The 143,668-nt window shown below is 43.6% G+C and overlaps 8 protein-coding genes and 1 pseudogene across 14 annotated transcripts in view; 5 read left to right on the top strand and 4 right to left on the bottom strand.

Moving 5' to 3' along the window:
- Positions 1–965, top strand: part of tbx6 (T-box transcription factor 6) — a gene marked incomplete at both ends in the record, with an annotated part of 7,262 nt that extends 6,297 nt beyond the window's left edge. Inside the window, one exon of the mRNA XM_083635838.1 lies at positions 1–965. This exon is cut by the window's left edge and continues 173 nt beyond it. Coding sequence (XP_083491964.1) covers positions 1–965 — 965 coding nt within the window.
- Positions 966–3,467: 2,502 nt separating this feature from the next.
- Positions 3,468–8,296, top strand: prodh2 (proline dehydrogenase 2; the record flags this gene model as incomplete). The annotated part of the gene is made up of 10 exons (XM_083635394.1): positions 3,468–3,713; positions 4,134–4,324; positions 4,582–4,708; positions 5,165–5,236; positions 5,334–5,414; positions 5,499–5,642; positions 6,992–7,158; positions 7,493–7,603; positions 7,909–7,997; positions 8,121–8,296. 10 exons carry the CDS (start codon positions 3,468–3,470, stop codon positions 8,294–8,296), a joined length of 1,404 nt encoding a protein of 467 aa, XP_083491520.1.
- A 4,077-nt stretch (positions 8,297–12,373) lies between these two features.
- Positions 12,374–31,501, bottom strand: eif3c (eukaryotic translation initiation factor 3, subunit C). Of its 4 annotated transcripts, XM_083635644.1 has the most exons (26): positions 31,370–31,501; positions 30,399–30,516; positions 30,237–30,302; positions 29,537–29,726; positions 27,855–27,980; positions 27,714–27,765; positions 27,077–27,198; positions 25,338–25,465; positions 25,055–25,226; positions 24,772–24,875; positions 23,192–23,333; positions 22,725–22,850; positions 21,787–21,880; positions 20,858–21,045; positions 19,114–19,338; positions 18,801–18,992; positions 18,385–18,556; positions 17,917–18,076; positions 17,586–17,651; positions 15,340–15,427; positions 14,791–14,956; positions 14,168–14,221; positions 13,878–13,946; positions 13,606–13,659; positions 13,327–13,380; positions 12,374–13,105 (listed from the first exon to the last, which is right to left on the bottom strand). In XM_083635644.1, the coding sequence occupies exons 2-26, from the start codon at positions 30,494–30,496 to the stop codon at positions 12,993–12,995; spliced, it is 3,021 nt and encodes a 1,006-aa protein (XP_083491770.1). In that variant the 5' UTR covers positions 30,497–30,516; positions 31,370–31,501; the 3' UTR covers positions 12,374–12,992. The 4 variants fall into 4 exon arrangements, with proteins under 4 accessions (XP_083491770.1, XP_083491771.1, XP_083491772.1 ...); XM_083635645.1 differs by lacking the exon at positions 13,327–13,380; XM_083635646.1 differs by lacking the exon at positions 13,606–13,659.
- A 1,732-nt stretch (positions 31,502–33,233) lies between these two features.
- On the bottom strand, positions 33,234–40,595 carry LOC310775549 (uncharacterized protein). Its single transcript, XM_083635717.1, has 5 exons — positions 35,093–40,595; positions 34,209–34,410; positions 34,034–34,113; positions 33,853–33,944; positions 33,234–33,588 (listed from the first exon to the last, which is right to left on the bottom strand). Exons 1-5 carry the CDS (start codon positions 40,547–40,549, stop codon positions 33,528–33,530), a joined length of 5,892 nt encoding a protein of 1,963 aa, XP_083491843.1. The 5' UTR covers positions 40,550–40,595; the 3' UTR covers positions 33,234–33,527.
- A 5,440-nt stretch (positions 40,596–46,035) lies between these two features.
- On the bottom strand, positions 46,036–47,392 carry LOC310775140 (polyadenylate-binding protein 1A pseudogene; annotated as a pseudogene). The gene has a single exon. The product of its transcript is annotated as a polyadenylate-binding protein 1A pseudogene (transcript).
- Positions 47,393–69,670: 22,278 nt separating this feature from the next.
- On the top strand, positions 69,671–77,810 carry LOC310775331 (chymotrypsin-like protease CTRL-1). Its single transcript, XM_083635477.1, has 6 exons — positions 69,671–69,807; positions 70,138–70,152; positions 70,760–70,928; positions 71,056–71,327; positions 73,355–73,503; positions 75,367–77,810. Exons 1-6 carry the CDS (start codon positions 69,753–69,755, stop codon positions 75,700–75,702), a joined length of 996 nt encoding a protein of 331 aa, XP_083491603.1. The 5' UTR covers positions 69,671–69,752; the 3' UTR covers positions 75,703–77,810.
- Positions 77,811–80,114: 2,304 nt separating this feature from the next.
- Positions 80,115–88,906, top strand: LOC310775688 (zinc finger protein 711-like; the record flags this gene model as incomplete). The annotated part of the gene is made up of 6 exons (XM_083635837.1): positions 80,115–80,190; positions 80,777–81,295; positions 81,432–81,578; positions 86,812–87,018; positions 87,401–87,517; positions 87,756–88,906. The coding sequence occupies 6 exons, from the start codon at positions 80,115–80,117 to the stop codon at positions 88,904–88,906; spliced, it is 2,217 nt and encodes a 738-aa protein (XP_083491963.1).
- A 6,546-nt stretch (positions 88,907–95,452) lies between these two features.
- aldoab (aldolase a, fructose-bisphosphate, b) lies at positions 95,453–102,211 on the bottom strand. Its single transcript, XM_083634861.1, has 7 exons — positions 102,080–102,211; positions 99,697–99,815; positions 98,990–99,253; positions 97,890–98,050; positions 96,674–96,932; positions 96,266–96,465; positions 95,453–95,928 (listed from the first exon to the last, which is right to left on the bottom strand). Exons 2-7 carry the CDS (start codon positions 99,806–99,808, stop codon positions 95,836–95,838), a joined length of 1,089 nt encoding a protein of 362 aa, XP_083490987.1. The 5' UTR covers positions 99,809–99,815; positions 102,080–102,211; the 3' UTR covers positions 95,453–95,835.
- A 3,941-nt stretch (positions 102,212–106,152) lies between these two features.
- LOC310776001 (integrin alpha-M-like) lies at positions 106,153–142,589 on the top strand. 3 transcript variants are annotated; one of them, XM_083636136.1, is made up of 30 exons: positions 106,153–106,273; positions 109,622–109,724; positions 111,016–111,113; positions 111,513–111,586; positions 112,094–112,211; positions 113,482–113,609; positions 113,788–113,936; positions 114,677–114,824; positions 115,132–115,282; positions 116,961–117,034; positions 117,500–117,623; positions 118,321–118,451; positions 118,581–118,733; positions 118,831–119,040; positions 119,133–119,266; positions 120,859–120,998; positions 121,108–121,268; positions 121,502–121,627; positions 124,334–124,407; positions 125,750–125,897; positions 127,344–127,451; positions 127,582–127,664; positions 135,445–135,537; positions 135,668–135,737; positions 135,834–135,932; positions 139,243–139,323; positions 140,107–140,217; positions 140,543–140,656; positions 140,738–140,848; positions 142,250–142,589. In XM_083636136.1, the coding sequence occupies exons 1-30, from the start codon at positions 106,168–106,170 to the stop codon at positions 142,349–142,351; spliced, it is 3,522 nt and encodes a 1,173-aa protein (XP_083492262.1). In that variant the 5' UTR covers positions 106,153–106,167; the 3' UTR covers positions 142,352–142,589. The 3 variants fall into 3 exon arrangements, 2 of the variants coding, with proteins under 2 accessions (XP_083492262.1, XP_083492263.1); XM_083636137.1 differs by lacking the exon at positions 127,344–127,451; XR_014552688.1 differs by lacking the exons at positions 135,834–135,932; positions 139,243–139,323; positions 140,107–140,217; ... (1 more) ...; positions 140,738–140,848; positions 142,250–142,589 and adding an exon at positions 132,453–132,543 and having other exon boundaries at positions 135,668–135,724.
- Positions 142,590–143,668: the final 1,079 nt, after the last annotated feature.

The raw sequence follows: 143,668 nt of genomic DNA, 5'->3' as shown, positions 1-143,668 counted from the left end.
CCATCCTGTCGTCCTCGCCCACCCTCCCTTCCTCCACCACCTCTCCTTCGCTGCAGCAGACCTCCTTCACGTACCCCATCCTGACTCCACCACCTTCCATCTCTCCATCCAACCCAGAGATGATCAGTCCACATCATACGCCCACCGACACCTCCTTCTCCGCCCCGGGTCTGCAGGACCACATGCCGGCTCTGTCTCTGCTCGCCCAGCCTGGCCAGCCTCTGCAAGTCGAACCCATCACCAGCGGGAACAATTCACCCCACGATCAAAACTCGCCAGTGTTTACTTATCCGAATCTTCCGGACCCAGCTGCGCCACAGCCTCTTCCCAACCAAAACCACCTGCCCGTGGTGTCAAATCCCGCTCCCTTCCTGCCTTGCTCCCTCCCTAACCATAGCGCTCCCCCGTCTTTCTCCTTCCCCTCTGTCCCGCCGCCCATTCAGAATCTGCCATTTCCCAATATGTCTTCCAGCCCCGCCCATCCCGCTCTGCACATCCAAAATCTCAGCCTAGCCCAAACTGCAGCCTTTCCTCCCTCCTCTTTTACTCACCCGTCCTCTTCCCTTCCTCACCCGCCTTTCCAACCCTCCTCTTGTTCGGCCGTCCCCTCTGGATCGTTGTCTTCCTTCCAGCCGTCCGTGTCCACACCCACAGCCCATCACCAGAACATGACCTCTGCCTCTGCCCCCTCCTCGTACCCTTCAGTTGAACTGGGCGCCATCCCTCAGTTCAACCCGGGTGCCCCCTATCTGCCGGAGATGATGCTGCACCACCACCCGTCTCTCCTCCCTCAGCTGGATCCCTACCCCGCCTTCTCCTCCTACCCTCTCCGGCTTTGTCAGGACCCTCGCTCGTCCCTCCCCATCCCGCTCAGGCACCTGTACAGACAGCACCAGCATGGCCACCCCCACCCCCAGGGGTCCTACCTGGATATGAGCGCAAGAGTTGGGAACGTCTATTGCTAAAGAGGAATAAAATAAAAATGTAATAGTATGGTGGGATTTAGTGAGATTAAGAACGGTTAGAACAGCAAAATGATGCTGATGATTATAATGATGAAGATATTGGTGATGATACAACAGTTTTGTGATCCAAATGAGTGTTTTATTCAGTATTTGAATTATGATCACAAAATGTATTGGTTTGATAGCGCTTTTAGGGATATTAGCAATGTGTAGCATTAGTTCAAGTAGCCTTCTATACTGTAACTGTAAGTGTATGTGTTTTCCAGTGTTTTCCAAAGAACTCAACTGATGATGAAACTGATGAAATTTATCAAAATGTTGTAAATATTTGTTGAAACCTTTCCCCCCCAAAAAAAATCCATTCCAGTGTGAAAAATAAAACTTTTTCCATGTTCTTGGCTTCCGTAAATCAATTTTCATCCATTTAAACATTATGTTCAAAACAGCTGAATATAAAAACTAAAAGTTGTGCACTTTGCGGATATTTTCCTTTTTTTTCCCCAGCATAAGTTTAGGTTACCTCAGTACCAAAGAGGAAGATGTGAATTCACGTAAATACTCAAAATCAAAATTGCTCAGAGAATCAACTCTTTTCTTCTGTTCATCTCTTAGACCTGTTTATCTACTGTTCTATTTGTGTATTTCAATAAACACATTCAACGTAGTTAATTTGATAGAGGCTTCTGATTTTTTATTTGCATTGGATCTCTCTTTTGTTCCACACGATTAGGCTACAAGAGGACTCTTTTTCATGCAAAGAGCACCAGGTACACTATCAGTCCTACAATAACAGTTCGGTGAAACACTATTAGGCTTATCATGCCTGGTCAGTGGTACCAGTGCACTGAAGACACTGTGTGAAGTTAGTGCACTTGGGTCTGATGCACTGTGTGAAGTTAGTGCACTTGGGTCTGAAGACACTGTGTGAAGTTAGTGCACTTGGGTCTGATGCACTGTGTGAAGTTAGTGCACTTGGGTCTGATGCACTGTGTGAAGTTAGTGCACTTGGGTCTGATGCACTGTGTGAAGTTAGTGCACTTGGGTCTGATGCACTGTGTGAAGTTAGTGGTCACAGATTTATAACAAGGATGTTTGAGGGCAAGGGTTAATCATTCCCCCTCCTGGTGGCTCTCCCCCCTCTAGACTCAACCCTCCTCAGAAAACTAACCTTTCCATTGTGTTGAACACTTGTCATGTGTCCAATCTGTTTCTGGGTCACTCAGGCATCTGTTTGACAGATATGACTCAAATTTAGCAATTTTTTGTTGATATGATATGATATAATATAAATGTTATGCACGTTCACATAGGCTTGTTGACTTGCATCCCAAGTGATCCCAACTCAGAATGCAGATATGTTATGATACAAATGCAAAAATAATTATATTATATAATGATGAATGCAAAAACCCATTTTATTGCTTCATGATACATTCAATACACATAATACAAGCTGTTGCACTCAATTTAAGAATGAAACTAGTATTTCATCTAGTTCCTTTGATTAGTCTACCTCTACATGTTTATAACAGCAAAACTTGCCTTAGACAGCCAATTCCTTCCTAAATAAAAATAACAATGACTCATTTCCATTTAGTTGATGTTTCTATATCAAACTGAGGGGACACTTGTGTGCTAATGCCAAGGCAAGGGTCAACTGATGTTGACTCAAATTCTGAGCAACTAGGCACTTATTAACTTTAGTCAATCAGCGAAGAGATGACCAATTTCTCTGGTGCGCCCACAAATATCTGACATCGCACCTGCTGAGCTTTCCGTCTTTGGAATGTTATGAGTTCTGTTCTTCGGATGCAGGGTAAGAACTTTTTATTCACTTCTTTATTTTTTCTCAACTTCAGATGTTTTCGTGACCTTTAGCCTAACCCAGTGGTTCCCAACCTGCGGTCCAGAGACCACCAGGGGTCCTTCAGTGGGCTCCAGGGCATCCCAAACAAAATTAGGAATAGATTAATACTACTTTTTTTTCAGTTCCTACAAGTTAGAACACCGGAATGTCTAAGGATGAATGTTTAGTTAATGACCAACTGCTGTTATATCCCTATACCAGAAAGGGGATTTCTCACATGCAGGACAAATCTTATGTCTGTTTTGTGGTCCCTGACAAAAGTTTGGGAAACTCTGGTCTAGCAGATGCTGCCATCAGATTCAAATTGTACAATTACAAACTTACTGATCTTGAAAAAAAAAAAAAAAAGAATAACCTATGCCACTGATATGTTTTTGCTGACTTTTGAAGATTTCATTTTATTTGTATGGCACAGAGCTTGGTGTTTAATTGACTGTCAGTGTTCATTCCTGTCAAACTCACTGGGAGCAACATGCAGTAAAGGCTGGAAGCTGCATACTGCTCCTTTCAATTTAATCTCCTCAGGTTCCTACATGAGAACATCATCACTTGTTTATGGACTTGGGGTCAGATACACCCACACACATATAGGAGGAGCTGCAGCCTTCCAAAACACCTCCTCCCCTGTTGTGACGATGTCGTCCTCTCGTTTGGGGCCCTCATTACCTCACCTCTCATCTCTGAGGCTTCTGGGTACAACGGCTCCCAGGACGGTGGCGGCGAAGCGGCTGGGGGGGGCGGGGGGTCCTGAAGCCCTCACTGTGGCTCTGGCTTTCCAGGACCCCACAGCGTTCCGGGTGAAGAGCCTGGGCGAGCTGCTCCGCGCCCTGGGGGTCTTCCGCCTCTGCTCTTTCCCTGTGCTGGTCAACAACTGTGGGAAGGTGAGAGTTTGTCACTCAGTAAATGGAAAAGGAGATAGTGAGGTGAGGTATAGATGGAGAGATCTCATGATGTCTTCTGGTGAATCCCTGAGACTCCATTCACAGGAATGGTGCCAGGCCAGAGTGCCGAGTGTGACCCTGGCACTGGTTGCTGCTGATTGTGTGTAACAAGAGTGTATAACATGTAAAAGTGAGATGAGAGAGGGATGTAAAGGACAGCCGCAGATGGTGAGAATGCATGCCATACATGCATGTCATATGTATATATAGGCACACATGCAGATTCTGTCACCTCTAGTCCTCTTGAGTTCCCATCCTCCTCTCTCTCTCTGTCTCCCCATCGCTCACACATATACATTTCTCTCCTCTCTCCCTCTGCCTCACTTTCTCTTTTTCTTCACTATCTCCTCCTCCTTTCAGCTGATGTCCATAGCACGGACCCTCCTGGGGAAGAGGGGTTTTTCCTTGCTGATGCGGCCCTCTGTCTACGCCCAATTTGTGGCCGGCGAGAGCGAGACCGAGATCTCCAGGTCCATGGAGAAGATGAGCTCGCTGGGACTGAGGCCCATGCTGGCGGTTCCTCTCGAGGAAGACCTGGGAGAGTGCACCGGGTACAAAAACACCTGCCTTGTTATCTAAACTCGGTTTGCTCAGACTCTATTGGGTCAAATCCAAGGAGGAGTGAATATCTGTGTATTGCAGTGCACATCATCTCTGATCATGGCTCATAGTTGTAGTTTTACACCCACTCATCAGATTTTCTCTATATCTAATGTTACCCCATAATCGTCTCACTGCTGTTTAAAGCAGTGTAGTCTTGCAGTTTGAAGAGTGAAATAAGGCCTAATGTTGCTGTCACCTCCACCAGTGAGAAGAGATACAACGACAACATGGCGGCCATGTTGGAATGTGTCCGGATGTCCCACAGCAACGCCTGGAGCAAAGACCCAATGATGCAGCTTAAGATCACTGCCCTTTTCAGCCCAGAGTTGTGTGTAAGGCAGCACTTACATTTTCAAAATTAATAAATAAATAAATTGTATATATATATATATATATATATATACACACACACACACACACACACACACACACACACACACACACACACACATATAGAGAATATTTTGGAACACAGGGAAACTAGTTTTTGAATTTCCAGGTTTTGTTAAGGACAGTTGAGAATCATGACACCAGCAAAATAGCAGTTGAATGTGGTTTAGGTATGTGGGAAAAATAGATAAGAATACACATGTAGAGGGTGTGACATGTCCACAGCTGTTCCAGGTTGTCCTTGCAAATTGAACCACATGCCCCCAACGCACTTCAGATAGAACCTGTACATGTTAGGGTAGGGTCGCACACAATTTCCTTATGTCTATTCTCTCTTTTTATTATGTAATGTAGTGTGTATTTGCTGTCATTGAGTAGTCCGTTCTGTCTGTATCCAGGTAAAACTCACAACCCTCCTCTCACAACAACAATACGATCTGGATCTCGTAGTCAGAGCTATGGATGGAGAGGTACGTCCACATTAGACCATAACAACATTTCCTTGCTCCTCTATATTTACAATGATGAATGACCCATGACCTTTGCCCTAAACTGCCTCTCTCTCAGCCAATCAACTTCCCCGGTTTAGGCAAGAGAGAGACCGCCCACTTCCTCTGTGGCCTGCAGAGACTCAACAAAATAGGGGAGGTACAGATGTGAGCGATCATTGTTCCTAAATTATCATTTAGCATCTTTGTCACTTGCATTATCACAAGCATTTGTGTTTCAAAGGCCAGCGTCAACAAGGTCCGAGTTCTGGTGGATGCAGAGTACACATACATGAACCCCGCCCTCTCCCTTGTCACCATGGCGATGATGAAGAAGTTCAACAAAGATGGTGCCTGGATCTGGAACACATACCAGTCCTACCTAAAGGCAAATCTGTTTTTCTTTCTCTTCTCTTTTCAGCCTTAACAAATATCAGGAGATATCGCCTCAGCACCCTGTCTTTAGCCATCAAGTTCCTAATTAGTTTAGTTTAGTTTATTTCGATCAGAAGGAAAATATTCACAGAATTAAAAAAAACAGAAAACAAAAGAGGATACATAAGGCTGACCGAAAGGGTTTAGGGCTGAAGCTAACTAGCTTGTTAAATGCCCTTACCCTTATACCTTTACGTCATATCTAAACATATGCAGTACATATGCATACACATGGATACATACATGCATTAATTTACACACACATACTGTATAGCACATGCTCCTACTTATACATACATGCCCATACACACATAGGCTACCTACCACCAATACATATAATTACACATACACAGCTAATACCAAATATACTACAAGAAATACAAGTGTCCCATAAGTCCTGATTATGTACCATCACGTCTATACTTCTCCAGAATAATGTTTCTATACTGTTTTTTGAATTGCGCAAGATTTTTACTTTCTTTGATCTCGTCAGGTAATTTATTCCACAGCTTCACACCACAGACAGATACGCACATGCTCTTCAGAGTGTGACAGTAATGACAGTAATAAGTACACAGCCAGCAGTATGATACCCCTTTCACACCAAGGGTCCAACCAGGGGTATTTCCAGGTTGATTTTGGGTATGACAGTGTTAACCCAGCTTGCCCGACTAGGCTTGGTGACCGGGTTGGACCAGAGTTGGACATGGGTTGTTTTCAGTGTGAATGGCACCAGAGTCTAATTCAGGGCCGGTTCGAGAACAAGATGACTAGGGGTGCATCCTAGATAGGAAGGGGTGCAGATGCCCGGCCGAAGGCCGCGCATCTAATAATGCATTTACTAATAATGCATTAGTAAATGCATTATTTACTAAAAATAATGCATTTGACCATCATTTCAAGTAGAATGATACCACCCAAGCAAGAATATTTCAAGTGTTTCAAGTGCTTTACTGAAATATTTGGACCATATAATGATAATACAATTATCTCAACCTTAAAAGGTTACATATAGGTGCCAAAAAGCCATAAAATCACATCAAAGAACAAAGAAAAACAACAACTATAATTCAAGTTTAAACAGTAAGTGTGCAGCTGTAGCATTTATTTAATTATTATTATTTATTTATTTTAACTTTTCAACTGAGCATGCAGACAATTAAAATAAGGGTGCAATGCATGCTTTTGCACCCCCGTAGAACCGGGCCTGGTCTAATTCCCTCTCCGATACAGAATAATCAGTAAGACTATGGAAAATGCTTTAACATAGGCAATTCCTCATTCTCTACCTTTTTCTCTTAGGAGTCCAGTTCTCTCCTCCTAGAGGCCCTGGATCTGTCTAAACGTGAAGGTTTCTGTCTGGGAGTCAAGCTGGTGAGGGGAGCCTACATGGACAAGGAGAGGAAGCTGGCCAAGGAAGAAGGTCGTGTGGACCCCGTCCACGAGAGCTGGGAAGACACCAATGACAGGTGGATAGTGATAGATAATAAAATTATATATATATAAAATAAGAAAACGCACTTGAACCTCAAAAACAAACTGAACTAAAACTGAATGCTGTTGAGAGTGATTCACTAGATTTACCCTATAAACCTATTTAAAAAAATCTATTCAACTTAAAATCAAAAGTTATCACATCATCGGGTGTGTTAGTTTTTGGTGGGGTTAAAAATTAAAGACACACTGAAAATAGTTCTTACTTCAGTGAAATCACTTGAAGCAGCTGGATTATTCACTGGATTATCGCTAATTTTTGACTCAAGTCTTTAAACCTGCTTCATCTGTTTACTTGTGTTGTTTCAGTTACAACGGCAACCTGGATATGATGCTGGAAGTCATCTCCCAGAGGCCTCAGCGCGACCGGATCATAGTCGCCACGCACAACGAGGAGTCAGCCCGACGAGCTGCCACACGGTCAGACCTAATAAAGCATTAGACTCCTGATCTGATTATACAATTTTTATTATTTATTCTATTTTATTGCTATTCTATAGCTTCCCCCGAGCCCCTCCCCATCTGCCTTATATGCTGTTTATATTTATTATTTACATAGATAGGCTACATAAGTATTAGGCTACTGTTGTGACTATGTACTTGCACTATGCCTTGTAATGGACCCCCCAGCATAAGAATTTCACACGTGTTTACTTGTACAATGGAGTGACAATAAATATCTTGAATCTTGATGTTGCTGTTGCTGTTGTTTCCACCGTCTTCAGGATGGCAGAGCTGGGGATAGACCCAGACGGAGGCTCTGTGTGTTTTGGCCAGCTGCTGGGCATGTGTGACCACGTCTCCCTCACACTGGGTAAGAGAGAGGATATGTGGGGAATGTATTGAACCTGCACTACTAAAGTAAACTTCCAGTTATGGGACAGTCACTCTGAACTATAACCTCTCTTGCCTCTCGGGTGTGCTTGCCCCTCATCAGCCCAGGAGGGTTTTGCGGTGTACAAGTCGGTGCCGTACGGCTCGGTGGATGACACGCTTCCCTATCTGGTGCGCCGGGCCCAGGAGAATCGCACCGTGCTGCAGGGCATCCGCAAGGAGAGGGACCTGCTGAGGCAAGAGCTCCGCAGGAGAGTCCGGCTGGGGGGGGGCAGCTAACGATTCTGGGAGAGAGAGGAACAAGATAGAGGAGGGTTTAGTGTACGTGCTGAGCTGGTAGAAGAGGATGTGTTGCCCTGATCCAGTAAACTCCTCCCATCTACTCCATGCAGGTTACAACAGTGTCTGTAAAGTCTTACTAGTGGAGACAAGGTTGAGACATATTATTGGGTGCATTGTATTGAAAGTGCTATAAATTCATCAGGGAGCTTGAGCTGAACCGTTTTTGATGGGAAGAGATGTTTGGACATCGCAGGTGAATTTATCTGGTTCTACAGTACAAGTTATGCCTGCTTTTGAAAGTGCTTAGGCTAAATCTCATTAGAGAACACTGGCCATAGAAACTGTTCTGAAAGATTTTAAGCTGTTTGATGTAGCAAAAACAAATGAATACTCAAGAATTCTAAAACGCTGTTTTATAAACCATTGTTCTGTTAAATATGTAGTTGAAAAGGCTGTCTAGACTGTTCTTGCCTGTAAAAAAAAAAAGTAATTGTCATTTGATTCTGAGGGACTGACACCAAAAACCTGACATTTAGGCTACTGTTGATGTTTAGATAGTTTCTTTTTTTTGCTATCAAACTCCATTGCAGCTGTGCTGGAAATATTTCAATGTGAGATTATACTTATTATGTGAGATAACAAACTTTTCTTTTCAAATTTGGTATGGATCTTGATGACCCCTAGAGGAAGAACTGTATTGATTTTGATAGGTTTATGATTGTAATAACTATTATTAATGAACAGTTTACATTCATTTCCATGTCCATGATGGACCCATATCTCACCTCATTATATTGTACTGAAATTTGTCAAGAGAACTGTTCACACATACTGTAGACACCCAAACCCCCCCATGAACGTAACTGAAATGAATAAACTATAGCTGTAGGGGCCATTTTTGGATATGTCACCATAAAAATATGTCAGCAATATAATTAAAACATAACGCTCTTATCTGTATGGTGGTCTGTTAAAACCCTTCGCATGGTGGGAATTTGACATTTTCAAATTTGACATGTCCGTACATTAGAAACTCTCCCCTATAGCCTATATAACAGTTTGAATAACTGAGATAGCTCTCTCAGATCAAAGGTTTAATGAGTATTTTAATCAGTAACGCTTTAGAATACAGCCTGCAACTTACAGGGTAACTACAGGGTAAGTAGTACACGGTAACAAAATCTGTACTTGTAAGTACAGGGTACAGAATCTGAATTTATGGAATAAGGGGGTAATAAAGGGGTACTTATGAATAACTTATACTGTACCTATTCTTGTAACTACCTGGTACCTATATGACCTATGAGAAATAATCTTAAATTTAATTTCAATCTAGGCTAACTATACTTTATTCCGTAACTATCGGGTACCTACCGGGTAACTACAGGGGCGCGGGCTGTATTCTAAAGCTCCTATTTACATGTAAATACAGGGTAACTACAGGGGTGCGAGCTGGGATGGGACGGTAGTCATTCTACTAGGAGTGGGATGGGACAGGGATTTTTTTACACACACACACACACACACACACACACACACACACACACACACACCTGGGTCCCAGTGAAGTCCACTGGCTGATCTGACTTAGAGGGATACTGTAGTTCACATTTTTTTTAAGTCTAGCACTATTTGCTACTTACCAATGGTGATGTTGATTGGTAAAGTTATTTCTCTGCACAATCCATGCTGTTCCTCATAGTAGGGTGTAGAAGCCATTTCCAGAGTTAAGCGTAATGGGTACACCAAATTGTTCCAGTAGGAGTCAGCCACCTACTTGTGACAGGTTGACAGATATGGGAAGATGTCATTATAATGTTTATGTTTACTATGGGGGACCATCAACTTATTTTATTTACCTTATTGCACTGACAGATAATTTTATAATTTTACTAGTTTCAAATAGGATTTGGGTTTTCAGGATGATATAACTTGTCGCAGATTATCTATTTTGGTTTATTTGGTAAAAGTGGAACTATATTCCTTCTGGTTTTCTTCATTGTTCATGATTTTGTGGAAAGCATTCACTATAGACAGTCAGTTGGAACAGTTGACAGTTGAGACAAGTACGTTGGTTATAATAAATAGGTGAGAACACACCAAACACACACATCTTCCCATATCTGTCAACCTGTCACAAGTAGGTGGCTGACTCCTACTGGAACAATTTGGTGTACCCATTACACTTAACTCTGGAAATGGCTTCTACACCCTGCTTCAAATCGTTCTTTATAAATTAGAATATAATGCAACTTAATCCCCCCCGAACTGACAACCTCTGGCAACCTACCGCCAAATTTGCCCCCTACCAACCCACCCTAATGTAGCAGGCTAAATCGGGCCCGTCACTGTCTTAAAAGAGCTCCAAGATACAGACAGAAATGTCAGAAATGTTACAAGTATACCCAGTCTCCCCTACTACCACATTCTGGGGATCTATGGAGTGAAGGCTAGTCCCTATCTTACATAGATAAATGGCCTTGTCACAGTGACCTTGGCCTTTGACCACCAAAATCAAATCAGTTCATCCTTGAGTCAAAGTCGATGTTTGAGGCAAATTTTATGAAATTCCGTCAGGGCATTCCTGAGATATCGCTTTAACAAGCTTGAAAATGGCGTTCGAGAGGTCACAGTTACCTTGACCTTTGACCACCAAAATCTAATCAGATCATCCTTGAGTCTAAAGGTCCTTACACATTGGGAGCATTTTTTTCGTGCGATTAATTCGCACGTCAATATTTTCCGAACCTATATCAGTTAATGCAACCATGCATACCAACGGCGAAGTTTCGCTGAGCGTTATTGCGGTGTTTATTTTTTCCAACCATGGTCGATTTTTAAGAAATTCGCTTCCGACGTGTACACATCTGTGGCTGTGATTGACAGGTGGGTCAAAACTCACATTGCAATTTCGTGCCGTAGGCTATATTCACATCACTCTTGATGTGTAAGGACCTTAAGTCGATGTTTGAGGCAAATTTGATGAAATTGGACCACGTCAAGGCGTGGTCCATAATGCCTCCGGCCTGGCTATCGCCGGCGGAGGCATGAAAACAAGCTTGGCGATTCTAATCATGTGCTGATCATTTGAGAGTGAAACGGCATTCATTGACTTGATCATGGGCCGTTCACTGTACGTAAACAGCGGTGCTCTGAGCAGTGCTCTGAGCATGAACACCTTGGCCCCAGCGCGGAGTGCGCTCCCGGTTTGCGGAGCTCCGCCTCACACTGGCTTCCTCAAGTATGTCGTAAGCTTAACAGCCCCCGATTCGCACGCTACAAGCCGAGAACATGAACTTGTAGCATATATTACAGAATAACAGAATACATTCTGACTGTGTTATGGAACAGCATCTGTAGCCTACCAGATGTGGCCTTTCTTATCTCATAGTGCAAGTCGAGCTGTTTGTGCTTGTCCCATGCATGATGCCCTCGCGTAGCCTATGATTTATATTGACACTGAACATTTGTTTGACAAGCAAAAATAGTATAACATTTTGTCGGGGAGTGTCAATCATATTTTGCCAATCACTTGTGGTTCAAGGAAAAATATATTTTGGTCAGAGAAGGGCCAGTTTTTTAATTCAGAGTGCCGCAAATCCCTTGTGACGCCCTCCCCTTCTAAATAACGAACGGTCCCTAAAAGCAGTTCACTCACTTTTTCCAAATTGACATAGGCTAAATCTGAATCTGTTTAAAATTCATATACTCTTAGTATAATGTCAAGTACATATAAAAATTGAATAAAGGGTGTTTTAAAGGGGGGGGGGGGGGGTGGCCATATCATTCCTACAGAAGACCAAATGTTTTTCCCAGATACAAAATGCCCAGGAGTTTGTGCAGAGATCCGTTACTTTTAGACATGTCAGAACCTCCCTTTCAAATGACTTGACTGTTCAATGATCGGCAAATGTATGGTTAGAAAAATTTACTAGATGTACTCAGTTTAAACATTTAATTTCACAGCTGTAACACAATACTGACAAACAACTGCAATTATCCCCTTTGACTTAAGCTTTTACTATCCACGACTGAAATAAGCACACAACTGACAATTATCAGCAGATATCGATAACGGCTTAGATGCCAGTGAACATGTAGTTTTTGTTTATGCTAAAATCTGTTATCTAGATTCCTGTTTGATTCCGACTAAAGGTGTGTGTGTGTGGTGGTGGTGGTAATTTCAAAACTACGGTAGCTGTCAGGATATAGCTGGCTAATATCTAATGTGGTGTGTAAAACAATTTCTCAATATTAACAGCATAAAAAGATACAAACAAAAAACCCAGGCTCCTTAAACATTGGCAACAAAGCCAAACAAAATTGGAAAAACTGTTAACGACTGACACACTAATGTTGAACGATGTTTATTGATGAATGAAACAGTTGACATGTGCCTTCCTGTACTGCCACAGGCCAGCCACACCGCAATGCCTTAATTATACAATTATCTAAGAGCATTAATAACCTTAATCAAAATCCATTCACGCTTAACAGAAGGAGTAGGCAGTACTGAAATCTCACAGTATGCAGTTCTACTAGGCAGGGCTTGTGTACTCTGATGAAGTCCAACCGTTTCAGGTTCAGGTGATCAGAACGGTAATAAGGCAAGTGCCAAGTGTAGTAACCCAGGTTGTTGTGGAATGACGGCTGGTCGAGTTGGCAGGGTCCAGTTCTGCAAGCTTCCCCCAACTCAGTAGTTGCTTTGGTAGTTGCTTTGGTTCTGGTTTCGGTAGCCGCCTCGATTGTAGCCCCCTTGATTGTAGCCCCCTCTGTTTTGCTGGTAACCCCCTTTCTGATCTCGGTCTACATAAGCAGAGAAAAACAAGTTTGTCATGGTTACTTACTATGACTCAAGTCAAAACCTTGAGGTCAGATATGTCCAAAATTATGGAGAAACACATTTTCCATGCAAGTCAGTTATCAATAAAGTGGTAAACACAATCAGCATCACTGGGATATGGTCAGTTAGATTGCACACAGTTTTCTAAGTATCCAAGGTGCAACATCTAGCTGGCTCCACATACCCCCTTGGTTGTAGCCCCCTCTGTTTTGCTGGTAACCCCCTTTCTGATCTCGGTCTACATGAGCAGAGAAAAACAAGTTTGTCATGGTTACTTACTTACTATGACTCAAGTCAAAACCTTGAGGTCAGATATGTCCAAAATTATGGAGAAACACATTTTCCATGCAAGTCAGTTATCAATAAAGTGGTAAACACAAACAGCATCACTGGGATATGGTCAGTTAGATTGCACACAGTTTTCTAAGTATCCAAGGTGCAACATCTAGCTGGCTCCACATACCTCCTTGATTGTAGCCCCCTCTGTTTTGCTGGTAACCCCCTTTCTGATCTCGGTCTACATGAGCAGAGAAAACAAGTTTGTCATGGTTACTTACTATGACTCAAGTCAAAACCTTGAGGTCAGATGTGTCCAAAATTATGGAGAAACATTTTCCATGCAAGTCAGTTATCAATAAAGTGGTAAACACAATCAGCATCACTGGGATATGGTCAGTTAGATTGCACACAGTTTTCTAAGTATCCAAGGTGCAACATCTAGCTGGCTCCACATACCTCCTTGATTGTAGCCCCCTTGATTGTAGCCCCCTCTGTTTTGCTGGTAACCCCCTTTCTGATCTCGGTCTACATGAGCAGAGAAAAACAAGTTTGTCATGGTTACTTACTATGACTCAAGTCAAAACCTTGAGGTCAGATATGTCCAAAATTATGTAGAAACACATTTTCCATGCAAGTCAGTTATCAATAAAGTGGTAAACACAATCAGCATCACTGGGATATGGTCAGTTAGATTGCACACAGTTTTCTAAGTATCCAAGGTGCAACATCTAGCTGGCTCCACATACCGTCTCCACCACGTCTCTGGTAGCCTTTATTCTGTTGGTAGCCACCTTTCTGATCTGAAAGACAAAAGGACAAACAGCTTTGTTTCTAAGGAAGCATTCTTCAGGCAGAAACAGCCCTTCATCGGGAATAACAGAGTAGAAGTCATGTCAATGGCATCACTTGTGGCCATTGGAAAACATGAGGGTGAACAAAATGCCAATTTAATGCCATTTAGCCTTTAACTCAATGGGCCTTAAAATTCAAAACCGACCTGACCCTAGTAAGTTGAAGACCAAGCCCGGCCCGAACAATTAGCATAAATTGTGAGACCGAACCCGGTCCGAGCCCATTGGGCTGGGTCGGGTTCCATCTGGCCCAGGCTGAAATTGAGAACTCTGAGCTGTTTGTGTGCATGTGTGTAAGCATGGAAGAGAGTGAGAGAAGATAATGAGAGTATCAATCTGGCCTACTGTAAATGCATTAAAAAAAATCTTGTTTTTTTTGCTCGGCTCGAGCCGGCCAACGCAGTCACATAAATTGTCAGTCAGCTGGGTTGGGTTCCATCGGGCTCGGGCTGGGGCTGAAACTGAGAACTCTAAATGCCACAATGCTGTAATGGTGAAGGCTGTGTGTCTGAGCTCACCTCTGTTGAAGTATCCGCCGTAGACACCCTGCTTGAGGTCGAAGACGCGCTCGTTGTTCTCCACCAGGCCCCCCAGTTTCTCCGCCAGCTGCAGGGCCATGTTCTGCAGGGAGGTGGGCTCTGTGCGGTGCATCACCACTGTCTGGGTCGGCTGGTCCAGTGACGCCTGGGCGGAGAGGTCACAGGCATTTTCAATGCTTTAGTAGTTCAACCAATCATTTAGCAGTAGTACTGTATAGAAATCAAACGCATATGTTAGGCAGATAGACAAGCTAAGATACAGAAAAATATAAGGAAATGCAAAAAGAGAAACACAAGTATGGATAGGTGTAGTCTCGCTTGCCAGAGTCTCTCCCTACAACGGGGGAGAGTCTGGCTGTACTGGATAGCACTCTGGTATAGCGGGGGGGGGGGACTCTGTTTAAAAGGACATCCATATATGGTCGCAGCAGGTCAGTCAGAGCGGGTCGGAGCCAATGGCAGGGCTTGCAGGGAGCGGAAAGGGATTTTCTTCAGACTGAAATGGTCGGCATGGCCGGTCAAACTTACCATCAGCTCTTCGTTGATGATCATCTTGCTGATGATGCTGTGGACTGTGGGCAACTCCAACTCAAACATCTCCGACAGCGTCTCCATGCTGGCGGAGAAGCAATCACATACTGATTATGAACATTCAAATTAGTTTTCATCCATACAACCTTGTAGTTTTATATTAGTCTAAAAGTGACGCAAAAGCTAGGCCAGGGGCAGTTGACATCGGCATCATTTTTAATGTATAAAACATGTCTAATGGGTCTGTAAAACAGACAAAAAAGTTAAGAATTGTAATTTGGGTTTCTCCGTCTCTTCCCTCATTAAAGGTCCCATTCCGTGCAAAAGCTGTTTTTACTTGTAAATGCATATATACTGCTGTCATCCCTCCCTGTAATGAGTGGTCACAACCTCAGAACTGCCACAGTTGGATTTGTCCCTATCCAGCTTCCCCCTGCAGTCTCCTTCAAGCCACACCCCCAAACGATCTGTTTCCCCAGACGGGGGATTGGGACGTCACGATGGTCCTCAAGCATACTGCGCGGGTCTCTCTCACACAAGCTACCTGCATCATTTTGTCTATAGCCACAAAATTAACACTTCTAGCTGGAGCGACGCCAACTGTACGTGATCCAGCACTGCGGAGGTGCATTCGGTAAGTCTAGGCATTTTGAGATGTCCTCTTTAGCGTAGCAACGTTAAGTTAGCGATAGCGTTAGTTGTGGACACAACCTAGCGTGCTGGTCCACAGACGCTAATCTGATTGGCCGCTGGGAGCCTGGGGCGGGCTCTCCCTCAGCGGCCAATGGGAACTGTTAGTTCTGAATATATTATAGAAACAGACCATTCTTGGGACGCAACGAGATGAGGAAGGGACAACTCCGTCACAACAAACGGGGTTGCTATATTTTCGACAAATTAATCCAGAATCATGTTTTATGGACCAGAGACACACGTTTTTAAGAGGTTACAGCTGCACGAATTGGGACCTTTAACTCATTGAGTGCCAATGACGACTTTAGTCGTCAATTGCTTTAGTAACGTTGAGTGCCAAAGACGACTAAAGTCGTCAATTGTGTTTTTTGACGGTGGGACGTGTATCAAAGCCAGATCCATCTCCTGTGAAAGTATGGTGGCTGTTGAATGTGTAAAAGCTATTTTAGGGACCCATTAGGTGGCGACAGTGCTCTCCAGATTAGAGAAAGGCCAGGAGAAAAGAGAGAAGAAGTCATGAGGAAACGGAAATCGCATCGATATGCATGAAGCATAACGTTAGCTGTGCCTGTGAACAGCAGTCAATCTGCTGACACCACAATTGAGCTCCTCCGTCTCCGCTGCAATAGCCCCTCCATATGATTTAGTTGCCGACACCAGCCTCTTTCTGAAAAGTTACATTATTCTCAGCTGGGAGCCGGGACAGGCTGTGAAAAAGCGGGGGGATGCAGCGCACTTTTCAGTGCAGACGGAGCAAAAGCAGAGCGAGAGCAAACGCAGCGACACTCAAAGTCGCGCAGAGACACTCCCACGAAGGAGGAGGAGGAGGGGGGTGGGGCATGCAGGGCAGTGTACAATACACAACACCCACACAGCAGGCTCGATTGACAGAGACAGGCAAACAAGCTATCTGATGCCCACCAGCAGTAAATCAAGACCAGCAAGAAGGTGTAGGGTCTGCGCACGCAGGGGCCAGCGCTGCTGGTTGCAGCTAAAAAATATTATTTTGCCAAACAAAATTCCTTTGTTTTCACTGTTTTATTGAAGTAAATTATTTTTGAGGTGTCACATCAGAAAATATTACCTTCAGAGTCAGTCATGTGCTTGAAATGCTATATTTCACAAAAGGCTCAATATCTCAGCTTCTAGATGGAAACGCCAATTTTTTCTGTTTTTGACCTATCTTCTCCGGCTGATAACTAAAGAACGGAAAATTATATCAATAAACTTTTTTTTGCTGCTGATACAATAGAGTCTCATCGTTCTTTGTGCGTGTTCGGTGTTTACATAGTAATATCACACAATATTCTGTGGGCCTCGAGAAATCACTGAAAACGCTCTGAAACTCTGGCACTGGGAGCGTCCGTTCTCCAAAAGTGGCTGGCACTCAATGAGTTAACTATGCACTGTTTTGATAAGATAAGATGATCTGTTGAGACTTCCATGATTTATATATAGCACGCCCCAAGTCCTTTATAAGCAAAGAAGCAAGGAAGGAAAAAAAACAAGAGGGGAACTTTCATTTGTAATTTTGTCTGTTGTGCGTTTACCTGATGGAGTCATACACACTGCTGTATGTGAACAGGTAAGTCCTCAGTGACTCCTCTTGGATCTTCCTACACAGGGAAATATATTCAGGGAGCACATAAATATACAAGGAAAATCAAAATCAAAAACATTTGTTACAAATATAAATAAAAAATATCCACTATTAACAACAAATGCTACTTGTTCAATTTTAAAGGTCTTAGCTGATGAAGACTGGGATGCGACTTTTACAATTTTATCCAAAGCGGCTTTGGATTAAAGTGTCTGCTAAATGATGTAATGTAATTAAATGAAATTAGCTAATGTATGATAATAATGGAGACGTGTGCTAACCTGACAAGCATCTCGCGCACTCGCTGCGTCTCGGGGAACAGGTCCCACACCTTGCTGTTCATCTTCTCGTTGATGATGAACGAGTGGCAGGTGCGCCAGTCGCCCATCTTCATGGCCTTGCTGGCGGCGACCACGTGCTCCCTCATGCTCTCTGGGGGTCCTGGGGGAGCGAGATAAAGGTATGATCATCTGGGTTCTCAAGAATACAACACAGAAAAGGCAATAGTATTCATACTGTAGCCAAATCTGTCCTATGGTTTACTAGCACTCTGAAGATTTTGTGATGAAAAGATCTCCTCAGTAAATTAATAAGAAATTATATGTAAATCAAGGCGGCAACAATTTGTTGTTGTTGTAATACTACAATCGATAGACAACTAATTGATTGAGCCATGGGATAATCTGCATACACATTACAGATTAAGTATGATCCCGGCATAAGGAGCGGTTAGTTCACGTGTTGCGTACCCAGCAGCGGCTGCCTCTCTCCCACCCTGAGCTGGTGATGGAACTGCTTGCTGATCATCCTGCGGCGGGCGTCAAACTCGTGGGCGGCCATGTAGGGGATTTCGAGCAGCATGGCTGACACCAGGTACACACACTCCAGCAGCTCCAGGTTGATGTGCATGTGGAATGGCACCTATGAGGGACATCAGAGCCATCTTAGAACATTTGCTGTTGACTTCTACATCACTCTCAATCTGAACTGGTTGTGTGGCATTTCCTATGTTTGGAAGCTGGCTCTCTGTTACCGCAAACTCTACTCCATCATTTAATTGGCAAAGTTATTGGCAAAGTTAAGTGAAACCCAGCTGGTTACCATCTAATCACGAAAAAGCATCCCCAACATGATCTTAAGAGCTGACTGCTTATGTAGAACTCACCTGTCTCCTCTTTTCAATCTTCTCCTGCTCAGCGTTCCTCTCCTGCATGTTCCTCATCAGCAGGCCCTGACCCAGGAGCTCCTTGGCGCGGCCGGAGGACTGTATGTCCAGCAGGGCGTTGTGGGCATCCTTGATCATGCCCTGGCGGAAAGCGCAGATGCCCAGTTGCACCATGGTTCTGTTGTACAGGATCTAGAGGAGGCCGGGGGGGGGGGGGGGAGATGCATTTGATATTGGCATTACTGTTGCATATAAGCATGTTCTCTTACTCGGCTGCCTGCCTGCCTGCCTGCCTGCCTGCCTGCCTGCCTACCTGCACAGGTGGGTCGGCGTGCTGGATGTTGTCCTGCAGGTGGCTCATCAGCATCAGGTCGCGGGCCTGGTACCAGCGTGAATGCAGGGCGTGGTGGTAGATGTGGCAGAGGATGGCGCAGGTGCGGATGCGGTCGGTGCGGTCCTTGGCGTAGATGAACTTGCAGAGGCGGTCCATGATGATGGCGCTGTCCTCCCCCTCACTCTCTTCCTGGTCTTGCTCCGACTGCACAGGGGACAGAGAGAGAAGGCGGCTCAGTGGACTAGGTCCTGTTTCTAGAGTGAGGGGACAATGGAGCGGGAGATGGGCTGGAGAATTGGAGCAGTGTTAATTTTGACGTCTATTTTTTTATTTAGTCTTAGTCCTGTGTCAAATGTCCTTGTTAGTTTTTATCATATTTAGTCAACCTTATCCTGTTTTTATTTAGTCTAGTTTTAGTCAACGAAAACGGTTCACACTTTAGTCTAGTTTTAGTCAATGGAAACTATTGAATCTGCTGATGTGCTTGCACTATTAATGGTCATTTGAAGCAGTGTTGCCAACTCTTTCTCAAGGAAAGTAGCTAACTGAGAGAAAGTAGCTGACTCTGCCTGGGCCAGTGTCGGTGTGAGCCGGTAGCAATGACAAGTGGACCCTATTTACAGTCCCTGCTCAGCCCGCAGCTGAGGGGAGAAGGGAGGGAGGCTGGCTGTGCTGTGTGGCAACAAGCGCTCAAACTTCTCTGGATATAACGTAGCCAAGCAAGTAGCTGTACATGTTGGGAACACAATGCCTCATACACATATAAGACCCTTCCCCTGACCCTGTTCCCATCCTGTGGAGGACAGCATGCGCTCCCCATCATCTCACAACTCCTTGTTCACGCTGACTCCTGCCACCTGGGAAGAGTGTGTGTGTGTTTGTGCATTAGATAAGACTGGGCTGGTTCTGTTGTACAGTAACTGCAATCTCTGTAAATGTGTTTTTAAGACCGCTAAATGTCAGCTACATCTATGATGATGCAGCACAGGAAACTTAACTGCTGCATTGAGGAGGAAAAACACTATAATTAATGTTAATTTTGTTATCCATTTGTCTAATTTAGTCTTAGTCATGTGTCAAATGTCCTTGTTGGTTTTTATCATATTTAGTCAACCTCATCCTGTTTTTGTTTAGTCAAGTTTTAGTCGACTAAAAGTTGAAATATTTTAGTCTCTTCTTAGTCAAAGAAAATAAAAGTCTGAGCATTTTAGTCTCGTCTTAAGTCTTTAACACTAAGCGGCAGAGGAATTGAGTTCTCTATACCACACCGTTGTGACAAAAAGAGCTGAGGCAGAAGGCAAAGCTCTCGATCTACCAGATGATCTTCGTTCCTACCCTCACCTATGGTCATGAAGGATGGGTCACCGAAAGAACAAGATCGCGGATACAAGCAGCCGAAATGGGTTCTCTTAGGAGGGTGGCTGGCATCTCCCTTAGGGATAAGGTGAGAAGCTCAGTCATCCGTGAGGGACTCTGAGTAGAGCCACTGCTCCTTTGAGTAGAAAGGAGCCAGTTGAGGTGGTTCGAGCATCTGGTAAGGATGCCACCTGGTCGCCTCCCTAGGGAGGTGTTCCAGGCATGTCCAGCTGGGAGGAGACCACAGGGCAGATGGAGGACTAGGTGGAGAGATTGTATCTCCACTCTGGCCTGGGAACGCCTCGGGATCCCCCAGTCAGAGCTGGCAAATGTGGCCAGGGAAAGGGAAGTTTGCCTGGGCTCTCACCTTGGTCTCTGCCTGGAGGCCCAGGCTGCGGCGGTGAGCCTTGTAGTCAAACTTGTAGTAGGTGTGCATAATTCGGCGGAGGTAGATACGGCAAATCTCCTCCGTGCTGCCCTTGTTCTCCAGGTAATTCAGCAGCCTGTCGATGATGCCACAAACTCGCCCCTCGTCCTTCAGGTTGTCTACGTACTCTGGAAGACGAGTAGAGAGGCACAAGCAAGCAAGTCAATCAGCAGCAGCGAGGAGCCCAGTAGAAAACACAGAACACGGGCCTGTTCAAAGAAGCCAGATTAGTGGGTTAGCAAGGTAACTTCAGGTTTAACCCTGGGTTTGCCGTCCTATGATGCTAGTTCACTACTTACCGAGATAGATCACCATGGCAACTTATGCTGAACGGCTAACCTGCTCTGGGGCAGGTGGAGTTCAGCGGATCGGCTCAAAACGCATGAAAGAAAATATTCCCATCATGTCCTATAATTAGTTCTTGAGAGATTTCTGTTCAATAGCCATGTGTTGAAAATATCAGCAGGAAATGTGTAAGGGATAATCAACTCCTAGGTGTGCATTAAATTATTTTAATGTACGATGTGGAGGCTGCCGCAAAGTGCATTCAAATTGTTTAATGCACACCTAGGAGTGTTGATTATCCCGTGGTCATTTCCCAACAATATAATATAAAATAATAATAAAATAATTAGTAAATTTTTTGCTGCTAGTTTAGTTATCAAAATCTAAAAGTTTTTCACAAGCCATAACTCAGTTTAGCTAGCAACACTTGGGGTGCCCGACTAATACCTGGAACAATCATTAACATCCCGTCATTCATGCAATGGAAACATTGTTCGCTGTTTCAGTAAATAGGACGAACCTTGGATACGAGCTGGCCAACTTGTCAAATCAACTCATGATGGGAAAGACAAGTAAAAACTAACCTTGAGAATGAGGATCAGTGTTCTGCATGATCTTGGTGAACTCTTCATCCATCCTCTCCACCAGCGTTAAGATGCATCCACGCACCCTGAATGGCTGACAAATACAAACAAAAAAGTCAAACAACAAATAATTTGATGGACTACAATAAATGTGACATGCCTTAATGAGGTACAAAAACTAACGTATCCATAATAAAAATAAATCAAATCAAACGTTTCGACGTGAGCAGCTTCTTCTTCAGAGTCAAACAGTGAAGACAGATTTTTTGTTTGAAAAAGGTTGGTGATCGAAACGTCACAAAATTCTTATTTGCAAGTTTGGACGGTGTGCGGGACTCCCTTTTTACAAGACAGATATACCAACAGTTTTAAAAGCCTCCACTCTAGAGAGGATAGTTCCTCATTGGTGGTGGTCAATCAATAAGCCAATCATATGATGACAGCACTCATAGAATAGGTGGAATGCTGTGTTAAAGCAGCACTGCAGTGCATACACTATAATACATAATAAGCAACAAATAATTGTAATATAACAACAAGACAGATTCTTCATGGTAAGGTAGGTTACAAAGAACAAGGCTCAGTTCCTCATTCAACCCCAGTGGCTCGATGTTTGAGGCAAATTTGATGAAATTCCGTCAAGGCGTTCCTCAGACATCGCTGGCATCAACTTGACTCAAATCAAATCTCAATAACTGTAAAACGAAATTAATGTCTGCAAAATTGTTTACGGTTTTTATTATGTGTGGGATCATGTGCAAACTGCAAAATAAATCAGAATTGTTTATCAGTGGTCTCCTTTTAACTTTGCACATCTCAGTTCATCATATAAATGATAATAGAAGAAAAATTATTTTCATTGTCTACCACATTTAGGGGCAGTCTCTCCAACCACCAGGCCACACTGCCACCCAGATATACCAGAGAGGTGAAGCTACCTGGTCTGAGATGCCCAGATTCTCGCTGTCCTCTGCAATGTTCTCCCCAATGAAGATGTTGCTGTTTTCAAAGAGGATGTCCAGCAGCTCGTCGATACATTCCAGGCACTTCTTCCACATGTCCGCCTAGAAGGGACGCAAAGTCAGAATTGCTCATATGGAGAGGGAAAAAAGAAAATGGACAGAATGTGCGCTGTCTCCAACAACCCCTGCCTTTGCTCCATTTCAATTCACAGAGCTCCTGCATGTTACATTTATTTGTATTTAAACAAAATGTTTTGGGCCATGGTTCAACATGACGTGGGCTGATCGCAGCCGTGCACAGTGGTATCATGCTTAAAAATGTATTGCTACAATGGCACGAATCACTGCCTGAGGATTAAACTCATCAAATATTACAGTATTACACTAATATATCAAATACTGTCAGAATTCTGAAACATTTTGAGGCAGTGGGTGGCTCCTACCTTCATGAAAGCTGCCAGGTTGGGGTTGTAGTCGTAAAGGGAGGCGATGATGTTGAACTTGATCTTGACCAGGATGCCTTGGCCCAGGTTGTTCTCATTGGAGATGCCTGCCAGGGCGTGCAGCAGCTCTATCTGGGCAGCTCTGCCAGAGGAGGAAACGTGCGGGGGGGGGGGGGGGGGGGGGGGGGGGGGGGGATTGGAAAGGAGGAAGTTCCCTTAATTTCCTTACATAGTATTTTTGGTTGCTGTAAAGGTCTATGAGGGCAATATAATGTACAGATGAAAGGAAGTGGTAATAGAATTATTAACTCATTGAGTGCCATGGACGAACATGTTCGTCATTTCGTTTAGTAACGTAGAGTGCCAAGGACGAACATGTTCGTCAATTGCGTTTTTTGACGGGGGGATGTCGATCTAAGCCTCTTACATCGCCTCTTACAATATGGGAGCTATTGAATGTGTCTAACCTATTTTACAGAACCCTTAGGTGGCGACAGTGCTCTCCAGATTACAGAAAGGCGATGAAAAAACAAAGAAGAAGTCGTTGGGGAAACGGAAATCGCATCGCATCCGTATGCATCGATATGCTGAAGCATAACGTTAGCTGTGCCTGCAGCAGCCAATCTGCTCCCACAATTGAGCTCCTCCGTGTCCGCTGCGACAGCCCATCAGCATGATCAGCCGTGGAGTTGTTATTATTCTCAACTGGAAGCATAGGAGCCGGTGACAAACACACGCGGAACGCTGTAAAAAAGCTGGATGTCGCGCACCCTTCACTGTGCACAGCAAACTCAGCAGAGAGCCACCAGAGACACTCCCATACGGAGGAGGAGTGTGCAGTTGAGGGGGGAGGGGGGGGGGGGGCACGCAGAGCAGCACACAACACATGACAACACTGACCCAGACAGACCCAGACAGCAGGACAGGATTGGCAAACGCAAGCCAGAATATCCGATGCCCACCAGCAGCAAATCAAGACCAGCAAGAAGCTGCAACCAGCAGGGGCCAGCGCTGCTGGTTGCAGCTAAAAAATATTATTCTGCCAAACAAAATTCCCTGGCCTTCAATGTTTTATTGAAGGAAATTACTTTTGAGGTGTGACTACATTAGAAAATATTAGCTTCAGAGTCAGTGATGTGCTTGAAATGTTTAATTTCACAAAAGGCTCATTATCTCAGCTTCTAGAAAAAAATGGCTGTTTTTGGTTACCGTAAATCAAGCTATCTTCTCCGGCTCATAACTAAAGAACGGAAAATGGGATCAATAAACTTTTTTTTGCAGATGATAGAAGAGAGTCTCATCGTTCTTTGTGCGTGTTCAGTGTTTACATAGTAATATCACACAATATTCTGTGGGCCTCGAGAAATCACTGAAAACGCTCTGAAACTCTGGCACTGGGAGCGTCCGTTCTCCAAAAGTGGCTGGCACTCAATGAGTTAAGGAATCCGATTGCTCATCATTTTTGTATTAATTCCGACTATGGTTTTATTCACAGTCATTCGTACAGAGTTTTTTTTCGTGCTGAATATTCTGAATAAAGAAAGAAGTGTAATACAGGTTAGGGCTTTATCCAGTGTTACCTGTCTGTGCCCTTCTTGCCTCTTGCTTGCAGGATCTCATGCAGTTTCTTCACCACCACTGCGGTGTTGATCTCGGTGCCCTTCGCAAACATCTTGGGCTTCTCCTGTTAGATTGAAGACATGACACAAGAACAAATAGTAGCATCATTTGTTGATATGAGCGACGTGGTTGATGATCAACATCTTGTTTCTTTTGAAACAAATGTGGAAATGTGCACAATCTACAGTGTTGTAGCCAAAGCAGGTGACAAAAAGCGTTTTTTTATTATTATCTGTTCTTTACCTTGACCAGAGGTACGCCGCCCTTCACCTGCTCCCAGCCTCCATCACCCTCCTCTGCTCCCTCCTCCTCAGCCTCCTCCTCAAGCCGCTCTTTCTTCTTGAGCTTCTTCTTCCTTGATTCCTTCTTCGTCTCACCATCCTGGGTGCTGGGGACAGAGCCCAGTGACTTGTCCCTTTGACATGAAAAAAGGATGGATGAAGCATTTATCCGTCTGTTTTTGTGTTGTGGCGTTATTTAAAGATTCTTAACGGTTCTGGCCTAAAAAGGAGAGGGGAGGACTCACTTTTTGAGGAAGGCCTGGGCCATGGAAACGTTCTTATCGTCCCCGTCGTCAGAGCTCCCGCTGCCACTTTCTACAGTGTCCGAGCCCCACGCTTCATCATCATCGTCATCACTGGAAGATGATTCATCCTGTCAAAAAGAGGAAAAAGTCAAGTGGACTCACTCGAGTATCCCCTGTAGGGATGTAGTATCCCCTGTAGGGATGTAGGGATGTAGTATCCCCTGTAGGGATGTAGTATCCCCTGTAGGGATGTAGTGTCCCCTGTAGGGATGTAGGGATGTAGTATCCCCTGTAGGGATGTAGTATCCCCTGTAGGGATGTAGTGTCCCCTGTAGGGATGTAGGGATGTAGTATCCCCTGTAGGGATGTAGTATCCCCTGTAGGGATGTAGTGTCCCCTGTAGGGATGTAGGGATGTAGTATCCCCTGTAGGGATGTAGTGTCCCCTGTAGGGATGTAGGGATGTAGTATCCCCTGTAGGGATGTAGTATCCCCTGTAGGGATGTAGTATCCCCTGTAGGGATGTAGTATCCCCTGTAGGGATGTAGTGTCCCCTGTAGGGATGTAGGGATGTAGTATCCCCTGTAGGGATGTAGTATCCCCTGTAGGGATGTAGTATCCCCTGTAGGGATGGGCATTATGTCAGTTCAATATTCCAGTATGAACGAGTAACCAGGTACTCGAGACAGAGAGAGAGGAAAAATAAGCAGGAGGGGTTCCATGTGGAAACACACAAGTGGAACCAAAGTTTGGCTATGTTAAGCAGTAGTTTCGTAGGCTATAGGCCTATAAGAATATCTATTACTATGGCAATGATAGAGCAGGGATAATGTGTGTGTGGGCTGTTCACACACACAGCACGGCGGCTCAGTGGTTAGCACTGTTGCCTCACAGCAAGAAGGTCCTGGGTTCAAAACCCCGGTCCGTCTCAGGTCCTTTCTGTGTGGAGTTTGCATGTTCTCCCCGTATTCATGTGGGTTTCCTCCCACCACCAAAAGACATGTATGTTAGGGTTAATACTCTTGTCAGTGCCCCTGACCAAGGCAATGACACAAGAACTGGAGTTGGTCCCCAGGCGCTGCACTGCGGCTGCTCCTAATTCTAGGAAGGATCCTAATAGAGGATGGGTCAAATGCAGAGGATGAATTTCCCCATGCGGATAAATAAAGGATAACTTCACTTATAACATTTTTGCATGGAAAAAGCGCTGCCTGGAGCACTTTTTGTGAGGAGAAATATAAAGCGGATGGACCGTCATCTGACATGATCTTAGCAGCTGTTAGCCTACCTCAGTAACTCTGTTAATCTGCTGGTTAGCACTTCGTTTGAGCAGAACATTAGCTGCTAAAAAGTGATTGCCAAAAAGTGCTTCTTTCTCCAGATTTGTTGTGGCTAACTTTATGGGAAACGACAGTGGAGTCAAGTAACTTAATAAACTAGTGCAGAGTTTTGAATGAGTTTTATCAGGCATGCGTTATGGAGAAGCGTGCGTCTGTCTCATTTGCACCGTGGATTTCCCCGTGTTGTTAAACTTAGTGCGAGTACCCAAACAGAAGGGTAGAAACGTTACTCGAATAGTAACATTATGAACGAGTACTCGCGCCCATCCCTAAGAATTAGGTCTTCCTACATCAGATCAGACTTTCTGTAGCGCACCCTTCAGCAACTGTGCCAAAAGCAAAGAGGAGTTGCATACTTTAACCAGTAGATCAGTACTGGATTGGCTCGCTGGTATCTTACCCCTGAGCCCTTCTTGAGGAACTTGCTGGCCTCTGATGGAGCATCCGCAGGCTTTTTCTTCAAGAAGGCCTTGGCTGACACCCCATCCTCGCCTCCCTCTGTGTCACTGTCTGAAGAGGAGCCTTGAGGATCACAAAATGAGGACGATGAATTATACGGAGTACAGACGATGCTTACAACAGCGCCACATAGTCATCGTTACGTCTCATATATTCAGATGCTACATCTATGAGCTCTGTAGAAGCAATAACCGGTGAAAACAGTTTTCTTATATCATTCCTGATAGATATTTGAATTCTGCTGCACATCATGATGAATTACAAAATTGTATTAAATGGGCGAGCAAGTTTTAAATTAACATATTAATAGTTGATTCTACAAACAAACCGCATTGAAAATGGGCAGGGTGACATACTTCTATTATAAATGCATTTAGTCTATGATGAAAGTATTCTACAGGCACCCTGAAAGGCTTCAGACACGTTTATACATTGAATCTATCTACTCTCAAGCCGGGTTGGACATCTTTCAGTTTGCCATACAATACTTTCATTGTCTTTTATGCCTTTATCATTTTATAGAATTTATAGGTTCTTGGCCTTTGTTGTACTAAGATGTATATAAAAAGCAAGCTCACCCGAATCCTCTGGCTCCTTCTCCTCCTCCTCATCCGCAGACTCCTGTGGGTTCTGAGAGAGAGAGAGAGAAGGCATTGTTAATGTCTCTCACCCAACAAATAGTGAGTATGATCTCAAACAGAGGAAATGCCCTGATTTACCTCCTTGTAAGCGGCAATCTCTGTTTCATAATCCCTGTTGTATTTGCGGATCTTCTGACGCAGCGTGCTGAGGGCTTTTGCGTTGTTCTTGTTCATCTTCTTCTTGCCTTCTTTGTCCTCCCAAAGCTGGAAAGTAAATGACAAGAGGTTATTCCACTGCTTTGAAAAAAAATGACTGCAGACACATCCAGCTCTCACCTAGGGCTGGGCGATATGGCCTCTAAAGAATATCTCGATATTTTTTGGCTATATCGCGATACACGATATATATCTCGATATTTTTGAAATCTCTCATAAATGCTCAATTTAACCCTTCAGGGTTCATACACATTTTGACCAATGGATTTCCATGACTTTTCCATAAGTTCTTAACCAGTATTTTATGCACACCTGGGGTAAAAAAGAAGAAAGGGCAGATGTAGTGAGCAAAGATGGATGATTTAATATTCCATAGCTCTGACCTAAGCAAATCTGACATCACTGTGAACACAAACAACACTTCTGATATACCGGTAATATGATTGTTTTAGTAAAGTGTATCACTCAGTAGTCAATACAAAAAATAATGGCTTTTATAGAACCGAAAGCCTAGCTGCTTAGTCTGCAGATAAAACATAAAAAATTAAATTTAGACTCTTATTGGCATGACGGCAACATGCTGTCTGAATTTTGTGGGGCCAGTTCTATAGTGAGGCATGGAAAGCCTCACTATACGCCATCATATCTGTGTCGTTTCACTTTTGACTGAAAAATGATGCCTCTAGTCTAGATTAAAGAAAATACACGTATGTGATGTTCACTTGCGCATTCGTTTTCCTTAATAGATCATGACTGCCCCGCAGCTAGCTACGTTAGCTTGCATGTAACGTTAGCGTTAGTTCCTTTTGGAGACACAAACCCTGGACGTTTCATTTTGAGTAGGCTAATGCATGAGGTTCTCTATGGTTTACGCCAGCTCTGGGAGTATGAAATGCTTTAAATGCGGGGGTTTTGGTCATGCTTGTGGAGCGCTGCCCTGCAACTAGGTAGCCTAACCAGCTAGCTAACGTTAGCCCCGTTAGCCATCATAACGTTAATGCCAAAACAAATCCGCTGCCTCCTCCCCACGTTTGGTTTAGCGTAACGCCAGCTCAGACTTTCCCCTAATCTCAGAAACCTTGCGGAACATGTATTGCAAATTGCAATAGTGGTTGTTTTGTTATAATTTGAAACTGTCAACAGCCACACTGGGGGCGGCCATGTTTCGCCAGTCTATGGTGCGGACGCGTGATTTCGAATCGCACATAGGTTAAGGACGGGTGTGTCTGACGCGGTTTGACGCGTTTGACGTATCCATGTGATTCCGCCTCCCTTTTGAGTGTGACAGAGCTCTCCCTTGAGGGAGAGCTGACAAGAGGAAACGTGAAGCGAGTCATGCCGGCGGCTTAAGTTATAAACAATGCGTGACAATTATACTCGAATGTTCGCGATATAGTCATTTCTACATCTCACGTGGCACAAGCCGCGATACATCGAGTATATTCGATATATCGCCCAGCCCTACTCTCACCTACTGTATATACAAGATTAGATACTGACCGAGATGATTAATATAATTCCTTTGCAGCAGGCAGATCTCAAAACACATGATTACAATTATAAAGCTGAAATTCAGAGAGCTATAGTAAACCTGGGCTACTGACCTGGTTGAGATATTCTTCCAGGTCGGCCAGAAGACGGATGTAGAAAGAGGGCACGCCCTCTTTGTCCACTATAGTCTTGCTTTTGAGGAACGCTCGGCATAACTGCTCAAACTCCTCCAAACATTTGGCCATGTCACGGATCTTCATGGCATTGCGGATGGTCTTGATGAAGTTGGTCAACTCCTCAAACCTGAGATTTAAGAATGAGCACATTTAAACCAAAATCAATACATCAAAGCAATCGGATATGAGTAGTATTTGTGGTACACGACACATTGCCTAAACGTTCTAGGTCCAATTGGTGCTAAACAAACAACCACACCGACAGATTCCCTGCCTACCAACACGAGGGTCGCAGGTTCGCGCCCCGTGTTACCTCTGGCTTGGTCAGGCATCCATAGAGCTAGAGGTCGGTCAGGGCACCTGGTTGGGGCGGAAGGGAACTGGTGCGAATAGCATGATCCTCCCATGTGCTACGTCCTGCGGGTGAAGCTCCCTGCTATCAGGTGTAAAGAAGCGGCTGGCAACTGCGCACGTGTCAGAGGAAGCATGGTGCTAGTCTACGGCTCTTCCCAGATCGGCAGAGGGGGTGGAGCAGCGACTGGGGCAGCAGGGGGGGGGGGGGAAATTGGTCAAGTAAAATTGGGGAGAAAATGGGGGGGGGGGGGGGGGGGAGAAAATAATAATAAGCCACACTGACCTTTTGTCTTTGGCACTGCGTACCACTCTCTTGGTGTCCTCCTCATCATCACTAAGCAGCAAGGACCTAGGAAGATAATATGGATAAGTGAGATCATTCTAAAAATATCATTTGTGTCAGTGTCTGATGGGCTTTGACAGAAGAAGAGGTACTAGTACTGACTGCTTGAAAGTAGTCCCTGGTGCTTTGGGAGTGATCTCATCGGCGGATGAGGACTCCTCCGACTCGCTGTCGGACCCAGTGGCAAAGAAACGTGACATTTGTGAAGGCGGCTGTCAATCTGTAAAGACAAAATGAAATAAATGTCAAGTTCTGTTTATTAGGCAGTTGACTGTAGATCTAGCCTCTTCCTGCAAGATGCATGTTGCACCATTGTGCTGTATGCTGTTGAAGAAATATTTTAATGTATTAGAGCATGCTTAAGTGAAATGTATTCGTTCTAATTCTACTAATTAGATCAATTTGCGGTGGTTCTCAATGTAACGTTACCCAAAGTGTATAGATGGTTTTCTAGATTTGGTAACTGGCTGCCAGTTGACAGTGGATTTCCACCAGTTACATCAGCTGTGTGATGTTGTGAATTACTCTGAATGGCTGTCAATACCAGACTCAATAATTGACACGATTAGTACCATTGACAAGCCGATGGTAAATAATTCGGATATAATGTAAGACACAATCTAAAAGTTACCTTTAGCTAGAGGAAGGGACCAGACAACCAAGAAATGTATAACTTAGCATCACTTGTCCTCAAGCTAGCCAACTTGCCTGCTAGCAAGCTAATGCAATCAATACGAAACGACGATAGATGAGGCTACATGTAGCTAGCGAGCTAGCAGGCCGTTAGATAAGGTGACAGCTGGACTACCCCGATAACGTTACTGATGGATTTACAAGCAGCTCGTCCACTGTCTACATAGTTTCAGTTAGAGCTAACGTTAACGTTACCAGGTTTACCAAATTAGTATGTTCTCAAACCAATGTATTTCCAAGATACACGCGGCATTGTCAAGCGTTGTCAACGTTTACGTTACTAGACGGGATGGAGCACCGGGCCTTGCCGCATGTCTACGCGGTAGATACTTTGCATGGGGGCAATCAAATAGTTAACGCATTTTGTGAGAGGGACTCACCTATGTCCTTGATGAAATGTTCTCGTGGTGTGTCAGATTATTTTGAATCTTTTTATAATCCAGTTTTGCAATTTAGCGGCCACAAGGCGTGCGACGGCTCCTCGGGCACTGGCGTCAGGAAAGGAAGTGGCCTGAGATTCACAAAGCATAGGGATGGTACACCGTCATAGATCTACACGCCATGCTACACACACTAACCTCGCGTCACCAGGCTCTTCTCACACACACTGGGACCATTGACTGTATAGCGGCTCCTAGCTGATAAAAATAAAAGTTTTATAGCAAGAAAATAGAACCATTAAATCATATTGTAAAGAACCATGAGTGTAGTTATGTTTTTACAAATACAACACCTTGTATAAAAAATAAAAAATACTCATATTCGCTATTCATTAATTTCTTTATTTCAGAAAAGTGTGTTAAAAAGTTAAATTTTCTTTATACAATCAGGAACAGCATTTTACTTTTTTTTTTATCAAATATTTTATTTTATTCCAAATTAAAAGCGACATAATGTACAATGATCACATATCATAATAGCCAGTGAAGCACAGTGATAACAAAAAAGGAAAATCAAAACAAAACACAAAACATGACCAAGTAAGATGGCTAAATACGCTCTTTCAATTTCTCAGCTGCCAACACCCACAAACCAATGTCGGATTCTTTAACTCCAATCACAGGAGCAGTGGATATCTCCAGGTAAACTACATCAAGGAAAGTGAGAAGCCAGTTGCTCAGTGAAAGCTTGTCTGCATGTTTCCATCTCATAGCAATCAGTTTCTTGGCCGCAGTGAGGCCTGCAAAAATAAGCATTTTTTTGGTGTCCAGGTGCTGACAGCTGAGATATATCATTCAAAAGTAAAGCAGAAACGGATCAGGCATAGTCAAAGAAAAAATGTCTGATAACTGAGAGGACACTGTTTTCTAAAAACGGGCAACAGGCAGGCATTCCCAGAACATATGAAGGAATGTTCTAGGAGCACCAAGGGGACATAAAGTACAACGGTAATCAGGCAAGAGACCCATCAAGTGCTGCTTCCTGGGGGTAAGATATGTTCTGTGAGCATAATTTAGGTGTATTTGTTGGTGATCTGGGTTAGGAGAAGATAACAAAACATGAGACCAGACTGACTCCCAGTCAAAATCCAGATCGAGTTCTGTGACATCTTTCCTCCAGACTGTATCTAAGGGAAGGCCCTTATAAGAGCATATCAATAAATGAGTATAAAAAACAGAAACAAAGCCCCTGAAAGTTCCTCTATAATAGAAGAAGTTATGAAATGGGTGCCGATTTAATGGTTGATCCCACAGGACCCCATACGTCTTAACTGCTGCCCTGAGTTGAAGAAAAAAGAAAAAATAAGTGCCTGGGAGATTTCACCCGCCCTTCAGATCCTGGAAGGAGCGGAGACCAGAATCGTAATGAATATCCCCTAAAGTGTGAATGCCTTTGCTCTGCCAGCGAGGGAAAGCAATTAGGCCATGGTCCTATGAGTAACCAACCGGTTGTTGTTAAATATCGGGGTGTTGAAATGCCATGGGCATTGAATAGCGTTTGATTTCTGGGCACAGCGCCAAGTCTGGATTACATGTGTAATAAGAGGGCCAAAACATAGCTGATATTGCTTGATCGAGCATACTTAAAACTGTTCTATTTCAGCCTCATTGCCAGCATATCTGATATAATCTCCCTTCAATATTCTCAATGAGCATAAGAGTTAAGATACATTTCCTCTTTACCAAGTTTATCTTGCATCTTCCACTTTGAAATTAGATACAAGTGATCCAGACTATAGGCTATGGCTATTATGAAATTAAGTATGGCTAGTCTAGTATGGCTAGACAGCGATGAAAATATATATTTTTATTATAATTTTTTCTGACCCCCCCCCATTTTCTCCCAATTGTACTTGGCCAATTGCTGCCCGGTCGCTGCTCCACCCTCTGCCAATCTGGTGAGAGCCGTAGACTAGCACTATGCTTCCTCCGACACAGTTGCCAGTCGCTTCTTTTCACCTGACAGTGGGGAGCTTCATCGGCAGGAGATTCAAATTCAAATTGTAAACTTATTATTGGCACTGTATTCAGCTGTTTGATAAAAAAGAAAACCTGTTGGTATAGTCAGAAATTTACTTAGGCATCACAATTTGTCTCTTCACTCCTTTGTGGTTTTCTTCAGTTTGTTCTTCAGCTCAGACATAAGTGGATTTCCAAATCTGGTGAAACATGAGAAAACATATTGTATTAATTTTGTGTGTGTGTGTGTGTGTGTGTGTTGAATGCATTTGCAATTGCACAACTGTGATGTCACTCGAGCAACTCGGAAGTGTCATCAGTAATGTCAGTGATGTCCCTTGAGCAATTGTGATGTCATCAGTGATGTCACTCGAGCAACTAAGACAAATTCCTCATGTAATCGTGCATATTGCGGCAATAAAAGTGATTTTGATTCTATATATAGGTATATATATATATATTACCCTGGATGTCTTGGTGGCATCCATTTACGTTTGTGTTCTGCCTCCTCTTGTTTGGGAGCTTCATCCTTCACTTCTGACCCTCTCGCAGATTTCTGTTGAATGTGATGGTTACAAACTGTATAGAGTACGTCAACACAATCACAGCATAGCATTCAAAACTATTAATGACATATTAATATACCTGTGAGGAGCTTTCTGTGTTATCTTCATCCTTTACCACTTTCGGTGTCTTTTTTAAAACAGGAAAACCAGCACTCAATCCTGAAAACAAACATGTCTGACATTTTCTTACCCATTATACAGTAAATAATAATTTGACTTGCAGTGTAACAAAGTATTTTCTTTTGGTTACCTACCAGGTAGTTTTATTCCGATGCCCAACCCTCCCAGTGGCACACCTTTGAGGGCTTTGACTGACAGACGCCCAGAGGGGGTGGGATCCACCGAGGGCCTCTGAAGAAGGGTGCGGGGATCTTTTGGCGGCCTGACACAGCGGTTTTTAACAGCAATTCTTGACTTTTGAGCGCTGAAATCCAATATAGAGGCATCTACCAGTACCTGCCATTACATTAGGAAAAACAACAGGCAAACATCACATCCAAGGCATTAGAATGCCATCTAGAAGTCTAGAAGACATTTTCACTGGCTGCAATTTATTTTTAAATGTATTTACTTCAACTATCCATCATATCTAAAACAGTACCTAGTTCCATACAGCTTCTCATACCCAGTTATACGCTCAATATCCCCTATTTTTTGTTCCCAAATATTTTAAGGAAATTGGGTGTACGGCCCTCAAATTCAAAGCCCCATTTGATTGGAACAATCTGCCTAATTCTCCGCTCTATTTCTTCGCTTTGCATTTTTAGGACTGCATTTTCTTATCTGAAAACAACTTGTTCTTGTTTCTAATTGTGTTTATTCTTATAAATGGTTTGTGGGGGTGGGTGGGTTGGGGTTTCTGACTGTGTGGGTGGGTGGGTGGGTGGGTGCTGTATTTGTATTTGTGCTGTATTGGTACGTGTTGTATGTGTACCTCAAATTCTCTTGTTGTTATATTGTTGATGCATTTGTGTTTCTAGGACCCCCTCGAATACGAGATTATTCATCTCAAGGGGTTTTCCTTCAATAAAGTTCAAACGTCTCTGTAGGTCATGTGTACAATTGTGTGATGTAAATATGACTGAATGAAACATTATAATTTATGTCTTATTTTAATGTATTAATTGAAAAATCATACCTCACACTGATCTCCAGAGTTTGTCCTTGGTGGCAAACTGAAACGTGGCTCTTCCTCTTCATCCTCCTCCTCTGTGTTAATCCCAGGTAACGATTCTGTGATCACCTCTGATCTCCCCGGCTGATCCTGGTGTTCGAAACTGGTCTCCCCATGTGAAGCAGATTCTATCAACACAGTTCCTTCCCCTAACCAAGCCTCTGACTCGCTTCTCTCCCAGAGAAGCACAGACTCTGCTTCCTCTGTTTCATTATGTTGTCCTGAATGTTTGATTTCATTTGGAGAGCTTGACACAATGTTCTCAAGAGGCTCATCTTTCATTTGTCCTTGGTCGTCTTCGAAATGCAGTGATTTAACGTCTGCTTCTTCAGCTTCATTCCAGTGATTTTTCTTTGCTAGTTCGGAATCAGCATCTATCTCAGGATCAATCTCCCTCTGTAATCCAGTTTCACTCTCCACTGATTCCACTTTTTCTTGTGATTTATCAGCTAAATCGTTATGTCTGGCCTCCGGTTCTGTTGAATCAGAAGGATTCCCTAGAAATCCTGTCTGTCCGGGTATTGTACATATGGATTGGTCCTCTTCAATACATGATTGCCCTGCCTCAGCTGTCTCCTTCATCAGGCCATCATGAGCTTCAGGTTGTTTTGCAGACAATTCAGAGATCTCCGACTCCGGCATGCTATCTGATGTCCCACGTACGCCTTGAAATGATCCAGTATCAGATACATTCAGTAGTTGAGCCGCGTTCTTTGGTGCGCTCCATTCACCTAGGGATTGGTCCAGCAATCCTGACTCTGCTGCCGATGAAGATATTTCAGAGTCACTCACTAATCCAGATTCTCCATCATTTAATCCCAATAATTCCTCTTTCTCCTCCTCTGTCTGCACTGGCAGCGCTTCATCTGGCCCTTCATCTGATTGGTGTATTTCTATCTCAGTTTGTGGTCCAACCTCTGGCTCCTCCAGTGGTTCACTTTCTTCTGTTTGGATGGCAAATTGAGGCTCCTTGTCGTCAGCATCCTCTGGCAATACTGTCTCTATCCACATGTCAAGTATCTCATCATCAGTCTCATTTGCATGTCCAATAACTGAGCTATCTGCTCCTTCGGTGTAACTCTTCTCTAATTCTGTCACATTTTCTCTCATCTCATGCATTGCCATTTCTGTTTCTGTTGATAACATAACTGTATATTTTGGTTTGGGCTCAATTTCCACGGATTCATCAGACAATTCAGTGTCAATCGTCTCTTCTTTGCTAGTCTCAAGTACTTCAATTGATAGTTGATGTTTAGTCTCCACTGGCTCATTTGGAGGCTCGGTGATTGTATCTCTGGACGATTCAGATCCTGCAATCAAAGCATCTTCTTCGTCATCCATCTCTGCTATATGCAGATTTAATACTTCAGTGTCATTTGTGCTTTCTGATTCACGTTCTGCTGTCTTCTCCTCCTCAACTCTGACGTCAATTTCTTCAATATCTAACATCGCACCTGGCAATTCTATTGCTAATTCTTGTAGTTCTACATAAATATCCTCAAGTAATCGAGGATCGGTCTCAACTGACTGTTTCATCAAGCTAAATTCAGTAATGTCTTCTGGTGGACTAGAGGTGTAGCTGCTGTTCTGCTCTGACATAATGGCATCTATTGATTCATCAGAGAGCCTTGCCTCTGTCATCTTCTGTAATTCAGTCTCAAAGAAGTTCAAAGTTTCATCTGAGCATCCAATCACATCCTCTACTGTTGCAGCTGTTGTCTCCTCATGTTGTTTATCTGTCTCAATCACAAGTCCATCCTCGGTCTCAGCATCAACTTCTCTGGAATCACATAATAATTCTCCATCTAATCCAAATCCAATTGATGGCTCTTCAGTCCTATCATACAGGTCTTCTACTGTCCTACCAGTTTCATCTGCTGAGCCAACATTTGTCTCAAATGTCTTTTCTGACTGTTGGCTGCCTGGCTTCATTGATGTGTCCAATCCTTCCACCTCTACCAATAAGTGTCCTGATGCTTGAGTTGATGTGTCACTCACAGGTTCAGCCATTGGCTTCTCTGTTTTCTGTGGCAGATGATTGTCCGTGAGGCACAATATGCCAGTGTCCCCCTCTACAACCATATCAAAGTTATTCTTCATATGTTCTGTCCTTGTTGAATCTTGTTCCTCTTCCATATGCTCACTCATCAGTAAATGGCCAGCTTCAGTGCTACTGCCAATGTTTTGGAAGCTCTCCGGCTCTTCGCTCTCCACCCCTTCTGGTAACTGGGTAGTCTGAATTTCCTCGTAATCTCCTACTTCCAGGCTTTGTGTTGTATTTTCATCTCGCTCATGGCCATTGTTGTATTCAGGAACTCCCTCTCGAGTTTCCTCCCATGCTCCACAGTTTGGCTCATGAGGCACAGCAACAGGCCCTTCACTTGTGCCTGAGGAATCATTTTTGAGCTTTCCATTTATTTCCCCTCCATTGCTGCTGTCTGTTACTGTACTGACTGGTGTTACTGTACTGAATGTACACATTCTTTCCATATAACTTTCTGTTTGTTCATTTTCACTTTCTTCTATGTTGTCTTTTTCTGTGCCAACGAATCCCTCATCTCCTGGAATGTCTACCGTTGCTTCTTCTACTTTTTTGTCACTCATTGTCCCGTAATGGATATGTTCCGATATTCCTGAAATCCCTGCACATTTGTGTTCAACAGCATCTTCATCACTCGTTTTGGTTTCAACTTCCAATTCGGCAACCTCATCATCTTGGTTTACATCTTCAAATTCATCTCTGTGCCACTCTGTGGCATTTTGTGTCAAGCCTTCACTTACAATATGTTCTTCTTCCTTACTGTGTTCTCTAACTGCTTCAATGTCATCTTCCTGTTCTCTCACTTTATCTGGTATTTTGTTGTTTCCAATTGCTTCTCCCTGATTGACATTTTCTTCTTCAGTTGCAACGCCCTGTTCCCTCTCAACCACTATGCTCCCATCTTCCTTCTCTTCTTGATCTTCAGCTTTACTTTTTGTAATTCTTTCCGCAGTACTCTCAACCATTGTCTCCTCCTGTCTGACAACAGTTACCTCATCATCTGCTACAACGCTGCTTTTGTTGTTGGCCATGTGTACGTCAACATGCAGCGCTGCGTCTGAAGAAGAAACACATGGATCTTCCTTTACATCTCTGTCCTCATCTGACACCTCTTCACAGATCGCTGCTGCTTCCTGCTCTTGTCTTGCTCTTGCAGGATCCACTAATCCCTCATTAGACATGAGGCTGTTTTCATCTTTGGCGATGAGCAGTCCTATGTCTTCATCTCCTGTTTCGGCAATCTGCTCCTCTCTCATACCCTCACCTTCTCCGCTGTTGAACGATGTTACATGTTGCATGTTTTCTTTGCCAGATCCTAAGCTGATGTCGATATTGCAAAATTCAAGGGCAACAACTGGTGGAGATGAGTCAACCACAGAAGCTGTCACAATAATTGCAGGTTCCGCTTCTCCTTCCCCTCCACTGATGTCACTCTCTGCACTATTAACATTACCAGACTCACTGTCAGACAATTCAGTGTCTATCATTGTCTCTTCATTTGTAGTCTGAACTAGTTCACTTGATAGTTGGTGTTTTGGCTCAATTGGTGGTTCAGTGTTTGTATCAATAGACGATTCAGATACTGCAATCAAATCATTTTCTTTTTCATCATTTTCTTTGGTTAATCCGGCTGCCATTTCTACTACCTGCAGATTCAATACTTCAGTGTTATTCTTGTTTTCTGATTCACTTTCTGCTGCCCCCACCTCCTCAATTCTGAAGTCAATGTCTTCAATATCGAACATCGCATCTTGCAATTCTATTGCTATGCCTGGTTGTTCTACATTGTTATCCACAGGTAATTGAGACTCGGTCACAACTGATTTCATCAAGCTTGATTCAGTAATGTCTTCTAGTGGACTAGAGGTGCAGCTGCTGTTCTGCTCTGACATAATGGCATCTATTGATTCATCAGAGAGCCTTGCCTCTGTCATCTTCTGTAATTCAGTCTCAAAGAAGTTCAAAGTTTCATCTGAGCATCCAATCACATCCTCTACTGTTGCAGCTGTTGTCTCCTCATGTTGTTTATCTGTCTCAATCACAAGTCCATCCTCGGTCTCAGCATCAACTTCTCTGGAATCACATAATAATTCTCCATCTAATCCAAATCCAATTGATGGCTCTTCAGTCCTATCATACAGGTCTTCTACTCTCCCACCAGTTTCATCTGCTGAGCCAACATTTGTCTCAAATGTCTTTTCTGACTGTTGGCTGCCTGGCTTCATTGATGTGTCCAATCCTTCCACCTCTACCAATAAGTGTCCTGATGCTTGAGTTGATGTGTCACTCACAGGTTCAGCCATTGGCTTCTCTGTTTTCTGTGTCAGATGATTGTCCGTGAGGCACAATATGCCAGTGTCCCCCTCTACAACCATATCAAAGTTATTCTTCATATGTTCTGTCCTTGTTGAATCTTGTTCCTCTTCCATATGCTCACTCATCAGTAAATGGCCAGCTTCAGTGCTACTGCCAATGTTTTGGAAGCTCTCCGGCTCTTCGCTCTCCACCCCTTCTGGTAACTGGGTAGTCTGAATTTCCTCGTAATCTCCTACTTCCAGGCTTTGTGTTGTATTTTCATCTCGCTCATGGCCATTGTTGTATTCAGGAACTCCCTCTCGAGTTTCCTCCCATGCTCCACAGTTTGGCTCCTGAGGCACAGCAACAGGCCCTTCACTTGTGCCTGAGGAATCATTTTTGAGCTTTCCATTTATTTCCCCTCCATTGCTGCTGTCTGTTACTGTACTGACTGGTGTTACTGTACTGAGTGTACACATTCTTTCCATATAACTTTCTGTTTGTTCATTTTCACTTTCTTCTATGTTGTCTTTTTCTGTGCCAACGAATCCCTCATCTCCTGGAATGTCTACCGTTGCTTCTTCTACTTTTTTGTCACTCATTGTCCCGTAATGGATATGTTCCGATATTCCTGAAATCCCTGCACATTTCTGTTCAACAGCATCTTCATCACTCATTTTGGTTTCAACTTCCAATTCGGCAACCTCATCATCTTGGTTTAGATCTTCAAATTCATCTCTGTGCCACTCTGTGGCATTTTGTGTCAAGCCTTCACTGCATGTAATATGTTCAGTTACAATATGTTCTTCCTTACTGTGTTCTCTAACCGCTTCAATGTCATCTTCCTGTTCTCTCACTTTATCTGGTATTTTGTTGTTTCCAATTGCTTCTCCCTGATTGACATTTTCTTCTTCAGTTGCAACGCCCTGTTCCCTCTCAACCACTATGCTCCCATCTTCCTTCTCTTCTTGATCTTCAGCTTTACTTTTTGTAATTCTTTCCACAGTACTCTCAACCATTGTCTCCTCCTGTCTGACAACAGTTACCTCATCATCTGCTACAACGCTGCTTTTGTTGTTGGCCATGTGTACGTCAACATGCAGCGCTGCGTCTGAAGAAGAAACACATGGATCTTCCTTTACATCTCTGTCCTCATCTGACACCTCTTCACAGATCGCTGCTGCTTTCTGCTCTTGTCTTGCTCTTGCAGGATCCACTAATCCCTCATTAGACATGAGGCTGTTTTCATCTTTGGCGATGAGCAGTCCTATGTCTTCATCTCCTGTTTGGGCAACCTGCTCCTCTCTCATACCCTCACCTTCTCCACTGTTGAACGATGTTACATGTTGCATGTTTTCTTTGCCAGATCCTAAGCTGATGTCGATATTGCAAAATTCAAGGGCAACAACTGGTGGAGATGAGTCAACCACAGAAGCTGTCACAATAATTGCAGGTTCCCCTTCTCCTTCCCCTCCACTGATGTCACTCTCTGCACTATATAGTTGGTGTTTTGGCTCAATTGGTGGTTCAGTGTTTGTATCAATAGACGATTCAGATACTGCAATCAAATCATTTTCTTTTTCATCATTTTCTTTGGTTAATCCGGCTGCCATTTCTACTACCTGCAGATTCAATACTTCAGTGTTATTCTTGTTTTCTGATTCACTTTCTGCTGCCCCCACCTCCTCAACTCTGAAGTCAATGTCTTCAATATCGAACATCGCATCTTGCAATTCTATTGCTATGCCTGGTTGTTCTACATTGTCATCCACAGGTAATTTAGACTCGGTCACAACTGATTTCATCAAGCTTGATTCAGTAATGTCTTCTCGTGGACTAGAGGTGATGCTGCTGTTCTGCTCTGACATGATGGTGTCTATTGATTGATCAGAGAGCCTTGTCTCTGGCATCTTCTGTAATTCAGTCTCAGAGAAGTCCAAAGTTGTGTCTGCGTATCCGATCACATCATCTGCTGTTACAGCTGTTGTCTCCTCATGTTGTTTATCCGTCTCAATCACTAGTCCATCTTCAGTCTCTCCAGCATCAGCTTCTCTGGATTCACATAATAATTCTCCATCTAATTCAAATCCAACCGATGGCTCTTCAGTCCTATCATACAGGTCTACTGTCTCGCCAGTTTCATCTGCTGAGCTAATATTTGTCTCAAATGTCTTTTCTAACTGTTGGCTGCTCGTCTTCATTGATGTGTCCAATCGTCCCACTTCTACCTCCAAAACTGATACGTGACTCACTGTGTCATTCACTGATTCACCCAGTGGTTTCTCTGTTGCCTGTAGCAGTTCACTTTTTGTGAAGCACAGTGTGCCAGTGTGTCCCTCCACAACCAGATCAAAGCTACTCTCAATAGATTCTGTGCTGTTCAGTTTTGAGTCTTGTTCCTCTTCCATATCTTCACTCACCATGACAATTTGGCCAGCTTCAGTGCTACTCTCAATATTGGATGCCATATTGTGATGGGCCAGCTGTAATACGTCATCACTACTCTCTTCTCTCATAGATGCTTCATACGTTACCCCTGCATCTGCCTCATTCTTCTGCAACTCTTCTACGTACATGTTATCTTCCTCCTCTGGACTCCTTTCTGTGAACATACCCAATTTGCCTCCAATTCCATCTGCCCCCAAACTACCAACAATAAAAGATTCGTTGAAATCTTCTGGTTCATCCTCAAGGATAATATCCTCGTCCTCCTCCTGATCCTTGACCTGTAAATCCATCATGGTTTCATCTGCTTTCTGGTGATCACCATGTATCAATGCTGCATCAATCTCCTCCTTGGGACCAGTTTTTCTGGCAGTTTCTGCCATGTCTTCAATTACTGCATCATCTGTAAGATTTGGTGACCTGATGTTCCCGTGTTCTTCATATGCCTCAAGCCCCTGGGTCCTGGTCCTGACACTCTCAAAAAGGGACAAATTCTTATCACCGTTTTCTTCTTCTCTGAGCAGTCCTGTGTCTTCATTTCCTGTTTGAGCAACCTGCTCCTCTCTCATAGCCTCACCTTCTTTAGATGCAGGGCAATCACTCCCTCTGTTGAATGGTGTTATGTACTGCATGTTGTCTTTGTCAGGCCCTAAGCTGATGTCGATGTTGCAAAGTTCAGGTCGCCGCGATGACTCAACCACAGAAGCTGTTGTAAGATTTGTGTGTTCCTCATCTCCTTCCCCTCCCTTGATGTCACCCTCTGCACCATTAATGTTACCAGGCACACTGTCAGCTGTGGGCCCCTGGACCAAGTTTGTGTCATTGTCATTGTTGCCTGCGTCAGCAGCCTCTGGCCTGAGGAACCTGGTCACAGCTTCTGATATATAGTTCTGAGAGAGAGACAGAGAGATAGAGAGAGAGAGGAGAGAGAGAGAGAGAGAGAGAGACCAAATTAGATCCAAATACTTTACAACATGCTACCTTTCAGTGTAATGGCTCCCGATGCCTGACATCAACTGTGGATAATATAAACTACTCCCAAAATACAAATCTTTACACAAATTGAGAATATCAACATTGATAACATTAGCTATTGGGAAAATGAAAATAAAAGAGTAGACAAATTGAAATGTTATGATGATCTGCAGAGAAAATATGAAATTGTGCATTTTCTTAAAAAAATAAATAAAAATAAATAAAGGAGACGCAAACAGAGGAAAAAATAGCAATACAAAGTATGGGGTCATTGACCATATCCTGGCCATTGAAACGGGACGGCCAACAGAAAGACGTGGCTCTGGAAGACAGAATCTGCTTCCTGTCCGATGATGGGTAAATAGAGAGTCACTTCCTGATGTCCTGTATAAGATATAAGGAGGTCAGAGATGTACACCTTTTATATGTCTAACACACCAATATTTGATTTAGGCTATAAGAAAAGCTCAAGGTGCCATTGGGTGTTATGGGGGGGACTCAATGTTGCAAGGGTTGTGTTTATATGTCAGCAAATACGGGACGGGAGAAAATATTTAGAATGATTTTTGAAAAATGTGTCAGAAATGACACCCACCCCACCCCAATGTCCAATGTCCTGACCTATCATCATCATAAAAAAGGGAGTAAGTGGTTTGTTTGTTTGTTTGTTTGTTTGTTTCCATTTTTGTCCCACATTGGATGATGTCATCAGCAAGTGACATCACTGATGATGCCATAGGCATTGTGACATCATCAGTGACATCATTATTGACCAAAATCATCTCATGACATTAGTGATGATGTCATAGGCATTGTGACATAATCAGTGACATCAATATTGACCAAAATCATCTTATAAGAGACAAGGACCACCTGCATTGCCATAAAACACCACCAAAAAAGACCACACCCGCGTTAGACAACGACCTCTGTTTCACGATACCTCATCGAGTGCTCAGCAGCCGAGCTGCAGGCAAGGCCGAAGTTGAGCAATTGTGCGCTGAGTGACGTCACTCGAGGACTCCATGATGTGATCAGTGATGGTCACTCGAGCAATTGTGATGTCATCAATGAAGCGAAGTTGGGCAATTGTGCACTGCGCATGCCAATAGAGCAGGCGATGATGCCACACAGCAGCCGAGGCCGCATAGCGGGCGAGCCTTTCTAGTACAATATACTTTCAATTATATTGAGTGTATTTATATATACTGTATCTTATTGTATAACATGTAGGCTAGCAATTATGTACAATGTATTGTGCTATGTTTTTACATGCTATTGCCACAAAATCTGTTGAATTGTTTATTTGTTGGTTATCTGTATCCTTTGCAAATGCTTTGACATATCTGTCAGGCCAATAAAGCAGATACAAATTGAATAGAGAGAGAACAAGAGACAGACATCCACACACAGGGGGAGAGAGAGAGAGAGAAAGAAAGAAAGAAAGAGAGAGAGAGAGAGAGAGAGAGAGAGAGAGAGAGAGAGAGAGAGAGAGAAGGATACTTTTCAAATGACACTTGCAGCATCTGTTATCTCATTAGATATTATTTCAGCTCACCCAAACTGTCCAGAAAGTTCTCCCAGCCCTGGAGAACGGACCTTGAGAATCCATCGCCGTAGGGGTCTGTGAAGTATTAATAGAGAGATGTCCGCTGCATCAATATGAGGAAGAGGTGCGCAGCTCGGTCGCTGGGTCGCCCCTGCACACTGTTGCAAATATGCGGATGTGATCACAGGCACTGTCAGGCAGGCTTTGGAAGTAACTGATTAGGTAATCTGGTTACTGTAATCAGGGTACAAAAAGGTAACTGTAATCCCTTACAGTTAGCCTACAAAAAAAGATGTAGCCTAATCAAGACAGATATAGATTTATTTATAAATAAATAAATAAATAAATAAATAAATAAATAAATAAATAAATAAATAAATAAATAAATAAATAAATAAATAAATAAATAAATACACAAATAAATAAATAGCCTACATACATACATAAATAAATAAATAACAGGATTATAATTTAAAATACATTTATTGTAGGCTATATTCTATTTATTGTAGATTATATATTTATCCAAGTCACTGTGCACTGTATTGGGATCAGCGTGATGTCACGAGACCGCAAAACACCCGGAACCGTGGCAGTTAATTAGTAGCCTACTATGAGTTGTGCCAAATAAAAAACTATAGGCTTACATGACATCGCTTATATTTTCACATTTTGAGTGAGAGCAGAAGTAGCTCAAGAGTCTGATATGTATGTATGTCGCAGTTTCAAAAAAGTAGCCTAAACAACATATCCGGGGCTAGTGTGAGAGACTCATGGCTGACTCCATAATGCGTCTCATTGATCGGGGTACTAAAGTATAATTCATTTTTCCTTTCTAATTGAGACATGGAAAATTGTCAAAAATCGAAATTGAAGACGAAGAGTGAAAAACAAATAGAAAATTTATATTTGTATAGCCTACATTTTTAAAGTAACCCTCCCAAACCTGACTTGACCAAACCTGTGATTCACAGGTTTTGGTACAAGATTGTCTTTGGTTTCAGATTCCAATATTGATAATATTGATAATTTATTGACACGAGATCCGCAGCTGATTCATGACAATTAAAGCAACTCTCTCTCATCAGGACGTCCCATCTGAGAATATTTCTGTTTTTAAAACTTAGCATATTTATTTTGTAGATAGCCAGGCCTATTCAACTGCAAGAGACGGGTATACACAGTGGTATAGTGGTGCCTGGAGAAGTGGGTATACTCTTATTATAATTATTTTTTTTATTACAGCCAGCCAGTATACACTATTACTCTTCAAAATGCTCAGCTATCAGCTACCTGTGCACATTACAACTGATATTCTGAGCACTGACAGTAAAATCACATAAAACAGAGGAATGCATTAATCAAATGTATCATTCAATTTTCAATATTTTTATTTTTATATTTTTTAAACAAAGTTTAGCTTTTATATGATTATCAAAATGTAGAGTCAAACCATCCCTAGACCTGACATAGTCAATTGTTGTCAATCTATTTTTTAATTGATCATGTTGCAGTGTTTTCAGAGTTTTAAGTTTTCCAATTTCTTTTCTATGTTTTTCCATCGGTGAAGCAGATTTCAAAATGTTCAGTCTTCTTAAGACATTAGACACTAGGAACCCCAGCAGGGGTGGTGGACTTCTGAGCAGCCTCCTTTGCCTGATGGGCCTGAAACACAGCAACAGCCTCATCCACCAATTGGAGCGCAGTGACTCCAGCATGTGGAGCAGCTCAGAGTTGTCGATCTCCAGCAGCATACCGGTGATCTTGCCCACGAGCTCCTATCCTCGGACATGCACAGCAGGCTGCTTCATGGTGACCTGGCCTGGGGCTGTGAGGCCATGTGCTGCTGGGGGTTGCTCACACCACGGGCATATTTGTGCAGCATGGCACGCACTGGCGCAGCATTGGCTGAAGCACTGGCAGAACTCCCTGAGTAGCCCAGCTGGGGCGGAGCTTGGCTGTGTAGTATGCAGCATGGTTCTGAGGTATAGCAGCCATGAAGTAGCGAGAGGGTGGGGCACGCTGGTAGGGGTTGAAGATAGGATTGTGCACAGCACGGACAGTGGCCATCCTCTGCATGTACTGGTTGGTTAGATGGGTCTGACGCTCTTCCTTGCGCTGGGCTAGGGTCACATACAGTGGTTTGGTAGCAACAATGTGGCCGTTCATCTCGGTCACAGCCTTGGTGGCCTCCTCTGGGGAAGAGAAACAGACAAAGCCAAATCCTTTGACACGGCCGCCCTCCATCATCACCCTAGCGCTAGTTATGGTTCCGAATCGAGAGAATTCTTTGTGCTCGTCAGTCCCCGCCGTCATCCAGGTTTTTCACGTAGGCCTACAAATTGACACCCTGGTATCTGGCCATGCGATCCCGTTTCATCTGCTCAAACTTGCACTTGAGTTTGCTCTGGCGTTCTCCCTTCTTCTGCGCGCGGCCCACATACACCTGCCTGCCATTTAGCTCTTTACCGTTCATGTCGTCCACAGCCTTCTACGCATCCTCATGCCTCTCGAAGCTGACAAAGCCAAATCCCTTGGATTTGCCACTGTCGTCAGTCATAACACGGATACTGAGGGCAGGACCATATTTCGCAAACATCTCCTTCAACTTCTCATTATCCATGTCCACCCCAAAGTTCTTGATGTAAACATTGGTGAACTCTCTGGCACGGGCACCAAGCTCAGCCTCTCTTTCTTTCCGTGATTTGAAGTGTCCAACAAATATTTTTCTGTCATTGAACAACATGCCATTCATTTTCTCAATGGCCTTGTGGGTGTCAAAGTGCAGAAAGCCGTGACCCTTTGAGCCATTTTCATCACAAACCAGCTTGCAGGAGAGGATCTTTCCAAAGGCGGAGAAAGTGTCATAGAGGGTCTTGTTGTCAAGGTTATCCAGGTTCTTGATGAAGATGTTGCCCACTCCCCTCTTCTGCAGCGAGGGGTCACGCTGGGACCACATGATGCGGAGAGGTCTGCCTTTGATCACATCGAAGACATCACTGATGATATCACTCACTGAGTTCCATGTGGTCATGTAGGCTACTGTGTGATTATCAGGTGATGTGTGGGAAGAGACTCCGCCACCCAAACAGTGTTTTGGCAAATTTTGGAGGCGATCGGAGCAACGCTGCGCTTTGCAACTCCGGACACATATTGTTTCTGGCCATTTTGCAGGGCAGCAGCAGAGGCGCCTGCTGCCCCAGACCTAAACTTCCACAAACAGCACAGGCATGGAGGATGGAGGAAGTTGTAAAGTAAATAATAGCTTAATTGCTCAGTTAAGCATCACAGAACATTGTGTTTGGCCATTATACACTGGATGACAAAGACAGAAGGGAAAGAAGGGACATAAACTAAACTGTTTTAACCCAAAAAGCATTTTAAGCTGTACTCATCATTAAGTCCGTTTGGTGTCATAGTATTGAGTGTGTATCCAGAATGTTTCTCTCTGGTAACACTCCACTGAGAAGCCCATTGTTGAAGTGCAACCTTCTTTTTCCAAACAGCTAATATTCAGAGTTAAACTAACAATAGATAGCTATTCCTTCACTCTCCTTGCCTAGGTAGCATTATACTCCGGAGTATATCCACCAGTTTTTCAGTCAGCATTGAGTATATAGACGACGGACGTTTTGGGCAAGTCAGCCTTCTTGAGCGTGTATAACGGTAATGGCAATTTGGCATACAATACACGGCTTGGTCTAATTAGATCTCCAGCACCAACAGCTCTATTCCAGCAGAGGGATTCACATACTGTAATGTTGCCCAATGTAACTTCTACAACATGCCAATTTATACATTTCTTTTTACAAAAGGTAAACAATAGGCCTAAATAGCCTATATGACCAATAACCAAATTTTCTTCAATTGTAGGCTAAATATTTGTAGGCATTATGGCCTTATTCACATGGCAAAATTAATTGCTCTACTCTATTTATAAGTCTGTGAAGTAGACTTCATTTTGCATAATTTTGCAGGGCAGCAGGCACCTCTGCTGTTCCACAAACAGCACAGGCATGGAGGAAATATTATTTGAGAGGAAGTTGTAAAGTAAATAATATAATTTGAGAGGAAGTTGTAAAATAAATAATATAATTTGAGAGAGGAAGTTGTAAAGTAAATAATAGCTTAATTGCTCAGTTAAGCAGAAAGCTTCACGTTGTAGAAAGCTCCACAGAATGGTTCAGAGAATACAAAGCCTTGCAACAGCTTGAGTGTGTGACACTGTGGTCAGTGTACAAAAAATACGGAACTATTCTTGAGAACTCATGTGAGAAGCAGTGGTTTACCACCAACAGATCTGAACTGAAGTGAACAGAGCTACACCAGTAGGCAAGCGCAGGTTCTCAATGTGGGGTCCGGGCACCACCAGGGGGTCCTCAACAAATTGGTGAATAGAACCTTTTCACGGGGGCCATTTTGTGTCGAAAAGGCAGAATAAACACAGGTGCAAGCAACACACTAATGACTAATGGTTTCCAAATTCCAATCATGGAAGTTTGAAACCCTCATTCGTGTTTTGCTTGCACCTGTGTTTACACTGCCTTTTCGACACAAAATGGACCCCGTGAGAAGGGTCTATCGTCAAACTTCACCATTATTTGATTGCATGACGTTAATACAATTAGATGATGTAGAGGAATGACTGTTTTGATAGTTTATCTGTTATATCTGCATACAATACAGATAGTCATGGAATTCTAGACAAAATCATACAATAATATTCTCAGATTTCGGTTCAAGAAACGAAATCTTATCAAATGGGGCTCTGTGGCTCTAATGTAGACTAATAGGGGTCCTTGATATGGAAAAAGGGTTGAGAATCACTGCTGGGCTAGATACTAACTTGCGCATTTGGTTGATGAACAATATTAACAAAAGCTCAAGACAATAGAACATCTTTCTAAAAAGAGAATCAACATTTTATTGTCAAAATGCAGATTTTGAAAAAAAACACAGATTGGATTAATATTGTAATATACTTTATACAAAAATATGAATACATTTATAAAAATCAACGAGAGAAAACATGGATGACAGATTAAGAACATGAAGTAATAAATAAAGACCACAAAATTATACGTAAAACCAGAAATTTTGATCACATAAAAGATCAAAGTTGATAGTTTGATCACAGTTTTATATCCTAAAAAGATGAACAGTTCTTTACATCTAGAACTGACAGAAACAGGCCCTCTGCAGACAGCTGGTGCTTCAGGCCGTTGACACTTCCTCATTGGGTTCTGAAAGAGACCAGAGGGCAGTTCAGGTTGGAGAAAGTTGTGTGGCAGACTGTGGTTAATGCCCCGTTCCTTTATCGCAAACAAACGGGGATGTGGCGGTTGAATGACGTCACATCTGTTTTGTTAGCGTTCCATTTGCAGAAAACTGGGAGCTGGGAAGTTCACTGTTGAATTGCGTCACATCCATTTAAACAAGTCAGATCCAGTCGCTAGCCAGGCTAGCCATTGTTGGCAATAACAGTTGATAACAAGGCATTTTGGGCATACAAACACTGCAGCAACATGTCCACACAGATAGAAGTTGTGCTGTGTGTACAGCTGATTTAATGAGACATAAACAAAACAGAAGTGCAAATAAAGAGTATTTACTACGATTTTAACTACTGTTGATGCGCAGAGCAGCCATCTTAGATTTTTGAGGTTGGGGCTGCTGAGGATACGAGTTTGGGAGAGAAAATACGAACACTGGTGATGTCACCGTTTGAGCTCATGACCTTTGAACCGTCACATTCCCATTTCCCAGTTTTAAAGGAATGCCCCATAAGATCTAACATATCCCTTTCGCACCAAGGCTCCAACCAGGGTTATTCCCAGCTTGATTTTGGTTATGAAAGGGTTAACCCAGGTTGCCTGACCCGGTGACCCACCTTGAGAGGTGGGTTGGACCAGGGTTCATTTCAGTGTGATTGGCACCACCCAGGTTGTAATGTGTTACAGAGAGCCAAAGGGAACGTCACTTCCTGCTTCGGCATGGTACCAGAGATTTATCTTCCCATAGATATTTTGTAAAATGGTTATAAAAATAGTTTTACTTGTTCAAACCAAACGGTTCATCTATATTTAGAAACAGAGACGGGGGCACGGTGGCGCAGTTGTAAGCGCTGTTGCCTCACAGCTAGAAGGTCCTGGGTTCGATTCCCACCTGGGACGCTGTGAGCGCTGAAGGAATGCGTGCCCGTCCACATGTCCTCGAGTGCCCACCGCCCAGGTGGGGTCGTCAAAAGGGCCTTTCTGTGTGGAGTTTGCATGAATTCTCCCCGTGCCCCCTGGGGGTTTCCTTCATATAGCAACCCCACACCAAAACATGCAATATCCTGGTTGCTGATGTGGTGCCTCCTCTGGTCGTTAGGGGCGCCTGTTCGGAGGGAGGGGAACTCATTGAAATAGCGTGAGCCTCCCACGTGCTATGTCCTACCGGTGAAGCTTCCCCTCTCAGGTGAAAAGAAGCGGCTGGCTACTGCCCATGTCTCGGAGGAAGCATGGAGCCAGTTTCGGCTCTCCCCAGATCAACCAGGATAAATCAAATAAAAAAATGTGCACTAATGGGGGATAAAAATGGGATAAAAAATGGGGGGGGGGGGGGTATTAAAAAGAAAAATAGAAACAGAGACCACAGAACATTTCACTTGGACCAAACGTAAAAAAAAAAAAAAAAAAAACGGATTTAAAGAAAAATACTTTTTCGGTGTTGTTGGTACCAGGTTGTGACCTGTGTCCAATGTGAATTGTCATGACAGGGACTAACCTGTGTTGACTGACTTGAGCCCCTTTTAGACTAGCCTTAAAGGCTTTTTCGGGGTAAAAGTTACAAAGCCGTTAGTGACAGCCGAGATGAACCTCCAAAAGCACGCCAGTGCTTCCCACAGGCTGAAATCCGACTTCCTTAACGGTTAATTACTTAAAATTGTCTTTACTTTGTGTCTAATGGAACCCAAATGACGGAATATGCCAACAGAAAAAAAGTGTCTCTCCTAGGATGAGACAAGTTTCCAACTTTTAGTGCGTGAGCGTCAAGTCATCCAGAATGTAAAAGTAGGTCTTCCACTTTAGGGCTTTCAAAATAAAACTCTTATTGTAACCTTAACCTTAATATTAATTTTGGGTAATGCTTTACAGCCAGTTTCACTCCATATAATCTTAACATCACAATGAGTATTTTGATACAAGGTTTCTGATTCATTAGTTGAAATACCTTTTTTAGGTGAGAATTTGAATACCTTTATTCTGAAACTAAACCGCGGTATTTCCGTTGCTAGTCTGGCTAACTCTCGCTGTCTTGACACACCCGAAATATTACTGCTGTGTCTGTGTTTCAGTCAGAATGGTAGTTTAAATTTATATACATTGATTATACTGCAACAATATATCTGTCACTGAAACATAATTGTTTGCTATATAATGTAACCCTTCCTAAACATACGGTACATTTACTAGCAGAGGGAATTGTTAGAGTTGCTCATGTCATGACAGAGTGGTGTTATACCTGTCCATGTCCGGTAAACAGGAAGCTGGAGTGCCGGGTGTGTGATCTCCACACACACTCTCAGTCTGGCTCTCTCGTCTCCTCTGGGGCCCCTCCTCAGGTTGACTTTGTTGATGTGCAGTGCACCTGCCTCTCCCTCCCTCTCTGTGTCACTCTCATCTTCCTCCTCCATCTTCATCTCCTCTCCCCGCTCAATGTTGTTATTCTCCCCGTCCACTTTTTCATCGATGTATTGGATTCCTTCAGCGTCTGGGTCTGTGACAGCAGCTTTTGTTTCTGCATAGAAATGCAGACACAGGAAGTTACAAAAGAGTTACAGAATTACAAAACTAATATATTGGTGGTAAGCAGAGATGGGAAGTAACAAAGTATTTGTAGGCTACTTAAAACACTAGAAAGACAACAGCGGTCATTTTGACCTTTTTGAAATGTATTGTGCAATAACTTTGTTGAATAAAAAAATACAATGCTGCTGATACATGTATACCTGACTTTTCCTAAAAGTGTCTGTATTGTCATTTAAAATAGTGTTTATATGAATAACACAAAAGGCAAAGAAAATATTATATATTTTTTACCTAGAAAGACCATAGGAGGTCATTTTGACCTCACTGAATTCCCCAGGGTTCTAGACCTATTTTTTTGTCTATATTTTCACATTTTGGTGTTGTTTAGTCTTTTTAAAATATATCTTAACACAATAATGCATTCATCTCTCAATTGGGTATTTGTTATGACAGATTATAGTGTTTGGAATCTAGTGGTCAAAATGACCACTTCCGGGTCCGGTACAACGGTTGTTCTAGTAGTTATGGAATTCTGGTCCTTCTATACATTTTCTGATATCTGTACTTTATTGTGTTTATTTTTCTGACAAACTTTGTTACTTTTACTCCCTACATTTTAATACAAATATGACTGTACTTTCTACTTACATTTTAAAAACAGGCTCATTACTTTAGTTTTCATGCACGTAACGTTTGTCTGTCTCTCTGCCAGCTTTCACGCAACTACCTCTTTTCATGCACGGTCTAGCTCACTCGACCGCCTCTCTCTGTCTGTCTCTTTCTTTTTCTCTCTCTAATGTAGTGCGTCACATCACATCAACAATGTAGCCTAATGAGGGAGAAGGAGTAGATGTCATTTTAAGGCGTTTAATGAGATCATTGAACTGCTTTGTGGAAAAACCATCTCACACAAATTATTCCATCTCACACATCAAAGTTGAGTTGTTATACATCTTAAAACATGTTTGGAGGGGATTAAGTCGGTAGAAATACTTTTTACTTTCATACTTTTAAATACATTTCAGAGCCTGTAGCCTACTTTTTTTAAACTTCTACTTGAGTAAAGTTGAATCAGTACTTTTACTTTGACCTGTCTTTTTTTGTTACACAAGTAACTGTACTTTAAGTAAAGAATGTGTGCACTTTTCCCATCTCTGGTGGTAAGTTAAGAGAAATACTTATTGCATGTCCATTCCTCCGTCTCTCCAGCTGTCTGTCGGTCCGACTCGGCCGGCGCGTGGACCTCTCCAGGGCGCACACGCTCCTCAGCTCCCTCTGGCCATCGTCTCCTATCTCCTCCGTCTCGTCGGACACCAGTGGCGACAGGGTGTGTCCCCCCGCTGCCCAGAGTAACTTGACCCTGGGGTGCCCTCCCTTCAGCAGGAGAGAGAACACACCGACCCCTTCGCTGCTCCAACAGACCGAGAGAGACGGAGGAACGGAGGGAGCTGCTATGGGACAAGGAAAGAGAGGTGTGTGTGTGGTGTGTGTGTGTGTGTGTGTGGTGTGGTGTGTTGTGTGTGTGTGTGTGTGTGTGTGTGTGTGTGTGTGTGTGTGTGTGTGTGTGTGTGTGTGTGTGTGTGTGTGTGTGTGTGTGTGTGTGGGGTGTGTGTGTGTGTGTGTGTGCATGAAGTGAAGTGAAGTGAATGAGAGCTGAAATATGGGAGAATTTGTCTGATTTTTATCCAGACCAAGGTCGGCAGAATAAAACATTGACATTGTACGTTTCTGCAATCCACAGATACTGTACGTAGATTGTAAACTTTTCTGAACCAAACATACGTTGCATTTCAACATTTCTGAACATTATAGAGTCTGCTATTGAAATAGTGCGGTGGCCAATTGTGTTCAGGGTGGATGGAAGGTGTAAGCACTTGCTTTTCATACGGGAGAGCTGTGTTCGCGTCCCAGGAGGTTCAAAATCGACACATTTAAACTCGCACTTCACATTTAACGTTTTTGTGATTTAAGCCTAAGCCTTGCCTAGACATAAAAAAGTTGTTTTACTTGTCTAAACATTACCAACATTGTTAAAGTTGTCAAATTTACGTTGAGATTGTGCGTATCCCTGGTTCGTAGACACGTAAAATGCTAAAATTTTATTCTAGTGACTTGGTTGGATATTCAAAAGAATATTTGATGACAATATAGAAAGTTATTGACTTGTAATGATTCCTACCAATGTCGACATTTCTCCAGTGTCTCTCAATAGGCTCGAGCAGTGAACAGTGCTCCACTCTGCACACGATCCCTCCCCCCCTGTCTTTTTTCTGCTGACTTGTTGGCCTTCTTCTCAGAGTGGCTGTGGCCCGGTAGAGTCTGGGCTGCGTCTGGATGGGACCCCACACCTCTCCCCCCTCCATCACTTCCTCCTCTCTGTCATCCTGCTCTCCCTCTCTCAGTTTCAGCCAGGTGACCGACAGGTTGGGAGGGTAGAAGCCCGTGATGTCACACCCCAGGGTCAAAGGTTGATCTGGGGAAGAGGTGGAGCCGACGATCTCCGACACGGATGGGCTCTTGATGAAACCTATAAGGAATCCGGGTGGATAATGAATTATTTCTTTCTGCTGTCTTGCAGAAAAAAAGATTTTAATCCATTTGTGTCAATGACTTTTATCTTGTATTAAATACAAGATAAAAGTCATTGACACAAATGGATTAAAACGATTACAAGCAAAAGCCAAATTTTCAAACAAAATCTTAAAATGCAAACAGAGGCAAGACAGAATTTGCTTATTAAAATAACATTAAAGGTATACTATGCAACTATTTCATTAAAAAGCTTAAAAAAAAAAAAATCCTTATAGAAAAGTTTCCCGTCAAAAACATAAATTTTAACCGACTAAATACATTGGCAGTGTGTTTGTGGTCAGACGCTGCCCCCTGCCTGATTTTGGTGCTGTTTACATTTTGTTTGGCTTGTTTGGGACGTATTTGGGCGGATACATTGTGTAGTGGGGGGTATAACGCCCAGCCAATAACATCGCTCACAGCGCAACAGCCCAGCCAATAGCATCACTAAGATGTTCTGAGCTGATCCCTCAGCAGAGCAGACATAAAACCAGGAAATAGAGCTCCTTCCCAGATCAGCTTTTGAGCTGTTTGCAGCTCATCCCTCGATGTTTTGGAGGTATGCGTGTTTATTTCTGTTTTTATAACATAACCGCTGTGAAACTATCAGAAAATAAGATTTAATCCCTGCGTTTGAAGGGTTTACCGGTGCTCTCACTCTCCACATAAACACAGCCTCACTCGACCACATAAACACAGAAGACACCAAAACAATCTCCCATCACGAAAATACACACAGGGCGCAGCGTCTCTCAACATAAGCACACTGCCACACTATTCTATGGGCCAGAAGTGATCGTTTTGATGGGAAACTTTTGTATAATTATATAATGTTTTTTAAATGAAATAGTTGCATAGTAAACCTTTAAAAAATGAAAAGAAAGATAAAAACAGGTAAAGAGTCTACAAGCTATACGACTTATAAATACGCTACTATCAGGACTCTACTCCAATGATTCTCAACCTTTTTCATATCGAGGACCTCTAATTTAGCCATGGTCCCCTATTTGATGAGATTTTGTCTCTCAGAGCCAAATGTTTTTCTTTAGCAGATCTGGTTTTGCCCAGAATTCAGTAGGGATGACAATTAAACTATGATTAAAACAGTCCCTGGATCCCACGTTGAGAACCACTGCTCTACGCTACATACCATTTTCCTTTTGTTACTCTTGTTCTCTACTCTCTGCTCCAGATTCAGCTTCCCTCTCACCTCTGGTCTCGCGGGTGACCGGCTGTTTGAGGGCGACGTGGTGGATGCTGACCCACACCTTGGTGCCTCCCTTCTCCAGCTCGCAGCGGGGCAGCTTGCACTGGCTGGAGGCTGAGAAGAAGCCCTCAGCATCAGGCCGAGGGGAGGACAGAGCCTGGGAGGCCACCGGGCTCAGCTCGCCCCCCTGGCAGAACCAGCGGAAGGTGATGATGTCTGGGTGGAAGTGGGAGGCCTGGACGGTCAGGGAGATGATATCTGGGGGGAGAGAAATTTGAGAGATGCCAAGTAAATCATATTTCATACATATTTCATACGAGATCTTGAGACCTCTCTACATCATCAGCGTGATATATTTTTTTCCTGAAAAACCTGATATATTATAGTCAGATACATGCAGTGCCTAACCCTAACCACCAGGGGGCAGAAGGTGTCACCTTCAAATGAGACATCCAAAATTGATGTCTGCATGGATATTAGAAAAAGTTCAGGTATATTTTTTTAGGCATTATTGACAGACATACAATGTGAGAGAGACAGGAGTGTATGGGAGGGAGAGAGAGGGGAGGATATGCAACAAATGACAGCGTGCCAGATTGGAACCTGAGTCGCTGCAGGGAGGACTGAGTCTCATATGGTACGCGCTCTACTCGGTAGGTAATTATTTTTATTCTAACAGAATACTTCAATATGAATATGGATTGATGCAATGTAAAATCACTTGATATTTTGTAACTTATACTGTAATATGTATAGTGTTGACCCCTGTTGACACAATGAATAAATAAATAAACAAACAAACAAATAAATAGTAAAATAAAGTTTTTTCTTCTTCTCCAGAAGTCCAATAAACACTCCAGTTTCAAAGAACTATAATTTTCTGACTTATTTGATGGTTCAGGCATTACAGGGTTAAAAGGGGAAGCACTTTTTATAGAACCATAACAGGAGGATCTACTGTTTGCTGTACCTGAGTCATCTGCTGTTTCTGCTAGCTGAATTTCAGACAATTCTGGGGCAGCTGAAAGAAAACATCGACAGAAAATTCAGTTACAGACAATTGTGACAGTCATTTTATCACAGCTACAGCAGCAGGCCAAGCGGACAAGAGAAATCTTTCCTCACCTAAAATTGCAAACTTCTCCGACACCCTCTCCACCACCACCTTGTCCTTCCCTATGTAGGAGACCTGACACTTAAACACTGCCCCCTTGTGGAGTGAGATGCGGGGGATGAAGGTGAGCGAGGAGAGCAGCTGCTGGGTGCCGGTCCCCGAGGAGTGCAGCGGCCCCTGGGTGTGCAGCTTGTAGTAACCCATCTCGTCTCTGGGGGGCAGGAGCGGGCCCTTCTCTGACACTGGGGAGGTGAGAGTGAGACCGTAGGGCAGATGGATGGTGGTTAGGGGGTTATAGAGGCAGTTAAAATTAGTTTTGGAGGGTCCTACATGTGTTAGGTTGTTATTTGTTTTGTTAGCAACATGTAAAGTGTAAAAGAGAACACATAGTAAGTCTCAGGAGATCACATGTAGCTGCAATACAAAGAGCAGACAGTTAAAAGTCACACTTCTCTTTCATGTGTTAACATGTATTTGCCATTGCTTTGTAGGCTATTTAAAGTATTCTAAGGAAATAAGTCCAAATCCCTGTCTTCCTGAATCGATTAGGCTATTCATTATTACCTCTGGTTATCTGGATATTTTGCGGCCCTCCTACTGTACCTGTGAAGGAGGTGTCGGAGATAGGGGTGTCATTGAGGAACCATGCAGTCTGGACTCGGTCCACCCTCCTGCCCTCGATGCTCACTGTCACCCTGCCCTTGTGACCCACAATCACCCGCGGAGGGAGGATGACGCCCGATACATTCAGAGACTTCTGTTTTTCTGTGGCAGGGCGACGGGGCGACAGATAAAGAGTCCGTGAGAAAAAAGAGGTGCCATGTCAGACATTGTGCAATATTTACAGGGGTTGCTCAAGCTATGCAAGGAAGCATGCGGTTCAGTATTCACGTTCAGCACATTTTCCTCACAGCCTTTTGGACCCAGTGCCGATGAATTCCACTGTTCACTATAGTGTATTGCGCATACTGTGGGCTTCATGGCACGCCAGGATCGGACTCACCATCCCGTCTCCTCCATGAGAAGCCGAAGCAGAGCAGGAAGACCAGAACCAGAGAGATACACATCAGAGCCACAGATGCTTTGGCTGATTTAGTCAGCACTGGATCTTTGTCTGAGAGAGAGAGAGAGAGAGAGAGAGAGAGAGAGAGAGAGAGAGAGAGAGAGAGAGAGAGAGAGAGAGAGAGAGAGAGCGAGAGAGAGAGAGAGAGAGAGAGTTCCCTATTAGTCAGTGCTTATCAAACTTTTTCACGTCAAGGACCTAAAATAACACAAATTAGACCATGGACCCCCAGTTAATAAGGTTTTATTATTACTATTATTATTATTCCAGAAAGTGTATATTTTCCCCCTTTTTGCTGGGGACCCCCTGGAACCCCCTCAAGGACCCCTGACATGACTATTTCCCTCAGAATGCTGACTTTTTTCAGAATTCTAACTTTGTTTTCAGAATTCTGACTTTATTCTCAGAATCTTGACTTAAACTCAGAAAATTCCCCCCCCACAAGTGGCCCTAATCCTCTTCATTAGTTTTTTTTCCCTTTTCAGGCAACCCTTTCCCCCCCAGGCAACCCCACTTGGGGTCGTGACCCCAAGGTTGGGACCCACTGCATTACAGTATGAACCCCATAAGAGCATAACAATAAAAACACATCTCACGGGTTATTTCGACCAGTCAAATTAAATGTAAGCCTAACCGGGTGGGTCCAGTTCTTCCAGGTAGGCGGAGCTATGGACTGGGTGTCTCACCCCAGGTTGGTTGACCGCACACCCCACTCGCCCGGCTTCCTCCCTCTGCTCTGGGCTCAAAGTGTAATAGCGTCTGGTTCTGTACGTCCCATCGGGGCCCTGCTCCGCCCCCGGGGGCTCGGGGAGGATGGTGGCGTTTTGAAGCCAGAGCACAGACACTTCCTCTGGGTAGAAGCCCTCAATGTCACAATACAGAGTGAGGGGGGCGCTGCGGGAGGCCGAGGGCACGGCAGACAGTCTGACCGCGGGGAGATCTGAGGAGAGACCAGAGAGAGGGTGAAGATAATAAAACCTTGTTGGCTTCATAGGCAGCACAAATTGTTGTTGGTATCCCTTTGTAATGATTGACAGAAGACAAAGACAAGTAACTACATCATGTGTTGCTTTCTCTTCTGGTCCATCCACACCCTTATCTCTTACACAAGTACAAGTGTTTGGAATTTTGGCAGGAGCCATGGATTGCATGAGTCATCATTGCAATTCACTTACAGTACAGCAAACCATCATTAATATTCACCGAGCCTGATGGCCAGATTTACCACAACAATGTAAAGCACAGACAAATACCGAAGAAGAAAAAAAAGAGGGGGGGGGGGAAACGGAAAGATGTGCAACCTTTTGACCCCTTTTTAAATATCTGGCAACAAATAGCAACCAAACGGCTCGTCCTGTCACTCACAGGTGATGTTGAGTTGGAAGTCCAGGACTTGTTGACTGCCAGCGTGTGCGACCTTGCAGCCAAAGGTCACATTCTGGTCCTCCTGGGAGGGGTAGAAGGTCAGGTTGCCCACAGCGCTGTAGTAGCCACCTGCAGTCTGTTCACCGTCAACCTGGTTAGGTGGATGAATGACGCGGCCGTCTCTGGTCCAGGAGAAAGAGACGGGGGGAGGGTAGAAACCGTCCGCACGGCACTCAAGCTGGCTCTCCGTCTCCAACACCACCCACTGCTGAGGGATCAGGAGAGTGGGGGAAGCTAAAATGGGGAGGGGGGGATGTTCAGCAACATCTCCAAAACTATGAGGCCATTTACACCTGGCACTAACATGCATTTTCTGTGATCGGATTGCAATCGGATAGTGCTTGACCACATTAACCTGATTTCATTTACACCTGGTGTTAGCATGCGTTCTGGGTGATCAGATTGCAATTGGATTGCAATCTGATCACCCAAAACCGGTGTCCTCTCAAGTTGCTGTATGTGGCTTGAGAGGACACATTGCATTTACACTTATGTTCAATGTTGTCACAATGCGTCCCTGACCACCTCCGGAGGTGGTTTGGCCAATCAGATCGCAATCCGTCCTCAATGTGTCTTGGGGGAGTTTACACCTGTACTTTCAAGTGGTCAAGCACTATCCGATTGCAATCTGATCACAGAAAACGCATGTTAGTGCCAGGTGTATAAATGGTCTCTCTGTCTCTGTCCTCAAGTGACCTCTGAGAAACCAACATCAACTAAACAAAGACATACCCAGGATACTCAGAGTGACATTCGTGGAATGCAGCTTAGTGGCGTTGTAGCTGACGGTGCACTCATACGCCCCCTGCAGGACGAGACTGGCTTTCAGGACGGTCAGTGAGAAGTCCCCATTGACAAACTGACTGGTGTCCCAGCTGAAGCCGTCCTTTATCTGCCTCGCTGCTCCCCCGAATGAGGCAACAATGTCAGAGCCATTGGTTACCCAGCTGACCTCAATGAGAGACGTGTCTATTTGACCCCCATCTGCAGAGGGAGGGAATGTGACATTGCAGGGCAGGATGGCACTTGTGTTGGGGGTGGCCTTCACTTCAGTTGGCGAAGCTGTAAGCAGAGAGAGATATGTCTGAGGAAGGGGAGAAAGTGAAAGAGCCTTTGCTGAACAGCAGTCAGTGAGCCCTCTTGTCTATACTGGGACAAGGAGAGTCTGTAAGGTTATATTGAGGAGATTGTGTGGAACTATTGGGTGGATTTGAAGAGTCTGGTCCTGAACTGTATCTGATGATGTCGATCAAAAATACATTCCTGTACAACCCAAGGGTACAACTATAATTTTAACGAAATTGAAATTAAATGATTTGTTTGTGTGGATGGTCAATAGACACTTTGCAAGAGTTAAATGTTGAGTTGTGTCAACTGTGTTATACTGTAGGCTGAGGATGTGGTCAGCTCGCCTACAATGCTAAATTCAATTCAATTAAAAAATACTTATATTAATTACTCATATTAATTACTTAATAATACATCCCTCAAGCACGTTTGCAAACAAGTACACATATACAATTTATTCACGCAATTAAAAACAAAACAAAAACAAAAAAACAAATATGACAATATCAAAATGAGGGTTAATATGGCAGCAGCCGGTCTGCAGCTGGCCAGTAATATCCAACACCACAAAATCACAACAGTCAAAGTGCGAGTGCATTAATTTATCAGTCTGTCCACAAGGTAAACTGACCATTTCTTGTACTGTGGCTGTTCACAAGTCTAATGGCTTCTGGGATAAAAACCAAACTTCTCTTTGTTTGTTTTACATACAGGCAATCTACACATTCCTGATTGCCTGTATGTAAAACAAACAGAAGGAAGTTTGGGTTTTTTCTACGTCAGCTGCACTTTTTAGCACAGTAATTACCATTAGAACAGGGACAAACTACAATAAAATTCCAATAACAAAGTACCTTTCGACCTTGGCAAATAGCAATGTGTTTATTTGTATTGGCACATGTCATCAACTTGGATGAATAGTGATAAGGAATTTTGAGTCAGGGGTTTCATGAAAATGTCACATTCTCACCTTTCAAGTCTTTGAAGTCAAAAGTTTCAACACACTTTCTTGAATTTTGTGACATACGTCAGGGTAAATACGAAGTCTTTCAGCTCGGTCCGACCCCGCTATCAGCTTAATCAATAACTAGTACAATAAATAGCTGTTGGCAGGTATAGAGAGAGACAAGCAATGGAAAACTTTCTCTCTGAAGTGTTTATGTTGCAGCTTGTTAAGAGTGACTGATGAGCAGATCATAGCAGGATGCCAGGAAGGAAAAGAACACAAGAGGCTGTTTTAACAGACATGATTGATGCTCTATGCAAAGGTGCTGATTATAAAAGCACAAATATTCACAATTAATAGAAAACAGGAGACTGATTCACCAAGGATGGGAGGGGCTTATTTCACCTTGTGCTCTGGATTGAGAGTGATTTAAGAGGAATTTAGGACATTCAGGGCAAAGCAGACTCAGAAAATTGGCTTCTAAATCATTTCAATTTGGAAGAATAAATTATCGGTTGATAATGTTAAAAATACACTTTACACCAGTGCTCAATCTTTTCCTTACTCAAGAGCCACATTGACCAAAACAAATAAATCTTTGCAAAAGCCACAATCCAAAAAAGTCCCTTTCCTCCCATGATTTATTCTTAGATTTGTATGTATTTATTTATTTTAAGTAGGACTTAAAAGAGTCACAACCACCCATAAAGGAGGCGCATGTGGCTCTAGAGCCTCAGGTTGAGTATCACTGCTTTACGCTGTTTGTGATACTAATGATCCGTTAGAAATGAAGCTCATATTTGACACTATGGAAGGAGACATTTAAACTGAATGGAAGCGGCTGACAATGCTATTGGCCTATATGGATTTTGCATTTCTTATAAGGAGAATTTCCATCCTGAAAATATGCAATGTGATTTCCAAACAGTAACTCTTAAAACAACTAGTTTCTGAAAATGCAGCCACATGTATTACACTGTTATAGACAAATATCTTTACTGGTCCTATAGTCGTTACTGATCCAGTCTGAAGTTGACGTTCTATTAAAATAAAATCAGGGAAATCTCATGAATTCTGGTCAGGTGCACGTTGACCCTGACATGACTGGAAATGACCAACATGCTCCATCAGGTCCAATTCTGTTACACTTATGTCACCTCCCACCTTATAAAACCAGTATAAGCTCAACACAAGTTCACTATTACTTTGCAATAATATATAATACATGATAATAATATTATCAGAAAGCATCCTTGTTGCAACCCACCCAGTCAGAGTCCACCTGAGAAAGTCGAATGCCTACATTTACAAACCCATCTGGTCAGCTCAAGTTCACACAAACCAGAGTATGACCTAAAAGACACACAACAAAAACTATGCTTTTCCTCCTGCCTGTGAAGCTAGATGACACAATACTCACCATGCTTTATGAGAGTCAGGAGGTAGGCATAGAGGAGGACTTTACACCGCATGGCCAGGCTTGTCTTGAGTCAAAGTTCTTATCATCAGTCCCAATCGCACTCTTATATAGAGCTGTGAGGTGACAGTGGGCGGGCTTGTCTTGCCAGAGGGGATTTAAGAAATATTGTCCCTTGGCCTCACAGGAGAGAAAAGATGCCCTTGATATGTGTATGTCCAGCTGTAAAAAAAGAAGGGGAAAAAAGGGGGACTGATAGAGCGAGGAGGAGAGCAAAAGCGAGGGAGGAAAAAGGAGGGAGATGTGCAGGGAAAGTGGTCACTTAAAATTCAGAGGGGCCTCTGGCCAAGGTTTTGGGGGCTACTTGACATTGGTGCAGTGTTGTCGTGAACAAACAGTGAGGGCGATCCCACTGGGCTTATGTGACCAAACACTCAAGCGAGAATACCCCTCTTTTCTCTCCGGAGGAGAGTTACTGTAATGTAGCGCTTTGGAGAGAAAGAAGGCAAGAAAAAGAGAGAAAAGGTTCACAGCTTCTCCTCTGGGCCCTGGGCCCTGGGCCCTGGGCCCTGGGCCCTGGGCTACCTCCCTGGACAGGTCGCTGCCACCATCCGTCTGATTTTAGTTAAACTTTAGCCAGAACGAGCGCTTGAAGTTTGAACTAAATCATTTATGGCTTCACACCTCTGAATATTCATTAACTTGATTCGCTGTTTAAAATGGTTTCACTTAAGCACTTAATTGGCCTTCACACACACACATCAGTCACTGAATGTGGGTTAAATTCTTGGACTGTCAGTTATCGTATTGTACTGTTGCCTGTGACAGTTGTCCTTTCTCTTGTTCCCTCTCTGTTTGCTTTAGTCTAGGTTGAAACAAAAGCCAGGCTTGGGGATTAAAAGAGGTGATAAATAGGCTACACTCCATTCCTCTGTGTTCGTTTGTTTTTGGCGGCTAGTGTTTGAGGGTCACACATGGCTCTCTCTGATTCAATGTCTTGTTTTCTCTTCTTTCTTTCCCTGACGCGGTTATTCCTTTCATCTGGGTAAGATGGAGTGCACTGAAGGAGGGTTGGAGAAGAGGAGGGACATGAGGGTTTGATGGAGGGAAAGCCAGCTGATGCAAGGACTGAACTAACATCAACTCAAGTGTCTTGAACAAGTTTGATCTTTGACTGTTTGTTTGGATTGTAAGCACTTAAAGATTTGTTTTATTGTCGAGTGTCCAACAAAAAGTGCAATTCAATCAGTAAAGTTTAAGTCAAAAGACTGGCACCTAGTGGACATAATTATTGCAATAGAGTGCTACTGCTAACAAATGATGTAATGATGATATCCACAACAATTAATTATGGTCTGCTGGAGGCAGTAATGCGCTTTCCCCCCTGATGTAACAGAAAAGAGGATAATAAAACTGACATTTTCACAACAATTCAACAGCTTGTAAATAATCACAATGAATGAACAATATCAACTAATAAACACAAAATCCAACAGTGTGCAGTGTGTATAGCATGGACATTGTGAAATAAGCTAATCAGATACGTTGTACATTCTGCCTTTTACTAGCCTGATATCAGACTGGATTGTCAACTTGTTACACTCTATTTCCTGCTTCAGTCTATCACCTCCACTCTAATGGCTCATTTCCACCACATGGAACTGCATAGTACTGTACGGATCGTCGGGACAACACGGGTTGTCCCGGTGTTTGACTGGTGGAAAGCTACAAAAAAGGGAGTCGAGCCGGGTAGAGGCGCGCCAATACCAGCGGTGGAAATGGGCATAACTGATTTTCGAGAGGTTGGCGATTAGATTTTCCCTAACCAATCACTAGAGAGCAGGTGTGTAGTGCTATCTGGAGAAGTGGGGGAGCGCACCTATGAGGAACAACACCCCCACTATTTTACTATCCCCTGCGCTCCCACAGCACTACACCCCCGCTAGAGACCAACATACCATATCTGCCTGAATATAATCCAGTCTGGACAACAACAAAAAATCTCACCTTTGAATAAATGCCTTCAAAGCTTGGATTTCAAAGAGTTTGGATTTCAAAGTAGGCCTACCGTAATTGGTGTTCTTAATTGATTTGGAACAGCCTCGAGGTCCGCCCATGGCGCTGCATTAGTGCTGATTGGCTAATCATCAATCACCTCACCTGCAGTCCTCATTGGACTGAACGTTTTTTTCAACCGAGAAATTGCTGTTACATGTCACGATGCCAGACCAGAACCACTCGGTGGAGTGTGCGGATTCAGGGTCTGGACCTAGGCAACTGTTGTACCTCTCTCAAAGTGAAACAGAAGACCAGAGAGCCTGGAGATCTGAGTTCCGTCCTACCAAGGATAGCGAAATGATATCGTCTTGGAGATCAGCTTTTTAGAATCAGAATCAGAATCAGCTTTATTGGTCAAGTATGTGGACATACAAGGAATTTGACTCTGATTATGTTGCTCTCAATGTAGGCTACTTACAAGGGAGGAACAAGGATATGCAAACACTCAAAGAACAAAACAAGGACATCAATCAAAGGTGCATAAAGCAAATTAGCTGCTATTTACATTATATACATTATATACAATAAGTGTGATGTAGGGTGACCGTTAAAAATATGTCATATTTAACATGCTGCTCTTGTAAACCTTCTGTTTGGTTTAGGCAATATAGGGATATCTTTTTGGTGAAGGATTGTTATAGGAGAGCATTTCTGACTGGGCCTTTATTTTTAGATGTATTTTCTATGGTAGAAATATGTGTTTGCTATGTTTAGAGTGTTACATGTATACATAATACTCACTTTTTTCGAGTTTTTGTAACAGTGTTTTCATGTCCTTCCTCTATTCTGTGTTTACACACCTGTACCTGTTATAATTATTGAATGTAGTTCCGGTTTTCTATGTATATATTATACGCCATTTCCGCCTCACGCAGCGCAATGCTGATGAAGGCTCTTTGCTGAAACGCGTTCGTTGCCTGCTGCTTGTACTTAACCATTAAACTCTAAAAGGACATTCTAGAGTGCTGGCCTTTTTCCTTTTTTAATACTTCGCCTTGGTCCTGCACCTAAATTGAACTTTATTCTTGAGTGTGCTCGCTATTGTTGTTGTTTTTTACCTATAACATGACAAATTGCCATGACATCTAATCTTTGACGTCACACTAACGTGCGGCTCTACAGTCTACATTTTCGAAACTTATTAGGATTTCATTATGGACTTGATTTGAGCATTTGGACCGTAAAATATGCTGGCTTGATCATTTTGGAGAAAACACATTGTGTGCTACTGCCTATTCATTTTGTCATGTTTTTCCCACGGCGCTGGCCGGGGTCAGAGGATGGCAAAGTCAGTCACTCAGGCACTCATGGAGGTTTAGTGAGGCTAGCGATAGGAAAGTCGTAGAGAGTCAGGATTGGAGGGATGGGTTGGGGGAGTGGTTAAGGGATGTGGGTGGTGGGGGTGTGGTGCCATAAAGCTGTGGGCTTAAAGGTTTTATGCTTGCTCTACAGCAGTCAAGTCCAGTTCTATTACATTTTTCCATTTGACATTGTCTATGACTCGTTCACGCCCCGTTCCTCATCTCTGACTGACTGCATTGATCAAAAAGTAATTGGAAAATATGAAGAAGGTGAAGTGTTTGAAGAGGACTACAACGGTTCAGGTACTCTGCGTAATGGCCTTTCGATGAACACAATGGGCAAGACCTTGTCTGGTATTGGCATCTAGTTTTTAAGATAGGCTGCTGCCAGTTAGCATTATTGATGTTCACTAATTTCAATAATGAGAGACTAGTAAGAAGATTCAAATAAAAATGAATTATACAATAAACAAATTAGATTTGGCGTATGACTCCATGATATGATGACGCTCCTCCTGAGATGTGAGAGGAGGGCGTCAGCGATGTATAGGATAGAGAATCCCCCCATAGGGAATTCTTCAGGAGTCATGATGTTGGTGGTGGCAGGGGAGGAGGTGGGGCGAAACAACTGCGTCAATGGTGATCACAGCAACTGTGAGGTGACAACACAAGTGAGGCATAACAACAAAGTATACCGCTTAGGTGATGGAGCCTTTTCACGGGGGCCATTTTGTGTCGAAAAGGCAGGGTAAACACAGGTGCAAGCAAAACACTAATGAGGGTTTTCCGACTTCTGATATCTTGGTGTGAGAGGTCATCCAAGGCCCACTAGATGGCACTCTGAGTCCCAATGGGCCACGGCCCAGTGGTTGAGAAACACTGTTGGCAGAATATGAGAACAATCATTTTGTTCATCACTGTAAAGCCACAGCATAGTAAAGAGTAATGGGATGTGTGTAGTTCTTCATAGATCTAGCCCAGGTGTGTCAAACATCCGGCCCGGGGGCCAGAACCGGCCCCCCAAAGGGTACAATCCTGCCTAAAGGATGACTTTGAAAGTGTGAAAATTGCACTGAGAAGTCCTTCAATCCAACATGATGCACTTGTGAAGGCTAAGAGGTACCAGGTTTCAGGAGCAAGTTAAATATTAAGTAGCCTATTCATGTTATCTGTATTAATCACTAAATGGTCAGCTACTTTCATTACCTTTGCATGACTATACAGATAATTGCACAATTGCCATCAATTGTAATCAGGGGTGTAGTGATATATACAGAGGTGAGTAAACTACCCAAGGTGAGTAGTTTACCCACCTTGTTTGCCTTCATTGATTTATACAGTACACCCCTGATTGTAATGCACAGTTACAGACAGCAGATTTGATAATGTGCTTGATGGTAGCTGTAAACCCAGCCCCCAGTGACCTGCTCTCAGACAGACCCTGCTCACTAGTCAACAGGTCTGAGAGCAGGTCACGTGGGGCTGGGTTTACCCGTGGTAGTAGGGGGGCTGCCCTGGGTGTCGGGCCGGGAGAGAGGCTCTTAGCCTGGGTAGTGGTAGGGGGTGGCTGGCCTGCTGGGTCGTGCATTTAGACACCCGGTAAGATAGGCACAAAACACCGGCCACATGTTCTGTGTCCCTGCAGTGGACCAAGCTTCGAAGAGGAAGGAATGCCCATGATGAACGAGCTAATGGCTGGGAGAGGTTAGATCCAGCCGGTCCCTGACACGCTGCACACCGCCTCGCTCAGCTGGTTCTGATGTGGGCTATCGGCATTGCGGTCTGGTAACGCTAAAGTTCCGATTGCAGGGAGCTGGATGTCGATAGTAATAATAATAATAATACATTTTATTTGGAGGCGCCTTTCAGAACACCCAAGGTCGCCTTACAGTGCATATAAAAACAGTTTCACGTAATAAGAACATATACATATTAAAAACAGGGCAAATTACAGCAGGAATAAAACATAGCTAAGAAGGAAGGAAAATGCAGATTGGTTGGGGAAAAGTGACATTAATAGTGGTAATTAACACATGAATTACGGTATTATTGAACACAGTGTGTTGATGTATGTGTTGATGAGGAATTAACTATGATGATATAGGCATAGCCTACTTAATTAATAGTAATTCATATATGACTCGGTGTGTTCATCAAACATACCTTTCATTAGTTGATGATGCGGTAAGCATCAATTAATGGTTTAATTCATCATGAGTTAAGCATGCATTCATGTACATGTTTGCACCAGTATTGTAAAGTGTTACCCAGTAGAGGCAGGTTTTCATGATTAGTTCCTCCTCTCTGGTAATAACTCATCAAACAATCATCTGCTGCAGTGTTGGAATAAAAGGCTGCAGACTCATGGCCCTCCATGGCACGACACATTGTTGCCCACATCCCTGCCATAACACCTTGATAACATCTTGTTGCAGATGTAACCGAGTTGAATCAGCGCGGATTCCTCGTGAGACCCGAGTGGTAGTGAGTGGATTGGTTAAACTCACGCCCCAGGTATAAAGGCATGTTAATCAGCTCCACCAAGGGAGCTAGCTCTCTTGGCGTTGCGGTTAACATGTCGGACTCCCAAGCCGAAGGTCGGCAGTTCGAATCCACCCCTGGACAAGCCCTTAACATGGGTTGCTGCAAGTACCACCTACACAACGCCGTTACACAGACATATTCTGCATACCAACAGAGGCTCCTCTGTTGGTATGCAGTCGTCGGACTGAACCGACGACAACCTTCCGGTCACAAGCTTGCTTCTCTAACCTTTAGGCCACCACTGCCCATAAAGGGTGGTTAGCCTGTCTGTCTGTCTGTCTGTCTATCTGTCTGTCTGTCTGTCTGTCTGTCTGTCTGTCTGTCTGTCTGTCTGTCTGTCTGTGAACATGATAGCGTCAACACCATGCAAGATGCAGTCACGAAACTTTACAGGTGTGCAATTGACATCAAAATGAAGGCCGAAATCGAAAATGGGCGTGATCCAAGCATGGGGGCCGGCCCCCGCACTTTGCACAAATTCAAGAGTGGTTTCGTGATTAAGCCAAACTTATCTGTAATCCCCAATCACCACATTCATCCATCAAAAATGAGCTGAAAGCTGACGCGGCTTTCATTGTGGTTCATTGAAGCATGATACATACCAAACAACATAAAGTTCAGCACCTGTATGACAGCATTCCAACATTGACGCTGACTGACCTACCTATTGATTTGGTGAGGTGTTCCTGCAAGGCGTGGCTGTCGACTGGCAGTCTGAAGTTAGTTCTGTGTAACGTAGAGACAGTTCAGAGTGAACAGAGAGATTAGGATTGAACAGAAGACTCCCCATCTCCAGAACAAACTGTGAGAGCATGGCATTTTGGACTACATGGATATTCCTACTGCCTATCATCTTTAATGGGCCAGGTACGTATGTTGCAAACTCAATTCTGATTTATTCAGAGCTGTCAATGAATTATTTTGAATCTGATTATAAATTCATGTCAAAATCCTTTTCTCAAATAATGTAGTCGTAAAACTATAGAGGTTTAGTTATAAGTGGAGTGGTTACCTAGCAACAGTCTCTAACATTTCAGTTGTTGTGAAAACAACTCTGCCACATGATTTGCTTACCCCATTAATGATTAAAAAAAAACATGACAGACAGACATGACATGCTGACAGAAAAATATATATAATAATAAATCAACATATTGAAGGTTTAAGGTTTAATTTTTTCATCTCTCTTTTCTACAGAGTCAACAGCTCAGGGTAAGTACTGTACAGTCAAAATGTCATCAAGATGTTACCTCCTTATATAGGGCACCCGTAGCCTCTGTAAAAGTGAATGAATATCTCACAGAATCGTTTCTCATGCCCTCTGGTGTCAAACAAGGAGATGTACTTTCATTTTAATGATTTTAATGATTCATTATTAATGATTTGGATTATTAATGATTTGGCAACACAAGTAAAGCAGCTGGGGAAAGGGGTATCATGTGGCCATGTATAATTGTATTCTTCTTTACACAGACGATATTATTTTATTGTCAGAATATGAGGTTGATTTACATACAATGTTGTCTTGTGTTGCTGAATGGTGTATTTCTTTTTTAAAGATTTGTATCAATAAAACACACACACACACACACACACACACACACACACACACACACACACACACACACACTCACACACACACACACACACACACACACACACACACACACACACACACACACACACACACACACACACACACACACACACACACACACACACCTTGGTGACCCAACCCTTCCACTGCTGCACCTACTGTATAACCTTTCATCATCAAACAACCCAGATGAATGTGATTTATGACTCTATCTCCTATCAGACTGTGGAGTGGCACCTCTCAACACAAAGATAGTTGGGGGTGTGGATGCTGTGGTGGGGTCGTGGCCCTGGCAGGTCAGCATGCACTACGACCCTAGATCAAGCCACATCTGTGGCGGGACCCTCATCAGTGACCAATGGGTGCTCACTGCAGGCCATTGTATCCTATCGTAAGACACACGCTCGAATATTACAAAAAAGTATCCTGCAGTCTCTTTCATTGGCTCGTTTTGATTTCTCTTCCTCTCACTACTCGTCAGTTAGACTGAACAAGTCCTGTGTTTTTCCCCCATCCAGGTTGACAGTCACTGACTGGACTCTCTACATGGGCAGACAGAATCAGATAGGCTCCAACCCCAACGAGGTATCCCGCAACGTCTCTCAGATCATCGTCCATTCCGACTTCAACAAGACATCATTGCTAGACAATGACATCACCCTGATGAAGCTAAGCAGTCCGGTCACGTTTACCAATTACATCAGACCCATATGCCTAGCAGGTACCTCCAGCCTTTTCCATAGCACTACCACCTGCTGGGCCACTGGCTGGGGCAACATTGCGAGTGGTGGTGAGTATTTTATGATGCTTGTATAGTTGGGGCAGAGCAAGCCTCAGGAATATGTTTCATTCAGGGTTGTTCTCATTGTGTATGCTGTGGTCAAACTGCCCATAATCATCATGGGGATATTCACTGTGCACCAGCCTGGATGATGGACTATTGTCTGAGGTAGTCTTGTTTCAGGTAGAGCTGGAACAGTAACATGAATGAAAATGTGTCCTTTGTATGGAGTTTCATTTAGCTTCCACTGAACTGAACTTTTAAATTCGGGACCAGACTTTGTTCATGTCGATGATTCTGATCCACTTTCCATATCAGATTTCTGCCAGGCTCTGAGTCAGGCTCGGGGTACAGTGTCACATAGAGGACTCAAACACCGCATTTACACCTGGGTCCCTATCGTTGCATCGGCGCTGTTTCTAGGCCGAACGCCTGGCGCAGCTCAAATCAGTGGGCGTGGACCAGCGCACTTGATATCGTCGTGCTGGCGCTAGACGCAGCCTCAACCATTACAACCACGCCTTTTAAGCGTAAAATTATGCACCGTCATGCTCATTGGATAACTGCAATAAACGAATCGCACGCTTGCCTTTTTAGCTCCAATTCCAGTGATCCCGCAAAACCAGACGAAAGCCAAACGCTCTGCCCCCCCCCCTCCCTTTATCCAGTCTGTCTGTCTGTCTGCATTATAGGCTATTATTCCATATTATTATGCTTCTCAAACCAATCTAACTGCAGTTTCAATACTGCAAGCATGTAAATACGCTACACTATAGCAAGATCAAAGTGAAAATAATGTTCTAAACGCATCAGCTAGAAAAATATAGCCTATTAGATTGGTGAAAGTTTGTCCAGAAAGATATCGTTTTCTCTCCCCTGCTGCAGGTAGAATGATGCACATAAATATACCCTACATTATGTAAAGTCATTGCATAAATGTGTTTTTATTGTAAAACTAAATGTCAAGTAGGGCCAAGTTATTGGAGCAGACATCACAGTATAGCACATCACAGAAGCGCGTTCCGCAGCGCGTTCCACTGTCACTTATCTAAATCACATTAAACCCACAAGGGGTATATATAGGCTCAAGAGGACATATATGTTTCACATAGGGTGGTGTTTCATTTCGATGTTTTATTTGGTCCAATATTGAAATGTTCTACAATTGCAGGTTGTCTTACCATTACACATTATTTTAGATCTACCTTTTATATCTATTTCGGCTCATTTGGTTGCTATTTAGTAGCGAAATGGAGGACCCAATTGCATGCTGGGAGTGGATATTCACAGGCAGTAAACTTACAACTGCTATTTCCTATGGGAAGCTGGGTGCTGCTATGTGTTGTGTCTGTCTGAGCGAGGGAGTCAGAGAGAGAGAGAGAAGGGTGACTCAGAGGCAGAAGAGCACTGGCGCACTGAATAGGCCTGGTTTCAGAGAGAGACAGAGAAGGGTGACAGGGGAGAGGCAGAAGAGCACTCCTTGACACTGGCGCACTGAATAGGCCTGGTTTTCAAAGGCGCAAAGCGCTAAATGTAGGCCAGGTGCGAAGATATCAGTACGCCGGTAGTTAGCGCCGACACGCCCACTTTGGCCCATTCTGGGACTGCGCCACGCCCATTCGGCCTAAAGCGCATTTGGCAGCCTAAAGCCATATTGATATCGTCCCAAAACAGGCGCAAGGCACGTTTTTTTGCGTTTAAGGCCCGTTTTAGCGCCGAAGGCTTGTGGGAGAATAGGGCCCCTGGTTTTTAAATGTGACCTGTATCCAGATAAGTTATCTGGATAAGGAAAAACTCATGTTAATGCAGGGTGTAAATGCATCATGATCAGAACATCATCAGATCTGCCAGACCACACCTGGAGGTAGTCTGGCTCACATTTGTGTTCAGATCTTACACCCCATTTACACTTGGCTTTTAAATGTGGCCATTATCCAGATAACTTATCCGGATACAGGTTTGTGAAAATGTGCTACAGTAAACATTAATGTTTGGTTTGTGATGACAGACTGATTTGAGAACTCTCTTTCCCACAGTGTCGTTGGGATCCCCTGAGACACTGCAGGAGGTTGAGATACCTGTGGTTGGAAACAATCAGTGCACTTGCCAGTACAGTGATATTAGCAGTGATATTATCACTGGCAACATGGTGTGTGCGGGGCAGAAAAACAAAGGAGCATGCCAGGTGAAAACAAGTGCTTTATTGTTTATGCAGAATCAGCCATTATATATATATATATATATATATATATATATATATATATATATATATATATATAACAAAATATATAACAAAAAATGTCCTCTTCCCTTTTGTTGGCATTTTGTAGTTTTCTTTGATGTATAGTTAGTTACTTTACTTTACTTTACTTTATTTCATTTGGCAGACGCTTTTATCCAAAGCGACTTACATCACATTTCAATACAATTCATTCAGAAAAATGCAAACAGTGAAAACATAACTAACTAGAACGACCGCAATGCGGACTTATGCCTCCGCCATTAGTTCATTTTGGAGTCCAAATCGCCATTTGAGGCAAATTGGAAGAGATTCCGTCAAGGCGCTCCTGTGATGTTGCGTTACAGAGCTTGGAAATTGGGTGTGTGAGAGGTCACAGTGACCTTGAACTTTGACCACCAAAATCTAATCAGTTCATCCTTGAGTCCAAGTCGATGTTTGAGACAAGTTTGATTAAATTCCGTCAAGGCATTCCTGAGATATCGCGTTAACAAGCTTGAAAATGGCGTTCGAGAGCTCACCTTGAACTTTGACCTTTGACCACCAAAATCTAATCAGATCATCCTTGAGTGTAAGGCGATGTTTGAGACAAGTTTGATTAAATTCCGTCAAGGCATTTGTGAGATATCGCGTTAACAAGCTGGAAAATGGCGTTTGAGAGGTCACAGTGACCTTGACCTTTGACCAGCAAAATGTAATCAGTTCATCCTTGAGTCCAAGTCGATGTTTGAGACAAGTTTGATTAAATTCCGTCAAGGCATTCCTGAGATATCGTGTTAACAAGCTTGAAAATGGCGTTCGAGAGCTCACCTTGAACTTTGACCTTTGACCACCAAAATCTAATCAGATCATCCTTGAGTGTAAGGCGATGTTTGAGACAAGTTTGATTAAATTCCGTCAAGGCATTCCTGAGATATCGCGTTAACAAGCTGGAAAATGGCGTTTGAGAGGTCACAGTGACCTTGACCTTTGACCAGCAAAATGTAATCAGTTCATCCTTGAGTCCAAGTCGATGTTTGAGACAAGTTTGATTAAATTCCGTCAACGCATTCCTGAGATATGGCGTTAACAAGCTGGAAAATGGCGTTTGAGAGGTCACAGTGACCTTGACCTTTGACCTTTGACCACCAAAATCTAATCAGTTCATCCTTGAGTCCAAGTCGATGTTTGAGACAAGTTTGATTAAATTCCGTCAAGGCATTCCTGAGATATCGCGTTAACAAGCTTGAAAATGGCGTTCGAGAGGTCACAGTGACCTTGACCTTTGACCTTTGACCACCAAAATCTAATCAGTTCATCCTTGAGTCCAAGTCGATGTTTGAGACAAGTTTGATTAAATTCCGTCAAGGCATTCCTGAGATATTGCGTTAACAAGCTTGAAAATGGCGTTCGAGAGGTCACAGTGACCTTGACCTTTGACCTTTGACCACCAAAATCTAATCAGATCATCCTTGAGTCTAAGTCGATGTTTGAGGCAAATTTGATGAAATTCCGTCCAGGCGTTCCTCAGATATCGCGATAACAAACATCGTACGGACGGACGGCCGTACGGACGTACGTACGGACGGACAGCCCGGATCCATAATGCCTCCGGCCTGGCTATCGCCGCCGGAGGCATAAAAACACATACAATCAATAAGAGTTAAACGTTTCCGGAGGGGCCCAGGTGTAGCCCGAAAAGATACGTTTTTAGTCTCCGGCGAAATATCGGCAGTGTCTCGGCCAGCATGTTACCAATAAAGGCTGTGCAAAAGACCAACTATTTTGTCTTCCCTAATACATTGACACCATTTCTCAACACATCCTCAGGGCGACTCAGGTGGACCTCTGCAGTGTAAGCAGGGCTCAGTGTGGATCCAGGCGGGCATCACGAGTTTCGGGGTTCCCTGCGCTACGGGAAACTTCCCCGAGGTCTACGCCCGAGTGTCTCAGTTCCAGACGTGGATCACAGCTCAGGTGGCTGGGGCGAATGTTACCTTTAGGACATTTACCTCCAGTGGGACCGACCAAGACAACAGCTTTGTGTGCCAAAACAACGCAACAACCCCAGCAGCTACAACCACAGCATCCTCTGTGTTCTCCTCTGCAGATGGTGTTAGCCACCTGCTCTCACTGTTCGCCTTCATAATCACTATGTTCCTTTGACCACAGTTAGTAGACCATAAAAAAAGAAGCTGGTCGATGAGGTTTAACTTGCAACTTAAAACTGCGCTAATAGTTAACTCAGGGGTTCCCAACCGTTTTTGGCTTGTGACCCTACTTTGACGTCACAAAAATCTAGGGACCCGAGATATTCAAATTCCGGTACGCCGTCGATATCATCAGTGACATCATCAATGATGTCATGATGTCACATAGTATGCTTCTTTTCCCCTCAGAATTCTAACTTTAATCTGAGAATTCTGACTTTAATCTCAAAATTCTGACTTTTTTCTCAAAATTCTGACAGTCACTCGGAATTCTGACTTTCATCTCAGAATTCTGACTTTATTTTCAGAATCCTGATTTAAAGTTATAATCTCAAAGATGTTCATCTAAATAAAAATAAATAAAAATAATACTGATTGAGCCTATGGTCCATTGATGGAAGCCTTTGCCTTTGCTTCCATCAATGACATTATGTGAATGCAACACTGTTTCAATAATGAGAGACTAGTAGAAAGTTTAACAAGCTTTAATGATATAAATTAATTTTGGTGTATGACTCCATGATATGATGATGCTCTCCTGAGATGATGAGAGGGCGTCGTCAGTGAAGAATAGGATAGGAAATCCCCCATAGGGAATTCTTCAATCAGGAGTCATGACGATGGTGGTGGTCAGGGGAGGAGGTGGGGCGAAAACAACTGCTTCAGCGATGATGATCAGCAACTGAGAATGACACATGGCACATACACAGCACATAGCAAACAGAGTAAATCATGGACGCTGATATACTACGCTGATTAGGTGATTGGGATCAGCTGGAGAGGAATAGCTTGGGCTGATTGGTTATTGCCACATGTGTGGTAAACTGTGAATGGGTGAGGAGACAGCATCAGAGAAAGGGGGCGAGCACTGTGATATGACAATGAATGGGTTATACAACCTCAAAGAAAAGGGGCGTGCACTGTGATATGACGTGAACAGGGCATAGAGAGCCGCAGGGATGACGTATTTTTGTAGTCAGAACGCGGAAGTCCCGGACTTCCTGGTTCTTCACTGTTTCTGTCTATGGGATTTTTGAATGGGTTTTTGCCGCGATGCTTCAAATACGGTCTCTGGGCAACGCAAGATTAATCAAACGCGAACCAGAGTTCCGTTGGATAATCTTCACACATGAGGACCACTTTCATGAGTTTTGTAGCGTAATGCGAGCCCTAGAAGTAAAAAGCTCGAGCTAAGCCAATCCAGAACTACACTGTCGCATAGGCTTCCACGTCACGTCAGCACTCAACCTGGACTGTTGTTGATGTATGCACTGATTACCCCGGGCTGAACAGGGCTGAACCAGGTGAGGGAAAGAGAATTTCCGTGTTCGTCCTTTGAAGTGGTGACGTTATTGACGTATCGACTCAAGAGTGTAGTCTCATTTAGCCCTTTGCTAGCTAGCCGCCCTTTTAACGGCACGTAAAAGCTTCAAAACTCGTAAAAGTGGTCCTCGTGTGTGAAGATGATATTACTAAACACTGGTTCGCGTTTGATTAAGCCAGCGTTGCCCAGAGAGATTATTAGAAGCATCGCGCCAAAAACCCATTCAAAACTCCCATAGCCGAAAACAGTGAAGAACCAGGACTGTTAGCATCGATGATTTCCGGACTCGTTTCTGCGGCTCTCTATTGGCTGTTAAGTAGTCTTCATTATTGAAAATAGTCCAAGACATCATTTGGATCTCACCTGCAATTACCACTCATCGCCATAGGTGTCCCCCAAGAGAACAAAACTGAAATCTTAGAGATTATCACTTTAAACCCCATTTGAATGCCAGGCGACCCCACTTAGGGTCGCAACCCTAAGGTTGGGAACCACTGAGTTAACTTAACTTTGGAATAGTAGAAGTATTCCACATTACTCACATTAAAACTGCACTGATAACTTGGGACTAGCAGAAGGTATTCCACATTACATTACTTTTTGCATTATGCATCCTGTGCATGAAGAAACTGACACTGCATTGCAGCTTTGTGGCACTTTAATGTACACTGTATGTTGTTTGAACTGCACTGAATTGTATTCTGGTATGGTGGCTTGTTTTGAATAAATGTAAACTTGATGGGAAACTTTGAGAATCCTCATTAAGAAAAATACCTAGGTGTGAGGAAGTGTACCCTCTGTAAAGTGGGATGTGTTACACTATGGAAATGATCCCTGTCAGAGGATCCTTTGTTGGGGTTTGTTTATTTCCATAAAGTGAGTTTAAATACAGCATCCTAACCTACATTAGCATGAACAACATTGATATTGAGAAAAATCCTTATGATTATCATTATATTGATTTCAACCATATCACCCAGCCCAATTTTTGGTACTGTAGTCGCACCTCTGGACAAAAATGCACCAGCCACCCCTGGATTAAAACCGTCAAGCAAGAAAGACCGTCTGAAGGTATGCTAAACAAACAACATAATTGGTAGAATAATGTAAGGAGATCCATTCAAGAAGAATTAATCACAACAACATAGGCTGAGTGTCACAGTTTAGATGCAGCCTATGTCCTTAATGCAGTTCGGCTATCAGTCTGGTTTTCGCAACGGCAGGAACATCTGCTTGGGAGCTTTGATCAGCGCACTACGTGCAGCACATCTCTCTCTCTCTCCACTCTATCACTCTGTCTCTTTCCCTCTCTCTCATCTCTCTGTCTTTCCCTCTCTCTCTCTCTCTCTCTCTCTCCTTCTCTCTCTCAAATTTAACTAGAAGTCAAGGTATGGCGATTGCCATACCTTGCCATACCAAATTGACGCCTATGCCTGGAAAGACAGCTGACAGGAGGAAATAGACCCCACTGGGGCAGTTATGGGTTAGCAATCCATGGCAGCAGTACTCAGGGCTAGCTTAGTACATGGTTACAGCTACAGTTACACCCTTATCAGCTATGAACAAGAACATAAGAATAATACCCCAAGAGTCTACGAGAGCAGGGGTGGAAGAAGACTAGTCTCTCCCCAGACTCAAATGTTGAATTGCTGCTCTCCGACCACATACTGTGCTGCATAAATTAGTCTGTGCTGCTTCACAGCCACAGCTGGTATTTGAGGGCAGGTCTAAGGGGTTTGAAATTGATGACAGGTCGTAGCACCAATGAGAGAGTGGTTCGAATGCTCAATGTTGCAGGAGCCAGTTAGATGGGCGGTCTCACGTGGGTAGGCTTCTCTGATCGCAAAGTCATTGCTGATTGGTCCATTACTTGCCAATGCCAATCACTGGCCAAGATTCCGTGCCCAGTTTGGTGAGAGTAGTGTCCCAAACCCAGAGAGAGATCTGCAGCATGCAGTAATGTAGTGTATCAAAGAACTGGCATTGAGACTAGAAGAAGACTCACAGGCATGAAAATTGGTGCAGGAACAAACCCTCAAAAATGGCCTTAACAATAATATTAGATCTAAATAATAATAATAATAATAATAATAATAATAATAATAATAATAATAATAATAATAATAATAATAATAATAATAATACAGTTATAATAATCCTATCTACTAATCTACTAATAAAAAGAGAAGTTTCTTTGTGGGTGTGTGTGTGTGTGTGTGTGTGTGTGTGTGTGCGTGCGTGCGTGTGTGTAAGTGAGCAGAATTTTGTTCGGCCACAGCTATGCCATTTTACATGCGATCGGGCTGAAACTTTCAGGAAGTGTAAAGAGTACCCGTCCAGGTGACCTGTCGGAGCCGGATCTTTTTAAATTAGGGCAGATGAATTGCCCTAATTACCGAATGATGATTGCTCTAAGGCTGAGGCTATATAAATTCAGTGATGATGTCATCAGTGATTATGTCATCAGTGATGTCTAAGTGATGGAGTACAGTATAAGCCACTGTGTTCCAGACCAGAGGGGGTCAACTTCCAGGGGGATCGAGGGAGGTCTAACTCCCAAGGTTCCACTAGTAATAAGAATGAGAAGTGTCTGTGTGTGTGTGTGTGTGTGTGTGTGTGTGTGTGTGTGTGTGTGTGTGTGTGAGTGAGCAAAATTTTGTTCGGCCACAGCTGTGCCATTCTACGTGCGATCGGGCAGAAACTTTCAGGAAGTGTAAAGAGCACCCCTGTGGGTGACCTAACGGAGGCAGATTTTTGAATTACGTAATTAAGGCAGATGAATACCAAATGCGCAACTTGGCCGAGTTGCACAATGGGGTATGATGTCATCAGTGATGATGTCATCAGTGATGTCATCCTTCCTGGCTGAGACTGTAAGTTCAGTGATGATGTCATCAGTGATGTCATCAGTGATGATGTCATCAGTGATGTCATCAGTCTGAGACTCCTTTGTCAGTTGCTTTTCAGTATTGCACACAGACAGACTGAAATAATTGCCTAACATAATGTATACTCTATTTTCCAGTCTTTTCCCAAGTAAAGACATGTACCAAGGCGACGAGGTGTTGGAGCTACTCACACAGGAGCTGAAGATGCCCCATACGATCATGCAAGACTTCGGTAGGTGGACATGTAGGTGAGATGACTGCTATTAGAGTACCGCAGGGATGACATTTTTGTAGGCTTACCCAGAAATCACCGCCATGCTGGTTCATAAGGGGGAAACTGAATGGGATTTTACTATGGGGATTTTGGTTAAATAGATGAAATAACTTAAGGTCTGTGGTTAACAAAAGTTTATGAAACGGCGAAGTTTGTGTTCAGCAGGATAATCTTCACAAACGAGGAGCACTTTTATGACTTTTGAAGCGTTTTCCGTCATTTACGCTTCAAAAGTCATAAAAGAGGTCCTCGTTTGTGCAGATTATCTTGCTGAACACAAATTTAGCTGTTTCATAAACTTTTGCACAGACCTTATTTCATGCACTTAACCCAAATCCCCATACTAAAATCTCACTTTTACCCCTACGAACCGGAAGTGCTACTTCCGGACCCATTACTGTGGTAGGCTACTCTATTATAGTGTAAACAGCACTTAATTTCATAGATGCACACAGTTGATATTTTGCTGTAGAAATAATGCCAGAATTTAAAGCTCTGTCATGCATCTCTCTCTTCTTGCTCCCTTCATGTATTATTGCTGCAGAGGGCCTGGAAACTGAGGTAGACGTTGAGAGCCAGGAAGCTCACGTTCTTGAGGAGGAGGTGGAGGTGGAAGGCTCAGAAGCAGAGGTTGTTGAAGGACTAGAGGTGAATGTAGAGGTCCTACAATCTGAAGGGGTAGAGAGCCATAAAATGAATGAAGACATGCTGACCTCAGAACATAGTGTGATCATGCCTGAGAATATTCTGGGGACAGAAGCTCTGGACGCACACCACCACCACCACCACCACCACCATGTCCTGACATCAGACCTCATCCAGGACCCAGACCACCACCATGATGATATGCCAGACCAGGTGTTTGTTGCAGAACTACTGTCTGAGCAGCAGAAAAACACCCTGAATCAGCAGCTTGTGTCTGAGGGGGTGATGGTTGCAGAGGCCAACTCTGAGACCATTATCAAGTATATCCAGGAGCAGCTGGCAAAAGAGGCTGTCACCCTGCAGACAGACGAGGAGGAGGATGCAAGAAGCAGCTTTGAGGATTACTTCATGATCTCCTGTGAGTGACACAGCTTGCTGTATGGCAGCACAACTTTGATTTATGAACACTGCTCTTGTGAAACAATTTGTCATTGCTAACATACAATTGTGAATAACCAAGGCTATAAAAGGAACTTGTTTTTGCATCACTGCAGTAGATGAGGTTTGGGAGAAGCTGGACATAGGAGACACTCCCCTGGAGATCAGCACTGAGGTAATGGAAGACAAGGAAGCCAAAGAGGAGGATGGATCTGAGGTCATCAAAGTCTACATTTCCAAAGCTGAAGCAGATGACGATTTGGGCAAGTGGCTTTTAGATCAATTTCACAATCTACAAACTAGACATTTTTAGATGACAATCACCTTTCTGATCCCAAAATAGAGCACTTAAGGCCGCGATCAGACAAAGTGTGTTTTCGCAGGTGGGAGTGGCCTTTGGTATTTCAAGGTTCAAGGTACATACAGACATACAGTAGACACTAGACAGTACATAAAAGAAACACTGTATATGGTGACACGTGCAAACACTTAGCAAGTTGAGGTAGTCAGTCATTCATCACAGTCATTTATACTCATCACCTTTCAGGCATACCTCTCATGCCATAAGCATCATGCAATAACACAGTGCAAAATACAATAAGTTACAGTGCAATCAGTTACAAACTATACTAGTAAATCATGCATTACATTACTGTACAAACAAGCTATTGTTAAAATTATCTAGGCAAGCAGGCAGAGATGGGCATTATTTTAAATAAATGTATTCAAATACATATTTCAAATACATTTGTGTATTTTGTAATTTGTATTTGGCTGGACTGAGAAAAATAAGATGTAATTTGAATCAAAATGCTTTGAGACCTTGTATTTTGTGTATTTTAAATACATAAAATACACTTTATTTTATTTTATGTCATTTTATTCACAAATTGACACATTTTTAACATTGTGGAATATTTTTTTTTTTAATGTGACATGTCACTTCTACTCCGCCTCTGATTGGCTTACCCTCAGAACAAACTACCGTAAACCACAAATCAGAGGCAGAGTAGGGTGGGTCTTGAGTCAGACTTCACATCACTTCTTCGCTCGTATTGGTGGAATTTCCCCCAGAGATCCACTGGCCTATCTGCAAATGAAATGGTTTACTGCATATTCAAACCAGTGTATCTTATTAGAGAGACACAACTAATATATCTTCTTCTTAATTAAAATTGGCTAAAAGTGGTTGGTGGCATGCAGGGGCAGTGTGGGTCACGATTGTGATGTCATCAGTGATGTCACTTGAACAATTGTGATGTCATCAGTGATGTCACTCGAGCAATTGTTGTGATGTCATCAGTGATGTTACTCGAGCAACTGCTCAACTGTGATGTCACTCAGGCAGTTGTGATGTCATCAGTGATGTCACTCAAGCAACTCTGATGTAGTATGAGCCGATGGTGCACAGTTGCACAATGACGCCTAGGTGGATGGGCGGTGTCTGTCTATCTGTCAGTCACGATTTTGGGAGCCCGTGGAGCCGGCGATTTCCATAACTGCAGCCATGGCGCATCATCTACAGAGTCTCCACCTATATACTGTTATGATGTCAGATATCTATGGCTAAACATGGTCAAAGTTCCAAAACTTGAGGTTAACATGTAGAAATGCTGCCTATAAGTCAAAAGCCCTCACAGAAGGTGATTAACAGCTGAAGTGAGGGAGGAATTAGCTGTACTGAAAAACAGCTAAAAGTGAAATGGAAGAACTGTAGTGTGTTAGAGGGTACACAAAAGAAAATACTGTCATAGAGGACTCGAGACGATTTACCATCTAAAGAAAAAAACTGAAAATTTCACATTTGAGAAGCTGGAATCAGAGAATTAGGAAATTTTTCATTAAAGAAATGGCTCAAAATTATTAATAGATCATCAAAATAGGCAATTAATGTAATATTTGGCAATGAATTGATGAATTGACTAATTGTTGCAGCTCTTTATCAGTTTTGATCAAATTTTTATGTATTTTCAAAATACGAAATACGTATTTGTATTTAAAATACATTTTTCAGACCCGTATTTTGTATTTGTATTGTGATACATTTTAAGTTTAACTGCCAAGTCAAGTCAAGTCAAGTTTATTTGTATAACACAATTCATACACAGAGGCAATTCAAAGTGCTTCACATAAAATGGTTGACAGGAAAATAAAATAAAAGAATAGAGTAAAATGGACATTTAAAAGCATCACAACAAAACTTTAAAAAAAAAGAGTATAAAAAGTGCATTAAGCAAGTTCATTAAGCACATAAAATGGTTGACAGGAAAATAAACGAAAAGAAGAAATAAAATGGACATTTAAAAGCATCACAACAAAACTTTAAAAAAAAAGAGTATAAAAAGTGCAATAAGCAACAGGCGCAGCAGTTGCAGAAAGAGCTAAAACTTATAGAGGACTCATTGGGTTTGCATAGTAGCTGTCAGCAGTTAAAAGCGACGGTAAACATAAAAGTCTTTAGTCTATTTTTAAAAGTAAGTAAGGTTGGGGCAGATCTGAGGTCTTAAGGCAATTTGTTCCAACTAGCAGAAGCATAGTGGGTAAATGCAGCCTTCCCATGATTTGATTTGATCCTAGGGACAGTTAATAAGCTGGACCCTGTTGACCTAAGAGTTCTAGACGGTTCGTAGCGTGGGAGCAATTCAGCTATGTATTTTGGGCCTAGGCCCAAAATACATATACAGTATAGAGGAACAAATTAATGGGGAACAAATTAATGGTTGTATCTATTGTGCTTACACCGAGGGACCCTGTATCTTATGTACCAGAGTTCATCAGCACATACGACTAAACACATGGGAGGGGTCAGACAAAATCTGGTTGGCCTGTCGAATGGTGGACTGTTCAAAGATGCCTTGGGGGGTGAGGGGGGTGGGCATTCCCATACTCTTCCCTGCCGTTTTGACCAGACTAAATATTTGAGATTTAGATTTGACCGTGGTGGCGCCATAACGTAAAATGGACTCTATGGTCGCTCTATAAAAAAATCAACATAATATTCCTGCAGACACCAAAAATTCTGAGCCTACGAAGAAAATGGAGGCGCTGATGGATTCTTGCACAACTAAACACTTGCCACATGCGTGTGCCAGTTAAGTTCCCTATCAAAGTGGCCCCCTAGGTATTTGTAGGAAGTGACCTGCTTGATGTCATGGCCATGTATGGCACCGTGCTGTGATCCCCAATTGACCTGGGATCCACCACAATCTCCTCAGTTTTACGTACATTAATCTGTAGGTGATGCTCATCACAGCAGCCCACAAAACTTTCCACTCCAGTTGTATGGATACTGATGTTGCTTGTGAGTAGACTGAGGATAACAGTGTCATCAGATAATTTTACTATCAAATTGGTTGGGTTGGGAGCTGACGCAATCATTTGTGTATAGAGTAAACAAAAAGGAGGAACTGACAGATCCATGGGGGGCCCCGGTACTACTCACTGCTGTGTCACAAAGCGCTGAATTAAATTTCACTTGTTGCGGGCTGTTGGATAAAAAAGAAAAGTACCACTTGATTAAAAAAGGATTCACGTTTAACTGAACTAGTTTTTTAAGAACGATGTCTGGATGGATTGTATTAAAGCAGTTCAATCAGGGGAGACTAGAGACCAGAGAATGTATAAAATAATATTTATTACAATAGTGAATGAATGATGAATTACAGAAAATATGATGAGAATTAGGTATTGTTAATAGTAAAAATAACCATATTTTAACTCATTGGCTGCCAGCCATTTCTGGAAAACGGACTCTCCCAGTGCCAGCCCTTTCAGAGCGTTTTCAGTGATTTCTCAAGACCCACAGAATATTGTGTGATATTACTATGTAAACACCGAACACGCCCAAAGAACGATGAGACTCTTGTATCATCAGCAAAAAAAGTTTATTTATATCATTTTCCGTTCTTTAGTTATCAGCAGTAGAAGATAGGTTGGTTTCACCAAAAACAGATGTTTCAAACTAGAACCTGAGATAATGAGCCTTTTGTGAAATGAAGCATTTCAAGCACATCACTGACTCTGAAGCTAATATTGTCTGATGTAGTGACACCTCAAATATCTGAACAGTAATTTCCTTCAATAAAACAGCAAAAACAAAGGAATTTTGATGGCAAAATAATATTTTTGAGCTGCAACCAGCAGCGCTGGCCCCTGCGTGCGCAGACCCTACACCTTCTTGCTGGTCTTGATTTACTGCTGGTGGGCATCAGGTATTCCAGCTTGTGTTTGCCAATCTGTCCATCGAGCCTGCTGTCTGGGTCGGTGTTGTATGGTGCCCTGCGTGCCCCACCCCCCTCAACTGCAAACTCCTCCTCCGTGGGAGTGTCTCTGGTGGCTCTCTGCTCTGAATTTTCTGCTGCACGTTTCAAAGTGCGCTGCACCCAGCATCTATTTTCTGAGTGCTCTGCCATTTTTGTGCGCCGGCTCCCAGCGCTCCCAGCTGAGAATAATTTAACTTTTCAGAAAGACGCTGGTGTCGGGTGCTCCTTTTCTGGCAACTAATCATATGGAGAAACTATTGCAACAGAGACAGAAAGGCTCAATTGTGGGAGCAGATTGGCTGCTGTTCACAGGCACAGCTAACGTTAGCTCCAGCATGCATCGGTTTCCGTTTCCCCACGGCTTCTTCTCTGTTTTTTCCTCACCTTTCTTTAATCCGGAGAGCACTGTCGCCACCTAATGGGTCCGTAAAATAGCTTATACACCTTCAAAATCCCCCATATTTTTACAGGAGATGCATCAGGCTTTAATCCACGTCCCACCGTCAAAAAACGCAATTGACGTCTTTAGACGTTACTATTTGAATTGACGTCTTTAGACGTCAATGGCACTCAATGATTAAGAGTACACAGCCATGTAATTGGCTTAGAATGGGGGTGAATATAAATGGGATAGGCTCACAATGGAGGTGTGTGGGGGTGAGAGGTGATGTGACGCTATGCTATTGGCTATATGAGACCAGGAGGCAAACACCTGATTATTCAATTGAAGCCCGGAAGTTGACAGGATATTTTGAGCATGTGAGCAGATTTGAAGGGATGGAGAAATAAGAAGTGAACTGATCGAGGAAGTGTAAAGTGCAGATTATAGTCTTCCTGACTGAACTTACATTAGAACGTCAATTCGATTTTTGAATGCCGCTTGGTGTCAGCCTGTCAATTTTTTATGCAAATGTTTAGATTAAATGATCAATGTTTAGATACACATTTAATAGCGGTTAGGCTAAGGTCAATGATTGCCGAGGAGCAAAAAAAAGAAAATACTTTTTTGTAACTGTAGGCGAATCAACAAAAAAAGGCAGTGGTTTTGTGTCTGCCCTGGTACAGTATCTGTCAACATTTTCACTCCATGAGTTTGCGTCCCTTAATATATAGTACTTTTATTTCTGCAATGAAGGTCATTGGTAAAATAGAGATTTCTTCCCTGAACAAGTGTCTGTGAATCATGGCTTTGACGAATAAATATTTTCTGTTTTTTATTTAATTATTTTTCCAGGGGGAACAGGGGTAATAACCAAGGATGATTACCATAATGGCCACCCTGACCTGGAGGCTGCATCTTCAGGCAGATTGGGAGTTGGCCGTGACAAGATGGTATACATGGCAGTCAAGAACCATATAAAAGAAGAGGAGGAGGAGGAGGAGGAGGAGGAGGAGGAGGAGGAGGAGGATGACAGTGGTCATGGTGATGATGATGACATCAGTACGTACTCTTGTGAAACAATTCCCTGATCAAACACTTTCAAATGACACCTGGTCAGACAGGTCCCACTGAGTGGTGGTAAATCAGTAGGAGGGTATTAAACAGCTTTTCTCTGTGGCTTTATAGATGATGAAAGAGACATGGCTGAGCAGGTGTATATGGAGGTGGTAGTAGATCAGGAAGAGGAGGCTACAGCACAGGAAGTCCAGCTAGATGACTCCCTAAACAACAAGATGTTTGTGCCCATGTCCTGGGCAAATTCTTATGGTAAAAATCATGGCTTGGATGTACACCACTTTTATAGCAAGCAGGTTCTGTGAGCAGGTTTCACGATGAGAGGTGTTTTATATTCTGTTGATTGTGAACTGATATGTCTGTACAGGCAACACCATTGATACAGTGAAGAATGGGACGGCCACGCCTTTTCTGCAGATCCGAGAGGCACTGGGTGCCAACCGTGCCCTCAAACCCAAACCGCTCAATAAAAAGAAGAAGACTGGTATGAACAGCCGTTAACACTGGGGTTGATGTCGAAGGTTGTTTGATGATGGGAATGGCTTTAAAAATTGTCAGGCCAGAGCAACATTGCACATACTCTCTGGTTGTCCCCAAAGTTTCAAATTTCTCTGCTATGATTGTATAATTTGGTGAAAATGTGAGAATTTTACACCGTTTATAAAATGTCATTCACAGTATTATAAACTAATACATGCTATCCATTCAAACCTCTATCCCAGCTGTTGTCATTGGCATAGATGGCATGCCTCTGACCATCTACCCCTGCCACATCTGTGGCAAGATGTTCTGCTCACGAGGCTTCCTCAAATGCCACATGAAGAACCATCCAGATCATCTGCCAAAGAAGAAGTACCAGTGTACAGACTGTGACTTCACCACAAAAAAGGTCCATCTGCACAACCACTTGGAGAGCCACAAGTTGCAGAGTCACCACAGTGAGCGGTGTCCCGAATACACAGAGTATGCACGCCGCTACCATGAGTCCAGCCCGCTGGGCTCTGACAAGCTCATTGTCAAGGACCGGAAGCCCAAACTGCACCACTGCAAGTACTGTGACTATGAGACGGCCGAGCAGGGCCTGCTCAACCGTCACCTGCTCGCAGTGCACAGTAAGAACTTTGTTCACGTGTGCGTGGAATGCACCAAAGGCTTCCGTCACCCGTACGAGCTGAAGAAGCACATGCGGACTCACACGGGCGAGAAGCCCTACCACTGCCCGTACTGCGAGTTCCGCTGTGCCGACCAGTCCAACCTAAAGACTCATATCAAGAATAAGCATGGCGCAGATCTGTCCTTCAAGTGCAGCCACTGCCCCCTGCAGGCGTACGCTGATGCACGGGAGCTCCAGCATCACATAGGGATGGTGCAAGGCCACAAGACCCACCAGTGCCCGCACTGTGAGCACAGGAGCACTACCTCCAGTGACCTGAAGCGCCACGTCATCTGCATGCACACCAAGGACTTCCCCCAGCAGTGTGACGTGTGTGACAAGGGCTTTGTCAGGCCCTCGGAGATGAAGAGACACGCGGAGACACACAAGGGCGGCAACAAGGTGCACCAGTGCAGGCATTGTAACTTCAACGCCCCAGACACCTTCACCCTGAGTCGCCACATCCTGTCTTTGCATACAAAGGACCTCCCCTTTAAGTGCAAGTGGCAGCCTGTGGAGCTGAAGAAGCACATGAAGACACACAGTGGTAGAAAGCTTTACCAGTGCCAGTATTGCAAGTATAACAGTACAGACGCTTCTGGTTTCAAACGCCATGTCATCTCTATCCACACCAAGGACTACCCCTACCGCTGTGACTACTGCACCAAGGGCTTTAGGAGGCCTTCAGAGAAGAGCCAGCACATAGCCAGTCATCACTAAGACATTTTGATGTACATGTGATGTCATCGCGCGCATGCGCGCACGCGCACACACACACACACACACACACACACACACACACACACACACACACACACACACACACACACACACACACACACACACTCACACTCCCCTCTCGAGTAAATCTGTTACACGTCCAGTAATTTTAGTCTATTAATAAAGGAATGAGACTAAGAAATAGACTATTGATGACGATGAAGACAATTCTAATCGACCATTCTGTTCTGTGGTGAAATGTGTCTTGTTTTGTTGAAAAAAACCCAACATATTCAGGGTTTCAAATGTCTATATTTTTAAACCCACTCAGCTGAAATGCTGCAAGATGATGACTGTGTCCTGTAATATAGCAAGTGGTGCTTTGTGAACGTCATGGCAGTTCTTCAGATGATGTTGGATATGAGTACAGTACAGGAGAGATTTGCCTCCAGAGTATCACCTAGTATCTCTTTCCCCTTAACCAGCTTTTATCCTGACATTTGTTTTGAATGCCATCTTGTCATGAACTCAAGGGGCAAGGCCATTTGTGAGATCAAAAATGGTTTAGAACAATGTTTACAGTGCATGCCTAATACATGCCTAGTACACTGCCTATTTAACTCACACTGTACATTTCATGTAAATTCATATTTAATGTCCACTGAACACTCCTCCACTCATGTACATATTGTATACATATATATTTGATTTGATTGCACTTGCAACGTTGTGATTGTCTTGAACAAATTCCTCATATGTAACTTGCATACTACTGTGGCAATAAAAGTGTAATAGTGTAATAACTAATTCTAGTATAGTATACATTCCAGAAAATTATCTATCTGATGTCAACATACTGGAAAAACCCTGATAATCAATAAACTTTTAGCGGATGCATAGTCCATAAAAAAAAAATACAACCATTAAAAACACACACAAAAAAACAACTATAAAAGGCACTTATACCAAAATGTCCACATGTGACTGGTATCTCAGCACTAAAACCAGCATGATAATGGCATTCTGAGAAACAATCAGTCAACAAATAAATTTGTAGGCTACATCAGATTTCTCAAAACAGGTCACTAGCACTACTCCACCTGGGTTTTTCCAGCAATATATGCATGCCGTCATAAAACGCCATAAAGTTTGTGGAAGCTTGCATTTTATACTTCACCCACAAGGGGGCAGTATAAAGTAGGCCCTAAAGAGTGGAATTTCCTTACCAACATGCAACATGCTATCAGTCATCTGTAATGAAGTGTGCCAGATATTTTGTTTTATCACAAACAGATAGAACATGCCAAAGATGATGGGATTCAAGCAAGACGGCCCAACTTCAACTCACTTCCTGTCATTTTGTCACATGGGTTTTGAACCAGCAGAGGAGGCTACTTAGTCCATGGGCCAGTCCAGATTCCGGTACCACTCAAGGTGGCAAAACTTACTTATAATTTTTGATAAGAGACATGTCTGTAGATGATATTTTGGTATGATAGCCATTCCTTAGTGGTAGCTGTGACACAGTTACCAGCTTGTGAAGTGAACCACCCCTAAAGTAAATTGCATTTTAGACGCTGGTGCATATCCTGGGTTAGGCACATTGTCAGGGCATTTTTCAATCTATTTTAAAGGGGACCTTCTTAGCTTTCATTTAAGGCAACTGCTGCTAACAACTGCTGTTTGCTTCAAGAGGAAACCTGCCTATTTCTGCTGCCAAAAGGGCCTAAACACCTCTGCCCTTTTCACACCTAGAAACCCCCCACTTTGCACTCAACAAGAACAAGAACAGCTCAGAAGTTAACTGAAAATGCATGCTGACATAAACATGATCACATAATTTTTAATAATCTATTCATATCCTAATTAATATTAGGTCAATAATAGATAAGTGTAATTGTGTTAATATTCCCATGAAATACTATATATATATATCTATATAGTCAAATGTTATTTTCTAATGTTAGAAGTAACTGGTCAAGATGAGCTCTGATAATAAGACTGCTGGTAGGGGGGCTCAGCCCCTAATCAGAATGTGACATGCATACACTGCTTCGCAAAAGTGGTTGAACACCCCCCCCCCCCCCCCCACACACACACACACACACTACCACCACCAGCAGCTAAACAACTAATATAGCCAGTCCAATGAAAAATGTAATATGTGCTGTTTGAAGTATCAACCCCTTTCACTTTGGCAAACCTCAACTCAAATACACAATGGCGCCACTGCAATTAATGTGCAAGGGGGCAAAACAGAAGCTGCCCTGGCATTATAGCTACACTCACTGAGCACTTTACTGGAACACCAGACTAATACTGGGTAGGTATCAGGGTGGGAATTTTGTCATTTTAGGGCCAAGGCCATTTGGCCTTCGGCGTCACATATTTTTGTTAGGGCACAAGGCCACATGCCAGGGCACAAAGGCAATTGCTCTATAGAGACAGTCCGCATGTCTGGCAACGCCCATAAAGGCTCTAGGAACGCCCACAATAGACGCTGGTTAGCTGGCTCAGCCTGACTGGGGGCATGGTCAGGGTGGGGTAAAAACCCCTGTTCTATCCATTCAGCAAAGTTAGAATTTAGCTGATAGCCCAGCCCAGGCAGACACGATCGGGGATTTACCCACCGCAGTAAACGCACATCTGAGCAGACGTATTGTGTTCTGCTCTAGAACCCCCAAACCTGTAGTTTAGAGCCGCAGCACCGTCTTTTGGTGAGTCAGCCCATGAGATATATCGGCGGTTTTACCCCACTCGCGCGCCAGCCGTTTAACATTTTGTGGGCGTTCCCAGACATCTGTATCGTGAAGAGCGATTTTTCAGAAATGTGTGTTAAAATGAGCCAATTACACATCCTTTGCACATTAAACTGAGACCACTGACGTTTTTAAAGCAACTGACAGTAGCAGGCTGGTAGCAGGGCACTGCCAATGTGGCCTTAGGGATCTCAGGGCATCACGGCCAGAAGGAGGAGCAATGGAGGCCATGGCCTCTGTGTAATTCCCACCCTGCTAGGTATAGCTTTCAGCTCTGTGTTAACCGGCTATCAAAGTGACATCCGCCTTAAGGTTTGACGTATTGCATTCTGAGATACTTTTCTGCTGACCAAAGTTGTTGTTTTTGCACCATTCTGTGTAAATTCTTGAGACTGTTGTGAGATCAGCGGTTTCAGAAGGGTTGCACCCGTGCCGCGGTCAAAGTCGCTTATGGTGTGAGTTGCATAATGTTAGTTAGTTTGTTCAGCCATAGTAACCACACGCAATGCCAGCATTGGGAAACTAGCTGTTGAATTCAACAATTTGATCAGAGTGAAATAAATTATAAACAATAAACACATGTTGCATGCAGGTGTAATTACACCTCAATTAGGTCAACAACAGACACGTTTGATGTTAAATCCAACAAACCAGAGCTCTGAAATTAAACCCACCACGTCTTGCCCAGGACAAAATTATCCCTGTTATTCTGTCTTAGTTATCTTTGTCTTAGTTATTCTGGCTTTAATTCTGCATACCGGTATGTGTGCTGTGAGGGGGGGCTCTTTATGTGACCATGCCCAGGGGCCCATCATGTCATAATCCGCCTGGGCATAAGTTGTTGGGAGAAGTACATTCCTCTATACCGGTGGAGAGGAGTGGAACAAGATCTCTAACGGAATTAAATCTGCAAATTCTCTAAATGGTTTTAAAAACCTGAAAAAATTATTGCTGAGTAAACTAGAGTAATGTGCAAGACTTCCGTTGTACTGGTTATTGAACTTGTGTGTTTTTGTTGATTGTTCTATTTGGTTTATTTGATGTTATGTGTTACCGTATGTCTGTTTTTATAAGACCAGGGACCATGTTGGAAATAAGTGTTCACACTTTTAGATGTCTATCCCTTGGATTTTGTCTGCTATATCCATAAAATCAATCAATCAATCAATCAATAAGATACTCTGGTACCATAGACCTATGAGCATCCTTATGCTGGACTATGGTGTTTGTTATGGCCAATCCATGTCTAAAGCACAGAAGTCCAATTACAGAACACTCAGATCAGGGAAGCCATCCCAATCACGCCCCTCTGAGTGCTGTGAGCATTCCAGTCTGATGTTCCTTGATGCCACAGGGCTAAAAGAAATGATACAATTTAGGCAAAAATTGTGGAAACACGTCTGTCATTGATGGGTTGAAGAGCTCAAGTCACCTCTATATTTGTCAGAAAAAAATGACAACTGGCCTTAAATGAAAGCTAAGAAAGTCCACTTTAAAATAGGACCAAAAACAATAGTACAAAATATTTAAAAATGTCCTGACCATGTGCCTAAACTAGGATATGCACCAGCGTTTAAAATGCAATTTACTTTAGGGCTGGTTAACTTCACGAGTTGGTAACTGTGTCACAGCTACCACTCAGGAATGGCTATCATACCAAAATATCATCTACAGACATGTATGTTATCAAAAATCATAAGCAAGGTTTGCCACCTTGAGTGGTATCGACAAGTGACATTTTGAGCTTTGGCCCATGGACTAAATGTCACTGACATTGAAGGGTGTAGATCCAGGGGGGGCAAGGAGGGGGGTGGGGGGTCTGTAATATCTGTATGGTTTAACTTCTGCTTCTGAGAAACGAATGTTCTATGACATGATATTGTATTCTCGAAAGTGTGAACTTGAATACTGTATGAAAATATATAAAAATGTGAGTGTCGGATGAGTTCAAATGGCAAAGAACAGCTGCTGTTCAGCTTCCCGTTTTATCTTGGTTTGGTTGGAGGAAGTGGGCAGAATTTTCTTTGGTATCGATATCATCACTCTGCGGCCTTCCCCCTCAGTGTATTTCCTCTTTACGGTCCTCCTCACGGTCCCGCTATCACCAAATTTGGTTCAAGGTATGTGGCAGACAAGATAGAGTCAACTTTGCAGTAACTATCACATATTCTCTTAATGGCCAGTTAAGACCAATAATTCACAACTTGACAAAACCATTTTAGAACGTTGCAGGGGAAAGTTGCAGTGGTGTAAACTGGCCCATCTCATCTGGACTCAGGCTGATGGCGTCACCAGCGATTCAGCTGGGCAAGTCGGGGCTGGTTGCAAGTAGTTGCAAGCAAGCAGTTGCAAGTTGCATCCCCTTTCGTCGTGAATCTTGGGTCTGAACTGGGCTTAAATGTCTGGGGCCCACACGCAGGGGAGGCAAGTGTTGGCTTCACACGCACCAGCTGCAACAAACCACAGAGCTCAATGGCTTCATTACACTTCACGCTGTTGTGTTGCAGTGACAAAAGGTACAAACTCTGTAGTCTATCTTGTTTTCTGACAGTGTAGGGATCAAAGATTAAATTCCGATTGTGCAAATGTGTCCGGTTTGCACACATACTGTAAATGTCTAAAAGGAATTGTGGAATTGTGGATTTCACACGTTTTTGGGGAAAATAGCATGTAAAGAGGGTTCTTATATATGTCGATGGTTCTTACATTTTTATCATGTAGCCCCGCCCACTTGACCCATTTGTGTTTGTCTCTCTGGTCAAAGCTAGTAGTGACTCACTGGAAGCAGGCTGCAGGGATAAGCTCTGCCACAGGAAGTGTAAACAAACACAATCGGTTCCAATTGTGTTCACACTTCCTGTTAGTCTCTCAAGCCAGACTGTCTCTTCTACATTAGGTGAATAAGGGCCCATTTCATTATATCCAAACCATTTTATCTATTCTAACTGCCAGGCCAGAATTTGTAAATGAGTAAAAGTGGTCTGATCATCATATGATCTTCTTCCCTTCTGCTATAATTTTATTTACTCAGTGACTTATGGAAGCAATGAAGCATATCCATTGTTGCTCTTAAACTGATCCTTATAGCTCATGTCACATGTGACTCATTTCCATGATGCCAGACAGGACCTCACAATTCAAATGGGAGTGAAATTCTTCAGATTGTTCAATAGAGAGAAGACAAACCTCAGCTGAACTTTATTTGTTTTTAGTTACCGTATCCAACTTAATTTAATACAGTTGCACTATGTTCTTTCACTTTGGAAAATCTCAATGCAAGTTTCAAGTTGAGTCTTTTATGTTTTATATAAAACTATTATGTCATTATGTCTATTTATGTCATAACAGGAAGCATTCCTTTGCGCTTGTGGTAATGCATAAAAGTGTTTTATTTTGGGCTTACAGTCCAAGATGTTTCTTGGCCTTTAGTGAAGTAATATAATTTTCTTTTTCAACTCTTCTACTTCCTCCCCAGTGCTGGACGGACCCTCGTACTCCAGTCTGCACAACAGTCTCTCGCCATCTTCTGTCATAGGCTGAAGGCTCGTTAAGAAGTACCTTAACATCATCCTCTACCCACTGAATCATTCATATATCCTTCATATCATAGCCTTCTCCCGTTCTCTCAGCTCTTACTTTTAGCTCTTTTGTTAGCACTTCTCTGTGAGGAATGCTGTCAAAGCACACCTGCACTGTCGCTTACTATCGTTTGCTTGTTGGGATGGTGATCTGAAAATAATGGTAATGAGGGTAATGAGTCATTGAGGAAGCAGGAAAACATGTTGAGGATAAATACTTTATTCCATGGCACCAGTATAAACCAGGTATACTGCACTTGGTGGAATCAGACCAAGGAATAACAGTACAAGTTGTGTAAAAACATAAGGTGGGAATCTGAAAAAAGGTGCTTAAAAATAAAAGGATAGGGAATGGAGGCAGAACATTTTTCAGAATCTTCTAGCTGCAGCAACAACCCAAAGAAAGGCTTTCGCGTCATTCTCTCTCATTTTTGACCAAGATGCTGTAAAAGTGCTGTTGTCCAGTGTTGGAGAGAGACAGTTTCACAGGCGGAGCCCAGAAGGCGTTTTCCATGGTGATGTGATCGTGGGAAGATGTTTCCATGGTGATGTGATCGTGGGAAGATTGGTGGGTATTGGTGGGTGTCCATGCTTAATAAGCGTGGTTAGCCACATAGAGTGAGTCGGCGCCGGCAGCGCTGGCTCCAGAGCCAACGTATTTGCCAACGCAGGCCTGGCTGTTAGCCTGTAAGAGACAAAAGGAGAGTATTATAGAATGCACAATCCCATACATGTTTATTTATTTATTTTTTAGATTATTTTTCGGGGGCATTTTTTGCATTTATTGATAGGACAGTAGGCAGACAGGAAGGGTGGGTAGAGAGGGAGACGGCAGGGTACCACAGGTCGGATTTGAACCCGGGTCGGCCGCACGAAGGACTCAGCCTTTGTGGTACGCGCTCTACCAGATGAGCCACTGGGACGTCCCAAGTTTCTAATTCTAATAACCTGATGACAAGCCAACACATGCAGTAGATACCTTCACATTTAAAAGAAAATAGTGTATTGAGCTCCCGACATACCAGAGCTCTCTTGATGAACTCATCCTGGCATGCCTTGCCATTTTCCTTCTTGCCGCACCATGCTTTGAGGGCGGAGGCCTGCAGGGCACGGCCATATGAGAAGGTCACAGCCCAGGGCCTGTGCAGGGGGCACACGTTCATGGCATTCAGGTTGACGGAGGCCTCCTCCTCACTCTGGCCACCGGACAGGAAGGTGATTCCTGCAGAGGTGTTGAGAAAAAGAGCGGCGGGGTTAGCCATGCACCTGTTTGGGCTTTTGAGAGAAGATAATAAATTGTATACACAGTAGTAGACTATTGAATGAAGGAACCATTGTTCATGGAAATAGGGTGTAGAAAGGAGTAGAAAATAGTGTTGTGTCTGTGATGTTCGCACTCGTATGTGAGAGAGAAAGAGAAGAAGGCTCACCGGGGACTGCGGGGGGCACGGTGCGGCGCAGGGCGGTGATGGTTGCCATGGCGATCTCCTGGTTGGTGTACTTGTGTGAGCAGGAGTGTCCGGCCGTGACCATGTTGGGCTTGAGCAGGGTGCCCTCCAGGTAGACGTGGTGGTCGGACAGCGCCTTGTAGACGGCAGCCAGGACCTTCTCAGTCACGTACTGCGTGCGCTTCAGGTCGTGGTCGCCGTCGGGGAGGATCTCAGGCTCAATGATGGGGACGATGCCATGCTGGTGGGGGGGGGGGCAGAGGGACACAGGGGTCAGCAACACAGTTGGTCACTGAGGACAGTTTATGATATGTGGTCCACAGACAATAAAGAATGCACTGGGGACATAGTTATTACTTTACAGTTCTTATTTGGTTCAGCAGTTCCCAAACTGGGGTCCAGGGGGTTTATTTGATTCTTATTTCATTTATTAGAAGTTAAAACCATGTATTTATTAGTTAAAACCTAAATGCATTTCTTCTATCATTCTACTGTATATCCTTGGCAAGAGTGTCAGTACTATGCACCTTATAAATTAAATGAATTGGAAGGGACATTGAAATTTGAATTTCTAGCCCCCCTGGATGATTTGAATTGCTGATATGTTTTGTGATGCTTCTTCTCATACACTGTGAAACAGTTTGTTTTCTCACGGTAATGTATAAATAACAGACGACATAGTTCCGCCCACAAACCCACTCAGGAAGTAACTGTGTGGGTAGTTAAAGAGGACATGGAACATTTGATCATATGACTAGTTCATTTGCATTTCACCTCAGACAAGACAGGACACTGCTTTCAAGTCTGAAATGTACCTAGATTTGTTAGAAAGATGAACATTTCCCCTTTTCGCCAACTATGTGTACTGTACTGTACAGTACAGTACAGTACAGTACAGTACAGTACGTTTTATATCCTCTTTAAAGCCAAAAGAAAAGAAGCACTGATGTTTGCATGCATCATTAACATGCATTTGAATTTTATATAGCGAGGATTGTCGAACAATTTGATGTGATTTTGAACAAGCAACATTAGTGTTATTTTTTACAGTGCACCTAAACTGCTCCTTAAACATCAAGACTGCACAGACTATAAAAAAGGACATATCTTTACACTGACACTTTGTATATATCTGTCCTTGCTGTGAAGCTAGTCAACTCTGACTTCAGCATCTGTCTGTTGTGTCTGACTGTCTCACCATCTGGCAGATGCTGGCATAGCGGGCCAGGACATTGGCATTCTCAATGATGGCCAGTCTGGAGGGGGTGGTGGGGGTGATCTTCAGCACGGAACGCCACTTGGCAAAGTCAGCACCATCCTTCTTGTACTGGGCACAACGCTCATACAGTCCATCAAGACCTGTGAGAGAGGGAGAGAGCAGGTTGGATAAGGCAGACAGGGAGAGAGCAGGTTGGATAAGGTAGACAGGGAGAGAGCAGGTTGGATAAGGCAGACAGGGAGAGAGCAGGTTGGATAAGGCAGACAGGGAGAGATCAGGTTGGATAAGGTAGACAGGGAGAGAGCAGGTTGGATAAAGCAGACAGGAAGAGAGCAGGTTGGATAAGGCAGACAGGGAGAGAGCAGGTTGGATAAGGTAGACAGGGAGAGAGCAGGTTGGATAAGGCAGACAGGGAGAGAGCAGGTTGGATAAGGCAGACAGGGAGAGATCAGGTTGGATAAGGCAGACAGGGAGAGATCAGGTTGGATAAGGTAGACAGGGAGAGAGCAGGTTGGATAAGGCAGACAGGGAGAGATCAGGTTGGATAAGGTAGACAGGGAGAGAGCAGGTTGGATAAGGCAGACAGGGAGAGAGCAGGTTGGATAAGGCAGACAGGGAGAGATCAGGTTGGATAAGGCAGACAGGGAGAGATCAGGTTGGATAAGGTAGACAGGGAGAGAGCAGGTTGGATAAAGCAGACAGGAAGAGAGCAGGTTGGATAAGGCAGACAGGGAGAGAGCAGGTTGGATAAGGTAGACAGGGAGAGAGCAGGTTGGATAAGGCAGACAGGGAGAGAGCAGGTTGGATAAGGCAGACAGGGAGAGATCAGGTTGGATAAGGCAGACAGAGAGAGATCAGGTTGGATAAGGTAGACAGGGAGAGAGCAGGTTGGATAAGGTAGACAGGGAGAGAGCAGGTTGGATAAGGTAGACAGGGAGAGAGCAGGTTGGATAAGGTAGACAGGAGAACATAGAAGGAAAGCCAATAGGGTAAAACTGCTGATTCTGTGTGTTTGAGTGCCCACTGGGCCTAGAAGTGTTACTGTCTGTGTCTCTGTGTGTGAGTCGGTCTTCGCTCACCCTGGGTGGTAGTCTCGCCGTTGGTTCCGGCCAGGGGGACGACACCTTTGTCAACCTTGATGCCGACCACCCAGCCTCTCTCCTTGAGGTGCTGGGGGAAGACCTTGCCATCGTCGGTCTTCTGGTACATGGTCTCGTGGAAGAGGATGGCGCCGCCGATGCAGGGGTCGACACCTTCAGCGGTGAAAAGGAGCTGGCGGTACAGCCTCCTGTTCTCCTCAGTGTTCTCAGCATTGATGCTCTGGAAGCGCTTGGCCACGCTGCCTGTAGGTTTCAGAGACAGACAGGACTGTGGGCATTGGTGGACGTTTCCAAAAGTTTCTGGAGGCTGAGGATTGAGTGTGACCAGCCTCTGCAACCTGAGCTTGTGTTCTTAAGATAGTGATATGAAGGACATTTCTCAAAAAAAGAGGGACAAATATTAAATTCTAGCTCAGTAAATAGACTGTTGTGTTTTGAGAAGTGTCCATGTTAAGCTTGATCTTGAAGTAGTGATAATCTGACTGAAATAGTCATAGCCTAACTGTGTCCATGAGTACTTGAACCATAACTGGTTTAACAATAATTTGCTCATTATGCATTATACAATATAGTTTTTTAGTTTTTATACATTGTGGGCATACAACCAGTCAATCTCATTCAGTTCCTCGGACTGATTAACTGATGTCTCTAAAAATTGAGTGGCTTTTCTTGAAACGGCTCTTTACCGGTGGACTCGTCTGCGGCGAGGATTCCCTTGCCGGGAGCGACGATCCTGTGAGCGATATCGCTGAGCTCCTTCTTCTGCTCAGGAGTGAGGAAAGGGTACGCGTGAGGCATCCTGACTCTGCCAATGAAGAGGACAAAGGGGGAGGTGGCTGAGATTATATACAGGAGCATATGGCATTTGACTGGGGCAGACAGACGGCTCAAATTACACACTAGCTCATGTGGTCTGTAGGCCAGCCAGCCACACACACAGCGCTGAGGCGTGAGCAGCAAGCTTGATATTTGAGTTTCGGATACGTGTGTTTATTCATGTAGTGAATCTGTGGAACTTAGTGCAGGGTGAAAGTCATTTTGAATGTAATGAATGAGGAAGTGCCTCGCTGACAAAATGAAGAACGCAACGCTGAGGAGGAAGTGGTGCAATGAGCTTTTACTTCCCTCGTTGTTGCATTGTGCTGTGGCTTGCCCCCCCACCCCGTCGGGCCTGTCAGTGTCAAGGCCAACTGGTGTCCCTCCAGTCCCTACTACGTGACTGCCTGCAGTTGTTGCTAAGCGCAACTGCTGCAGGGTGGCTTTTACATAGGTTCCTGTAGGTACACACTGTTCCCTATGTACAGTATCTCAGGGCTCAGTGTCAGCAACAGCCCTGCCTTGCCCCCCACCCCGCCCTCCTCAAATCTGCCCCTTCCCCCCACAAAGCCACAGCAAGCATGTGGGCGACCTTTTCCATTTTCCCCTCCCTTATCCCTGACCCCCCCCCCCCCCCCCCCCCACCACTGCCCCCCTGCTCTTCTGTCACACACCTCCTTTATCCACCCTCTCTCTCTCTCTCTCTCTCTCTCTCTGTCTCTCTCATTCCTGTCTGTTATCACTATCAGTCAGTGTTGGGCAAGTTACTTTCAAAATGTAATATACTACATTACTAGTTACCTATATTACTAGTTACTTTCATTTGAAAGTAATACGTTACTTTACAATATCACTGTCTGTGTAGAGTAACTCGTTACTTGTTACACTACTTTTGCATTACTTTCACCAAAATAACAGCAGTAGCAGAAAGACATCGCCGCCCCGGAGCCATCCCGGAAAAGAATTTCAACCGTCTTGAAGTCTGTATACCGTCCAAAATTCTAAATGTTATCCTTTTCCTTTGTTATTGTCATCTATAATGGTTATTTGCATGCAAACACACAATTAGGAAATGATTGTAACTTGTGTTACTTGACAGAGTAACTGGTATAATATTACTGAAATCATATTGGTAATAAGTTATATTACTGAGTTACTGCTAAAAGTAATATATTACATGTAATATGTTACTGTGGTAATGAGTACCCCCAACACTGCTATCAGTAGGCTCGACTAAATATAAACACTTGAGCACTGCAGGGCGACTTAAGTCCCAAGGCTCAGCCAGAGGGGGGGTTATGTAAAACTGAGCTGTGCAGATTCAAACCCCACTGTTACGATGTCACGTGCTCTACATGAAGATTAATTTAGACAACCGGGACACATTTAGACGTACGAGCTTAGTCAAGTCTGTGAGTCACCGCTGGGCCTCACAGAAACAATGCTATGGAAACTGTTGTATCAGATCAAGGAAGTCAACCAAGCAACCTTTGATGATGCAACACTGTGAAAGAGACAAACCGAGTGTTGAGCAGTAAGTGGGTCGTGTGTGGTGCAATTGCGTGCAATTGCTTCAGTGTGTCATGTGTGAATAGCTCTACGGTAAATACACAACCCTGAGGTGAATGTCATGCATACAATGAACCACCATGGATTCCTTGAATTGGTCTGTTTTTAGAGTGCAACTGAAGCAATTCAGCAGTTCATTTTGGAATACTGAAGGTTAGTGATCATACAGATATTTTGGCCTGTGTTGTTGAACCAGAAGCCACTGAGAACAGATGTCTCTTAAGCTGTTACACTCATACATACAGTAACTCCATAGAGAATACCTTGGACAATGTGGCAAACTGTGTGACAGTAGGCTACACAAAGATTTGCTTCAACTAAAAGTGGACAATTCCAGTATGGTAAAGCTCATGTGAATGTAAAAGTTCAGACAAACACGAATGACATCATCAAGAGAGCTGATCCATGCTGCACATTGGTTCATTCACAGAAACGTCCTTTCTGCGACATAACTTTAGTGCTTGGCCATATGAATGATACATGCATTCACACTCCATGCTTAGGATAGTGCTGCCTTTGCATTAGCTGTGTAACATTCAAGTTTGAATCGGCATGCTACTGTATATTATGACCAATATATTCATCAGGAAGCATGAAAATCACATTCAAGCGGAATGTGAAATCATACTTCAATAATTGCGTCTTTATCTCATAGCTGTCATTTTTGATTTTCCGTTCATTTACCTTTGAGGTTAGGAGGAGAGCTGGGAGAAGAGAGAGGGAGGAAGAAGATCCGGCTTTAGTCTGCGACACCCCCTGCAGCCGGCTGGCCCTTGTATTTATCCTCCCATTGTGACCCCTCACATTTCAGCTGCCCGGCTATAAAAAGACCGGGACGCAACCAGAGACGGCTCGTGACATTCAGGAAGACTGGGCTGGAGTAACACGGTGGTGAGCCGCCAGGGAAAGGGCAAAGAGTGATTCAAGAGAGAAACATAGAGAGGGAGGGAAAGATAGTGGGGAGGGGGCGATATCTAGAAACAGTGGGTGGAAGAATGGAATGTGAAACGTGAAAGATGAAAAGGGATTGAGATGACAGCAAACCTTGGTGAAGGATGACATTGGCAAACTAGTTGAACTTTGACCTTAAGGTGTCCTACGTGAACCTGAAACAAAAACAATGCACCTCCCGAGCACATAACTGCACTCTACAATTTAATATTATGCATTAATGTGACTGAGTGTTGTATGGAATAGAAGTGTTTGTTCAAGTCCAGTTAATGCTTTAGAACATGCTGATTCCACTGCGAGGTGTGAGAGGAATCAGAGCATCTCAGCACAGAGGTCATACTGTATGAAAAAACTGTCCTTGTGTATGGTAATGTCCTGATACCACACCCAAGATGCTTTCAAAAATAATTAAATAAACTAAATAAACAAACACTATATATACGCTATATATATATATATACACACATATATATACATACATACATATATATATATATATTTCTGACACAATGCAGAAAAAAATGAATAACATCCAAGACACAATTTATATAAAAAACTCTTGTGTGCCTAAGTGCTGTATATACATACATACAAACAGGGGACTGGGGAGCATGTGACAACATTGCTAACCTGCCCTTAGAAATCCAATCCAGACATGGCTACATAGTGTACTGATCCTTGACCTTTTTGAGACCTTTCTCGATCGCCTTTGCTCGGCAGCAAAGGGTCAACTGGGAGGCTTGGCAAATGTTGCACACGCACGCACAGTTAGGCTGTATCACGTTATCAAGTCACACATCTGAAAGGCTGTGAATTTTGTTCTTCTGTTGCACTCTATCACTATAGTCACACTGTTACCATGGAAACGTCTTGGCTTTGAGCTGTGACATTATCTTTGGTGAGCAGCAGCAGGACAAGAGGTTCACTTCCTGAAGAGGGGCAGCGGGCTGAACAGCCAACGTTAAAGCTGTGTCTATGAGACAAGCAGGGCCAAACTATGTCATCTATAGCAGTGTTTCTCAACCACTAGGCCACGGCCCACTGGTGGGCCTCAGAGTGCCGCGGAGGACCTCTCGCATCAAGATATCAGAATGATAGATGATCATTTATTTGGGAAGGTGGTTCTTGGAAATGTTTCAACAATCAGAAGTGGGCCTTTAAGTACAAAAGTTTGAGCGCCTCTGATCTAGGCCAACATTTTAGAAATGATCAGTGATTATTATCAGTTCTTTCATGAATGCAGTGTCTTCATAAACAATGCCCGACAGGGCCAACAGCAGCGCAGTCTTCAGGAGACAGGTGTTTCAGATCAATTGTGTCCACGGGCTCAAATGGAGGACCGGAGAGTCCTTCGAGCACCGTGACCAAGTCCCATTTCGGGAAAACGCTCGGTGGCAGGTGGAAATCGCAGCCACGAACACCTTCAGGGATTGAGGGGACAGGCCCGCATTGTACAGGCTCTGAAGGAAACAGAGAATGGGCTGTATGCCACAATACACTGGATCGATGTCCTGTTCCGCGCACTAGCGCGTGAAGGTTCGCCACTTATACGTGTACTGAGAGCGAGTAGAGGTAGCTCTAGCGAAAATCAGGGAAAATTAACGATCAATTATCGATTATCGATCATATTAATAATAATATATATATATTTTTTTTACAAAATGAATGCCAATGAACTCTTTATTTCAATGTGTCTCCTCTCCAACACTCTGCTGTCCCCGGCGCATGCCGGTGTGAATTCCCCATGTTTAAAACAGTTTTGTTGGCACAAAGGCCCGTGCCCAGCCAGAAAACTAGAGACTATATGAAGCTCCACCTCACGTTAGTCGGCTGTGCAATTGAGTGGGGCGAGGAGGAACGAATTCCACCCAAACCTAGTCCGCAAAAAAAAAAAAATAATAATAATAAAGGTAATAATAATAATAATAATAACAATAATCGATAAGAATTCCACATGATCGATTCCATTCCTTAACGATCAATTATCGATTTTCGATAACTGATGAACATCCCTAGTGTGTACCACATTCAAAGGCAAACCTTGAGCTAGCAAGCGGTCCCGCTCAGAAACCAAGCTGCCAGCTTCCACCTGTGAGGGAAAGCATGGAGTATCTCCCCCTCCGCCTGCATCAGGAGGTCGGCCCGACGCAGCAGCAGCCACTGCGACCCCTCCGCCAGAGAGATCAGGTCCGCAAACCAGATCTGCGTCGGCCACAGTGGAGCCACCAGAATAAGCTGTAGGGCCTGCTCCTTCACCCTGTCCAGCACCTGCGGGATCAGGAGAATGGGGGGGGGGGGGGGGGGGGGGAGAACTTGTAAAGGCCCTCCCTCGTCCAAACGTGCACCAGAGCGTCGTGGTCTAGAGGGGGACAATGCATTGCACACCGTGATGCGAAGAGATCGACGCGTGCCCCTCCAAACCTGGCCCAGACCTGCTCAGCCACCAGGGTGGAGACGCCACTCTGACTTGCGGAGGTTGCCCCTTGACAACAGGTGCGCACCCAAGTTCAACCGGCCCTGTATGTGGGCCACCGACAGAGAGAGCAACACCGGTGTACTCTTGTCCCCAACTGGTTTATGCCCCTCGACCGGACACCGCCCTGACGGTTTATGTAAGCGACGTGGCGGTGTTGTCCAACATATCAGTACATGGTACCGTGTATCTGATCTCGGAAGTGGCGTAGAGCCAGGCGAACTGCCTCCAACTCTAGTTTATGCGGTGAAGCTCCTGGGCTTCCCACCGGCCGTTTGCGAAAAGCCTTTGAACACCGCAGCCCATCTCCACAGGGAGGCAAGTGGTAACGGTAACACGGTACAGCGGAGGCAGTAGGTGGGGTCCCCTAGTGCCCGCTCCGCATGCCTGGGACCCAGGCAGAGTACGCAAGCGGCGTGGCAGCCGTAGATCACTAAAGCACGCACTCGATACACGGGCGCGCGGCCTTGTGCCAGCTACTAGCCCAGTACCGATAGCTGTGGTCAACAGCTGGTGGCTAGCAACAAGCTAGCGGCATAAAATCCAGCGGAGAGGGGGCTAACCAGCGGCCCTCGAAACTAAAAAGGCTACAAGCCTTCCACCGGGACTATATTTAGCTAAGCAAATTGGTCTAGTATGCCGAGGGCTAGCAAGCCATGCCTAACCAGACGACACAGGCATCGTGGCAATCATAGGGTGCCGAGCTAGCACCCTCACTTGGTGTATAGCTGCAGCATCTCCGCTGCCAGATCCAAAACTCGGCATCACAAGCTAAAGCGGGATGCTAAGCAACGCAGCCCGGTGTAACAGCCAAGAGTGGGGCTAACTAGTACATCGAGGGCTAGCAAGCCAGAGCGGCTGAGTAGCGGCCCTAGGATGGGGAAGGCTAGCGAAGCTACGTCCTACCGGTGAAGCTCCCCCTGTCAGGTGAAAAGAAGCGGCTGGCTACTGCCCATATGTCGGAAGAATCATGGTGCTAGTCTCGGCTCTCCCCAGATCGGCAGAGGGTGGGGCAGCGACTGGGGCAGCCAATACGGCAGCATGGGGATAAATTGGCCAAGTATAATTGGGGACAAAATGGGGGGAAATCTGAAAAATAATAATAATTGATTGCATTTTAGGCTATATAGTGCCTTCTATGTACTCAAAGCGCTTTACATAACAGGGGAGGACGGGACTCAACTCATCCAGTGCAGATGTGGACAGTAGCACCACCAGTTTCGTGCCAGAATGCTCACCACACACCAGCTATGATGGTGGAGATTTGAGGACTGTGTGCCAATGTGCCAATAAGTATGTGTTAATACAAACACCCCTCCCATTATATTTGCAACATATCCTCCCGAGCATGCCAACCCTGTTTGGATCAGATTCAGACTTCACATTACACCTTTGTGTCTTCCATGGGAGTAACGCAATGGACTGGATAATTACTGCTGCACTGTTCTTGTCAGGTAAGACAAAGTTAGACCTCCTTTTTTCAATTTGGCATCCTATATATACATATATATATATATACACATACACACACACACATATATATATATATACACACACACACACACACACACACACACACACACACACACACACACACACACACACATATATATATATATATACAGTATATATATATAATATACTTTATATACTGTATATGTATACAGTATGTGTGCAGCTGCGTGTGTGTGCCTATAAAACTGTTATATCAAAAGTTGTACAAACGTATGCATCATTAAGTTTTTAATTAATTATGATAAGCATTAACAATAGGGATAGATATATAGATGGTTAGTAGGGGTGTAAAGGTACGCCTATTCGTACTGAAACTGTACCGAACAGTGCAGTTGTACCGAATTTCGAAAAAATTCAGAATAAAAATACGTAAATCAGAGTTCCCACACGGACATATTAAGGGGTCACCTCTATCAGTTCCTTTGGGTTTTGCTGGCTGTACACTAAAAATTATACTTTGTCAGACTGAGACTGACTAGCACCCCAGCTTAATCACCAGCGCCCGTTACATAAAAAGGGTTCATACAAAAAAAAAGTTTTTTCCCTTACTGTACCGAAAATTAACCGAACCGTGATTTTTGTGTACCGTTACACCCAAGGGAGCGGGAAGGTGGGTGCTGAGGGTGCTCTTGCACCCCCTGGTGGCAAGAGATGGGATTTTCGAAATTGTTGGATTTTGCTGTCTTGTGTTTACTTTATACCATACATGGGCAACATACGGCCCGCGGGCCGTATGCGGCCCGCGGGCGCCCCCTGTGTGGCCCGCGATGGAATTGCAACCAAAAAAAAAAAAAAAATTTTTTTTTTTTTTTTTTACAGTGCACTTGAACGCAACATGCAATATACCCGCTGAATAAGTGTCCAAATGTTCATGTCATTCTGGGCAATACTCTTCTGTTATAGCATTTCAGTCTGAAATATGGAATATCTTTCAATAATATTTATGACTAAAAGGCTAAAAGTAATCTCATGTGTAAGAAATGACTGTTCTACATTGAAGTAGAAATTTAAATAATTAACTTCTTGGTTTTGGATTTATTTAGCTTCAAGAGTGCATTTTTGTTCTTGTGTGACCCTCAACACAGGCTTTGAGAATCCCGGGCCACTTACTGATACTTATGCTTAAATTAACCCACTCATATTCTGGTTTATTTCAAGAAAAACATTTCGGCTAGTGGAAATTCTAATTGGCTGGTAACTTTAAAATCTAGCAGCCATATTGGCAGGTGGTGAAAAAAGTTAATTTCAAGCCCTGCAGGGAGAGCAGGTGGTGACATAAGAGTGAGTGAGGAAAATGATCAAATATTGGTGGTTAAGACTGAATAATGACATCACAATTGTTAATTTAAAATGAGTTATTCCTCTAAACCTGGCTTCAAATGCCCCAAATTTTTCGTGCTGGCGCCGTTCAGCCCTCAGCAAAATCTGGTAGCGAGGACATTTTTTTGTGGCCCTCTCTATCATCAAAGTTGCCCATCCATGGGTTACGGCATGACAATATTTGTTCGGCCCCCGGCAACAATCTGGGTTTCTCATGTGGCCCCCCATGAAAAATAGTTGCCCACCCCTGCTTTATACCAACAAAATGCATTTTGCTGGTGAGCTTCCCAGCTCTAATCTTATTTCATACGTTCTCTCTTCAAAAGTGTTTGATTTTCATCATAATCTGGTTTTCCATAATAATAATAATAAGTTCAGTGTTTATGCCTGTGTTGCTGTCTGTTGTAGTGTAAAACGACTAAAGGGAGAGCAGGTGCTTACATGAAAGTGAGTGAGAAAAGGAGAAGATACTGAATAATGACATCACAACAGTATAATCCTAATGTTAATTTAAAATAAAATATTCTTCTAAATATGGATGAAAGTCCAAAAAATGTCAAATTGTCTTAGACGCTGCCCTTGCAGGCAGCGTCGAGATTCCATTCCTTACAGCACCCCCTACTTAATAATAGTTCCAGCGCGGCTGATAGATAGATAGCCCTAATAAGTTTAGATAGATAGCCCTAATAAGTTTAGATAGATAGCCCTAATAAGTTTAGATAGATAGCCCTAATAAGTTTAGATAGATAGCCCTAATAAGTTTAGATAGATAGCCCTAATAAGTTTAGATAGATAGCCCTAATACGTTTAGATAGATAGCCCTAATAAGTTTCAGTTTCAGTTTTTACATTAGGGGGGGGGAGTGAAACAAGATCCCTAACAAAAGTAAGTCTGCGAATTCTCTGAATGGTTTTAAAAAATGTAGTATTGAGCCTTTCGTTAAATGGTTTTTGAACTTGTGTTGGTTTGTATCTCTTGTTCCTTTTATTCTTTATTGTTCTATATTGTTTATGTGATGTTATGTGTTACTGTATGTCCTGTTTTTATAAGAGCAGGGACCATGTTGGAAATGTCTTCACATTTTTACATCTCATCCCTTGGATTTTGATGTCTTCTATATGAATAAATAGAAGCAATCAAACAATCAATCAATCAATCAATCAATCAATCAATCAATCAATCAATCAATCAAAGAGTGTACATAATTGTTTAAATCAGATAACAAGATACAAGATACAAGATACTTTTATTGCCACACAACCAGGTTGGTGGTATTTAGTTTCAGTACAGATATATTATAGCTCTGAGATAACATGAAACAGCACATGACAGGACATTTAGACATTTACACAATTACCACTTTCCCAACAATAAATGCATAAATACTAGATACGAGACCAACAGGTGAGGGGGGAGAGGGAGTGGGGTGCTAAGAAAGTTCAGAGTCCGTATGGCTGTGGGGAAAGAACTGTCTTTGAAGCGGGTGGTTTTGGTGGGAATTGAACGGTAGCGTCTCCTTGAGGGCAGGGGCTGGAACAGGGGGTGGGCTGGGTGGGAGGGGTCCTAGATCACAGGTGATAGTACGGGAGATATAGATGGAGTCCAGAGTGGGGAGGTCACAACCAATGATTTTAGCTGCCTTTTTAATGACGCGCTGTAGTTTGGATTTGGAGAGTTGGTCAGCTGAACCATACCAGACAATGATTGATGAGGTGAGAATACTTGATGGCAGAGTAAAAACGGAGCAGCAGGCGTTGTTTTACCCTGTACTTCCTGTACTTCCTCAGTTGCCTAAGGAAGTACAGTCGCTGTTGGGCCTTCTTGATGATGGAGGTGATGTTAGAGTCCCATTTGAGGTTGTTACTGATATGGGTGCCGAGGAATTTGAAGGAGTCTGTGAGAGTTATGGGTTGGTCAGATATTGTCAGTGAGGGTTTATAATCTAATCTTCCTTCTTCATTCCTCAGTGTTCCAAGCTGCAGTTGGTTTTAACATCGATCCTGTGGCCTGGAAGTCCCTGAGTCAACCTGCTGCAGGTTTTGGATACCAGGTGGTGCAAAGAGGACCGGGGTGAGTACAGAGAAAGCACGGATCAGTGTGGGTGAACACAGCTTTACCACGGCCACTGTAGACTACCATCTTTAAGCTGCCTTCACATGAGAAGCGATATTCTCTTCTCTCACCACCACTGTAAGTAGGTCTTAGAGAAAGTTTTATCAGGCTCACACACTATAGTTCAGTATGCCCCCTTAAAGCTTTAAGTTATTAATTTAAATACAAACACACACAATATGTATCCTCATACAGATACTGTACTCTGCTCAACATTCACACCCATTTAGTCTCCAAACATGACCTCACAGAAATCCTAATCTATCATGTTCTGTTGTCATCAGCAAAGGAATACCACTGTCTCCACACAATCTCTGACGTTTTCATCCCACACAATGTAATATGTGTCACAATTTACTGTACTGTACTGTACTACTGTACTGTAACTACATGTATGCCTCTGTATTAACGTGTATTAGCGCACAGGCTAACCACTACACCAAGAGAGCTACAGTAGCTCCCTTGGCGGAGCTGATTAACGGGCCTTTATACTGGGGGAGTGAGTTTAATCAACCTACTCGCTACCTGACGGGACTCACAAGGAATCTGAGCTGATTCACTCGGTTACACATGCCCTGTCCTCATCAGCAAAACGCAATACCACTGTCTCCACACTATCTCGGACGTTTTCATTCCACACAATGAAATCTCTGTGTCACAATTTACTGTACTGTAGTGTACTATAACTACCGTATGCCTCTGTATCAACTTATCTATGATGTCAGCTCTCTGTATGCGTCATTGCACCTTATAAAACACTGGAACATTTTCTCTCTGTTTGAAGAAAATGTATGTGTGCCCATTGTGCCAGTGGCATTCTCTTCCTCTCATGAGACCTTAAATCATATTAAATATATTCAAGTAAGCTGAATCTCTGACTCAAGAACTCTTACTTTAATTTATTCTATATTAGTGGGTCAATGTTTAAAGAATTACAACTTTGAGCGCAGCGCATGGTGGCAAATTTGAGTGGTGCGTGACGCCAAGGGTAGCACTGCTCCTGCATACATGTGGTTGGGAAGCACCGCTCTCCCTATAGGAAAACAATGGCACAGTGGACGCAGAGGTGTTTTACCGCGGGTCATGTGTGGGGGGCTTTAGCCTGCTGTGATCTAGATGTCTTTTTCTCTTGAAATAATGAGGATGTAGACATCCAGTATTCACTGATGATGAAAATGTGGGGTTTCTTGTAGGTTCTGTGCTAACCTAACAAGCTGTTTGCAAATTTGTCTCTGGTCCCTCTCCTCAGCTTGCTGGTCAGCGCCCCCTTTGCTGAGTATGCACCAAATAGGACGGGACAAATATATAAATGCTCCACTGAGTCCTGCACTGCCATGACAATTCCAGGTAACCAACAATAATTCTAAATCAACACACTATCATCGGATCACCGTGTTTAACTGGGGTTTATATCTTTAACGTTAGAATTAAGGCTGAAAATGACAACATAAATAAACAAACAAGTTTGATATCCCCGCAATTCAAATCAATCGGGAGTTGTCTTCCCGGAAGGGACCGTTGTTGTTAACGTGACGTCACGGTGATTCGGTCATAAGTTATTTTAGTTTTGAGCTATCAGTCATTGTGTAAAAGATGTCAATTTGTTCAAACAATGTGCATGCCATTTAGCAAAGAAAAAAGTATTTTTATATTCATATTGGTATCACCACTATCAGGGGAGATTAGCATTTGATTCTTTAGAAACAGTGTAACCCTGTGGTATATTATCTTTCTTTCTCCATCAAGATTTGCCAGATTTTGCAGTCAATATGACCCTTGGTTTGACAATGACGAGTGACCCAAAGACAAAAAAGACTATGGTGAGCTGGTAAACTACAATGATTTACATTTCAAATATCAGCGCAGAGGTCCTATGTAATGTATAAAGTATGTTGCTGATACAAATCTAATTGTTTCTTTGTTTCGGAAATATAATATGGATACTGGTTGCGTGCAAATTACACTAGTGCATATACATACAGATCTGGCACTACATATCTTTGCTTTGCCTCTGAGGTACCTCTGAGGTGCATGTGTAAGGCTGTGTAATTTGTCCACAGATTAAATTTAGAACTGCTAGTTACTAGGATCATTTCAAATTCATAATCTTTTTAAATGGGTATCAAAAATAATTGTTGATGCAAAGAGTTTTTCTACCCATCAGGCTACTACCCAAAATACATATGAATATAAACTGTTCATTTCTTGAATTCAATGATGCCTGGGGACAGGGAGAATGAAATATGAAATTCTCTGTGTTTTTGCTCTTTTCATTGTGCTTGGCTTCTACTATCTGTTAATCAAGACATGACGTTCCCTCTTTTCAGGCATGTGGCCCAACCATTCCAAAAGACTGCAAAAGTATCACTAAATACAACGGCATGTGCTTGCAGATAGATGCAAATAATAATAAGATTGGACGCTCTATGCCTTCTACTGTTGAGGGTAAATATGTTTGATATGAAATGCAAGAAGCAACAATAAAACATACACACACACCAACACAATAGCCATAATTGGAAGAAACCAAAGTAAAGGGTCTAGTTGCAACGGAGGTACAGCATTACAGGAGGGCAGTGTTGTGCACGTTCACACTTCACAAGAGCTAGCTCAAAGTTCAGCTCACACAGATCAAAATTAACTAGTTCCTGTTCATAGTTCACAATTATGAAATTTAAACTAAGTTCACAGTCCCCAAAAATGAGCAGTTGAGTTATTTTCTTTGCGTTAACTCTCGCAGGAGTTAACGACACTCACTGTACGTACCTTATTGGTGCAAATTGGATGTGCTCAGCTCAGTAAAATTATGAGCTTGTTCAATAGACGGCGCTCTTTTCGCACGTTCATGCACAACACTGCAGGAGGGACACATGAATTTGACTCATTGAATTTGAGTGCTGCTATCACTATGAGAAAATGTAGCATCCACAATGCTGTTGAATGTAAGTAAAATACAAATGCAGTTGTGCCAAATTAAGTCTGTTTAGCAATTATACATACCAAGTCAAATAAATGACATAACTGAACAAAAACCACATAATAATAAAACACCCAGGCCTTGGATCAATGAAACAACCTTGATATGAAATTGTCTTCAGCATGGTATGGAGCCCGGGAGTGGCCATTAGGAGAAAAATAATTTGTCTACGATTCACTGTAACTGCACGATTTACTGTAACTGCACGATTCACTCTAACTGCACAATATGCAATTCAAACACTTGTTTTCTTTTTCATTTGCATTAGATAACATTTGTTTCCTCGATCTGGTTAAAATGAGCCCTTGTTTTGGTTTATTTGTGTAGAAATTACCATAATGTGCCCTCGAAATATTGATATTGTATTTGCAGCCACCTGATTGTGTTCACAGGATATGCCTATTCAGTGTATACAGACAATTATTATTATATTAACACAAATCCTTACTAGGCATATCTGTAATATGCTATACCTTAAAGGTACCTAAGTTGCCTTTTTCCTAAAATACACTGTTTTAATGAAATCAAGGGAACAAATTGTATCTCGTGCGTGCACATGAAAAAAGAAAACGAGAGCTTGAATTGGATCGACTAAAACGCACACGTTACAGTAAATTGCAGACTTTTTCTCTCCCAATGGCCACTCCTGTGTTTGTGTAAACTCACTACAACTTCTGAAATGACACTTAAAACTATATCATGATTGTTAGGCCCTAACCAATTTATTTTCTTTGACAGAGTGCCAAATCAAAGCAGACATTGCATTTTTACTGGATGGCTCAGGCAGCGTACGTTCCAACGAGTTCATTGCAATGAAGACTTTTGTGAAAAATCTGATCCGCTTGTTAATGGGAAGAGAGACACAGGTGGGACAATGTTCATACTAGTGCCAGATAGCATGACTCAAAGAATTTCTTTCTTGCTCCAATGTTACCGTAAATAAAATGATTGATGTCATACCACCATATGCATTTCTAGTTATTTCAATGCATACCAGGATCTGCATATTTCATAATTGTTTTTTATTTATTTTCTCTTTCACAGTTTGCAATTGTCCAGTTTTCATCATATTCCACGATCCATTATTACTTCAATAATTTTTTCAGCTCTGGGTCTTGGGAATCTAACATTGATGGGAGAATTGCACAACAAAATGGAGGGACTTACACGGCTGAAGCGATCCAGCGGGTTGTGTAAGTGCCTTTGCAATGATAATGTACCACAACTCCCAGTACTTACACTGCACTTGTCGAGCTACACAACAATGGTTTTCCCTAGGCCTACATGACTAGTAAAGAGATTAATCATTTGACACAATCAGAATCAGAATATCTTTTATTGCCACAATATGCAAGATTACATATGAGGAATTTGTCTCAGTGTCATTATGCAGCGTAGCGGTCATGTCAATATTCAGATTAAGAAATTGAGCACAGCGGTAGTTCAGGCAGGCCACGGATGTCAAGCCCAGCTTAAACCCAGCCCACAGCTGATTAGGAGCTGATCTCAAACCCAGCCCACATCAGCTGACTGCTTAGCTGATGCATTCAATTGGCTCAACTCAAACAGGGCACCTATAGAGAGCCGCAGGGATGACGTATTTTTGTAGTCAGAACACGGACCCATCCAACCCATTCTCATTCAGATATCTTGAGGTGAGAGGTCAAGGGACCCCTTTGAAATTGAATCTTGCCTTGGAGTGTTATTTAGCCACCTTCCCAACAAGCTAGCATGACATGGTTAATACCAATAGATACAGCCCGCTACATCCTCTGAAAGACAGCAAAGCAGGATGAGACCACAGATGGTGAGGTTTCGGAGGCCCCCTATCTGACTGTCGGAATGCCCCCGGGCACTCGCTCAATCGGAATATACTAACAAGACAAAAGATGAATAGCTAAAGTGTTTTTAAAATGTATCTTTCTTTTGACAGCAATGAGGTCTTTTCACCATCAAAGGGATCCAGACCAAATGTGAGGAAGGTCTTGATAGTCATTACAGATGGAGAATCTACTAGAGGTTCCCTACCCGACGCAGCAAATTTAGCTGAGCAACAAAACATTGTCCGATTTGCAATTGGGGTAAGATATTTGGTTTACTTTGACATACTGTGGAGAGAGACTTAACATTGATCTAATAAACAGATGGATCAATAGTATTCTGAATCAGCAAACGATCAATGACCAGAGATAAGTTGGGTTTACTTTCTCTTTACATTTGAATGTGGGTTCTGGGCCCTTATGCACCAGGCCAAGATGATATGTGGTCATGTATTTACATGACAACAACAATAATATGACCTGACCTCTGACCTCTATGTATCAATAAACAGATCAACTCTATCACACAGTGCTACACCTCTGAATCACCGTTTCTTAATATCTCTAGGTGGGAAATGCATTTAATAATGCAAAAGCAAAAGCAGAATTGGACACCATTGCATCCTCTCCAAAACCAGAGCATGTGTTCAAAGTGGACAACTTTGCAGCACTCGAAGAACTGAAGAAGGGCTTGCAGGACAGACTCTTTTCTATTGAAGGTATGGTTCCCACAACAGTTATTAACTCATTGAGTGCCAATGACGTCGATCGGCGTCAAACCGAATAGTAACGTAGAGTGCCAATGACGTCGATCGGCGTCAAATGTGTTTTTTGACGGTGGGACGTGGATCAAAGCCTCAGGCATCTCCTCTAAAAGTATGGTAGCTATTGCATGTGTATAACCTATTTTACAGACCCATTAGGTGGCGACAGTGCTCTCCAGATTAGAGAAAGTTGAGTAAAAAACAGAGAAGAAGTCATTGGGGAAACGGAAACGGCACGGTATGCATGGATATGCATGAAGCATAACGTTAGCTGTGCCTGTGAACAGCAGTCAATCTGCTGCCACAATTGAGCTCCTCCCTCTCCGCTGCGATAGCCCCTCCATATGATTTAGTTGCCGACACCAGCGTCTTTCTGAAAAGTTACATTATTCTCAGCTGGGAGCCGGCGACACGCTGTGAAAAAGCTGCGTGGAGCGCACTTTTCAGTACAGAGCAAACGCAGCAGAGAGCCACCACCAGAGACACTCCCACGGAGGAGGAGGAGGGGGGTGGGGCACGCAGGGCAGCATACAACCATTGACAGTAAACACAGACCCAGACAGCATGCAGGCTCGATGGACAGAGACAGGCAAACAAGCTAGATTTACTGCCCACCAGCAGTAAATCAAGACCAGCAAGAAAGTGTAGGGTCTGCGCAGCAGGGGCCAGCGCTGCTGGTTGCAGCTAAAAAATATTATTTTGCCAAACAAAATTCCTTTGTTTTCGCTCTTTTATTGAAGGAAATTATTTTTGAGGTGTCACTACATCAGAAAATATTAGCTTCAGAGTCAGTGATGTGCTTGAAATGTTTCATTTCACAAAAGGCTGATTATCTCAGCTTTTTAGTCTGAAACGTCTGTTTTTGCTGAAATCAAGCTATCTTCTCCGGCTGATAACTAAAGAACGGAAAATGATATCAATAAACTTTTTTTTGCTGATGATAGAAGAGAGTCTCATCGTTCTTTGGGCGTGTTCGGTGTTTACATAGTAATATCACACAATATTCTGTGGGCCTCGAGAAATCACTGAAAACGCTCTGAAACTCTGGCACTGGGAGCGTCCGTTCTCCAAAAGTGGCTGGCACTCAATGAGTTAACATCATTAATATTAATATTTTTTAAATTTTCACTTGAATTGAGATGGGTGAATGTACCTACTGACTGTAAAGCGCTTTGGATAAAAGCGCTATATAAATGCAAGCCATTTACCATTTACCATGTTCCATTTCCACACACAAAAATGTTCAGTTCCGCACTGTGGCGCACAATTGCTTGAATGAAATCAATGATGACATCACAATTGCTCACATAGACAGAGTGACATCACTGATGAAAAGAAATAGCTTGAGTCAGAGAAAGTCCATGAGTTTGGTCACACCCGAAAAAAGTGCACACATGGCACATCTAGATGAAAGAAGAAATGATAATCAAGAATAATACCGGGTAATTACTAATACATGACATCTACAGTATACTCACATTTGGAGCAAATCTCCATACTATTTGAATGAGCATTCACAAGTTGTTTCATGAAGTATGTCACTGTATTAAAATCAACTGACATGCATGCCTTTTTTGTCATGGACAGATGTTTCTTTGAGAAATTACTGTCTTCATTAATTTTGCTATCACAGGATCTCAATCTAGTGGTGACTCACTGAAAATGGAAATGGCTCAGGAGGGATTCAGTGCAGTTTATGTGCCTGAGGTAAGCTCATGCCTCACTTTATTGCTGAAAACAGACCAATAATACACAATGTAACTGATGTATTTCTCTGTATATATTTACTTCTTTACTAATTTACCTTTTTCACAGCAGCAATTTAGTGTCTAAAAGGCAGTCTAAACACAGGTGCAACCAAAACACAAAACTGCACTGCGCATGCCAATAGTGCAGGCGAGGCCATGCAGCAGCCGAGCTGGGCGAGGCCGAAGTTGAGCAATTGTGCGCTGAGTGAAGTCACTGGAGCACTCCATGATGTGATCAGTGATGTCAATGGAGCACTCCATGATGTGATCCATTTAGTTGTTACAGTGCTGGGGCCATAATTTCTCTGGATTTTCCTCGTAACAAACACACTTGTACTTCATCATAAATTTGTTTAGAATTTTATGGAAATATGGAACAAAATGGATCAGTAAAGATTGTTCAATAAAGATTGTGTCTACTTAGGGGGGGATTCTGATGGCTACTGTTGGTGCCTTCGGATGGAGGGGGGGCTACCAGGTATACTCCAGTGAAGGCCTGAGGACCTCCACCCACGAGGCTAATTATATGCAGCCCGACAGTTATCTAGGTAAGAACATTAATACCAAACTATGAATTGAATAGACAACTGTGAATTGTGATATGCAGTATGCACTGCCCCTCTGCAATCCCCTCCCCCTTCCCTGGAAACCAGGAAAAGGCAACATGAAACACTTGGATGGTGCATATGAGAGCTTTGCGGAAGGAATGGGATATTAATGAGGACTATTACTAGGGCAGGGCGATATGGACCAAAACTCATCTCTGTATTTTTAGGTTGAATACACAATATATATCTCAGTATTTTCTACAAAGTGGGCTAAATGTTCAATTGTAAGTCAAAGCCACATGTGAGGTCACAAGCATTTCATTAAAACAAGACTGTGATCAAAATAAAATGCAGACAGGGTTTCCTTCCCTGACTATTGGTGCTTTCACAAAATATTTATTATTACACAATGAGATTTTTTATAAATAATTATCGGTAATGTGTCTATAATGAGTGGGTAAAGCCAAATAATAGAACGGCTAGAGTAGTCTGATGAGTTCAGAAAAGTACAACACTTACTGTATGCCATATCACGATATTACGATATCGAAAATCGAGTCTAGTCTCATATCACAATATCTATAGTATCAATATATTCCCTGCGAGTGCTTTTGCCTCTACACTACCCAGACGTCCTCTCATTCGCTGTTTGCTGAACATAAAATATTTTTTTCTCATCAGTGCTCTTTTATCCTAGGTTACTCCATGGCAATTGCCAAAACACAGAAGGGCATTGTAACAATTGCAGGCGCACCAAGATACGATCACAGAGGGATAGTAATGGCACTCTCAACAACGATGCAAATGATTGACCCCTTTCCATGGCAGGTTTGTGCTCAAATCAATTGGATTGATTCTTAGAAGACAATGTAATATTTTTTGATTCTTAGAAGACAATGTAAGATTTTTTTCTTCTTCTTTGTATTGGTTTATATGGATGATTTATGGCTCATACAGTTTCAGATTGGTGCATATTTTGGGGCCGAGGTTTGTGCCATGGATGTGGACCGTGACCCTAACCAGTACACTGACATAATCCTCATATCTGCCCCTATGTTCATGGACACAGATAGAGAGGGAAGGGTTTACATCTGCAGCCTAACTGGTTTGGTAAATGGTGGTTTTATTTTGTGCTTTTAAATCCATCTCCATTTGCTATTGGGCGTGACGTTTAAAACATTAATTCTCATCTTTTTTCCCACACCAGAAAGTTGACTGTCAATTCGAAGCTCCACTAATACTCAAAGGGGATGCAGTTGGAAAAGGAAGGTTTGGGTCGTCTCTTGCCCCACTGCCTGACCTTAACAGTGATGGATTCAATGATTTGGCTGTTGGGGCACCTTTGGAGAATGATGGTCAAGGAAGCATTTATATATTCAATGGTGGAAGAGTAACAATCAATCCTACATACTCACAGGTGTGTGAGAATCAAAGCTACAGTAGCTACCAAACGGAACCACAGATTACAATTTGAGCACTTAAATGAAAATATTCTCCTCCATTTCATAGAGAATTGCTGGCTCTGAAGTCCAGTCAGGACTGCAGTTCTTTGGCCTGTCGATCAGTCAGTCTTCTTTTGATCTTAGCGGAGACGGGCTACGTGATTTGGCAGTGGGCTCAAAGGGCAAAGTGCTCTTACTCAGGTAACTCAAGTGTTATTGTTGTACTCCCTTATATAATGTGTATTGTATTTTTTTTTAAATCACTTTGTATGAGATTGTAAGCATAGAATTTGCACTTTTGTGAGTCCCACAATTTGAAGTGGAATACAGCTGAAGCAGGGCTCTAGCTTCAGGACCTCCCGTCATCCCGGGGATGATAAAAGCTACGGTCGGGGAGGATATAAATTAATTTGGGAACAAATTTGGGACCTAAGTTGAAAAATAAAGAAAAGGCCAATGTTACAATGAAAATTAAGCTGACTGACACACACACACACACACACACACACACACACACACACACACACACACACACACACACACACACACACACACGCGCACACACACACACACACAACAGTGTTGCCAACTTGGCAACATTATCACTAGACAATGACTTTTCAGACCCCCCTGGTGACTTTATCATTATCATCGTCCAGATGTCACAATGTCTATGACGATGTCACAATGTCATCGTCAGTGATGTCACTCGAGCAATTGTGATGTCATCATGTCTATGACATCATCAGTGATGTCACTCGAGCACTCGATGATGTCATCAGTGATGGTCACTCAAGCAATTGTGATGTCCTGTCATCAGTGATGCGAAGTTGACAATTGTGCACTGCGCATGCCAATAGTGCAGGCGAGGCCATGCAGCAGCCGAGCTGGGCGAGGCCGAAGTTGAGCAATTGTGCGCTGAGTGAAGTCACTGGAGCACTCCATGATGTGATCAGTAATGGTCACTGGAGCACTCCATGATGTGATCAGTGATGGTCACTCAAGCAATTGCGATGTCTTCAGTAATGCGAAGTTGAGCAATTGCTCGCTGTGTGTGCATGCCAATAGGGCAGGCGAGGCCACGCAGCAGCCGAGCTGCGGGCGAGGCCACGCAGTGGCTGAGCTGCGTATGTGAGCCAGCGCGGCGGGCGAGCCTAGGAATCCAGCGCGCGTCTAACGAGTGACGTGTCCTAGAGAAATGCAATATTTACAGTAAATACCATCTGCTGTTAGCTAACAGTTAGCCGTTAGCTGCTACATTTGCTAAGTGTTTACCAGGCTCAAAACAGTGTGATAGTAATGTTTAAACAGCTTTGATATCTGTTGGCCGTTTTGTTGACAATAAGCGATATTTTGCCTTCTAAAGTAATGTTTTCACGGAGATAAACAGTATGGTTGCTACTTCCGTTTTATCGCAGACAAAGAGTATACTGAAGACAGGAAGAGACACTCTTCTGCTTCTTTTACAACAGCGCCTGCAGTCTTATTATCTTGCATTGGAACATAAGTGGAAAAAAATATCTTCGGTTCTTATCAATCTCTAAGCTCTTTGGCACAAATGGTGACGTGCGTTGTTACGGTAGATCGAGAGCTTTGCCTTCTGGCTCAGCTCTCTTTTCGTCACAACGGTGCAGCAAAGCGAATGCAATTCCCCTCCCGTTGCTCTGATTCTCTGGCCCATCTCCCACACCATTGTCGCCTGACTTGAGAACAAGACCCCAAACTCCTTCACTTGGAAATTATTATTCATATATTTGGCTAAAGTTTGCTTCCTCTGTTCTGCCCACTTCCAGATCACAGCCTATAGTAATGGTAAAAGCACAAGTGTCATTCAACCCAACCAAAATTCCTAACAACGAGGACTGCTCAAATCCCTTGAGGAACACAGCTGAAATCTGCTTTACCATGACGCCACACTCACAAGTACAGACAGGTTTGTGACCTTCCTTACTTTTTATAAACCACTGAGCCATTTTCTCTCTATCTGAATATTTACATTATGTATGATGTTAACCCTTTAATGAAACTTTAATCTGTTCCAGCTCAAGCAACGATTAATTATACTTTCACACTGGATTTCACCCGCAAGCCCCCAAACCACCGAGCTTCAATGGACATCGATCGGAAACAACGAGAGAAGACCAACTCTTTTACTCTTGACCTCAAACAGCAACGATGCTTTAATCATAGCTTCTTCATTGAGGTGTGTTGTTTATATGGCAGTTTGTTTCTGTTGGGTTTTGAGTAACATTACATGAACTTACTAATAGTAGTTCAGTATGAACTACAGCAACAACAGGACCCTTAGGGGCAGCTGTGTGATCTGCTGTCCAGAGCCTGTCCCAATACTGACAGTAATGTAGCATTACTGAAAAATCAAAATTTTGTTCTGTACAGCGCTGATAGTTTTTCCATCACAGTGCTTTCTTGTTACAGGCTTGTCCAGAAGATGTTCTCAATGAACTTTCTAATGAGCTTAGATTCACCTTTGAGGGTATACCTTCTGTGGAGAGGCTCAAGCCAAGTCTTGCCCAGCAGGCTCTGACCAAAACCAACCATCCTGTAAGTTTTTACGGGTGATGCATTTATTTATTTGTTTTCATAAACTGAATGTATTGATTAATATAAAATAAATAGCTTTCTGTTACATTGCATGTCATCAGAAGGCCATGTATGCCCTGGCTGTGTTACATACATACAGTACATATTTTACAACTTTATGATACATAAAACAGCACCTCTCCTCCTACCGTGATGCACTGCTAGCCGCCAAATCTGCCTACTTCTCCACCCTCATCAACAGCACCAACAGGAACCCCCGCACTCTCTTCTCCAAAAGCTCCTCCAACCCCCGGACAATAACACACTCTCCTCCCCTGAACTCTGCAACTCATTTCTCCACGCCTTCAACAGCAAAATCTCCAAAATCCACTCCTCCCTGACTGCCTCCATCGCCAACCCCTCCGCCCCTCCCCCCCCCACTATCATCTTCCCTCCCCCTGACCTCCCCCCTCCCTCACTGCCTTCTCCCCTGTTGACTCCTCCCTCATCACCGACATTTTCACCGCCTCCAAGTCTTCCACCTGCTCCATCGACCTCCTCCCCACCCCCCTGACCAAGGCCTGCCTCCCCGCCCTCATCCCCCACCTCACTGCCCTTTTCAATCAGTCACTCTCCCAAGGTCACGTCCCCTCTGTCTACAAACTCGCTGCCATCACCGCCATCCTCAAAAAGCCCACCCTCGACCCCGCCAACCTCTCCAACTACCGCCCCATCTCCAACCTGCCATTCCTCTCCAAAACCCTCGAGCGCATCGTCGCCATCCACCTTCACTCCCACAACCTCTACGAACCCCTACAGTCTGGCTTCCGTCCCTACCACAGCACCGAAACCGCCCTCTCCAAAGTCATCAACAACCTCCTCACCTCCGCTGACTCTGGTGCCCTCAACATCCTAGTTCTACTCGACCTGAGCGCAGCCTTTGACACTGTGAACCACTCCATCCTCCTCCAAAGGCTGCGCCAACTGGGTGTTGAGGGCACCGCACTGGACTGGCTCACCTCATACCTCACCGACAGACAACAGTTCATCTCCCTCTCCGGTCACTCCTCCACCCTCTCCTCTGTTTTGCAGGGGGTCCCCCAGGGCTCAGTCCTTGGCCCCCTGCTCTTCATCTGTTATATACTCTCCCTTGGTCACATCATCCGTCAATTCAACCTGGACTTCCACTGCTACGCCGACGACACTCAGCTCTACATTACCACCAAATCCCTCCAGAACCCACCCCTCACCCACATCGAAAACTGCATATCTGCAATAAAAACCTGGCTAACCTGGCTAACAGTGACAAAACTGAACTCCTCCTCATTGGCACCAAATCCACCCTCAATAAAACCGGACCCATCACCCTCACCATTGACGACTCCACCATCACCCCCTCCCCCCTGGCTCGCAACCTTGGTTTCATCCTGGACCCCACCCTCTCCTTCGATCCCCACGTCAGCTCTGTTGTTAAAACCTCATATTTCCATCTCCGCAATATCGCCAAAGTCAGACACTGCCTCTCCCCCCCTGCTGCTCAATCCCTCATCCATGCCTTCATCTCCTCCCGCCTCGACTACTGCAACTCCCTCCTCACCGGCATCACCTCCCGTTCCCTCCATAGACTCCAGATGGTCCAAAACTCAGCCGCCCGCCTGCTCACTCACACCCGGTCCCGCGATCACATCACCCCTGTCCTCCACTCTCTCCACTGGCTCCCCGTCAAGCAACATATCGACTTCAAACTATTACTCCTCACCTTGAAAGCCCTCCACAGCCTAGCCCCCCCCTACCTGACTGACCTCCTCATCTCCCATCGCCCCTCGCGTACACTCTGGTCCTCTTCTACTACCACCCTCATCATCCCCCCATCCAGACTCAAAAACTTTGGTGACCGTGCTTTCTCCCGCGCCGCACCCCGAATTTGGAACTCCCTCCCCCAGACCGTCCGAGACTCTCCCTCACTCCCCACTTTCAAAACCCGACTTAAAACCTATCTGTTCTCCCAAGCTTACAACCTCCCCTACCCCTGACCACCTCCTCCAAACCATCACCCTCCTTTTTCCTCTGCCTGTCGCGCTCACTGCATTCACCGCAGCCAGTTGCCACTCATTTTCTTTTGAATTGATAATCAGGCTCGTTTATATGCGTTGTAACTTCATGTTGTGATTTGCATTGACCATTGGTTGGATTTGAGCATGCATGGGACGGGATATGGGGCAGATCCCCGTGCGTAATCACTGTGGCAGCTGCTGGTAACGGGGAATTGCGTTCAGGTGTGTGCGCCGTCACTCAAACTCAATTTCAATGGAAACGCCTACAAGTTGCAATTGTACATTGTCGAAGTTGTAGAAATATCGCAATTTTGCATCTTGAAAAGCGCTATATAAAATAAACGAATTATTTATTATTACATCTTTTACAAGTTCTGTGGAATTCAGAAAAACAATTACATTTTTTATTTAAAGGCTGTGTGTTTTACACTATTTAGTGAGTTTTTGATGAGTTTCACGGGCCCAAGACACGTACTGATGAGACAATGTAAAACTTAGTTTAAGTAAACTAATTTAAGTATTTGCCAGAAATCTTTTAAAACGAACTTCAATGCTAATTCCATTTATGTATGACAGTAGGCAGTTTTATCCTTTAACAAGTCAATGTTGGCTGTTTATTGTTTGCTACAGACCATTTGTATTCACATGGTTGACTTCATCCCCTGTATCACAGTTGGAGTTTGAGATCAACTGTGGCGCTGATGGCAAATGTGTTGATAAGCTTAAAGTGGATTTCAACTTCACCAGGTGAGAGGGTTGGGCTGTGTAGAGGAAGGATGATACATTGTAGCTCTGTGTTCTGGCATTTAAAAAATGACACTGATAAGCCTGATGGGTGATTAATTGTCTCATTCTGATGAAACTTGGAAGCATGATACATTTGGGACAAAACATCACACTGATTGGCCCAAGCAGCCCATATTTTATCTCAGACACCACTGGTCCAATTTTGACAAAGCTTGCCGGGATGATGCATTTTGTACAGGCGGCAAGCTTGAGCTTTTACAGAGGAAGCCGCAAAAAGATAGCCTGGGTAAACCCAGCCCCCAGTGACCTGCTCTCAGGCTTACCCTGCTCACGAGTGACTGGGAACTCTGAGAGCAGGTCACGTGGGGGCTGGGTTTACCCAGGCTAGCAAAAAGATACTGAAAGCTGTAGTTCCTTGAATGGCCACTTGAGGCTGGCTCCAAAAGAGTTCACCCCCCATCATGTTAAAATGCCCGTCTTTTTTTAAAGTTGCTCACCATCTTCACTTCTCCAAGCATAAATTGCACAAAATCTACCCTCCTGTCTCACCACGTGGTGACAGGTGTCAAGTGTCTGTATTATTGTTCTATAAACATTTTAAATAAAATATTGGTTTTGGTCTATATAGCTAATTTCACCATTCATAACAACTGTACGGGGGGGGATTTGTTTTTAATATAATACTCATTTAAAGGATAAGATGATTGGTATTGTAATCCACAAACGCTACGGATTAGCCTCCTGAAAATCTGTGTAAATATCGGCGCGGCCTGGGGTCCTTCAGGCTAGAGAGCGAGGTGGTCGGCGCAGCCGAATGACGTGCAACGCATAGGCCTTCTTGAGGCATCCTCTCTGCCTCTGGATGCCTTTGCCCCGGGAGGGCCTGGTGAGACGAAGGAGGAGAGCGGCCGGGAGACAACCCACAGCGCCTTAGAGCCCCCATGCACCGAAGGGTCTTGCAATGCTGCGATGGAGCACTAGCTCTATTGCAGCGGATTGGGCATGATCGGCCCTTCCGCGGGCAACGTTGCAGACAGCGTAGGAGGGCTGATCCGTGAGTGGCTGCTTCTAGGCTGCGGGTCGGGGTCTTAATCGGCCTCGGCTGGGTCTACTGGGCGAGGGTGTATGATGTTCGACAGACCCGAAACACCTTACGACCCCAGTTAACATCACTGATGTGCATGCTGAAGTATGTATTTGTAACATAACATAAAGGTCAAAACTGTGAACTTGAACCTTGGAGAGAAGATTCATTTTGTTACTGATTGGCCCAAAGGGTGCCAGCCTTAATTGTGGAGGGTGACATGTTTCACTCGTCTCTTTTCTCATATCATCTTGTCAGATCTTCAGTGGTTAAAGTGGGCATTGATGAATTGTTGAACGTCACCCTGTCAGTGGAGAACACAGAGGAAAACTCTTACAACAGTCGCGTCATTCTCACATACCCAGCTGAGCTCTCGTACAGGAAGTTCACAGCATTATCACTGCAGGTAATGTATGAATCAGTATGAATCAGTTTCAGCGTCATCTTTTCTCCACTACTCCATAAGGCACGTGTCTCACTGTGAAGTTCCCGATGCATTCCGACGCATTCAGGTGATAATGTGGGGTGGCAATGTGCCAAAAAAAGTGAGCGCTTGCCTTTGTTACATCGCCCAAAATCCACCAGTCAGAATAGTGGTCGCACTAACGTTAAACTGTGGATGATTTTACAAGTGGCATTCAAGTCATATCTGACTAGTTTTCAATTTATTTCTCCCCACAAAAGTTAGGCTAAATGTCTCGATATAGGCTGATGCAACACTATCACCCTCTTGCATTTTCACATAGGCCGACAAGACAGACAGGTCAGGAGGAAAAGAAACCATTCAAGCCGTTTGCAGCACTTGAGGAAACCTTGAGTTTGCTAGTTTAATTTGTTGATATAAGCGATTGCGTGAACGATTAATTAATTAATATGCTACATGAATGTTAGCGGGCACTTATCACCCAATAGCCTAATGCAGTAAGTAGTAGGCTATCATCTCCTTGTTGCATTTTCAAACTGGCAGATGGGGGGAAAGAAACGATTCAACTTTTACTTGTTTACTCACCTAATTTGGCTCTCTTCCAAATAATACAGCCATGTAACTACTTCAATCATGAGAGGCCAGTTGGTAGGATTTGACAAACTTTATTTAGCAATCGGCATGCATGGCAAATACTTTGGCGCATGACTCCATTGGCCAGTGGCGCTGCTCTTGAGGCAAGAGGAGGGCACCTGCATAGGCTGGGCATGACTCCATTGGCCAGTGGCGCTGCTCTTGAGGCAAGAGGAGGGCACCTGCATAGGCTAGGAGATCCCCCCCCCCGTGGGGGATCAGGAGTCAAGACTCGTTGGTGGCGGACTGGGGAGGTGGGTGGGGCAAAACAACGCTTCGGAGGACGGCTTCAAGGGAGATGGACTGCCGTGAAGCTAGCTGCTGCTATGATCGGCCAGAGAGAGAGAGGTGGCGTAGAACCCTTGCTATATATATGAGGATTAACTGACGTCATATTTGACGTCATAGCAGACGTCATACTAGGACTTTGACTGACCACGTTATGCTAGAACTTGACTGACGTCAGGGGATGATCGGATTATGCATGAGTGGCCTTCTGCTTGAAATATGGTCTGGAGACCTCACGTCCATTCATGAAATTATTAAATAGCACAGGGACATTAATGGTTTGTAAAGTGCCATTTAACCACCCGCCCACTCAGACATGATCAGCCATTTTGCCAATGATGCGGATCCTGTCCAATGGGCTCAGATGGTAATGATCCGCACTTGCGGATAAGGCGGATAATTGTTTCTAAACATGCAGGCCAACCAGCCAGCAGCTGGTAATAATCCGGATTTCAGTGCATGTTTAGAAGGTTGATTGATTGTTTTGTTTTCTTCATTTTCATAAAGGGAAGAGTTGGAAGAGTCGAATGCAACTCTGTAGACAGTGAAGACGGTTTAACACGGGGAAAGACTGACTGTACCATTGACAAGCCTATTTTCAAAAGCAACACCAAGGTTCGTCCTTTGGCCCAAGCCTTTCTTCAGGTCTCACACTGCTGCAGTGACTGTTAACCAACACAGGAGGCGCTGTGATTACAAGAATTTTGAGTGAACAAATAAAATCCTCTCATCTGTTTCATTCTAGGCCCTCTTCATCGTCTCCTATGGGATACTAGACAGCAACAGTCAACTTGACAGGAAGATCCATATTACTGCAAATGCCACGAGGTACTATTCATCTGGAAATCTGAAACACTACAAACTGTGTGTGTGTGTGTGTGTGTGTGTGTGTGTGTGTGTGTGTGTGTGTGTGTGTGTGTGTGTGTGTGTGTCTGCATTGTAACTGTGTGTGCTTCCTATTGCCATTTCTTAAAGGCAGGAAGGAAAAGAGGTCGGTGGCCATGTTTGGAAAGTAGTGCCGGCTACCTCTTTTCCTTCCAAAAAGACCAATTATGTGCATTTTGGATTAATATTTCATCGTGTGGTGAGTACCCGAAGCACATGTATTTTGGCGTCGTGAGATGTGTGTTTTGGCAGATTTTTAACAGCTGTACCATTAGCCTCCATTCTATGGTGATAATTACTAGCTTCACGACTGTAGCTCACTGTAAACTGAGTGGACAGTGCCGGTAAGGCATGGTTTTATTTTTTATTTTTTATTAAACCTTTATTTAACCAGGTGAGTCCCATTGAGATGACAAGATCTCTTTTTCGAGGGAGCCCTGGCCAAGATAGCAGCAATAGTTTCAACAACACACACAATCAAATATTAAAAAGCACATAGGTCAAAGCATACAGTGACAAACTGCAGACTCAAAAGCCTAAAAGGCAGACAGGAACACACAAACAGCACATAAGGAAACATTAAAACACATAAGTCAAAACATGAAACAAAGCACAATAAAACAAAACTAAAAGTAGCAGCTCGCAGAATCCTATGACTAGAATTAGAAGGAGACGGGCCTACCTTTGGAAGCACTCACAACCTCCATTTGAATCTATCAAACCCTTCACTAGATTTTTAAAAGTGCTAATGGGGACCAGCTCAGCTAGCTGCAAGTCTCTCTGCAAGTGGTTCCAAGCTGCAGGGGCAGAGAACATAAAGGCCTGCTTGCCAAGCTCAGTGCGAACCTTGGGGACGGACAGTAAGAGGGTGTCACTTGAGCGCAGACAGTAGTTACTAGTTTTTGTGGTGATATACCTACAAAGGTAAGAGGGAAGCAGACCAAGGATGGACTTGTAGATAAAAGTGTACCAGTAAGTAAGTCTGCGCAGGGCCAATGAGGGCCACTGAACTCTGGCGTACAGGGTGCAGTGGTGTGTGAGAGCTTTGCAGCCTGTCACAAACCTCAGAGCACTGTGGTACACAGTATCCAGGCGATGCAAGCATTGGGAAGAGGCATGCATGTACAGCAGATCGCCATAGTCAAGCAGGGGAAGAAAAGTAACTTCTATCAGTTTTTTCCTGGCGAAATAGGAAAAACAGGATTTATTTCTAAAATAGAAACCTAGCTTAAAGGAGGACTTACCTCCAAAACACTTTTTTTCAGCTTTTAACCAATATATATGACTTTGGGGGTGATGTGTGAAGAATTCTGGTCAGAATTTCCACATTTGACACCAAACTGTTGCCATTTTACCATTTGTATCATTTTTCAGCAGCATATCTGGCATAAGCGCCCTCTTAGGGTCAAAGACTGCTTTTTTTTTTTTTCTCAAATGAATGGGATATTTGACACGTCGTTACGTCACGGTGTTCCCAAAGACTATGGGATTTCAAGATAATTACTCCCTTACCCCCCCTGTACCCTTTCGGCTCCTCAGAACTCCAAGCCTATTCCTATTGAAGTTTGCTCTTAAAATACTGAACCAAACGTCGTCAAAGTTGGCACATGTCTTAATTATAGTTAGTTTCCCGCTGAATGTGTCACTACTTTATTAATATCTTACCTGAATAAGCTCGAATGATGATGTATATATTATCAGTCCGAGTTGGAAGCAGCTGTCTCCAGCCCAGCGAGGCGGGAGAGAGTCCTACTGTAAACCTCATGCACTAGCTCCAAGCTCCGCGGGCGCGCGCAGCAGAGCAGAGCTCTCTGTGCTCTGAGAGTAGAGAGAGCAGTCTGATATTTCCGCAAACAAATATGGTCGCAATGATGTTCATCATGTCTTCATTTGTACATAGACGTTTTTGTTTTCTTGTGTTCAGACATAGGTTTATAGATGTTATTTATTTACCTTGACAGTTTCGACGAGTCAAACTCTCGTCTTCTTCAGAAGCAGTCGCACTGACAGCTGGGTAAGACGTGTCAACCAGTTGCTTTTCAGCAACTGGCGGTGTGCCCAGCTGAGCTGCCAGGTCTGCCAGGCCGGCCACGCCCACTATGACGTGTCGTGGCCGGACTGACAGATCCAACAGCCCCGCCGGGCACATCGTCTTACCCAGCTGTCAGTGCGACTGCTTCTGAAGAAGACGAGAGTTTGACTCGTCGAAACTGTCAAGGTAAATAAATAACATCTATAAACCTATGTCTGAACACAAGAAAACAAAAACGTCTAAATATGGTCGCAGTTTAGCGCACATGTAAAATATAACGCTATACTACGACGTGACAACGTGACAAAGCTTCTCTAAACACATCGGCTACTATCATTTCCCTGCATCCCTCCTACTGAGATTATATCGGTAATGATTTTGGACATACTGAATGCGCGGAGGAGAAGGTCAACTTTCACGTTAACTTGACAATTTGACCCAAGTATCAGAATCCTCTTTCACCGTTTTGACCGGTGTGTCAGGCGGTGGTGGCGGAGATGCCATATTGCATAAACGTTTTGTTTTATGTAACGCTAGCTTTGTTTTGATCAGACTCTAGTTTAGGTAACATCACCGCTTCAAGCTAACGGCAACAAAGACGTTGTTAGGCGCATTGCCATCCGGTGTTAATTCTGGGTCCGGGGTTTACGCCCCCATGACAAAAAGCGGGGTGGAAGGTGCCCAGACTACGACTACTGTGCCCGTCTGTGAAAAGCGTCCTGTCCAGTCGCACCTTCGCAAACAGATGCGGGATTCCCTCAATCCTGTACCCAATCTCAGACTGTATTCTCTAAATCGCACACCAGCTATTTCTGTCTGTTTGTTTGTTGCTCCGTGAGGTTACAAGCGCCCCATGCATGCAACAGGCTGTTTCGCCAGCCGGGGTCTGGCAGGAGGGAGGAGGCGCAGGCAGCCTGCACTGCGCTGAGAGGAAAAAACTTTTGCACAACTTTTAACAACAATCACGAAAAGCCCCCAAACTAAAATGAAAAAGGGACTATATGGCAACTTGGACGAGGGAATGACGTAGAGAAATCTCGCATTGTGTTACCCCAGAACGGGGGGTTTGTCGTATTGTGCGGTGTGCTGCTGTAACGAGCCCATGCCACTTTGCTCTCGTAACGTAGTTCAACACACTGCCATAGAGTTACATGCAGAAAAATAATTAAATTTCTAGTTCGCCACTGAATTACCAAATTGATATAACTTTCAACCATTTTGAGCAAAGCTCTTTCCATACAGGCCACCAGCGTTGGCTAATTGTTGATATTTATACAGATATGGCCCCTCTCAAATAAATTATTTTTGAGGCAATAGGCAAACTGTAATGGCGTCGATTTCCGAAAAAAAATCTGGACTTCAACACAGCCAAAGAGTCCAGTATAGACAAGAGCATATGTCATTTCTTGGTTTTTTCCATAGGTATTTTCAAATCACTGTTCTAATACATATCTAGGGGGTAAGTCCTCCTTTAAGCTTCAACTTCTTAACTAGGTTTTCAATGTGGGTTTTAAAAGTTAAACGTTCATCAATTAAAATACCTAGATATTTGTATTGAGACACTAGTTCGATCAGACTGCCCTGCAAGGTTACGATTTTTGGAAGATAATCTAATGTCTTTCTAGCATTAGAAAACAACATCAATTTAGTTTTGGTCACATTTAACACAAGTTTCAGATTGAACAATCGTGACTCAACAATACCAAAAGCGGACTGCAAATACTCAAGTGATTGAGCAAGGGTGGCACCACAGCAATAAATGACAGTATCGTCGGCATAAAAATGAAACTGTGCATTTGGGACATTTTGACCCAGGTTATTAACATAGATAGTGAACAAAAGTGGACCTAAAACTGAGCCCTGGGGGACCCATGACACAACATGTAGTACACTGGAGGAGGTACCATCAAATTTAACACACTGTGTCCTATCTGAAAGGTAATTTACGAACCAGCCAACAGCCTGCTCGGAGAGCAGGCTGTTATGGTTATGTGGGGGGGATGTGGCAAATGAGCTAAACTTCCAAAAAAGTGGTGTATCCCTTTAAGGGACCCCTCTCACAATAAGACATTCTATTTTTCTATGCATTTATGCACTTTCCAATAGGCCTACATCGCACTTTAAACACTATCTAGTCTGTTGCTGGTAACCCCCCCTTATGGTGTTTATAGCCTTGTAGTATTTAATGGGCTGATGTTTTGTGGAATGATTTACTTTGCAAATTGTTTGTACGAGTGTGTGTGTGTGTGTGTGTGTGTGTGTGTGTGTGTGTGTGTGTGTGTGAGAGAGTGAGCAGAATTTTGTTCGGCCACACCATTTTACGTGCGATCGGGCTGAAACTTTCAGGAAGTGTAAAGAGCGTGTGAGTGGTTTTATGTGCTTGTCTACTGTATGTATGTGAGCTCACTAAGACAGATCCCAATTGTCACAGGGTGATGTGTGATTGACATGTGATTGTCAGGGACCCCCTTTGTTTACTTATAATATTGTAATTTACGTCTTTGCATCAGAGGGTCAAACAGGAAGTGGGAGTGGCTTATGAGAGTACTTGACGTGACGTTTCAGGTGCGCGACTCTCTCTCCCAGTGTTAATTTGAGCCAGCCACGTATGGCTCCTGTTCTCCAGTTTTGGATTGATCCCTTCGTTTTCACGTGTTAGTGTGTGTGTGTGAGACTTTTCTTTCTAATCGTCTTATGAGCGGAGGCTGCCTGAATCTGGCCTCCACACTATCGACTGGGCTGTCCATACAAGCCGGGCTGTCTAGCTGTCATCACCCCAAGCTGTCGCGGGTAGGCTGCTCCCATTCATTTTGGGACTTCTTGTTTGATGTTTCTGTGCAAAGACGTTCTGTGTTGTTGTGGCAGGTTTGGATTGACTAGACACGAGCTTGATCCTATTTTGAGAGCCAGATCCGTCACACCAATCAACTCTGTTGACATGGCCAATAAAGTGTTTAATTTTGAATCTTCCCGATAGTAAGACGAGAAGATAGGTGCCCTTCTCTTCTCTGTGTGTGTAGTAGAAATATAGCAACCTCCTGCTGGTTAGCGTAGCTCAATGAATGGTAGTCATTGGTCCTGGCTAGCCTACCCACGTTAAGTCACCAAATACACATTCCAAAAGCGCCAAGACGCTCACATGTTGTGACTCATGCATTCACCACGTTGACAGACGTAATGTTAGTTACAAATGTAGTCTCACGGGTTTTGCCGCAAGAAAAGTTGTGGCAAGCCTCTGATTGGCTGGGCTGTAGCCTAATGGAAGCCTGGCTGTCTGCATTGGTGCATCGTTAAAAATGTACCACCCCACACAAATAAGGAGCTCCGTGCAGCCCCGGCTACAGCCCACTACAGTATAGGGGGCGTTGGAATTCCAGGAGGGGGCGGCGACAACGTAACGCACTATTCCCAGCTTGAAAAACATGAGCAGACCAGTTGCCTTATCTAGGCATCAAGTCAGCCGTTTTACTCGCGATTACAGACCTGTTAATAGAGACGTGTAATTGTGCCTTTTATGCCAATATAACGCTCTTCCAAAGAGCCTCTCCTCTTTGAGATCATTACAGACAAGTAGACAAACACTGCCACCAAGTGCCAGCTTTACAACAATAGGCCGTATAGTTAATAGACAAACTATAAACACACTAACACAGCCTGACAGCCACCAAGTATGTGCCTGCTTTAACGCTCCTTTTCAACAATTACAGACAGTATAGACGCTACTGACACACCCGCGGGAACATAGCCTAATTATGTTGTCCCACCTGGCTGCGTGGAGAGACCCGGCCGGCCGCTCAGAGTGCAGGCTGCCCCGTTGCTGTCCATGGTGCTGACAGTAGGCTATAGACAAGCTACAGACACAGCCACAAAGACGTGCCTGCTTACCAATATTTAAATTAAATCCATTCATAACAACAATAACAGCGTGTGTACCAGCAGCGCAAACATCAAACAACAATGCAATAAATAGAATAACCAGCCTCTTACCTGTAGTAGTCTGTAGTAGGCTGTAGAAATAACAATCCAGCAAACAGGCAGCATGTTGTGAAGCCAAAAACAACAGAACACACTAGTGACTGAACAATGTGATCGAGCCCGGGTAGCCCACCTGACGCCGGTGTAAAGCTGCTGCAGCTGCCTCCAGGCTGCTCGCCAGCCTCGCCACGCCAGGCTCGCCTTCTTCCTCAAACTCACGGTCACGGGCCCGTGACAGTGGGGCCGCGGCAGGCGCCGCGGCCGGAGGGTTCTTCTTTAACCATTTTCTAATGTCCATGGCGGCGAAATAACTCAAAAAGTGCGGATATGGTTCTCTTCTCTAGTGGGTCTCCAGTAGCCTAGCCTAATCAACTAGCCTACAACAAGAGGCGGTTTCCCCGAGGCCGGATCCAACATATAATGTCCCGCCCTACTCTGCCTCTGATTGGCTTACCCTGATATTTTACCCTAACTTAACCAATCGCTGTAATCCTCATGCTACATGGCTCTGCCTCATGCGTACACACAACCAATCATCGCTCCCCATGAGCCTAAAAAACCCAAACCAATCCCAGGTGGCGAAAGAAAATCTACCTTCGCCATCCTGAGAAAACCTTCGCCATCCTGGGAAAACAAACAAAAACAAAAAAGAGTAAACGGACCACGTTTTGACTGAGGGGGCGGGTAGTCTGGGTGAGGGGGCGACGCCCCCTCACGCCCCCTCGTGACGCCGGGTCTGGCTCCGTGGTTGGTCAATTCATCTGTGATGCATTTTGTTTTGGTCCTCAACCACTTTTTAAGAGTTGTGCCCCAGATGTAGATATCTATCTATGGCTGGCTACTGCCAGACTAGCTGCCATGGGGCTTTTGAGGCACTGTCTACAATCACTGCGCCCAGTGGTTTTGTCAGGAAAGTAGTTCCGGCTATGTCTTTGTCTCGTAATGTCTCGTAATTTTGCATTATTATTTCATAATTATTTCGTGGTGAATGCACGAGTCACAACTAGGGTTGGGTACCGAAACAAGGTACCAATATGGTACCGGTACTTGTACAACCAATACTACCGGTACCGAATTGCAACCCAGATTTAGGTACCTCATTTAGGTGCCATGCCCGAGCTGCTGAGTGAAATATCCGCCCTCCAAGCCTCCGAAACGGGTGCTGCACGCACCTTCACTAACATTCTAGGGCATAACACATGCAATTATTGTTTGAAATCCTCTTTACAGCCTCTTTAAATAAAAAATAGGTTTAAATATGCTTTAACTTTTTTTTAAAGTACCGTTTCAGGCACCGTTTAGGCACCGGTACCGTTTTAGAAGTATCGTTTTAGCACCGGTATCGAAAAATATGAAACGATACCCATCCCTAGTCACAACATGTACATAAGAGCATTTTGGAGCTGTTGGACTGTGTAATGTAGGTGGCTTAATAGGGGTAGGCTAGCCAGTACTAGCCTTCCAGATCAAGAACAGCCAATTCCACAACTGTGGCGTGAGCGGGGCTTCAAAGGTCTGGACCCAGGATAAGCCAGTACCAATGACTACCATTCATTGTGCTGCTAAGCTATCTAGCGGGAGGGGCGGGTCGCTATTTTTCTAGAGTACTACACACACACAGAGAAGACAAGGACATCTATCTTCTTGTCTTACTACTGTATTGGGAAGATGGCAAATAGGCGAGCATTTCTAAAATTCATTTCTCATCTCTTTTAGTGGAAATGTTGAGCACTCCCAAGAAAGTGAACTTTACAAAATGAAAGAAATTGCTGTAAAATACAGCATTTTTGCTTCAATTTCAATTGAAAGGTTTGTGCGTTTCCTATTCTATTTTAGAAACATATACAATGGATCATTTCTTTAAGAACTTTAAAATTAAACTGTTTTACATAATGAATGTAAAAAATGTCTTGTGCCAAACATTCATTTTTGTTTTCAGTTCACTCAGCTACACCAATTTCAGTTTTGGAAAGAATAATTTGGAGAAACCAGTCCAACATTCAATCAAGGTAAAATATCTTAGAATGATTTTAAGCTTCATTGACTTGATCCAGCCTGGGATTTATTACTGACTAATCTGCCCCTTGTCCTCCCTCTCCTGTCAGGTGTTAAATGGTTTGAGAGCGCTCAATATGACTGTGGTGTTCAAGGTGCCAGTGAAGCTTGGTGACAAAGACATCTGGGTGGATCCTACAAGTATCCAGGTGACATAATGTGGAAGCTCAAAGCTGCCAAAACCTCCATGTCTCGTGTGGCTATATTGTTCATGCAGTTATAGTTGTGAGTGTTTAAAGGACAAGGCTGGTGTTTCTTTTTGCATTGCTTACCGCCAACAAATCCTATGAAAATAACAAAATCAGCAATTATTTTGTTTTGCAAACAAGTCTGGTCCATGTAGCCACTGCCCAATGAAGCCATGGCATGGTTGTAAACACGTTTGCGCCCGCATCTGAATTTCAGCCTGACTTTTTCTGGTAACAGTTAGTGATTTTTAAAATTGAAACTATGCCCCCTATCGTTGCATCGGCGCTGTTTCTAGGCCGAGCGCCTGGCGCAGCGCAAATCAGTGGGCGTGGACCAGCGCACTTGATATCGTCGTGCTGGCACTACACGCAGCCTAAAGCATTACAACCACGCCTTTTAAGCATAAAATTATGCACCGTCATGCTCATTGGATAACTGCAATAAACGAATCGCACGCTTGCCTTTTTAGCTCCAATTCCAGTGGTCCCGCAAAACCAGATGAAAGCCAAACGCTCCGCCCCCCCCCCCCTCCCTTCATCCAGTCTGTCTGTCTCTATTATAGGCTATTATTCCATATTATTATGCTTCTCAAACCAATCTAACTGCAGTTTAAATACTGCAAGCATGTAAATACGCTACACTATAGCAAGATCAAAGTGAAAAGAATGTTCTAAATGCATCGGATAGAAAAATATAGCCTATCCCTATATGATGAGATTAATTTTATATTGGTGAAAGTTTGTCCAGAACGATATCGTTTTCTCTCCCCTGCTGCAGGTAGAATGATGCACATAAATATACCCTACATTATGTAAAGTCATTGCATAAATGTGTTTTTATTGTAAAACTAAATGTGAAGTAGGGCCAAGTTATTGGAGCGGACATCACAGTATAGCACATGACAGTAGAAAGCGTTCCGCTGTCACTTATCTAAATCACGTTAAATCGACAAGAGATATATATAGGCCCAGGAGGACATATATGTTTCACATAGGGTGGTGTATTCATTTCGATGTTTCATTTGGTCCAATATTGAAATGTGTACAATTGCAGGTTGTGTTACCATTACACATTAATTTAGATCGACCTTTTATATCTATTTCGCCTCATTTGGTTGCTATTTAGTAGCGAAATGGAGAAGCACAATGCATGCTGGGACAGGCCAGACAACTTACAACTTATTTTTCCTATATGGGAAGTGTGTTGTGCCTGTCTAAGCGAGGGAGTCAGAGAGAGAGAGAGAAGGGTGACAGAGAAGAGGCAGAAGAGCACTGGCGCACTGAATAGGCCTGGTTTCAGAGAGAGACAGAGAAGGGTGACAGGGGAGAGGCAGAAGAGCACTGGCGCACTGAATAGGCCTGGTTTTCAAAGGCGCAAAGCGCTAAATTTACGGCAGGTGCGAAGATATCAGTACGCCGAGATTTAAGGCCGACACGCCCACTTTGGCCCATTCTGGGACTGCGCCACGCCCATTCGGCCTAAAGCGCATTTGGCAGCGTAAAGCCATATTGATATCGTCCCAAAACAGGCGCAAGGCACGTTTTTTTGCGTTTAAGGCCCGTTTTAGTGCCGAAGGCTTGTGGGAGAATAGGGCCCTATGTCTTTGTGAGCTGAATTTAATTTCTTTTTCTTTTTGCTTAAAATTTGGACTGTGTACTAGTGATGCGCAGGTCAATTCCAAACGGGTTATCGGGGCGGGTTAGGGTCGACTGAAGACAATATTGAGAACGGGTGCGGGTCAAATAGTTAAACACACACACACACACACACACACACACACACAGTATGAGTATAGACACACTACCTACACATTCTACAACTGAACTCTAGGTATTGAGTACTGAATCTGAGTCCGAGTAGTATGTACCAGAACCGGACTGTAAAACAAGTTGTTACGTTACATACAGCACAAAACTGTACATAACATTATCACTGTTATTTTGAATGAGACGGAGGAAAGTGTGAGACATTCTCACATTTTTTCCAGTCTGTTTCCTCAACATTACAGTTGTTCCTACCTGTTTTGCTATCTTGGCCTGGCCCCAGACATATTCAAATTTACTCTTTCACAAATTTGGTTGTCACTATCGAATTCTGGCAGTGTGAACTCCAGACTAAATTTAAATAAATTTTACATTTATACACTCAGCCCTAAATGTAAATATGAGATGTGTCACTTGCATTTGTTGTACTTTGTTGTATTTTTGATTGATAGGGATGTTGATGTGTGGAGGACTTTGTTGTTGTCAAATGTCTGTATTAATTGTAATATATTTTTCCTGTTGTGGTTGTTGACTGTTGCCAACTCGCAGAAAGACAATTTCTGAGAGGATAAATAAACTAAACTAATCAACTAATCACTGCAGCATTGAGTATTAGGCTACCTTAGTTACACAGGTATTTGGAAAATTACTGTACCTGGCCTCCTGTTTTTTCTTCTTTTCTTTGAAAGCCTCAGTTCCAGAGAATGGTAGCCAAGGGAAGGAGTAGGTGCAGTTGTTCTTTGTTCCATTTGAATAAGTGGGATGGTTGGAAACAAAAAACAGCTTAGGTTGCATGTCCAAATTCTCTCATGTCACTCCCCTCTTCCGGGACCTCCAATGGCTTCCCATCTCAGCTCGCATCAAATTCAAGACACTGGTACTGGCCTACAGGGCAGTACACCAGTCAGCTCCCCTGTACCTGCAGGTCAGGTTCCAAACCTCTCACCGCTCCCTTCGCTCCTCTACCAGTGCAGGGCGCCTCGCTCCTCCTTCGCTACGGGCGCTCAAAAGTCGCTCATCCCGATCTCGACTCTTCTCCTCCCTGGCACCCCAATGGTGGAACGAGCTGCCACCTTCGGTCAGGACTGCTGAATCACTGCCGATCTTTCGGAAAAGACTAAAGACTCACCTTTTCAGGCTCCACCTGGGCCCTTCTTGATCTAACTTCTTTCTCTCTCTTCTTTCTCTCTCTTTATTTAAAAAAAAAAAAAAAAAAAAAATCCTAAACTAAAACTCGTACCACTGTTCCTTCAGGATTTGTAGTTGTCATAGACTGTGCTCCATAGTTGATTGCTCTATTGCTGACAAAAAGTGTGTTATTGTAAGTCGCTTTGGATAAAAGCGTCTGCCAAATGACGTAATGTAATGTAATGTAATGTAATGTCCCTAAATTACATGTATGTGTATAACATATTGTGCTATCAGGGGAGCATGCATCCCATGTCCATCCCCTTATGGGTTCACATCATATTCTCAGTCGGGCTAACATGAACCTGCTCTATTTCAGATTCAAGGCTGCCAAATATACCAAGATGAGGAACCTACTGTCACAGATTTTGTGGCTCAGCTAAAGAAAAAGCAGACAGTGGTAAATATTTTACACATACAATTTGCCCTAGAAAAAATGGCAACAGGTCATATGCAGGCATATTTCCTAAAACTATTCAATCTATTATAAAAGGGAGCAAGTGGGCAATCTTTCAATTTTTGTCCCGGAAGTGACGTCATCAGTGATGTCATAGGCATTGTGACATCATCAGTGATGTCATAAGAGGCATTGTGACATCATCAGTGATGTCATAAATGATCTTATGACATCATCACTGATGTCATAAGATTTAGAGCAAGTGGGCACAGACACACCCCTGCACGCACGCACGTACACACAAACGTGCGGGCACACACACACACACACACACACACACACACACACACACACACACACACAGTGAGACTGATGATGTCATCAGTGATGTCATGAGAGCACAATCATCTTATGACATCACTGATGATGTCATAGGCACTGATGTAAACTTAAGGGGCACACACACACACACCCATGCGCATGTAAACTTAAGGGCAATAACATTTTGTGAGCAACACACACACACCCGCACGCTAATAGAGCAGGCGAGGCCACGTAGCAGCCAAGCTGCAGGCGAGGCCGTGCAGTGACCGAGCTGCGTATGCGAGCTGCAGGGCTAGCTCAGCGTACTGCAAGACGGGTGAACCCGCGCGGCCGGCAAGCCTATGAATCGAGTGTGCGTATCGCGCGAGATGCCTAGTTACATTACATTGTCTTAAGAGTTTTCTTTGCTTTCTGCTTTCAGTAATAAATCTATTCCCTCTCTTCCTCTTATCTCATCCACAGGACTGCTCTGTAGCCAGGTGCTCAGTGTTCAAATGCAATAAGTTCATGGGAAGAAATGACCACGACATTTACAATATCTCTGCCAATCTTAGTTCTGGATGGATAGAACAGGTAAGTAATGTGTAGTCTATCTGTAATATGTTAAAATTTAATTTATGATAAAAGTTAATGTTAAATCTCCAGACCTAAATTTCAAATGAAACTAGTGCTCCATACGGAGAGGTGGGGAGGAGTCTGGTCATGTTGGTGTGGGTACACATATATAAATGAGTTTGTATGTGGGTGCGTACGACTATATGAATGTAGATGTGTGTAGATTTGAGTGTTTATGAGAAAGATCCTCCCCTGTCATTTATGTTTGTTTTATTTTGTACTTTGTTTTTGTTTGTTCTAAAAGAAACTAGCGCTCATCTCCTCCTTTGTCTCAAACCCATAGATTGGAGTTATGTCTGCCAAATTCCTCCTGATCAGCACAGCCACTCTGGAGTACGACAGAGACCAGTACATCTTCTTTTCAACAGGGTCCCAAAATAACCCCCCTGTCAGAAGGGTAATTACACATTTCTTTCACTTGTAAGTGTTTAAGATTCTGAATGTGAATGTTGATCCAAATGTCACTCCCACCCCCTAGATCGAGGCAGAGGTAGAAGTGTATATTGAAACAGACCTCACCAAAGAGATCGTTGGAGGATCCCTGGGAGGGCTGGTTCTGCTGGCTTTGATCACTGCTGGCTTATATAAGGTAACACACTGTGGATAGTTCAGGTTATTACATGGTTTTGTTGAATAATCAATTCTGATTGGTCAATGAAGGCATTCTTGGGTCTGTTATTAGATGTTCAGCTTTGTTACAGCATGACTTTGAATGTGTTAATCTGATCTAATATCATATTACTTTGGCTACGTTCTAGTCTGGGGTACCTTCATTTGCCACACTCAAAGACTGACCAGTGACCACCTTAAATGTAACTTTGCTTTGGGCTGCTGCTAACATTGATGACCATAGCTTAGTAATGACCTTTAAGGGGCTCTGGCCGGTATCTCCCTCTCTGTCGTGCCTCGTGCCAGGCCAGGCAGCAAAGCATGGCTGTCCTCCTCTGTGGCCCTCGGTGCCTCGAAGCAGCTGTGGTGTTGAGCTGAAACCCCAACAGGCGAAAGGGCCGTCGAAAACGACGACAAACAGCTATTTTACACATATACTGGTGAAACATCGACTGAAGTTCGGCGTCAGAGTCCCTATTATCATAATATCTCCATCCGAGTTCAGCATTTAGTCCTGACGCCACATGGTAAAATTAGTCTCCAATGACCAACATGTTCCCATGCTTTTGCTCGGAACTTGCGGCTACCATATCCTCCATGTCTCACTCACAAAAGCCAGCCCACATGTGAAATGGCGGCGGCTTTGCACAGTAAGGGGAGCCCTCTCACCCAGGTCAACCAATCAACAGCCCAAACACTCTGACACTCATAAAATCCTTAGCCAATCACACACAATGGTGGCTATGATTGACAGTTAATCTAATCAATGACTGGTCCTGAATTGACGTGACAGTTTCAGACAGACATTTAATCTGAGAAATGACAGCTCATAACTGATTGCCATGTGTAACGCTTGGTTCACACCAGAAGCATCTCAGAAGCAGTGCGTCACGGAAGCATCGAGCAGGAGCCTTGCCATTCACACCAGAAGCACTCTGTTTTGCTCCACACCTTGCTCTGTTTTGCCACGTGCCGGTCACAACTTGTATTGACTTCATGCCTGGCTGCATGTGGCCGCTCGCCCCACTTGTCAAACCCGACGCCGAAACTCGGTGCATGCGTCACGAGGCGAGGCGCTGCGCCAGGTGTGATCGGTGTCCCCTCTTAACAAGGACGCCAAAATGAAACTGCCTCCGTGAGGCGTGGCTTCAGCATCGGATACGCGTCTGGTGTGTTTGCACAACACAATTGCACAGTGCATAGGGGAATTACGGTATACACTCTTTCTCATGTTCTACATGAGAGAAATACAGTGTGCGCTCTTACACCAGGCACTATATAATTTTACTTATAACTTTTTTATTTATTGTGTAGCTCCAATGCTAGATTGATGTTTGTCATTACCTTTCTCTCCATGTAACGGTGTGTTTCCTACTCTCAGGCTGGGTTTTTCAAGAGTCACTACAAGCAGATGATGGAGAAAGATGCAGGAGAAGCACAAGGTCCTGGGGAAGATGGAGAGGCACTAGCAGCAGAACAATGAACACAAGGACAGATGACATCCCACAGACACCTGCCATTTCCTTATTATACTACTTATACTCAAAGGATTACTGTAGCGTGCTGATTACAGCACTATCTTCTATGTGCTTACATACAACATGTTAACTTCAACACACCACATTGATCCATACTCAAGCACAAACATCACAACATCCAACATCACACTGCCGTTGTTATCTCTTGGTTAATTTTACCATTACTTGCTTTTGCTTAAAGAAATAAAGAAAATTTTGTCTGAAAAAATGTCTTGTTAAAGTTTGGATGTTGTATGCCCTGTATTACATAAGACTCCTGAACAAATAACACACACACACACACACACGCGCACACACACTATCTTGGTGAGCAGGAGTGGGGCAAGAGGTTCACTTCCGGAAGATGGGTAGTGGCCGGGCCGAACAAGCCAACGTTAAAGCTGTGTCTATGAGACAAGCAGTCAAACTATGTCTTGCATAGGGCAACGTTTTAGAAATGATCAGCTATTATTATCAGTTATCTCATGAATGCACTGCAGTGTCTTCCTAAATGATGCTTTAATGCAGGATGATGGTTGTTTTTCCTCACACATCAAGCAATTCTCACATTTTATGACTCCTTTGATAAGCATGTAAAGCAGACCGCTATCAGTATTCCAAACCTAATTATACAAGGAAGAATCCAATTTGTATCTATTTATTTATGTTTGTTTTATAATTGTTTCCTAAGAGTGTATATAGTGTGAGACTAGGGTAAAAATCGACAACTTCATGAGTACAGATCCATCCAGGCCTTGGATAGAAATAGTGTAGCGAAGCTTGTTGGCTTGCTGGGGGCAAAGCTTCTGGGCTTGCCTCGTGAAGTGTGCTGGATCGTGTATGAAGGCTCACGGGCTGTGATCGATCAGAATCACGGAGATGGAGATAGGGACCGAGATGTCGGTCCTGGGACGCGGTTGAATTACCACTGTTGACCGGTCTGGGTGTAAGGCAGTCGGTCACCAGGGCCTGGCTGGTTGTAAGACAGCAGGGGTTCAGTTCGGGTCCGGATTTGATTGTGCTAATGGTTGACATTATTAGGGAGTAGAGGTATGGAATCTCTGGAATCTCGAAGGAATCAAGCAGGAATCTCTCGGATGTGGTGTAGCGTCACGGAACACTTTGTTTATATGGTCGCGTTCCGTTGTATGACATCACGTCATTGGTGATGTCACAACGTTTGAGGTAGCTATGACATCATCGGTGTTATGTCTGACATCGCCGATGACCTCACAGGTGAACTCTATGCTATGACATCATTGTCATCGCTGATGATGTCATCA

The sequence above is a fragment of the Poromitra crassiceps genome (assembly GCF_964638095.1).
Source record: "Poromitra crassiceps genome assembly, chromosome: 4".
NCBI lineage: Eukaryota > Metazoa > Chordata > Actinopteri > Beryciformes > Melamphaidae > Poromitra > Poromitra crassiceps.
The sequence above is the reverse complement of the archived record's forward strand: the minus strand, read 5'-3'. Positions and strand labels throughout refer to the sequence as shown.

Excerpts from the sequence above, each read along its gene's own strand:
- LOC310775331 (XM_083635477.1), top strand. The coding sequence starts at position 69,753 with ATGGCATTTTGGACTACATGGATATTCCTACTGCCTATCATCTTTAAT. Across the intron at positions 71,328-73,354 it reads GGGCAACATTGCGAGTGGTG|TGTCGTTGGGATCCCCTGAG; the intron begins GTGAGTATTTTA and ends TCTTTCCCACAG. Across the intron at positions 73,504-75,366 it reads AAAACAAAGGAGCATGCCAG|GGCGACTCAGGTGGACCTCT; the intron begins GTGAAAACAAGT and ends ACACATCCTCAG.
- LOC310776001 (XM_083636136.1), top strand. The coding sequence starts at position 106,168 with ATGCCAACCCTGTTTGGATCAGATTCAGACTTCACATTACACCTTTGT. Across the intron at positions 124,408-125,749 it reads GTGGATTTCAACTTCACCAG|ATCTTCAGTGGTTAAAGTGG; the intron begins GTGAGAGGGTTG and ends TCATCTTGTCAG. Across the intron at positions 127,452-127,581 it reads TTTTCAAAAGCAACACCAAG|GCCCTCTTCATCGTCTCCTA; the intron begins GTTCGTCCTTTG and ends GTTTCATTCTAG.
- eif3c (XM_083635644.1), bottom strand. The coding sequence starts at position 30,496 with ATGTCACGTTTCTTTGCCACTGGGTCCGACAGCGAGTCGGAGGAGTCC. Across the intron at positions 23,334-24,771 it reads GGCAAGAAGGGCACAGACAG|AGCTGCCCAGATAGAGCTGC; the intron begins GTAACACTGGAT and ends CTCCTCTGGCAG. Across the intron at positions 13,381-13,605 it reads AGGGGGCTACAATCAAGGAG|ACCGAGATCAGAAAGGGGGT; the intron begins GTATGTGGAGCC and ends CTGCTCATGTAG.
- aldoab (XM_083634861.1), bottom strand. The coding sequence starts at position 99,808 with ATGCCTCACGCGTACCCTTTCCTCACTCCTGAGCAGAAGAAGGAGCTC. Across the intron at positions 99,254-99,696 it reads CGCCGCAGACGAGTCCACCG|GCAGCGTGGCCAAGCGCTTC; the intron begins GTAAAGAGCCGT and ends TGAAACCTACAG. Across the intron at positions 96,466-96,673 it reads CGTGCCCCCCGCAGTCCCCG|GAATCACCTTCCTGTCCGGT; the intron begins GTGAGCCTTCTT and ends ACACCTCTGCAG.
- LOC310775549 (XM_083635717.1), bottom strand. The coding sequence starts at position 40,549 with ATGGCCAACAACAAAAGCAGCGTTGTAGCAGATGATGAGGTAACTGTT. Across the intron at positions 34,114-34,208 it reads CATCGGAATAAAACTACCTG|GATTGAGTGCTGGTTTTCCT; the intron begins GTAGGTAACCAA and ends GTTTGTTTTCAG. Across the intron at positions 33,589-33,852 it reads ATGCCACCAAGACATCCAGG|ATTTGGAAATCCACTTATGT; the intron begins GTAATATATATA and ends ATGTTTCACCAG.